Raw genomic sequence first — 121896 nt, forward strand, 5'->3', positions numbered from 1 at the left:
CTCAGAATCTGACTGTATTTGATAAAGCCTTTAAAAATGATAATGAAGGTTAAATGAGGTCTTGAGGGTGGGTCCTTATAAGAAAAGGAAGATTAGGACGTAAACACACATGGAGTGAAGATGCCAAAAGAAGACAGCCATCTACAGGCCAAGGAGAAAGGCCTTAGAAGAAACAAAATCTACCCACACCTTGATCTTGGACTTCCACCCTTTAGCACTGTGTTGTGAGAAAACACATTTCTGCAGTTCAAGCCACCTCGTCTCTGGTTCTTTGTTTCGGCAGCCCTAGCAAACTAGGACAAGTACCTTTCCAAAGTCTCTAAATCCAGCTGCTTCCTACATCAAATCACCCATAGAAGAGTATTTAACATGTGTCTCATTACTACGAAAGGAAGAAATGCCATCACCCACAATCTGACTCCTACAGGTTTGTGGATGCTGATCACAAGATTTTCTCACTCAACTTGTAAACACAAGCTCTTCCCCAAGCCAGATCTGAGATGCTTGCTCATTTTTCTACCTTTAAAATGCCTGGCAACTAGAATGACTAAGTGATTAATAACACATGGTGAACTCGAGAAGTAGGATAAAAGAAAAAAAGAAAAAGCCATCTCCCTGTGGACATTGTTGTCCAGACATTTTTCCCAGCTGGGTCTGTAACACTAAAAAGAAGCCCCTGAAGAGAACTTGAAAATGTGAGCTGTGAGAAACAATGAACCTCACTTCCCGGCACTTGTGTCTTTGTCAAGCAACAGGAACCCCAGAATTGCCCTAATGGAAGGGAACAATGACCTATTTATTCTGATATCCTGTCTCCTACTGAGACTTATGCCAGGTTCTTTTGAGGAAGGGCTAAACACCACATAAGTGCCCTATTGTGTACCACTTGGTCTGGTGTGGAGTGGGGGCACGCTGGAGAGTATGGGAAGGGTGGTCTTCTTCCTGAAGCCTGTGGGGTGTGTAAACATATTCAGTCATCCCTCCCCGAGTTTGCATTTTAGGAGCCTCAGTTAGCAGGATTTCTGAACTGTAAAAACCATGCTGTGAATGGTGACAATGCACACACCGCTGCGTGTTTTATTATTTTCAGCCACCTTTGGTTTCTCAGTGCCTTGCTTTCTTTGCTTTCCAAAATCAACCTTACTACCTACCACCTTTTCCAAGCTTTTTATTTTGACCTTGAGTAAACATTATATATTCAATTTTTCACTCTTGCATGTGGAATGCTAATAACTTCAAGTATTCCATATTGATTAGATGCCTTAAAAATTTATGTTCTCTAACTTTACCTGGAGCATCAAGACAATTATTCTATTTATCTCTACTTGATATTTACCTTTTTACACAGCTTTTTAAAAAGAAACAAAAAACTATTTTCACTCTGGAATGCTTTGAAACCCTAAATGCATCTTTGTTTTTCTTATGACTTGCATTATCTTGTTGGAATCAAATATTTACTCAATAAATTTTTATTACATATTTTATATTTATTCATGAGGTCTCCAAAACACTGGCAATTTTAATTTCTTAACTGAGTAGCTGTATATTCTTATAAAAAGTTTAACAGCCTCACAACATGTTCTCACTATATCCAAGTCCCTGATTCCCTCCATTGTTTGTAGCACTAGTGATGAGATGCCCTCAAATTATGTGACTGGAAATATTTTATGTGGTAAGAGCTACAAGAAGATGGATAAAAACTCATGTGAAACATTATTCTAGAGCAATTTTCTCTGAAAGGAGTGCCTTTGTTTAAGTGACAATAGGATTCTTATGGGGAAATTCTCCATTAGAAGCACTAGAAACTGGGGCATATTCAGAGTGCTGTTCAGGGTAGCCTGCAGGAGTGGGTGAAAAACTAGCAGAGGATGAAGGCACAAGAGTCATTCACATTGCATTGGAGCTTTCATTCATTCTGGCCAAGCTCTTACAGTCTGGTTCTATAAGTCATTAAAAAATAAAATAAAAAATAAAAATAAAATTAAAAAAAATAAAATAAAATAAAAATAAAATATATATATATAGTTTTCATTTTATTAGAGCAATTTTATTAAACTCAATGCAGGCACTGCTTCTAAATGTATAAAACACAGAGCAGTCTGCCCATATAACCGGAAGTTTATAATGATGCAAGCAACTTGGGAAATATCCAGAAAAGAAAATTATATCACATGAGATAAAAAGGAAAAGACCAACAAGTGAATCCTATTTGACTGACCCTTTCATGCTACACTCAACAGTTCTCCTCCCAGGATACTTTGCAAAAGTGGTAGAGTAGAGTTTCTATTTAGTGATGTAAGAAAGAAAAATTTTTTCTCTCTACCTTCCTTGATTCAATAACTAGGGACCACAAATCAAACTGATTAAAGACATTAACAAGAGAAAAAAAATAAGTTTTAATTTTATATGTATGCCTTAGATGTCACAAAGAAAAATGTGGCTCCAGGAGGCAGCCAGGTGATGGATGTTGATGAACAATCTTAGGCTAACCAAAGGAAAAGGGGTTTGTGGCTTGGGCCAAGGGAGGCAAGTTTGGGGGAAATGAAGGAAAGAAAGGTAAGACAAATAAGAGTTATCTCGTTTTGCAGATTAGATACTCTCAGGTGATGAGCTGTGCTCCTCCTGCTCTAAAAACATCTCTACAAATGGAAAGTTCCTTTAGAAATGTAAATTTTCTTTATAAAAGAGGACATTAATATTGTATTTTTAGCCAGTTAGAGTGAGGCAAAGAGAGTTTGCTCTACCTGTTGTCTCTCAATTGCCTTCAGAACAAAATACTCTTTTTGCCAAGGTGACGTATTTTGGAGTGGCATATTCTGATACCCTTAAGTGACATATTACCATAAATTAATGAATGTTAAATTCATCGCTTCTCACTCTTCTTGTTTATTGGAGAATAACACACTTCATTTCATCCCAAGAAAACTACTAAATAATTTAAGAAAATAATTTGCTACAAGCCTTTTGTTTAACAACAGGAGTTGAAAAATCTTCTCTGTAGAGAGCCAGATATAAATAAACACAAGGCCAGGGCTAGGGAAAGGCAAGAGAGGCATCTAAGGCACAAAATTTAAGAAAGTTCTCACTCTCAGAGAGCCATGCAGGTGCCCCAAGGAATGAGTGTGTCTACTTAAATTTTGTATGCTAGGCACCTTGCCTGCCCTCATCCTGACCATGACGGAATCTTTTAGGCCTTGCAGGCCAGACGGTTTCTTGTAAAAACCTCACTCTGTCATTGTAGCACCATAACGTTGTGGATAATAATAAATGAATAGGCCTGTCTATGTTTCAATTAAACTTTATTTATAAAAACAGGCAGTGGGCCAGACTTGGCCCAAGGGCTATAGTTGGCCAACTCTAGTTCTATGGGAATATTTTAAATGAACATAAACGTTATTTGATTTGCCTATTACATTTCATCAGTATGCAGAAAATGTTTTATGCCAAGAAATGACATCTATTAAAAAACAAGTTTTAGAACATTCCTTGAACTTACATAATACTGGAAAGAAGGTTCCAAAAGTGGGATTGATTTCTGGATTAAGACATGTATATGTATTGACACCTTTTAGAATTCCTTTACTTTTTTTAGAGGGGGACTTTCAACCTCCCACCTCCTAGTTCACTTGTCAAAATGCTACATTCTTTAAAAGCTAAATTTAAAAACGGCTTCCTCTATGAAACTTTCTCTTTGCCTCATCCCCCCAAGTACAAAATTACTCACACTCTTTCTGTGATGATATAGCCTTTGATTTGGGATTCTGTACTAAAAGTCTTCAGCCTGCCTCGGGTTATAATTAGCTAGCTATACATGTCTCTAATTTTCACTAAACTCTAAAGGGAAGGCCTAGATTAGACTCGCTTATTTTCCTAAATACTAAGGCATATTGTATTCTGGGTGGTCTTTAAATATATATATTGAAACACAGTGAATTGATACTTTTCATTGATTTGTTCTTAGGGTTCTATAAAATGCCACTCTTACACATCACTCTTATGCCATAGCACCCCAGAAAGGAGTGCTCTGAAGCCTTGTGGAAAGCCTGGGAGGCAGTCTCTTGGCTCTAGACCATGATAACAGCCCACACTTTACATTTTAACAACCTGATATGCCACCCACCAATTAATTATTATACTCTCATTTTCTGATGCTATGTAACTGAGGATGAGAATCTTCTAAGAGTCCAAACATGCTGTCCTTTATTAGAAAAAGATTAATTGCAAGTGATTTTTCAAAGTTATTCAACCAAATGCTATAACATTTGGAATTTTCTTCATAATAATCTAGTGGGACAGGGGAATTGAGGGCAGAGATGAAACAAAAATGGTCATGAGTTGATGGTTATTATACTTAATTGATGAATGCAGGGACTTTTGTACATTTCTTTGTAGTTTTGTATATGCTCAACAGTTACCAATAAAAAAATAGCAATTTCGCTTTAAAAAGAAAGCTATTTTAAAGTCTGCTTTTGCCTTTGATAAGTATATTTTCCTTTAGAGGCCATCCACAGGGAAATAGAAAAGAAGGATGAATGGATGAGTAGATAGGCGATAGATAGATAAAGCATTTCTCACTGTACTCATTTTTCAGAATTTCATTTGCTTGACCTGTTTTCTTCTAGACCACCACCCATTGGTCAGTGCTTATATTCACAGCTCTGGTAGTATTTTTTATCACTTGAGCCAAAAGAACAGTAGTATGACAAAATGGTCAGCAGTGGGAGGGAAGGGGAAGACCCCCTCACATTAATACTAGCTAATGATTGAATGCACAATTCAGACAATTTGAAGTGCTATATATTAATACATTTAATCCTTCTTGTATACTAACCAATGAGTTAAAACCTGTTTATTACCCTATTTTAGAAAAGATATTAGTAACTTGATCAAGGACATACAATTTGCAAATGGAGGAGCTTGGATGAGAATGCGTACATCTGGCTCAGAGCTGCTATTTGTAACCATTATGTCATGTAATAGAAATATTTAGAAAAATTTAAAGAACTTACCAAACCAAGCCCAAGTTCCCCATTCTTTAGTGTCTGACTCTATTTCCCAGCTTCTATTCACAATTTCCTCCTTAGAGTGTGGCTTTTCTCCTTCTGCAATGACTCTCATGGATGGCTTTTCTCAAAGGCTTATAGGTTCCTTTCAGCACTAGTCCATTTTTCTGCAGTAACCAAACCTCTAAGATTTTAGTGGCTCACAACAACAAAGGCTTATTCTTTGCTCATGTTATGTTTCAGCTGTGGATTGACTAGAGCTAGGTAGAAGTCTGCTCCACGTGTTCACCCATTCAGAGACACAGAAGGGAAGAGAGGCTCCTATGTGTGCCATGCCTATGTTTAGGGCACAGGAGGAGAACAGAGCTCTGATGGGAATTTGTAGTGCCTCTGAAAGTCTCTGTGTGAGCAAGGGATACATCACATCCTCTCACGTTCCATCAGCCAAAGCACATCATATGACTAAACCCAAAGTCAGTAGAACAAGATGCTTATTTTTTGCCCAGGAAGCACAGCAATATATATGAGAACAAGTAGCAGTGATTATTGTCTTACAAAGAAAAGGGGAGTAAATAATTGTGAAAACTGGTGTAATCTCCCTCCTTTCTTTCAATATTTCTTTCTCACAATAACTGAAATAGCATATCCCTAGAGTCCATCAGTATTTTTAAGTTCAACCCTCCCATCTTAGAGGAAATGGAACTTCTTGTCCAAAAGCATACGTTAGCTCATAAATTGTTACAAGAACACAGAACTCCTAAAATATCATTAATCTTCATCGTTATCCTAAGGATAATAAAGTAAAGTCCATTGGCATCCAGCCCTTTGGTGATCAAGGTAACACTTGGAACAAAGAAAAAAGTATTATTTAGGATTATATATAACATCAAAGAACATAACCCTACTACACCATCTTAAACATAAAAAGGGGTTATTTTTCTCACATAATACAAAACCCCAAAGTAGATTTCCTGGGTTTATACAGTCAAAAACCCAAGTTTCTTCTAATTTTCAACTTCACCTACTTAAACAAGATTTTCCGTTGTACTTTCAGAAAACTTGCTACATATCTGGCTCCATGTTCCATGCAAGAAGGCTTAAAGAACAAGAAGTGAAGACATATTCAATAGTCTACCCTTTTTAAGTATGATAAAATAGCCTACCCAATTCTGCTTACATCTCATTGATCAAAATTAAATCACAGGGTCATTGCTACTTGCAAAATGTCTGAGTTATTATCTTTACTTTTTAACGTTTTTTATTTTGAAATAACTGTAGAGTCATAAGAAGTTACAAAAATCATACCAAGAGTTCCCAGGTAGCTATTATATTCTTCCAATGCTAGTATCAACCATAGATATAGAACATTATCAAAATTCAGAAATTTACACTGACATATTATAATTAACTAGACCAGACTACTGACCTTATTATGATTTCACTGTTTCTTTTTCATAAATGCAGTTTTCACTTTTTATATGTCTGCAACATTTTATCACCTATATAGATTCATACAACTATGGTCACAATCAAGATACAGAGCAGTTCCATAACACAAAGGAACTTTAGGAGCTGGGTTCTTTTTTAACTGCACACATTGAAGCCCTGAACAAAATCAGGGATCCTGCTAGGAATAAAGAAGAAAAATGGATTTTGGGCAGGCAACAAGCAGCACCTGCCACAAAGGGCAGCTATTTTAAGGAGAGTTCTCCATGATCTTGGAGGCATGAATAGATTCCATCCACCCCCATCCTTCCTCCCAACACATACACTCCTTTTGTCCTTTAGAAATCTCTCAAGCAAATGCCATGCAATTTGATTTATCTTATACTGCAGGGCTATAATGACCCCATTGAGATGTGGAATTCATGGTATCAAGATACAGCAAATATATGTCTTAGTTCAATACCACTAAACCTACCCAAGAGACCAATGAAAGAACAAAGGGATTTTGTTGTTATTGTTCTAATGAGAATAATTCTTTGACATAAGACCAAAAGGCAACAAGTACAGAAAAAGGAAAAACCCAGAGGGTCTCAAATTCCATCATACTTGACAGGGCATTGGGAGTAAATGTGACTTCTTAACTAGAAGGCTCACCATTATTTCCAGTTTGAGTCCAAAAATTTTCTGCATGAAATCTAACAATTATCTTAATTATGGAACCTGAGAAACATTCTTCTTGTTGTCTAACATAAAAGTTCTCAAAATGTCAATAAAGAGAAGAAATAAATTTATGGAAACATGTAGAGAACATACATATTGAAGGTGAGAAATATATCTTCCAGAAAGTACAGATCCATATAATAAAAGAGAATGATTTATTGAAGTATTTAGCTTGAGTTTGTGCTGTCAAAACATGGGCACCATGATCTGATGTATTTGATTGCTGACTAATAATGTCAGTTTCATGATATTCTAATGACTTATATAAGATTTATCCTCCATACAACTATTAGTTATTGAAGAGTTCACTGCAGTCACAGCTACGGTGGTCATTGCTGCATGGAAGTCCAACAAACAAACATATAAAGAAGAAATACTCATCCATACAGATAGGAGGGGTGGAGCTTGGGTGGAGAGGATGTGTTGTGGCAGTGGCAGCAGCGGTGGCATTGGCAGGCTGGCGGAAAGCATAGTCACATATTTTTAAAAGTCAGGGGAGCACTCCCAGCACCAGACCGGACCCCACAGCTTACGGTCCCAGTGCTGGGGAAAATAGAGCCTCATTGCTTCTGACTGTGCAAACCAGTGGGGCTTGGGGCGGAGGAAGAAACTGTCGGTCTCTCAGCAGACTTCACTTGTTTAAAGAACCTCATGGACCTAGAATATCCACAGACCCACTCACTCTGTGAACAGCAGCCAGGGAAACAGCTAGAGAGGTGCCAGACCCATACAGAAGTGGGAGAAGTACCTAGAAAAGGGGCGAGTGCTGAGCAAGCGATTCTGTTCCCTCTCAGATCCCTCCCCCACATAAAGCACCACAACATGGTGAAATCGGTCATCCTCTAGGAATACCTAAGGCTCCACCCCTTACAACATAACAGGTGCAACAGCTCTACCCAAGACACAGAGGAAAACAAACAGGAGCCTGTCAAGATGAGGAGACAGAGAAATATGGCCCAAAAGGGGGAACGGATCAAGGTTCCAATGGGAGAACTAAGCAACAAGGAGATAGCCAACCTTACAGACAAGGAGATAGTCAACCTAACAGATGTAGACAAAACACTGGTGATAAAGATGCTCACAGGCTTGACAGATATGCTTAAGTATGGCAAATGTATAGGAAAGAAGTGAAGGCTATGCTAAATGAAATGAAGAAAAATCCACACAAAACCAATGGTGAAGAGAAGGAAACCGGAGTTCAAATCAATGATTTGGAACATAAGGAAGAAAAGAACAGTCAACCAGTACAGAATGAGGAAACAAGAATTGAAAAAAAAAAAAAAAAGGCAAGGAGAGGCTTAGGAACCTCTGGGACAACCTTAAAAGTGCCAACATCCAAACCATAGGGGAGCCAGAAGTAGAAGAGGAAGAGCAAGAAATTGAAAACTTATGTGAAAAAATAATGAAGAAAAACTCCCCAAATTTGGCGAAGGAAATAGACATACAAGTCCAGGAAGCACAGAGAGTCCCAAAGAAGCTAGACCCAAAAAGGACCACACCAAGACACATCATAATTAAAATGCCAAAGCTGGAAGATAAAGAGAGAATCTTAAATGCAGCAAGAGAAAAGCAGTGAGTTATCTACAAAGGGGTGCCTATAGTACTATCAGATGATTTCTCAAAAGAAACTTTGCAGGCAAGAAGGGACTGGCAAGAGATATTCAAGGTGATGAAAAGCAAGGACTTACAACCAAGATTACTCTAACCAGCAAAACTATCATTTAGAATGGAAGGGCACAAAAAGTGCTTCCCAGACAAGGAAAAGCTAAAGGAGTTCATCATCATCAAGCCATTATTATATAAAATGTCAAAAGACTTACTTAAGAAAAAAAGATCAAAATTATGAACACTAAAATGACAAAAAACTCATAACTATCAACAACTGAATCTACGAAATAAAAACAAAATCCAACTAAGCAAACCAGAACAGGAACAGAATCATAGGTAAGGCGATCATTTGGAGGATTATTAACTGGAAGGGTAAGGGGGAGAAATGGGGAAATGGTGCAGGAATTAAGAAGTATAATTGGTTGGTACAAAATAGACAGGGGGAAGCTAAGAATAACATAGGAAACAGTGAAGCCAAATAACTTATAGGCCGGACCCATGAACATGAACTAAGGGGGGTGGGATTGCTGAGGGGAGAAGCGGGGTACTTGGCAGAGGGGAGCAATGGGGAAAAAATTGGGACTACTGTAACAACATACTCAATAAAATATTCTTTAAAAAATGGATGATATAAAACACCAGAATAAAAAGTTTGAAACTAAGAGCCAATCTATTCAATACTGGTTTCAAATCTTAATGGTCAAACTATAAGATATTCAGCCCAAGCAAGCAGGGGTGATACCACTGTTATGTACCAGCTCCCTGAAGACTGAGTGGTATGGACATCATTCCATTCTTTCTTGAGCTCCACTTGGCTCCAGTCGTAGAACCTGCATTCAATAGCTAAGGATGAGGCATTTTTATGTCCTCATTTTCCTCCATGTTAGAGGTTAGCTTCTGAACCAAAAAAAAAATATTAAAGACCCAATAAAGCCATAGAGCAAACAGGGGTTTCTCGGGTTTCAGGCACCAAACAAGTAACGTATATAAGTGAAGCAGATCAGTGTCTGACAATAAGGGGTAGTAAGGACCGTGCCTAAGAGAAGAATAAATTCTCTACCCAAACATATGCAAATACACAATAAAAATAAAACAAAGAAAACAGGAACAAACACAATGGCATCCTCAGAGGATGGTGTGAAGGACAAATATGAGACCAGTTGTGATCTCTTAAGACTCCCCACTTTTCCCTCATTGCCTAGCTGAAACCCAATATTTTTGCCTTTCTCATGGTTTCACTCATTTATAGGCATTTATGGAATGGGGTCAACCTTTACATTTCATCAGTCTCTAACATAAGTGGTTCACTTTTCAGATGATCAACAAAGCCTGAAAATCGGCACTTCAATTAGTCTTGCAGTCTGGTTACTGAGCTATGATCTCTGGAAACATCAAATAGCATCACACAGGTAACAAATATCTAATCGCAGGGCCTGACTCCTCTTATTGCCCAATTTACAGAAGAGAAAGTAGAGATAGCCAAATCTTAAAATCAAGAAATTCTGTCCATGTTTTATAATATAAAATAGGATTTATTGATACTAAGGAAATATTCAATGATTATTAGCTCCATGGTTTCTGTGGTCAAAACGTCCCCCAAATATAAATTTTTCCTGGAAGTGTTTAAACTATGTTTTATTGAACAACACTTGTGAGAATGGAGAGCTATGTTCACTGTAATGGTGGAATGGCACATGTCTCAGGTTGGACCACAAGGGTGTGTACTTGCTGTGCCAGATTAAAGATGGCAGTAAGTTTTGTACTCTCTTCCCATTGGGTTGTGATATGTAATTCCTTTCCCTTGAGTCTATATGGATAACTGTATTTGCTCGAATAATCAAATTCAGTGGCAGTTATATTCTGGAACTTCTAGGGCTAAGTCTTAAGATGCCTTGCGTCTTTCACCTGCATCTGTTGGAAAACCTGTCTGGGAAACTTGAGCCACCACATGAGGACTCTGATTACAAAAGCTGTCAGGTTGGATAGGTGCAGGCACTCTGCACAACAGTCCCACACACTTCTAGTCATTCCTCCCAAGGTGCCAAACATGTGGATAAAGCTATCTCTCTTGGGCCCTCCAGATCGGTCCAGCCCTTCACCAGCTGAGTACCACTGAGTGACCCCAATGACTCAAGCAGCAGAAAAGTTGCCTGTGGGAACCCTACCAAACTTCTGACTTATATAATTGTGAAGTATACTACATGCTTGCTGTTTAAAGTGACCAACTTCGGGACTAATCTTTTATGAGGAATAATCAGAACTCTGGAAGATATGTACCATCATTCAGACGACTAAAATATATTTCTTATATATTTGTCTTCATCCGTGGTTTCTGGTTTAGTGCTCCCCCAACCCTTGAAACTTCCCAATGAGAAAATCTTTTGCTGTAATATTTGATCTCTTGTCTTCAGTTCCAGAAAGCCTTCAAAGCCATAAAGGTGAAATGGGTACTTTGTGATATATAACAAGCTCCATTTCCACCAAAACTGGGTTTGTGTTAATGAGTTGACATTTGGAAAGCATCTAAGAATGGGTGCTGGTTGCCAGGGAAACCAACCATAAATGGAGGGTTGGAACATTCAGTCTCACCCCCTAATTTCTGGGAAGGGGACAGAGGACTGAAGGTTAAGTCACTTACCAATGGCCAGCGATTTAATCAGCCATGCCTATGCACTGAAGCCTCCACAAAACCCACAAGGACGGGGCCCAGAGAGTTTCCAGGTTGGTAAACATTTGGAGGTTCCAGGAGACTGAAGTAGAGAAGCTCTGAGTTCCTTCCCATAGTTTGCCCTCTGCATCTCTTCTTTTTGGCTGTTCCTCAGTTCTTTTCTTTTATAAGAAACTAGTGGTCTATTAACTAAAATGTTTCTCTGAGTTCTGTGAGCTGCTTTTGCAAAATAGGAAGGGGTCATGGGAACCGCTGATCAGTTAGTTGGTCAGAAGCACAGGTGAGAACCTGGACTTGCAGTTGGCATCTGACGTGGAGGGCAGTCTTAGCCCTTAGCCTGTGGGATTTAATGCCGTTTTGGAGTAGTGTCAAAAGTGAGTTGAATTGCAGGACACCCAGCTGGTGTTCAAAAACTGCTTGATGTGAGAGCCCCCACCCCCACCCTTATCCCCATCCACATTGCAATTGGGTGTAGAACACTTTACATGTTTTAATTCAAAACCTTACCTAGGATAATAGAAAACATTTACATAGTATTTACTATGTGCCTGAAACTGTAACACATGCACCTCTCACAAAATACTATGAACTAAGTATTATATTTATCATGCCTATGAGGAAACTGAGACATAAAAGGATTATGTATATTGTCATGTTCATTCAACTAATAGGCAGTGAGGTTGGGATTTGAAGCCAGGCATCCTGGCTTCAGAATCTGTGCTTTTAACACACTAATCATACTCTTTAAGAAATTAGATGCCATGCAGTCAAACTAAGTAAGGGTTACCCTCATATCCTTCATAAATCCCTTGTAAGTGGTCTACTTAATTTTCGGCTGTGTTGAGGAGCTCCAGGAAGGTCCAGGAAGGACTGTACACTCTTGACTTATAAGGATCCTCAGGAAAAAAATCATCCTTCCTGATATTAGGATCAGGAATAGTTACAGTTGTTCTGAACAATGGGTTGGCTTTGAATAACTACTACTTTGTTTAATGACAACTAGACAGATGGCCGTGGTTCAGAGCATATCAGGTTATGCATTTTTTCTACCTTCCTCTCTCCAGGCTCTGTTTATGTCCTATCCCTTACTCCCTTTGAGAGGCTGTCCAAATGCTTTTTACTTAATGTGTCTGTGATGTGTGAACACTTGTAAGTTTTTCTAAACACATTTTAGAGTGAGAGAAGATAGTTATCAATCAACTAAGATGATAATTAAGAAGTATTTTTGTGCAAGTTACAGAATTTAACTTTAAGTAATTTGGTCTTGAGTCTGAAGTGTGTGCGCATGTGTACACATGGGCATACGTGAATAGTATACTAAGGGTTATCCTGTTAGAAATTCTAGAATATTACATTAAAGAAAGCTCTTGGGAAGATATATCACTCAGAGACGAGGGCCCAGAAAAGAAGAGAGAGGCTTGTTCTTGCAACATCAATTAGAATGCTCTCAGGTAAAAGACACAAAAATACTATACTAGAAGAGGACCTATAATTCAAGGCCATGCATTTTTACTCAACCAGAAGTCTGGAGGGTGCTGCTCCCAGGCTTAGGTCATCAGCTCTTCCATGACAGCATAGACTGGTGTCTGACATCCTTCTGGATTCTGCGTTGGGGTGATAGGGGGCTATGGTCACTTCCTACATCACTTTCCTCATGTGATTGCTTCCCCAGGCAAGAAAGCTCTTTTCAGATACACTTCTGCTTTCATCATGGAGGAAGATTCTTTTGAGAAGGACTCCATAAGACTGCCTCTTATAGCTCCTTGTTCAAAACTACGTGACAACCCATTCTTGGAGGCAAGGGAAGCTGGGGAAAGCAACCTGGACTTTTTCATCCTTTATAGCAGAAAGCAGAAAAGCAAAATTGGGGCTGGGAATGGTTGTTATGGGGCCAAATATTGCTGCCTGCCACAATAATTAATTTATCAACACTGGATATATAAAATATTTAATAGTGGGGATGGCCTAAGCAATGACCAATCAGAACAGAAGATGGCCTTGAACAGCTGGTTAGAATCTAGTCAGAGGTTCCACTTATATATTAGTTATAATTAAATATGAGTTTCCCAAACCATTAGCAAAACTCTCACAGGAATGGTTATGTTTATTTAACATTATATTTCTTCCCAGAAGGAGATAGAAGAGTTTCTGTTGAACAGAATTGAGGAGAGAGGTATGCTGGTTGCCAGCAGTCCATGGGGATACTTCCTAGGTAATCTCGTCAGGTGGAAAGCCAGAGAGGTCAAGGCCACAGGTCGTAGAATGACCGTCTGACCTGGACAGAGCAGCTCTGAGTTTATCCCCATTCTGCACTGGCTTTGAAAAGCATTTAACTGCTAGCAAAACGTCTGATAAACACAGGTAATCTGTTGCAGTTGTAATGTAGAGCTTCCTAAATATGATCCGCACCAGAATCCCCTAGGCATGCTTGTGTAAAACTCAGTTCCCTAGATCCTATTCCAGACCTAGAAATTTGATATTCTGATATTTTAAGCAAGATGTAAAGTTGGAAGCCTACCAAGATTTCCTATAACCAATACTGTCCTTAAAAGATACCTATTTCAATATCAGAGATGTGAGCAAAAGTTAAGTGACAAGGATGATTATTTTTAATGCTGGTATTTTTTTTTCCCCTCTTTTCTCAATTCTTGTGTTTGACACTCAGCCTTGAAATTCTCATACAGATTCTGAAATTACATTCCTGGTTTCTGTTGGCTTGTGTCTATGTATGCAAAGTGAAAAGTGAAATGTTCATTGAAAAGTGTGATGCATAAATCACTTATGGGTCCTGCCAGGAATGCTCCATTCCTTTCATCAATAAGGCAATATTTTAGAATAATTGTTTTAAATAACTGAAGCATGCCCCCCTCCCCCGCCCCTCACCCCCAGGAGTTAAATAAAAATAGGCAAGCGCAGACAAATACAAGAAGTACTACTTTTTGAGTGGTTGAAATTCAGGTACTCTTTATTAGACCACAGCAGTATGAGACAGATTAAATTTCAAGCATGGAGACTTTCAATATTGTTCCTGTGATTGCTAAGTATCCACAGGCATTCCTTTGCATTAATAATGATCCTCTTAGTTAATGCAATTGGTCCTAAAAATTAAGCAGAAAGGTTCTAAGAAAATTACAGTTCTGTATTGTTTATCACAACACTAGATGGTAAACTGTACATTAATTAAATGCTCCTGCTTCAATTGCTATGTGGTATTGATTTTCAATTCAGAGTTAAAGCTTGGGCACTCACACTAAAAAGCTTATTTATAAGATTATTTTTAATCCTCTTCTGAAAAGGTTTAATTTATAACTGAGTATGCTCTCTCCTCTAATTGTTCACAGCAAACAATGCAAATGAAAATGTCCTTTATGGCATGGAAAATTGAGGATGAGAGAATTCTCATGCACTGACTTTCGATGTATTTTTATGATTTCTCCAGAAATAGTATTATATTTGAATAAGTACCCTCTCCTATTACAATGGAAACATGCAACAAAAGAATGAGAGCATAGGTTTCTGCCCCAGAGGCAAGCCCACTAGGACCCAATGGGATAATAAAGAGCAATAGTTTTGATTGATGACTAAAATGAATAATAATTTTGTTCAGACTTTATTTCCCCTGCCTTTGCCCTCTCCTGGTCCCCTGCTTCTCTTTCTGTCCTTAATTTCAATAACTTCTCATCTCTTATTAGTCCTTAAAAGTACTTTGTAGTTTCTTTAGAAAAATACAGAGGCAGGTTTAAATTGCAGTTTAAAAAAAAAGTGTCCCTAATAATTTCTTGCTCAAACAAATTAAGCTTATACTGTTACTGAGTGCACACACACACACACAAATATATAAAAAGCAAATAAAAAAGATAGGTCTTACTTGATTTACCCTTTCAAAAAGGGCATGACATTGCCTTTCATCATAGAAATGAAGATGCATATTAGCACAAAAAGCTTCTACGCCTTCATTTTTTTCTGGCTTGTTTGGGAGTTTCCTTTTTTTTTTTTTCATTTGCATTTCTACTTGTATTTATATCTTAACAGAAAAAGTCAACCCAATTCCAAATGGACCTCAAAGCTGTTAGGTAGAGTGGTGACCACTGATCAAAGGTAATCCCCTTTTTTCGCAGGCCGGTGGCTGAAATCTAGAAGGATTAAACAGATTTGGACAAAACCAACAATGCAGTCATTGATTTATGAAACTGTAAGCTCGGCATCAGACCAGAAACAATTTTTTTGATGTCCTACCCAGGAAAGACAGCCAAGCTTCTTCTTTTCCAGCAAGGTAGACTCACGAAGGAAACCCAAGGAACAGAAAGCTCACAGAGTGTGCAGACCAGATGAACACTGGCCGACAGTTTGTGTTGTTTGGCTCATATAGGTTTTAAATATTTTCTCATTCGCTACCAATATTTAAAAACATGAGAGTTAACATAGAAAAGCAAGATAACTGATCTTTCTGGAAAAATGAAAACGTGGCAACACTGAGTCTGCATGTGGCGGTGATTGGCAAGAATGAAGCAGATGCTACCCACTTTGGACAGAATGTGGGTCCTCGGCCTTCACAGCACCCTCTCCTCCCTCCTGCCACGCCCTGTCTTCTCCACTTAGCCGTTGGCTGCCTGGCCTCTGCTGCCCTCTGAGTGTGTCCCCTGAGGTTGGCCAACAGCTGCACGTTTCTAGATGAAGAGAGGCCTGTCTTACAACGTCCTCACCATACTACAATATTCCCTCCCTTATCACAGGTATTACATTCCAGACCCCCCACCCCGCAAAGTAGGAACCTTACATTTATTCTACACTCTGAAACCTACGTAACTTTAACAACATACGCATACAGTACCGCAAAATCCCGCGATATAGCGAAAATTCCGCGATCAATAATTAAATATAATATTTTTAAAAACCCCGCGGTACAGTGAGGCCATGATAAGTGAACCACGATGTAGAGAGGGACTGCCGTACATCTAGAAACCATCTGTCACTGTGCGAAGTTATTACATCATGACTGTGTTCCGCTTCACCTTTTGCACCCATCCCTCTACCCCCCACCACTCTGGCAACCATCAGTGTGTTTGTTCTCTTTGTTTGTTTTGATTTTGCGAATTCCACTATGTTGGACACCTGAAACAAATATAATATTGTATGGCAACTGTATTTTAGTAGAAAATAAAAATAAAGTAAAACATCTAGTTCCCTCGGTGCAAATGGGAATGGACCTCTGCTCTTTCCCCACTACCTGCAGTCACTGAATAAAACCTGTTTTCACAACCTTAACTGACATTTTAAAAAAAAAAAAAAGCAATTGAAGACTTTGACAAAAGTTGCAAGTCAACAGCTGAAGTCAGCTTGTCCCTAGGCGAGGTAAAGAGGAGCAGAACGCAGGGAGTCAAGACCCCCTGTGCCAAGGTGATGCGGTGTCACTCCAGACACAAGCGAATGAGACTCTCAGAGGGCAGCTGTGCGCGATGGATTCCTGACCTAGATATACTGTGTTTCCTCCCAATGAACTTGTCCCCTACCAGTGATTAGATTAGAGACTTACTGGTACTGTTACTAACAACATTATTAACCTTACTAAATGGGCCAGGCCCAATTCCTGGGTCTGATTAGATGTGATTTAGCTCCACTATCTAACAAGGATCTCCCAAGGACAGCAGCATACTAAGGTGGGCTGGGAGGGGCTGGCCCTGCTTCCTTGACCCTAGACATAGTGCTGTGGTCAATGCTAAAACAATAATAACACTGACTAAAAGTCAGCTTGCTGTTTATTAATACCATGCACTGGCAAAACTGAATAAGGACAATGATACAGAGATAGTCCTCTCTAAAAAAATATTGTTGTTTAAGTTCTAAGCAGTTACTGTAATTATAATGGATTTTTTTAATACCTATGTAACTAGAAAATTAGTAAATTGTATTATTTCACATGAAACTCAGAGAATCCTCAGTTAAGATAGTCTCACCCGAAACACCTGACCCCAGCTATTCGTATTCACTTTAAGAGTAAGTTTGTAGCAGTTTGAAATCCTCTGAGCTATCTTCAGTTCTTGTGTCTAACCCTTGCTGTTACTACACATTCCAGTTTCAACATTAGCTCAGAAGTAAACAATGATGGAAGAGTGATTACAAAGACAAGAAACAGAACTGGAGCAACGAATTCTGTCATTGTACGGTGTTTTTAATTTGTGTTTACAATTCTTCAACTGCAGAGACATTTAGTTAAAGCCCCTGGAATCAATCACACTACCTTTTGGTTTGTTTATTTTTAAATTTATTTTTCAATAACCACTGACATACAATATTTTGTTAGTTTCAGGTGTGCAACATAATGATTAGACATTTATATACCGTACAAAGTTATCATAAATCTATCTTAAACAAATATATGAGTAATTGCATTTTGCAGGGGTGGGGATTTTTGCAAAATGGAATTTTTATAATCACTGCCAATTTATACTTACGTTTAAATTTTTCATAACTATTTCCACGTATGTTGTTACATGTGAAAGAAACATTTTGAAATTAAAAGTAATAAAGCATGTTCTTTGATCAATTATGGGTGAAACAGACTGAACAATCCAGCTATACCTCTTTTTTCAGGAATTCTGAAGAAGATTAATTTTGATGAAGTCCTCAACAAATTAGAAGAAATGAAGCCTTGCAAACAATCATGTTGTTTTTTATTACTATCAGCGAATGGTATACACTTTCCCTTTGTTCAAAATGCATGTTAATTAATTACAATGTATTAATCTATTACTCCTGCCCTGGCTGGTTTGGCTCAGTGGATTGAGCGTCGGCCTGCGAGCTAAGTGTCGCTGGTTTGATCTTCCAGTCAGGGCACATCAGAGAAGGAAAACTCTGACTCCAAAAAACCTCCGCTGCCTTGCGGCATACCTCTTCAGGGGAAAGGCTAAGGGAGTAAACCCCGACAGAAAATCCGGAGCCAGAGTCCCTAAGGCGGTTTGACGTTGTAGTCAACACCGGCAACTCCTGCGGCGCACCTGAAGCCAAGCTGTATTGACTCCGTCTTTCCCTTGGACCCTTCAGCTGCGAAGAGAGGGGGGGTCTGCTGCATGGGCAACAGCAGACCCTCCATATCACCCTGCCCAGGCTCTGTAGCTTCAGCTTCACTGGAGAGGACACTCCAGCGTCATCACAAGATGTCGATTCAACACGGGAGGAGACAGATACCGTGTCACTCCCGAGTCGGACTGCACAGCCATTCTCGGCAGTGCAGATAGACTCTTAAGAAGCTACACCATCGTCTCTCGAGACGGACGGCTGCCGACGAATCTATTACTCTGTTTCTTTTCTGACCATTATTATTACGAATGTTCTACTTCAGAATTATTACAAAAATTAATTTTATCTAATACAGAAGGGTCATGTTAAAATGGGATGAACTCTCAATGACAATTATGATAGATATTTCATATTGTAAAGTACTATGTTCCACCTTTACCCCAAATGAGATTCCCATAGTTTATCAGATGTAAGTAGCAGATTTTCACCTGATCTGCATTTGGACTGAATTTAGTGCTAGGTTGTTACCTACAATAGAATTTTCTGCACTGTGAAATTTTCCCAGAGGTCCCACTCCTGGAGAGTTTGAGAGCAATTCACTCTTCAGTTGATTCCATAGCATTTTACCCACAAATAAGTAAGTCATGAATAAATGTTTACATGACTGTTTTCCCCTAGTAGACATGAGCTCTTTTATCATAAGGAATGTGCATTAATTATACTATTTCTATCACTTTTCAGGTACCTAATAAATGGATGAATGAATGAATGGATGGAGAGATTGTGCTTTCATCAGAGAACAACCCTTTGTAAATACATCAGATTTACATTCCTACTAAATTAAACAGATACCTTTGAAAAGAATGATTTCTTTTTTAAAGAATATACCCCCCACATCTCACTGGCAGTGCCCTCAAGGGTCCTACGGATCTGTCTCTTGCTTCAATAGTGTTAGAACAGAACATACCCAGGGATGTCTCTTCATCCCAGCCTCTGACAAACCTCTAAACTCTTTTCCAGTCACTACATTCAGAACTATTTCAACCATCCTCAGCCTTTCAGACCAGCCAACACCCTTTTTTGCTTAACTCCTTATTGCCAAGCAACCATGAACTACCAAATTGATCAGAATTATTCCACTGAGGTGAAGGCCATCATCAACCACCTGCATCTGCAGGCCTCCTTCACCTACCTTTCTCTGGGCTCCTAGATCCACCATGAGGACGTTGCTCTGAGGGGTGTGGGGACTTCTGCCATGAGTTGGCCAAGGGGAAGCATGAGGGTGCCAACCATCTCTTGAAGATACAAAACCAGTGAGTTGGTGGCTCTGCCCTCTTCCAGGATGTGCAGAAGCTGTCCCAAGACAAGTTGGGTAAAACTCAGGATGCCATGGAAGTAGCCATGGCCTTGGAGAAGAACCCGAACCAGGCCCTTTTGGATCTGCAGGCCCTGGGTTCTACGCACACAGGTGCCCATCTAAATGACTTCCCGGAGAACCACTTCCTGGATGAGGAGGTGAAACTCATCAAGAAGATGGATCAGGTGACTAACTTCCACAGCCTGGCCAGCCTCATGCTGAGGTGGGAGAGTATCTCTTTGAAAAGCTCACTGTCCAGCACTACTAGGAGCCTTTGGAGCCCACAGGCCTTGCAGGGGTCCCTCTGCATTCTCCTGATGTCTGGCTTCTGCCTGAGCTTCTCCCTGCAACCATTAGGCAGCCTTTTGACTACCCAGGAGCCTTCTACCATGCCATGGACCAAATGGAACCAATAAAGTTTTTTGCAGCAAAAAAAAAAACAAAAAAAACCCAAAACAAAAAATAAAATTACATCTCATTTCTGTTAAGTATCAGAGGACCTGAACAAATTCTTTGGAAATCTTTAAAATAGTCAATAGTCAATCAATGATACCATGGCAGCCTAGCACAGTGCAGTTTCAAAAACTTCAGCTTCATTGCTGACTACTTCATATTTTTCCTAAACTCTTTAATATAATTACTTATTTATGTGGTTATTTAGTATTTTTTTCAACTGTACTCACTTTTTTTAAATCTTAAATACATACGTTAACCCTATTGTAAAAAATGATATCCACATCCCTGGCTGGGTGGCTCAATTGGTTGGAGTATCATTCTGTACACTCAAAGGTCAGGGGTTTGATTCCTGGTCAGGGCACATATCTAGGTTACAAATTTGATCCCTGGTTGAGGTGTGTTTGGAAGGCAACCAATCAATGTTTCTCTCTCACATTGATATTTCTCTTGCTTTCTCTCTCACTCTTTCTCCCTTCCTCTTTCCCTGAAGTCTATAAAACATAACCTTGGGTGAGGATTTAAGTAAATAAATAAATAAATTCCACAAATATTTGAGTTTTATGTGCCTGTTGCCTGGTTTTTCTAATGCACACTAAAATAAACACAAAAACACGAAATACAGTGTGTTCATCCTAGAACTATCTAAGTATGTACCATAGGAATATACCTTGTATATACCATAGGAAGCACTGGCATAGTAAAATGAACATAGGTTTGGGGATAAGATGAATGGGTGTTCAAGCCAAAGCTCTTTCATTTCCAAGGTGACTTAACTTCTTCAAAGTTCATTCTTCATGTAAATATTGAGATAAGAAAACTGACCATGGGGAATTGTGAAAATCACCTAAATGGAAGCCTCCCATAGATAATTCAGGGGCTCCACCATAGCTGCTAAAACGGTATTGATCTTTTACTTTTCAAACTGTATTTCTTCTTTCTTCACTTTTCACTCTTTCTAAAAATCTCTTGACCACCCTTATTCTAAAATATAACCTTCCAGAACCAAAATGGCCCAATTTTACGTAAAAACAAACACATCAGCCATAACAATTGCATTGAATAAAATAAATATGAACAATATAAAAATAAATATGGACAACTCTTAGGGAGCAAGAGTGCAGATTGAGGATTCTTCTACAGGCGTTGTTTTTATTGGTTTTCTGCCATCTCAGAAACACCACATGGGTCTCTGGGCCTTGGTCTCTTTATTATCTAATAAATTGAGGGAGTACATTTTTTTTTCCACCTAAAACATCAGTTGATTAAATGTTTACTTTATAATATAACATCCTTTTGCTTTCTTGCCATCTCTCTCTCTCTCTCCCTCCCTGTTTTTTTTTTTTTTTTAATTCTTATTACCAAAGTATATGTAGAGCAAAGTTCACTGTGAAAGTGAAAAAATCTTCTACTGAGGTTTCAAGAAAGGATTTTTCAAGTTCAAACAAGTTTAACGTGAGGTCTCTTAACCTTCTCCTATTGAACCAACCACACCAGCCCTTATCAGCGTTCTAATCTCTTCACCCTCTTTAACCCAGGTGGCACTAACTTGCTTTTATTTATTCTTATCTTGTTGGGGGACTTGCGCTCTCAGAGAGAAAGGGAGATCAAAACCAGAGCAAAAATCAATAGCTGGAATCTAAACAGTGATTGGGAATTTTAGTTTACTTATTTTTTTTTTTTTCAGAGAGAGAAAAGTGCTTAGGGTTTTGATTGTATGGCACAGGCCTCCAAAGCATTTAATTAAGATGTCTGAGGCAGATAATAACAAATGTGAGGAATCCAGCTCCTTGAATGATCATCCTGCAGAGGACCTGAAAACAAATAATCTGGAAGCAAGAATGCAGGTTTCCCCTTCCTCCCCTTCACCCTGTGGACTCAGCAGGCTGGCCACATGCGTGCCCTCCTCAGAGGTCAGTCTGATTGTGGTCAGGAGAACAAAGACTCTGCCTTAAGGCAGACCTGAGTTCAAAGCCAGATCTACCCTTTTCCGTGGTAGGACTCAAAGTTACTTAAGTTCACTCACTGACTTGCTTTTCATTGAGATTATGTGGGGTTTTGTGGAAACCAAATTGAGAAACTGCCCTGACGATTTATTACTGCATAACATGCCATGCCACAATTTAGTGGTATATCAGTAACTGTTATTTTGCTCATGAATTTTTTAGGTTAGGAATTGGGACAAGGTATACAATCAATATGGCTTGTCTGTGCTACACTGTCTAGAACGTTAGCTGAGAAGACTCAGTGGCTGGGGTTCACTTGAATCAACGAGGACTGACATGATTTCCACTTACACATCTGGTCCCTGAGCCTGTTAACTCTCATCCCTGGTGCTCACTGGCATCTCCTTCAAGGTAGTCTCAGGGCCTCTCCATGTGATTTCCGCTCCAGGTCTCACCACCATGGCAACATTAAGGTGGTCAGATTTCATCCATGGCAGCTCAGAATTCCAAGAGTAAGTGGTACAGAAAGCAAGGTGGAAGCTGGAGGGCCTTTAATGACCTTGCTTTGAGAATCACATAGCGTCATTTTCGCTGTGCTCTGTGGGTGAGCACATGCTTCAGCCCTCTGCAATTCAAGGGGAGTGCACACAGACACTGTACTGAAAACATGCTGTATTTAAAAGCATCAGGCTCAATACCTGGAATATTATTGGAACTCCCGAAATATTACAGATAACAACGCCTCCAAATCAATTTCCTGTTGTAATAGTACTGTGATAAATAAATCATAAAACATGTGAGCATATTCTTCACAAGGCACTTGGATATATATTAATTCATTGTGTCACATTATCCTTATCTAAGCAGGAGAAATATTTTCCTTTATTTTGGAAATAAAGAAAGTGAAATTCAGAGAAGTTAAATCAGTTGCTAAGGATCTCACAGCTAGTAAGTACAAGCTGGGCACAAAACCCAGGGTATCTAATTCATTAAGCAATCTGCTTCACTTTGTAAAGTGAATGGGAATAAAGATGCTCAGCTATAGAAGTATGCAGTTCTGTGTATCAGAGAGTTGTGATCATCCTTGACAATTGCAGCTTATCAACTACAAAATTCACATCTATATTCTATCAGATTTTCATTTTCCTTTTTAATCTACATTTCTTTTACTAACTTGTTAGAAAAATAAAGTGGTAATGCCTCTCCCTTCTACTATGTGACAGTAGAGTCTGAAAATATTCTTGGGCTGTCTCTTGCCTTTTTATATCATAAGACAGAAAAGTCCCTGACAGACCATCTTCCTAGAAGCCATTAAGAGTTATTGACATTTGACAGGAACATGTTTCTCAGGCTGTCTCCCATGGTGACCCGTGTCCCTGGATGCTGGCATCCCATCATTGTCCATTTCTCTTCTCCTTCAGTGGGAAATCAGCACTTCAATTGTGGCTAGTTCAAGTTGACATCTATAATGAAAATCAAAGACTTAGTATAGTAATATAAAGTATCTCAGTACATTGTTCTATAATTATGTGTTTAAATAACAATACATTGGATATACTGGTTTAAATAATATATATTATTAAATTTGATTTTACCTGTTTCTTTTTACATTTTTTAATGTGGCTATTACAGACTTAAAAATACAAATGTGACCAGATCCAAGATGGCAGAAAAGTAAGTGGAAGCTACACTAACCTCCTCCCAGGACTAGTCTGGATTTACAACTTAATTTTGGAGAAATCATCTGAAATAACCAACCAAACACTAGCTGGAGAGAAGTCTTATAACCACGGAGAGACAGAAAAGGCCGCTATATCACAACGCGACCAGTAGGGAGTGCAGAGACGCGGAAGGGCTGGCTGGGCTCACACAGGTGGCAGCTGAAGGGACTGAGAAACAGCTCAGCAGCCGGGGGATCCCCCTGAGAAGGGCAGGGTCTAAACCCCCAGCTGGGCTTCCCAGCCTACAGCAACAGAGTGGAAAGTAAAATAGTATCCAGCTGAGAAAAGCGAAAAGCCACAGGGTTTCTTGCTAGCCGGAGAGAAACAGCTGGAGAAAAAGAGCTCTTAAGCGGATCACATACAAAAATATTTTGGCCCCTACTTACCCTGGGCTCAAACAGAGGGAAGGCAGAGAGGACTAGAGACGCTTGGAGAGTTTGGTGTGGTGGCTTTGAGGGGATAACTGGGGAAGCGGCCGGCCGGGTCCCAGTGCTGACTCTTTCCCAGTACTTCAGGCAAACCATTCCCCTTCAAATGGCATCAGCCTGAGGGGAAGCCTAGGCCCAGACTGGTACACGATCTGACACCACCAGGGGCAGATCCAGGAAGTGCAGATCATTCTCAGAAGCAGCAACAAACAATAAGAGTCACAAAAATGGGGAGACAGAGAAACAACCCCCCATCAAAAGGAAAGGTAGAATCCCCAGAAAGAGTGCTAAATGAATAGAGGGGAGCAAACTATCAAATATGGAATTCAAAACATGGATTATGGAGAAGCTCAATGAGCTCAGCGGAAACTGCAAAGAACTCCATGGAAACTACAAGGAACTCCAGAAAAACTACAAGGAACTTACTGAGAATTACACCAGCATGATAAAGGACACAGAACCTATCAATAAGAGCCAGGAGGAAATGAAGAAAACAATCTCTGAATTGAAAAACACAGTAGAAGAAATTAAAAGCAGGCTGGAAAAGCAGAAGATCAGATCAGCGAGCTGGAGGACAATGTAGACAAAAACTCCCTGAGAGTGCAATAAAATGAAAGAAGACTGAACAAGAATGAAGAAGTTCTAAGACAGATGCAGGACAACATGAAACGTAATAATATCTGTATCATAGGAATTCCAGAAAGAGGAGAAGAAGAGCAAGGGATAGAAAACCTGTTTGAAAAACTAATGACAGAAAACTTCCCTAACACGAGGAGAGAAAGAATCACACAAGTCCAGGAAGCACAGAGGGTCCCAATGAAGATGAACCCCAACAGCCCACTTCAAAACACATAATAATTAAAATGGCAACATCCAAAGACAAAGAGAGAATCCTAAAAACAGCAAGAGAGAAACAACTAATAACATACAAGGGAGCTCCAATAAAGCTATCATCAGATTCCTCAGCAGAAACACTACAAACCAGAAGGGAATGGCAAAAAAATATTCCAAGCAATGAAAAACAAAGGCCTACAACCAAGAATACTCTACCCAGCAAGGCTCTCATTCAAAATGGAAGGTGAAATAAGGAGTTTCCAAGACAAAAGAAGGCTAACAGAATACATCTCCACCAAACCAGCATTGCAAGAGATGCTAAAGGGTCTGCTTTAAGAAGATGAAGAAACAGAGAGAGACAGAGAGGAATACGAGTATGAAGGGGGGAAATGGCAATGAATAAGTACTGAAAGAAAGAAGGAACTTCTACCATTTGCAACAACATGGATGGAACTAGAGAGAATTATGCTTAGTGAAATAAGCCAGGCAACAAAAGAAAATTACCTTATGCTATCACCTATTACAGGAAACTAATGAACACACAAACAAATGAGCAAAATTGAACCAGAGGTATGTAAACAAGGAATAAACTAACAGTAACAAAGGGGGATATGGGAGGGAGAGAAGGGGGTAAGAAGGGGAAGGGTCTAGTCAAAGAACATGTATAAATGACCCACGGACATGGACAACTGGGTGGGGACTGAATGTGGGAGAAGGGGGGGCAGGGTGCAGGGAAGCAAGAGGGAAAAAAGTGGGACAACTATAATAGAAAAACAAACAAAAAAATTTTTAGTGGCGGAAAAATAAAAATATAAAGAATGGAAATGCAAGTTCAGTAAATATTAGAAAGACAAGGATTTTCCTTCACACTGCATATTTTTCTCCCTATCTGATCCCTCCAGAGTTTGGCATTCTAAAGAAGTAAGTAATGACATAAGTTTCTTTGCATAAAACTAATAAGACCACTTGTTAGTAGAGGGTTTTTTTTTTTACTAAGACTTTGACTGGAATGTCATGCCTAAAGGAGACATGCTTGGGCTCTGGTTGTTACCAAAAAGCCCTGAGGAACTGGGATTGACTTTCGAAGGTAATAAAAGCCCACGAGATAAAAGGCCTGGTACCTTGGATGGATGTGCGGTCCATGGCAAGCTTTCCAGGGAAGGAATGAAGGTTGTTTTCCTGAAAGATGGCTAGAAGGGACCTTAAGGCACAATGGAAAACCAGAAGGACTTGGAAAAGACAGGTGTTTACAGGCAAGGCTGAATGCCAGGTATGTGGTTCTGCTTCTGTGCCCTGAAGGGCAGACTGAAGGTCACCCTAAATGTTCCTTGCATAAGTTCCAGCAAAGCAGAACTAAAGATCATAAGAGATCATTTGCTGCTCTTATTGTGTTAATGCAAATGAACAGGATAAATTCAAAGTGGACTTAATGCAGTCCCCTTAATGACAAGGAGGGTAATCTTAGGGAGAAAAATCGTGATTCAAGGAAAATCACAATGCTCAGTGGTGGACTGTAAAGTAGTGCAGCTAACCATCTTTAAGGTTTCTTTTCATTTAAAATTTGTTTTCATTTGAAAGTTAAACCATGTCTGTGGCATTATCAAAGATGTTTAATTTACAGGCAAGAAGAATGTCAAAAGCCTTGCAACTGGATGTCTTTCCGATAAGACAGTCCTACAGATTTAGAGACTTGTATGTGGGTTATGTTACATAAATTAACATGTGTTTTCTGTTTTCAAAGGGCATAAGCCTATGATCTCATTATCTGAGTGATTGTCTAGTGACTGTCTGTACGTATAGGCCTCACTTAATCCTGTCTGCATTGCTGCCTCCTGAGACTCAAAGGTTTGGCTGAACTAAGTGGCTGTGTTGGTGAAGAATGGGGTGGTCTGTGGGCTTCACTTTAAAACTGGTTTTTCTTTTCTGTCCTAATGGCTTGGATACAAATAGCCCCGAAGTGGGGAGAAACCTAAACTATTTCCCTCAGCCCAAACTAAAGATAATGGGCAAAAGGGTTTTGGACAGGTGAGATGTACCTGGAACACCTCCCTCCAAAGAAGCCCTTCTTTTCCCTAATGTGGGATATTGAAAAATTAATACCTACCTTTTTTCATCTAGTGGTTATGGATTGAATTATGTCTTTTAACCCTATTGCCAAATCTGTTGCCCCCAGAATACAATAAGGATGCCAGCCTGTTAAATCAAGCTTGCCATTGTCCGGGGACAGCCAACTGACCTGGAGTCTGCACGATCCTTCCCCATCTGGGAAGGCCACCCTCCCCCTGACACCTCCACTCTTATTAGGGATTTCTGGACCCAAGGGTAGATAGGACAACGACCATGTCCAGTTTGAAGCAGCTAGAGGAGCTCGAGACCTTCGCCCATTGTCCTTTATAAGATTATGAAGGGTCTTAAGTCTAAGAGGTAGGGATTGTTATTTTTTATTGTTAAAATAATTAATTAAAAGAAGAAGAAGAATATATGAAAGGGTGAGGCAGGAGAGCTTATATGTACAACCCATGGGCATGGACTTGGGGGGGGGATTGCTGGGGGAAGGGGGTGCTGGGCAGAAGGGAGCAAAGGGGAAAAAATTGGAACTATTGTAACAATATAATGAATAAAATATACTTTAAAAAAAACACTGCAAAAAAAAAAAGAAAAAGAAAAAAATACAAACGTGGCTTACATCAAATGTCCGTTAGACAGTATTTATCAAAACAGTGTAAGGTATAGGGCTGTGTCATGCTAGTAACATAACTTCTAGTCATGGAGCAACATGCCAACAATTTCTTAAGAGAAACAGCTTGAATTTATAGTTAATATTAGTATGAAGATATGACTAACAAGACAACTAAAAGCTAAACATATTCAGTGAAGTTTGTGTCACAATATGTTTAATCCAGTATTTTACCAAATGTCACTCAACTGTTAGGTGTTGTTTTATTTATTTTTTTCTTCCATAGTAAAACTGACTGAAATAACACTAAGGTGCTATTCAGCAACAAAGGGAAAGGCTTTTGCTGGCAAACTTACAGGAAATGCCTGAAAAACATTGATAGAAACAGGAGAGACAAGCATTAAAGCAAATGACCCACATGGGAAGATGCTATGTACCTAAATAAAAACACATATTTTTACCTGTCTTAGCTTATGCTGTTCACTAAATGCTTTTGTAATGCATGGACACATAAAGGCATACATTTGGGGGAACTATTAAAATTAGATGTATATGAGATGATATCTTCTTTAAAATATTTTAGGGAAGAACTGTGGCTATTTCGACTAGAAAAATATCAAAGTCAACTGGCAGTAATAACATTCTTCCTCTTATACTATTTCTTGGGTGTGATACTGTGCCCAGCGAAAGCACTACTTTTTCCTGCCCCCTTTACAACTATGTGTGTACAAGTGACTACATTATGGACAACTATGTGTGCACATGTGACTACATTATGGACAATCAAGTGAAGTTTTTGAGTGAACTTCTGGGAAGTCTCCTTAAAAGAAAAAACAGAAAGCTAGCATACAACTAGCTTTCAATCTTGTCCTTGCTTTTATTCCTTCATGGACCCAGATATGATGGCTAGAGCCCCAGCAGCCATCTTGTCACTTTGAGGATAGAAGCCACAGGAAGGACATGAAAGCAGTTATGAGCTTATGACACAGGGAAGCTGCCACACTAGCCATGAAAGGTCATTCTCAGGGCTTATTTTGTATGAGAGAAAAATAATAATTTATTTTCACATTTTTTTTATACATAAAAGTATGCAAACAAAAAACTTCGGAGATTCTTGGTTTATGAGAGAGGATAGAGTGCCCAAGATTGATGGTGGTGAATGAATAGCAATACGACAGCAAACCAGATCACAGGAGGATTAGAGAGAGTTTAGGGAGAAGGAGGACCTGCCTTCAGAACCGCACCAACCTCCACTATGGAAATAATCAGACCTGACCACCCGGGGACTCTTTCTTGCTTAAGTTCCTTGGGGTACCTGAGTGCTATCTTGATAAAGTCAAAATAAAACTCCTTCATGACCAGGTATTGGCTACCAACAGGCTCCGAAGCCATGCAATGAGGAGAGGACCACTATGGAGGTATTCTGGCAGTGTCAAGGGCAATGTTTAAACTAGAAAATATCTCTCTTCTCATGCAGACTCTGTAATTGTCCCCAGCATCAGTGTCTATGAGGTATGACTCTCCTGGACAGGTAGCTCTACTGGGCTCCTCTGTATGTTAAGATACTATCTGCTAACTGTCAGTCCCAATGCTGCCTGCCTGTAGCAATTCCCCAGGACACTCTGTTTCTTGAACATGTGAGATACATGGATTTAGGAGATTGACTTAAGCATGTCATTATACCCTAAGCAGATGCTGAAGTGGAAGCCCAATTTGGAGGCATGTAAGCCAGCAAAAAAAAAAAAAAAAAAAAAAAAAAAAGAAACAAAGAAAGAATGAATGAAAGAAAAAGAGATTATAGAAAGACCATCGGAAATAGAAGAAAGAACAGTCAGTGACTGATTTGTGTTCTGGCCCTTATGAGCTGTGCAGCCTCAGGCAAGTCACTAATGTCCTGGAATCTCAATTTCATCATCTGTAAAATGGAGTTAATGCACTCCCTGCTTACATCATGTGACCTTCTGGAGAAACAAATAAGGTCATGTAAGTGGAGACTCTTTTTATGAACTGGAAAATGCTACACCAATATTATTTGTTGGTTTGACTAGAGATTGTACACTTTGCCCAGAAGTGGTCCCCAACATGTTTGGCACCAGGGACCAGTTTCCTCGAAGACAATTTTTCCATGGACTGTGTGGGGAGAGAGGCACTGCGCAGGGATGGTTTCAGTTTGATTCAAGAGGATTACATTCAAGCCCACCTGCTGTGCTGCCCGGTTCCTAACAGGCTCAGAACGGTACCACTCTGTGCCTGGAGCTTGGGGATCCTGATGTACAGAGTCACTATTTTTCTGTAAAAGTTATTTACATAAAAGACCTGAATGGAAAACCAGAACTATAAAAGTTCTATGGTAAAACTATGATTTAGTTTTCTCTACTCAGAGAAATATGTCCTAAGGATCATGGATGTTCCCCATAAAAGAAGCAAATACATTTCACTGGAGCAGATGGCTGAGTGGGAAAAAAGTGGAGCATAATAAAAAGGTGTCTATAAAATTAGTCAAATAAAGCATTGTGTTACAAAAATCACCCAGTGTTTTAATTGTCTTTGAGACATTTGTTTTGTGTGTGGAGGTAAAATGATAACAATAAATTTCAAAGGCAGCCTCTCTGAACTACTTCCTCTGGAATTATAAAGAATCAGTAGCATTCTGCTAGCCTTTAGTTGAAGAATGACTACACAGAGCAGATGGCTTAATGTTATTATGACTTAGGGATAAGCATTTACCATGGCAGTTATAAACAAGAACCCAAGTTCAAGTTCAGGAAGAGGGTAAACCTTTGAAATGCCTGAGGGCACAACTAGCACATACGTTTCCAGTGACTCAGTGGGTTAATAATTAATAACCTCCTGAAACTTGTGCAAATGATTATGCAAGAGCACACATCACTCTGTGATTTCTTCACTTCCGATAACACAAAAGCATCAGTGTTCTGTTACCAAATAGTCTGCAATCTTTCTTAGAAACTAGTCTAAAGTTTCTGTGTTTATCAGTCTGCTGTGAACTGACCGAAGTTATTTTGACAAATACTTGGTTACATTTGGCAGAAGGGAGAAGTTAGAAATAGGTGACACCTCAACGTTTCCCCATATCCTTGCTACCAGGTAACACTGAACAATGAAAGTAAGTCTCGTTGAAATCTGCCACCCATACAAAGTTATTAGCACACCAGCATTGGCCTGCTCTTTAGGAAGATGAAGACTCTGTTCTAGGTCCTTGAACACGCTCTCAAAGTATTTTGCAGGAAATGTTTCCTCCAGAAAAATATGACAATTTCTAGCAGAAGGATTCTGTTAATCTGAGATCAAGGGTCATAATCTTTCAAAAGTGGCTAAACACAGGACACTAGGTTAGATTTAAGGCTTCATTCCTATAAATAATCAACATATCTTGAACACCAATCATTTCACCAATGTAAATTTTATTTCTGACCTTTATAATGTCAATTAACAAATCTTCGGTAATCCAGCTAAGACAAATATGGCAGAAGCTCCCTAAGGTCCCAGTCTTCTGATAAGAGCTTTCTAAATGTACCATTACCCCAGAAAATTTATCTTTGACAAGGGTACAAAATTTTTACCAGAAAACTACAAAATTCATTGACTCTAATTATCATACATTCATATTATATGCTCTAAGATATATATTAACACAGATTTGAAGTATAGATTAAGTATAGCTCTTAAATGGGTTAAATCATCACTTTTCTGTCACTAACTAAATAAACCCACCTAAAGACATATTTTTAATTCAATGAACCTGTACTGTTAAGTGACTTTGTACTTTTGTGACATGAACAATTAAAATACTTTGTTCTAATTGAAGTAATAACTTATGTTTAAGTTTCTAACCTACAAGTCTTGTGATATAATTTGTTTAATAACTACCTATTAATCTGAATGATTTTGGAGCTTGGGGAAAATAATGTCAAAATGAGAGGGAAGTTTTCCAGAATTTCTAAGCAAGCAAGCATTCAGTTAGATAAGAAAAAAAAAGTAAGGCTATTTTGTTGTAATTTTCTTTTTTAAAAACTGAAGAATTGGAGAGGAACATTTTTACCAGCTTGATATTGATTAACATAACTAACCATCAAGGACATATGAGAGGGGATCCAAAAAAAAAACAAACAACAGAATTATCTTCTGGAGGGCAGGCCTCTTGTAGTACAGGCTTCCTCAATTAGGTGAGTGTTCTAGGAGCCCATCTTATCAGTGCACCAGCTGGCATTGTTGTGAGAGGCTGCATTTTTTTGAAGACTTTTTCAATATGTTTGCCCATTTCATGATGGGTGATTTATGAGCACACCTGCCTACACCATGCTGAGTGTTCAGCAGTTTTTGAACAAAAACGGCATGACTGCCCAATCTCGTGCCAAATTACTTTTTTGTTTGTTTGTTTTTTTGTTTCCCTGGATGAAAAAAAGTCCTCAGGAAGTAATGGTTTGCCCATGTGGAAGAGGTGAAACAAAAACAACAGAAGCACTGAAAGGCATCAAAATAGATGAGTTCAAAAACTTACCAGTGGAAAAAAATCTCGATAGATGTATTGTATCAAATAGAGAGTACTTAGAAGGTGACTGAAGTTTAAACATGTAAGGATAAATGCACAATTTTTTTATAAATAAATTTCGGGGTTTTTTGGGAGGTCCTCTCCTCGCAAATGTCCTCTCGGGAAGTGAAATATATCCTCCTTTATTTGTACCATTTTCACATTTAGGAAGCATCTTTCAGCAGTTTAAGAGAAAGTTTATGTTGATATTTCAATTCCATGGCACAAATTTTTAGCTTCTCTTAGTGGTCAGGCATGGAGAGCATCACAGATTCTATTTTCCAAGTTCACAATCAGCAGAGTCTCAGTTCTTGAATATTACATATTATAGAGGTTAGTCATTGAATCACCCTCTCATTCACAGGTATTTATTGAGCAACAAATATGGATCAGGCACAGTAAGATAACAGTGTGAAAAACACAGTCCCTACCTCAAGAATGTCAGATTTCAGTCACAGTGACAGAAATGTGGCCTGCGTAATGGCAGCAGAAGACAAAGTGGCTTAGAGCCTGGGCTCTGTAGACAGTGTTGCTGGATTAGAATCCTGGCTCTGTTGTTACATAACCTCTGTGGGTCAGTATCCCCAGCTATAAAGTAGGTACGATAATATAACCTACCTCACAGGGTTGTTAGGAAGACTAAAGGCATTTATTCACATATAAAAAACTCACAATAATGTGTGACACATGGCAGTAAATGTTCTGGACAACATGTTGGCTACAGTTGTTCAGTGTATGGTGCTTTGGGTGTTGCCTTCTGCAAAAGCATCGCTTTTTTGGCCCAAGTCAGTTCAGACACTAATTCTTATGAAACTGAGTTTTCTATTCATTTTCTTTTCTTGATTTCTCCCTGTTCCCATGATCATGAGTTTGTTTCAGACTTTTTATTTCACACTTGTTTTTCTGATATAGTCATATCCTCAGATGCATCTTTCAGATCTCCAAATCACTAATAGAGAAATCTAATATGAAATCTCTGATCATATCCCTCCCCTGGTAAAATCTCCTTTAATGTCTTTCATTACATTGAATATGAAATACAAACTCTTCTGCCTGGCATGAAAAACGGGGCCTCTCAGAGCTGAAGTTATCTTGGGCTGCTCTTGGGTTCTGAGACTTCTTATTAATTGTATAAAAATAGATTACAGAAAGATCACAAAATGTTGGTATATTTACATGTTTGCAATATATAATTAAACATATAAAATATAATTACACATAAATATGCATTTATCTATGAAAATAAATCCATAAAAATATAATTCAGTGATATGTCAGTTAATTGGGGGAGCCATTCAGTTCTTAATCCATAGTTGATGTAGTTCTGTATTTGGTACACAGATTGATAGCCATGTGGTTACTGGAATATCTTTCTCTTTCCATTTCCTCAGTGGACTACTCTGTACTAGTTAGAAATGATTTTGACTGGAACTAACAATTTATACAATATCAGTTTATTATGCCATGATTCTGTAGTCTAGACTGGGAATGCTAGGCATTTGCCAGATCTGGAAAGTCCAAGATGGCTTCATTAGTCCACATGCCTGGTGCTTTTGCTAAGAGGGCTGGACACCTGGTGGATGGCTGGATATCTGTTTCTCCATGTGGCCTATTGTGTGGCTAGCTTGGGCTTTTGTCACAGCATGATGGTCTCAAGGTGTTCAGACCTCTTACCCAATAACTGGTTTCTAAGACAGGAAGTTTGTCTTTGAGACTAGTCCTAGAATGGGCACTGTGTCATTTCCACTATATTCTATTGGTGAAAGCTCACCCAGATTCCAGGTGGGGAGTGACATGTGAGTATAGGGAAGGAAGGAAAGGACCACAGCCATCTTTGAAGATTAAGTACCATACTCAGATAATGTCCAGATTTTGGCAGTTGTTGGTATTGGGTCAGTGGTTCTACTCTGTGATACTTCTGCTCTCTTCTCATTGTTGAAAGGTGATTGTTTCACCTCTAACAGTTTTTTCTCCCTTCAATTATGTTCAAAGGTAGGAAACAGGAGTGGTGAGGAGCAGGGTGGCTCTCCTTGGGCACTTCTTTGTAACCAGCTAGAAAAACATTTCTTCCCACAAGTCTTCATCAGATTTCTTTTTATATTTCCTTGCCCATAATTGGACCATATATATACCTTTAAACAAGGATAGGACCTTTCCTTAAGATGTAGTTAAATCTATATCCTAAAACAAAATTGAACTCTAACAGCAAAGTGTAAAGGTAGAAGAGACTTTGTGTAAGCAAGCGAGAATGTTGGACATATTCTATAAATGCATATATAACTAAATGTAGAGATGACACCAAAAATTTAAATTAGAATCCTACAGCTCTCCTCATTCCCATTCCCCATGATCATTTTTGTCTGTAAGAACCCTTTGCCTCTAGTGGATGGAGCTACAGTCATGAGGCAAAGAGCATGAATTCAGGGAGGGGTGCAGAACTGGAGCCAAAAATGAAATCTACAATCTCTTCCAATCTATGCTTTTGGCATTCTGAAATATTTGCATCTCCTTACCCACGGCAAGCTCACATGTCTCCTTATCTTTACTGCTGATCCAGTCACTTGCATCATCTTCCTCATGGCTTCACTGACCTTCCTTTGGGATTCAACTCGAAAGGTATTTCTTCCCTTAGGCCTTCTCTTAGGCATTATAGTGACCTATAATGCCTTCTCCTGTGGCACTCTGAGCTTATCACCATTGTGACAATCATATGATCATATTTGTTCATATTATTTGTTAACTTAACAATGTTTCACATTAGATCATAATGACAGCCTAGTGACCTTCAGTTAAGGCTAAGATTACATTTTCAGAGTCCTTATGTCTTCATTGCTTAACACAATATTTGGGTCATGGTAGAGAATGAAATGTTGGCTGAATAAATAAATAGATGAATGGTAGGTTGAAATTAGATCCTGAAGGCAATGGAAAGGCACTGGATCATTTTAAATGTAATTGTTCTTGTATTTTTGGAGGGGAACATTTTGGTAACCATGGAGGATGCAGTAGAATGGGGTAAAACCAGAGAGGCAAGAAGATGAGGAAATTGAAATAATTCCACATGAAATAAGAAATAGGACTGAAACAATTTCAATGGCGGGGATGAGAACAGAATGATTCAAGAGAGATTTAGGAAGTAAATAGGCCCCCAAACCTACTAAGTTCTGGAGGGTAAAACAGAGGCAAACTCTTAGCTGACTTTTGTTGCTGTTTTGGGTTACCCATTGGAGAGAGCGCCTGTACCTAATATAGGAAATGTGCCAAGGGGACATGCAATTTGGAGATCTATTTTAGAGTAATAAATGTGGATGCCAGCAGAACATCTATGAAGAGAGCAGAGTAGGCAGTTGGAATAATTGTAGCTTTGGTGAGAAATTAGAGCTTGATCATTAGATTTGGAAATTTTTCTCTACCAGTGAAGCCAAAGAAATAGATGTGTTCCCCAGCAGGAGTGAGGGGGCCATGCAAAGGACAGAATTGGTAAGCATCTGAATTTGAAAATAAAGCCTGTAAAGATATTGAGAAGAAACAGCTGAATAAGCAGGCAGGAAAAGGGGTGTATTAGTTTCATGGGGCTGCGGTAACAATTCTGGCGCTAGACAGGCCTTAGTTCAAACCTAGGCTCTGTCTTTTTCTAGATACATGACCTTTGCCAAATACTTGAATACTGACTCTCTTTAATCCTCAAATTCTTTACATATGAAGTGAAGCTTAGAATAGAACTGCAAGGACTTGTCCCAAAATGTTAACAGAGATTATCTTTTCGTGATAAAGTTAGGAATTCTTCTTATAGTCTGCCTTTGGCTTGTCTGTAGTTCAGACTTTTTTTTCTACCTAAAAATAATATATGAGTATATATGTTGCGTTTGTGATTTTTTTTAAATTATTTTTTTTCCAAAAGAAGCTAACCATGCTTTCTGTAAACATGAGACATAATTGCAGGTTCGATTACTATCATGAAGAATTGCAAACAAGGGAATGGATTAGGGAAATAGATATTCTTATTTTTCCTTCTATGGAAGACAACAAACATGCGTTGAGTACTGTAAGGTGCAGAGTGGGGTTCAAAGGTGACAAAAGAATAATCTGTGCTTTCAAGGATTTTACAATTGATGGGGCAGAATTCCAAAAAAGAAACATATAACTATAATGCACTTTATGTCAATATAAAGCAGATATTTAAAAAAAAATAGGATAAATAAACTTAATGCCCCTTGGGTTCTCCCTGGGAGAGGAGAGATCGTATGAGGCTGGAGGAATCACAGAATGTTTCCTGGAGGACCTAGCATTGCGGATGACCCCAAAAATGATGAGTGGGTGATCCTCACCCATTCACTGTTGTCTCAGTGCTTGTTTGCTCATTGGTCTGCTTCACGATAGAAGGAAAATTGGGCAACAGTTAAAAGCTGAGAATGCAGAGCGACTGATTTCCACGGAGAGGAACCTCCCTGTCAACTGATTTAGTCACCAGTAAGCTCGACAGCTGCATGCCAACAAGTTCAGAGGAGCAGAAAGTTCTTGCTTTATCACAACTGGGAAAGGCAGGGTTCACATTAACCACATTTTGATTTAGTCCAATTGTTTTATGTATGTGCATTTAGAGTCTGTAAAGCCAGAAAAATGAAGAGATTCAAGCTCTTTAAATGGCTCAAGCTGGGTTTTATCATTGTTCAATTTGGAATGGGCATATACATTACCTTCCTAGGTTTTTAAGTCCTGAGTCGAGTCGAGCTTCCATTTTTTGTTTCCACCTGCCAATGGCCCAGTTTGTGCGTATGCATATTAACTGCCTATGTGAAAACAGAGACAATTCTATTCAGTCGAGTACACAACTATTCATGAAGCGGTGTCTTGATTAAGGGCATCAAAGTTCTCTTTCAATGAAAGTTCCAAAAGGGAGGTGATTTTGACAAATTTTTAAAATTGTCAAGTCCCAATCTGTGTGAGTTTACGTCTATGATTTCATCGTGATAGCTGCTAAAACACAAGTTTGCTCTTGGCAATGCTGAATCCAGACTCTCAGTTTCACAGGAGATTGAGGATTAAGTCAGTAATGTTAAAGCCAAACAAAATTAAAATCAACATTAGAGATCTATAATGACAAAGACCACCAGTTAAATATTCCACCATGGAATGAAATATCTCGAATCTGACCTCTAACAATGTAAACATCTGTTTTTGCAAAAAATATCGAAAAGAAAATCTTTAGAATCAGTTGGACATTTAGTTGTCTCAGTGTGTTTTGGAGAGAAAGAAAACATATGCATGCTGTCTGGAGGAACTTGGGCAAATTTAAGGGGGAAAAAAAGGAAACTTACATACTTCTCTATTTTTAAGAAAAGGAAATAATAGCGACATCACCCTCAGCTGAAATATAGCTTGTTTATCTCAATTTATTAGGTTATATAATGCCTTCTTCAGAGTTATGAAATTATTAGGAGGATTACGTACAATTTCCTTCTGAATCTTTATTACCTCATTTGCTCCTTCATCCAGCAAAAATTTATTAAACACCTATTATGTGCTAGGTACTGGGGATACAATAATGAGCAGAGGAAAAGTGATCCTTGTCCTCAGAGAATTGAGACTTATGTGAGGGAGAGGAATAGGAGCTTAAGAAAGATAAAATTATAGCTGTAGTAAGTGCTAACAAAGAGGCACATGGTACCAAGAGAACCTATCATAAAAGATCTATTCAGGGAGGTCAGGGAAAGCTTGCTCATCAAGAAAGTCCCAATTCACCCAAAGAAGATTAGGAGTTGACTGGGCGAAGAAGAAAGAAAAGTCAGGGGAAGGGAAGCGCATCCTGTGAAGGGCTCTGTGTAGGAAGAATAGAGGGGCATTTTCTAAACATTTAGAGAAGGTTCTCCGCAGGAGAGGAAGGGAAGTCTGAAGGAAAGTTACAAGAGAGAAGGGGACCTGAAGGCCAGCTAAAAGGCTTTGAGAAACTGAGTAAAGGGGCTCAGAATGGCCCTGACTGAGGGTAAGTGGCTGGGGGACTTCTGCTCAGGACAAGGCAATGGCATAGGCACAGTGGCTGCAGAGGAGGAAATGGGGAGAGGCAGATTTTGAGTCCAACTTTTTTCCATCTTAAAGTGGCTCCAGCTTTCCCAATGCTATCAGTGCACAAGAAGACGCCCTGCTCTGCCTGCTTCCTAAACCTAAGAGCTAGGAAGTGGTATTTTTCTAAAAGACACATTCAGAGACAGCTTCGGTGCTGGTTGGAACCACAGTGACAAGACTTAAGGTGCCAGGATCAAGCAGATGAACTCACAGGTTGACAGGGATGATTTCAGGATTTGGGTTTATGGGAGGGCTATTTGCTTTTATGCATGTTCAGTAAGCCTGGCCACCTTGACTCTTTGCAAACAATCTTTGTTTCAGTTAAAGGAGTTAGTTGTTCAACCTACTGGAAGATCTCCTGACCAGAGGGCTATATGGAATTGAATTCTCAACTAAACTAAGAGCTGTTAGTAGGGTGAGCATATGAGTATAACTCCAAGATATGGAAAAGAGAATGTGTTTTGGTTGGAAAATGATTAACTTCAAAACAGATGTACACCAGAATTGTTTGGGGCAAACCTAGTCCCTCCAGCAAGAAGGGGAAGTTAAAGGTTTATACTGCCGGGCTCTCACAATTTCACCTTTCGCACAGGAGAGGCTAAATATTCTCTCTTCACTGGCACTATCCCTGGCTGGTTTGGCTCAGTGGATTGAGGGTCGGCCTGTGAGCTAAGTGTCGCTGGTTCGATCTTCCAGTCAGGGCACATCAGAGAAGGAAAACTCTGACTCCAAAAAACCTCCGCTGCCTTGCGGCATACCCCTTCAGGGGAAAGGCTAAGGGAGTAAACCCCGACAGAAAATCCGGAGCCGGAGTCCCTAAGGCGGTTTGACGTTGTAGTCAACACCGGCAACTCCTGCGGCGCACCTGAAGCCAAGCTGTATTGACTACGTCTTTCCCTTGGACCCTTCAGCTGCGAAGAGAGGGGGGGTCTGCTGCATGGGCAACAGCAGACCCTCCATATCACCCAGCCCAGGCTCTGTAGCTTCAGCTTCACTGGAGAGGACACTCCAGCGTCATCGCAAGATGTCGATTCAACACGGGAGGAGACAGATACCGTGTCACTCCCGAGTCGGACTGCACAGCCATTCTCAGCGGTGCAGATAGACTCTTAAGAAGCTACACCATCGTCTCTCGAGACGGACGGCTGCCGACGACTGGCACTATGGGAATGCAAACCCTGGCAGTCAGCTGACTTCCAGGACATTTTTATTTTTACATTTTCTGCCATACATGATACACTCTGAAGAGAATGTTGTCACTTTGTCACTTTGTGATGGCTGATCATTTAGCATTCCTCACTGAATCGCCCCCAGCAAGAAGCATTTCAAAATGGGAACCACCACACAGGAGCTCCTCAGAAATGCCCCACCCTAGATGTGCTGAATCAGAATCAGCATTTTATGAAGAATCTCAGGTGATCAGTATGTACATTACTTGAGAAAAAGGTTCTAGACTTCCACCTACACTGATAAAAATATTTTACAGTGTATGCATACATAACCGAAGCAAAAATTTTAATGAGACAATACTTACTCTATTTTAATAGGGAAAAAAAAAAGTGCTCACAATTCATTGGATTTCAGCATCTGCTCTTGGGTTGTGACCTGTAGTTTGAAAACACAACTCTAAAGCACCTAGAACCATCCGAAGAAGGTTGGAGGAAGGGAGAAGGTGCTTTGAACAGTATATACACTTTCTATGCTCTGTTACTTGGTGAAACGTGTGCACTTAGTCACCCCGGAGTAAATATACTTGGAGCCAGCACTTCTGAGGGCGGTGAGGGGCAGCTGAAAGTTTGCTAAAGCCCTAGGAGGGGTTGGTCTAGGGCACATGATTGACAGCTACGAGAGAGAGCGAGGGCTGCAAGTGAAGCGAGGGAGAAGGCTCTTGGGCGGTGAGAGGTCCTGCCCAGCTGTTGGCGAGGAGTTTCCTGTTTCTCCCCGCAGCGCAGGGTGAAGAAGTTGAGTGAGTCACTCGCGCGCCCGGACCTACTACACCCCCGCGCGCGCGCACCCGCTCGGGACAGGAGCCGGCCTCCTGCGCAGCTCCCCTCGGCCGCCGGGGGCCTCCCCGCGCCTCGCTGGTCTCCAGGCCCCCTCCTCGCTGCCGAGCCAGCGCCACATCTGGCCCGCACATCTGCCCCGCCGGCCGGGCGCGGGGTCCCGAGAGGACAAGCGCGGAGGCGCAGCCAGGGGTCCGGGAAGGCGCCGGCTGCTGGGCTGCTGCGCTCGGGGCTCGGTCTATGACGATCGGCGGGGTCTGCCATGGGTCGGGGGCTGCTCAGGGGCCTGTGGCCTCTGCACATCATCCTGTGGACTCGCATCGCCAGCACGATCCCACCGCACGTTCAGAAGGCGGGTGAGTGACCCCCCAGCCCGGCTTGGCGGGGCTCCTGGAGTCTCCAGGACTCCCCGCCTCTTCGCTGCGCTTGACAGGCGGTCCCGGGAACGCCGCTCTCGGCGGAAACCGGAACGTTTCCCTTCGGGCATCACGCAGCTTGACTCCGTTAGCCATAGGGATGTGTGAGTTTTACTCTCAAAAGGGGAGGAAAGTTGAAGTGGCAGTGGGCACGGGGCGCGTTTGGCCCCCTTTGTGCGGGCAGGAAAGGCGGTGTGTATTGGCTGCGTTCGAGGCGCGCCCCAACCCCCGGAAAGGGAAGTTTGAGAAGTTGGTTATCTGGAGGAGGTAGGGGAACAGCGGCCTGGAGCGGCGGCCGCCAAGGCCGCCGAAGCAGCTGGCACACCTGGAGCCACCGCGGTCCGTGGCGATGCTTAGTGCCCACCCAGGGCTTGCTGAACCACCACCATAAATGGCCAGTTACTCCATCCTTGACTCCGGGAAAGGGCCACACACTCCCCCAGGCCGGCTTCTTGGCCTGAGTTACTGGATAGTTAAACTTGGAAGAAGAGAGGCGATTTGCAAATGAAAGTTAGCTGACTCCACCAAAGGCTTGGCCTGGATGCATTAGGGAGTGGGGATTGTCAGGTGGAGGTGGAGAATTATTTACTGAAGGCCTGCTTGCTGGGTGCTGGGTGCTGCAGATGTTGCCTGGAGCAAGATATCCCTATCTTCCTGGAGTTGATGGTTCTCTGCAGTTATCTTGGTGGAAACAGAAAGGTTAAAATTGTAATTCTACTGCCCAAATGAGCTCTATCTCCAGAGGTTTCCCTGGGGGAAGGGCGGAGGGGGTGAATGAATGAATTAAGTACTTAACCATGTGTTATTGGTAAGTACCAACCCCCTGAGACCTTAACATTTAGACTTCTTGCAGCTATGATCCCTACAACTGAGTATTTGCAGCTGTGGTCTAGGTTACTGAGTATTTGGACCTTTCAGGGCCTCAGTTTTCCTCATCTGTAAAATGCCATGGTTAGATTTGGATTATTTTCCATTCCCTCATCTTTTACATCGTATGTCCCTCTTCACCCGCTTTGGTGACTCAGAGATGCCCTGTGTGGATCTGGGATGAAATGTAGAGGATTTGACAGTCCGTCCGCACTATCACTCTGAGGCACAGGTTTGCTTTTCCAAGCGCCTCAGGCAGAGCTACCTGCAGGTTTGTCTAGGAGAAATATGCACCGCGTTCTAAATGGTACATTCCAGAGCGTTTGAAGTGGATTGAGAAGTTCATATTGCAGATCACATGGGGATGGGTGTTGTTGATGGAATGAGGAAGAAGCATGATTGTAAACAAATATTCTTAACATAAATTTGAGTTCTGTGGTCAAATTAAATCCCAGTGTTTCATTTTTTTGATGTTGTCCTACATTGCAGTACCAGAATGTTCAAAATGTTCAACTGTCTCTGATTATACCCCAGACTCTTAAAAACTGAGTTGTATTTAGCTAATAAATATTTTAAATGCACCCTTAATTTTCTGTGTATGTGAAAAATCATTAAAATTTTTGTTTCAGATTACGAAAGAAGGAAATTTGTGGGCTCTGATTTTGTTAGGTTTTGTTTACAAGGATAAGATTTATGATTACAAATTCCAGACTGAATAGTTCATGAGTCAGTTTCATTTAATCTATATATATCCTTTTAAACAATTAAAACCCAAGTGGCTTTTTTTGGGGGGGGGTGGACTTTTTAACAGTTTCACAAAACTCACAGATTTCAGGTCTTTATGGAGTTAAAGTTTCAGAATGGTTGAATTTAAGGAATTATTTTGAAATTAAATTTTTGAAGATAGTTGAAGGTTGAAAGTAGCTATATGGAAGACAAGAAACCTAAATCCATGATTTCGTTTTCATTTTCCATGTAAGCAAATGGTTTTAGGATTTTTCTAACATAATTGGTAAACTGTCAAAACATTTTTCAAAATATCTTAATTCATGATAAGATATGAGTAAATAAGATTATTTACAGCCTCCTATTAAGTCATCAAAAAATAAAATAAAATCCATATCTGTTTAGTGGATTGACAGGAGGGCAAAAGATTTTGAAATATTGATGAAGTTAACTAAGAAATATCCTTAACTTTAAAATTTTTTGGTTTTGAATTAGTAGATTCATTTTTCCTAAATGTACAGAAGAAATTACTCTTTTGGGGAAATACTGTACATGTCTGAAAACTGTGACTTTTATTTTTCAAATACCTAACAAGAGATGCTTGTTGCTGACTATATATTGGCAAACATGCAATATAGGTAAACTTCTTTCCTAAGATAATTTTATGATGTGCTTATTTTGTCAGAGCCAGAAATCAGTAGGCCTAGATATGACCTTTGGTCTATTTGCTTTTGTTCCCAGAAAGCACATTTTTCACCTCTAGGCCACTTCCTTTAATAATATCTTATTTTAAAACCAGTTATAAGTTATACAAAACACTCATAATTTTTTGAGATAGCACCCCATGGTGATGAGTCCTCATTATTGTCTGTCTAGTCCACAAAACCGCTGTGTGTGTTTCATTTCAGTTTCTCAATCCTCAGTTATCAAACCAACTTTTAAAGAGTTTATTTATTAACTCTTATTTTTCCAATGAAAAATGACTCTTCCTGGGTGCCATTGTAAAAAGTGGCCATTACTCATTTTTCCTTCTCAACAGTATTTATAGTGCCTCCTGTTCCAGGCAGGAGGCTCAGACCTGGAGACACCATCCCGAATGAATAAGACAGTCATGGTCTTTGCCCCCATTGAGTTTATCACACAGGAGCATGTTAAAGGCAAGGAGAACATTCACATTCTAACTCTGTGCACTTGGGAGCATTACTGACTGAGCACTGGTCGTTTATTTTCTAGACCCTTTTGTCCAAAGTCCACTTTGTTGTTGAATGCTCTAGGGAGAGCATGCATGTTGAATGTTTTCTTCTCAGTCTCTGAGTATTTTTTTCATTGATCTCTTCTTTTCTATAACTGCCTTGTTTCAGGCCCACAACTGGGCCACTTCAGCACTCCATTCTATATCCAGCATGAGTGACCCACCTGTGCTCCTCCAGTCTTTCTTTCAATGATAGGCTTGGAGATAGAAAAGTGTAGGGTACAAGCTTTGGAATCAGGCCAACCTGGGTTCCAAACCCCCCTCCCATTCACTGGCTGTGTAGCCTGTTGCAATGATGTGACTTCTCTAACTAACCTTCAGTGCCCTCATTTGGAAAATAGGGTTAATGGTGTTCTGGTGAAGATTCAATGAATTCCTCTAAAGTGCTTCACATAGTGCCTGCAACACAGTAAATGCTCAGGAAACATCAGCTTCTCTTATTCTTTTTCTTAACGCCTGAATCTGGCCTACATGGTCCTCAGTGACCTGGTTCCTACCTGATTCTGCAGTACCACATCCTGGCAAGACTCACACTTTGCCAGCCCAGTCTTATCACCGTGTGTAGACATGCAGTGAGCAGTGGAGGGGGGCACTTGTACCTTTGCTCAAGGTGCTGACTGGAACACCTGCTCCTTGAATGGTTTTCACTTGTCTTTTAAGACTTAACTCAAGTGTGATCTGTTTTCAAAGAAACCTGCTTCGAAGGCCTCAGGTTGAGCTCATGTCCTCTCCTGAGGATAAGTATCTCTTTTAGCTCCTAGCAATCGTTAACAATAGTAAGCCAAAATTTTATCTTAGCATGACTTCCTTGCCCTTTAGGCCTTTTTAATTCTCCCAAAGGCAAGGGCTATATCTTACTCATTTCTCTGTCTCCAGGTCTCCTGCAGTACCTGGCACATCATTTAATATCCAGGAAATGCTGACCTCAGCCTCTCCTTCATCCCCCTGGATGAAGGGCAGCCGATGAGAGTGTTTTAAGAAGCAGGCATCACTCTTTATTGGGAATTTGGTCTACAGGGTAAAATCTTACTTTTAGTGAGAAAAATTTTAGCTCTCACCTAAATAGGCATTTTAGCTGTTTTTGTAGTATGTAATTGGTTCTTTTCTTCTGATGAGGTATGGAAAAGGAGTGCTGAAATCTTAATTTAGTTTTTAAGTTTCTTTTTTCATCAGGATTTTCTGTTTGGGTTTATAAGCAGTAATGCAGAGTTGGTCTAAGGGTGGTGTGGTCCTGAAGCAGGCGCTGTCTGCTTTAGAGCAGTGTGGATATTATTTAGGTCTGATGCAAACCACCAAAGTAGTTTAAAATAGGGTGCTGGGGAAACTTTCTGGCTACAGCTTTGCATTATTAGTCAATTTCCACATCAAAGCATAGCTATATCACCTTGTTAGCTTCAGCCTTCCAGGGGTTAATCGAGCAGATTTAACTCATGATTTTCAGTAAAAATGACTTAGCGGATATTTATTAGCAGCCAGAATGATCACCACTCATTTTGGTTTCCCTCTTTCACTTGTAACATTGTGCTTCCCAGGTACCTGTTGCTTGTGACTGAGGCACGATAATTATGACTGTCTTTACTTGGCATGTCAGAAGGGTTCGTAATGCTGAGCAGGCAGATGGCTCATCTCAGGGAGAAGTGGGGAGAAGGGAGAACTAACATTTGAGAATCTGCTCTGAGCCAGCTGCTGACATTCCTTACCTAATTTAATCTTCAGAGGAAACCTGGAAGATATGTTTTATTATATTATTTTATATATTAGGAAGATAGAGTCTGCTTAAGGTCACTTGAAGTTTGCTTATGTGTGTGTGTGTGTGTGTGTGCGTGTGTGTGTGTGTTTTCTAAGCTTGTCCTGCTTATATTGTGCAGGCTCTTTCTTCATGGTGAATCTGTGTGTGTGTGTGTGTGTGTGTGTGTATTGGGATGGAAGTTAGGGAGGGGGTAAAGGGACATTATATTTGCTAAAGGGGAAACTTACTATCTAATGTCATCAGTTCAGTGCTCCTGATTTCATGATATGCTTTGCTCATGTGATCTGGCTCCTTCCTGATTATCTGTGTCCCACAGAAAATCAAGATAGGGTAGCATCTCTTTGCACAAGGGAAGTCGGCTGTTCCTAGTGTGATAACGGTATCCTGGTGGTGGGACCCACGGCCGGTGACCCATGGTTTGGCTGTTTACGACAGTCAGACATGCACCATTTTCAAAGATGTATAATTGAATCCCAGAATCCAAGCACAGAGGATCCATCTCTATGTACAGGCCTCAAACAATTGCTGGTGAGGGCAGAAAGAGCAGAATTTATCCCACATAAAAAAAGGGGGGATGATTTGACTTCGAGGTCCAACTAATTTGAAAACGTGTAGGTGGTTAAGATTTTTCTCTTCCCGAAACGATCTGGCCTTTTACTTGCCATGATCAGCATTTTCGGTGTTGGCACTCCATGTGGAGCAACTGCCTCCCTGGGTGTGGTCAACTTAGGATCTCTAGCTTAGGCTCTTAAGGGTTTCCTAGCATCTGTGTTTTGTTTACAGGGTTGAAACTATAGGACATTAGAGTGGAGTTAGCTGCAGGATAAGTGCCTGTGACTGGTGAGCCTGTATTTTTTGGAAAGGCTGTCTGCATTCAGTACATGTGGTTCTTCTTCTTATTTCTTTTTCTGATGAGCTATACCCCCTGCCCCCATTTTTTTCAGCTCATCAGCAATATAAGGGCAAAGGACCGCTTGCTTGGGCCTTAGCAGGTACTACTTTTATTCTTCTCTGGTCAAGCCCCTGTCCTTGGGGTGAGCAGATTCCATTTCAGACCTCTGAGCACAAACTCTGTACCCTTTTTAGATCATGTTTCAGGTGCTTGGGAACCCAAAATTCACATGGACTGTTGGTTCCGTCTTCCGGAGGACCTTTGTAGCCACTGATCTGTGTGCCAGAGCGGTGGTTCAGGGACAGCTGTGTACATGTGGGGTGTGTTAAAACTTGGGTGTCCCTGCACATCTCACAAGGTCCCTCTTTATGTGGGAGGGAACAGGCAGGGGAAAGAGGCAAGCTGATTGTTGGTCAGGCCTGGGACAGTGTTTTCCCCAAACACCCAGTGGGTATTCCAGAGACGGTTTTTAAGTAGCTCAAGAATTTTAAAGTTGTACCTGGTCTTCCAGGATATTATGAAGGTAGATTTGTCAGTCAAGGTAGAAGGATAAAACCTATTTTATGGGCTAGTTTGTTTGCTTTTGTTTGTTGTTGTTGTTTTAGCTTTTACTATTTTGGCCTCTGGTATGTGGGCCTCTGTTTGTCCTCTTGCCCCAGGCCTTCCAATATCAGTGGTATATCTGCAGCAACAACATTGGGGACAAACTTAGTTTCTCTTGATTTTATTCTGTTTACCCTGGAGTAGAGAGATTGCTCATTAATGAAAAAGCTAAGAGCTTGTTTGTAATCATACTGTTGTAGTTCCTTTGGGAAATTCGGTTTTTCATAGTTTGTGTTTTCCTCAAGGAAACTTCAGCTCTATTTACTTGAGGCGTTCCCTTTGCTATTTCACTCATACATTTAGAAAAAAAAGTCTTCCCAGTGCCTTGGTTGCATTTCCTTTGTGTATTGAGAACGCTAGAGCAAGGTGAAGGTTATCTGGATGTTTTCTCCTACTATTGTAAATATTAGACTAGTCCATGGCCTTCTCAACCCTCTTTAAAGGAAATAAGAATTTTCAAACAATGTGAAGTGAAAAGCCCTTCTGATATTAAAATAGGTATAGGGTTGTCAAAACCATGCATTTTAGAGAACTAAGGGTTTGGCAGAACAAACATGAATGTCTTTCTTCAAAGAAAACTATGGGGGCAGGTGCATATTTTGAGCATACGCCACAGTGGCTCTTTATCTATTTAAGTTGTAAGTCATTATAGAGGGTTCATTGACTTTGGAGGAAACTCACTCTGCCGCTTTGTGGATGACTACTGGTCATTAAAACTCTGCAAAGCTTTTCCATATAGAGAAATGGAATTGGCCTCATGCTCCCGGTGAGAGGTGTCCTATCTTGAGGAAGCTTGTCTCAGGAGCCTTCATGGACAGGTTTCCCAATAATGTACGTAGCTAATCCTCACTGATATCTTGCTATTGCCTGGATCACGCTGAGCACTTCCTCTGTATTATTTAACCTTCACAACAGCTCTATGAAATAAATTTTATAATGCTCATTATAAGTCCTCTAGAAGGTCCCCCGATTAGCAAATGATGATGATGGCTTTGTAAGCAAGATACTCTGGTTTGGGGATCTAGACCCTAATTGTCATGCTAAACTGAGACTTGGCCACCTCAGTTGACTTAAGCCACTTCTCTATTGCAACATGGGTTTAGGGAGACTCTAGGGATAAAGAGAAATAATGATAATATCCAATATTTTCCTAATGCTTTAGCATTTCCACATATTGGTCCATTTAATTTCTTTAGCTAAATAAAATAATGTTTGATTCATACTCAAAGTAGTCAAACATCATGCCTGTTTCGTGATCTCAATGGGAAAATGAAATATAGACTTCAGGTGATACTGAATTATGGAATTGTAATGCCACCAAGGAGTTTAGGTATTCTGAGCAAAATAGACACTTTATTTGGAAGGATCGGGGAGTTCAAAGATGCATAAATATGTGGGGGGGGATGTATACGGTATGCAAAAGTGAATTTGCCGTGAAGTATGCTTCTCCCTGGTACAGGCCCATCTTCTGGGTCTGGGTGGACCCTGCCAATGTAGTTAATGAATGCCATCAAGTTAAAGACTATTTAAGGAATCTTACAGTGCCCTGAATATTACAGTTCATATATAGAAGAAACTTGATAGAGGCTATCCCAAATTGAGAAGCAATCTAAACCTTATATGAACTTACTTACAATGAGTTGTGAAGCTGAAAGAAACTTTTCCAAGTTACTTAACGATAAATTACAAATTCTAATCAACAGCTCTAGAGGAAAGATTGGATTATTTTTCAATTCTCTCTGTAGATAGTATTGCAAAATATCCCTGGAAGTGGTGATCAAAGAGTATACAAACAAACAAACAAACAAACAAAAATGTAGCAAAAATATTTCAAAGATTTGGCAGTTAATTAACACAGATGTTTGTTTTTCTTTTAAATTCTATATTTGTGTTTACAGCTTTTTTTCCCCTAAATTTTGTAAGATTCCATCCTAAATTCTCATTTTCATACCTAAAATTCTATTCTCAATTTTTGTGTTCTTTTTCTAAAAGAGTACCCCTGAAATTTAAAAGCTTCAGCTTCTGTAAGACCTCCTCTATGCCTAATGGTAGGACTTGCTTATTGACTTAGAAAATAAATAACAAATGCTTCCCCCTCCTCTCCTAGTGGTACCAACAGAGAATTAAGTCTGCACTGTTACATCACCAAACTAAAAAACTCCTTTTCTCCCCAGATGTAGTTAAACCCCTTCATCATGTTCCTAGTTTAGAGGCCCCACGCCAAGTTGAAAAGAAGTTGCAAATATGTAATTATCACAAAACCTTGATCTTCAATGAAAGGTAACCCAGATCTAACTCTTAGTTTGAGATTAAGACTCTCCCTAGGAGACAGCTGTCAGAGACTAAATCATGTTATGCTGGCAATCGAGGAGTCTGGTGGTCTGGTTCATCCCTATGGCCCCACTGGGTCTCATTTTCTTTTCTGTACATTGATAAGAATTGGACTAAATGAGATTCTCAGGCTTTTTTTCCTGTTGAAATGTTTCTCGTGTAGGTTAGTTAGTAGAGGAAACCATTGAAGTCGACTTAGAAATCATAATCCTTAACTACTCAAAACAGATGTCAAACGTCGTCGTAGGTCAGAACTGACAAATACCACCAACATTCACATGGAGTTTCTTAGAGATGACCACCGTTAAAGAAAGAAAAAGAAAAAGAAACCATAGTTGTTTTGAAAATTTCCTAGTACAGGTGCCTGAGCCTACTTCCTTGACTAAATAGCATGTTTACATTAGCTAGCACTCACTCCTTGCTGAAGAGAAGGCTTACTTCGTTTTGCTGGTAATCCCATTTCTCTTTGGTTAATTATGGTGTTTTCATTCTCTCCTTCCTCTGAGTTGGTTAACGTGTCTATGAAGATTTTTCTTCAGGTAGAGAATTATGAAATGCTTTGCTATGAATAGGAAAAGGAAGCCCGAAAGGAGTTTTTTGTTGTTGTTGTTTTTTAATGTTTTGTTTTTGTTTTTTGGAGGGGGTGGAGGAAAGGAAACTTGTCTGAATATAATTAGTTGTCTGTTGCCTTTCAAAGATTTCACCACTTTTCTTAAAATAGTCTCAGAAAAGACAGAATTGGCTACAGATTGGCAGTTTTCAGACTGCTTTTTTAGGCAGGAGGGTAGCTGTGAGTGCCATAATTGCATTTCTGTATAAAATGTTGTGTGCTTTACGTAATGAGTGTTCTGCAGACACTAAGCACAGAGGAGAAATCTTCTAACTGCTGCTTTGAATGACTATCTTGTTGCTACATACCCCATTTATGTTTTATTCTCTAAAAATCATAGCATTGGGCAAAAAAGTAATAATATTTTTCCTTAAATATGTGAAAAGGGGAAAAAAAACAAAATTAACATTTTGTATTTACCATTCTGGATTCCCTTAAGTTACAGTGTTATTAAAAGTTTCTAACAAACTAACCTCCCAACACTCTTATTTTTATCTTATAATTTATTAAATTTATTATAAATCATCATATAAATTTATTGCCTCCCTCATTCCCTATTTATTTATTGTAGTGAGCAAATAGGCTTGTTGCTATCTCCTGGTTTCCATCACCTCAGGATTGCTCTTTTTCTCTCTTCAGGGCCTCATTCCTGTTTTAACATTACCTTTCATGAGTTATACTATGCATTGAGGCCCAGATCTTGAGGTCAACCATCCTGACCCCCCAAATGTGCTTTTATATCATCCTCTGATAACAGCAACTGAAGACGTTCTAATACCTTGCTACTGAAAAGGGACCAGCAGCAGCAGCAGCATCACGGAGAGTTTATTGAACATGTGGAACTTTGGGTCCCTCTCCAGACCTACTGTATGGGACTCTGCGCTTTCACAAGATCCCTAGGTGACTCGTGTAGGCATTGAAGTTGCATGTAGGCATTGAAATTTGAGAAGCACTGCTCTAATAGCATGAAAGCATTTTCCACGGAGGAGTCAAATGATCTGCACTGATTTCTGTAGAGCAGATCTGGCTTGTTTCTGTCACTGAGCAAGAGAAGGATTCAAGGAGACTACTGGTTTTATGAAGGCATTTGACTCCTCCTGAGCGCCAAGGCCCGTTTAACTGGTTGGAACTAATGCACTAAAGCCTGCAGAACAGAGAATGCGTTGACAGCAAGTCAGTGAATGAGTTCGTTTTAACCAGTCTGTTTCCCCAAAGCATCATCGTGTCTCTTCCCTTCACTGGGTGTCACTTGGCCACCAACTGTGGGTCCTAGGGAGCCATTTCTCCACTGAACTCAGCATTCATCACGTTTACTCGTTAGGCATTTAATCACAGTCGGCCTTGACAATTGTAGGCCTTACTTAAGAGTGATTATACCTTAGCATTTCTTAAACTATGTAGCACTCTGCTGTGTACAAAGTATGTACCCAATAAATTAATGAATTAATGTCAGGTTTTCCAGGAAGTAGTTCTACTTTACAATATTAAATTTTTTCTTCTTCTTTTGTGTTAAGAAACTTATTTGTTGCTCAGAGAGGACTCGCTACATCTTTCCTGAATCTCTCAGTGTTTATTTTAGACTGTCCGGAGAGCGCTACTATTGGCTGTTCCATGGGTTGGCGTCTGTATTTTACCCACCATAAGGCAATTTTTGCTCCTTCATTTCTTTTATCTTCAAGTATTATGTCTCCCTGTCGGTCACAACAACCAGTTCTCACAACTACTTTCTGATTTTTCCAAATAATTTTCCTTTTGACCAATTATTTTTTCTTTTGACATCTTAACTATACTTAGAGGAAAAAAAAAAAAAGAACAGTAAGAAAACCTTTCTACTGTAACCTGTATCTCATGGTGTTTCCTGTTGCATCAAATCTCAACTTATTTATCAGAATAATTTAAAAATCTTAATACCTAGAATCTCTTAATCAGACATTTATTTACAAGAGGAAACGAGTTACATGAAGTGCATGACCGTTCGGTTTCGTTTTTGCTCTGTCGTACCACAAAGCAAGCCTGAACTCTTCTTTTTTGTCATCTGTAAGAATCTCCTCATTGGTTTCTGCCCATGGACAACCCTTGTTCCCTGTGTCTTTAATACACATACATTGTCATCGGGTAGGTCTCCCCCCACCCCCACACACATCATTTTGAATAGGTGGCCCCTGCTAGGAAACCTTTTGTGGGTTCTCTCAGTGGATCCTCTCCAAGGATCCAGGTGATTACATGGCCTTGACTTCCTCTTTGAGGTCAGAGGTTACATCAATGACCCTGGTTCCTAAGACACACAGATGGAGCACAGGACTGTTTGGTGACCACATGCATGGATGAGACCAACCCACTTTCCCGTCTCCTGTTCCACCCTTGCGCATGCCTCGGGCCCTAGTTCCACTGCAACCAGGCTTTCTCACACATCCTTTTCATTTCAGATTTTCTAACTTGTGACTGTTCTGCTCTCCCCAATTTCCCCATTCTCTACCAGTACCCTACAACACACCCACCTTCTGAAAGTACGCTACTTCTTCTATTGCATTTTCTGTTATTATTGCAACCAGAATTCCCTTTTTCCTCTTCACAGTCCCTCTAATAGTCATCGATCTGCCTGTGGCTGTATGTGTGTGTTTAACTCTCTTATTAGAACAAAAATTCTTTGAAGGAAAACCTTCTGATTCTTCTCAAGAACCCAGCACATGTTTTCACTAAAAGATTGTTACTGTTTGTAATTCATAACTTTTAAAGGCCAGGGAAAACCTGCTTATAAATCCAAGATGGAGTGACAGAACACACCCACCCATACAGACAGACACACACACATTTTTTTCCCTAGACTGCCTGCCTTTTTATCACCAACTGTGTCATCAATAACTATGTTATTTATAGCCATCTATAGTACCGTTGGGGAGAACATGGGCTTGTGGGAAATTTCAGATGATCTGATGTGTGTAAGTTGCTCTTTACAGTGGAGGCTTCCTCTGCCTTCAGTCTTTAGTTTCTATGAATTTGGGGGAGCTGCAGTCTGTGGGTGGTGAGGGTTGTTATTTTTCCAACCATCACAGGCTGCCTTTGATTTATTATCTTCTTGTGTGTGAATCTTTTTGAGAGGCCCCAACATGTGATGACTGGGGAGGCCAGAAAAAGTCATAAAGTAAACCGTACAATCTGAGTCAGGACAACGTTTGCCTGCCTTTCCTTTTTATGAATTATAGGTTATCTCCTGTCACTGGGGTGGTTGCAGAAGGGGCAGCTGAATGAAAGGGTCTTGCGTGGTGTGTGGAGAGTGTCTGAAGACACCAACACCCTTCTACCTGCCTGAGGACAAACACCGCATATTGCAAAGATGACTCCTGGTTGTACATTTGGGAAAGCCCTGTTAAATGCACATGCTAAGGAGACTTAAGTATGAAGGCTTTCTTCGATGGGCGCTTCATAGGAATGGGTCATGAAGGTCCAAGGAAAGGCTTGAAGGTCTTCAGCTTCCTCCTCCACCGTTGTCTCTATCAGCTGGATAAACAGGAGTCTAGAATCCAGCCTGCACAGCCTCCAGACCAACCTCCAAGCAGCCTTCCTCCCAGCTAGATCATTACCCATGGATCCCTTCCTCTACGGGAATTCTGGAAATACTGCTGACTTTATAACTCTACTTAAACATGGGCTAGCAATGCCCTACCAGCTCTATTTAGGGGAGAAAGGCGATGAAATAAGAATTTTATGTCTTCATATTCTGGGGCACTTATTGGAAATGGGTGAGAAAGAGTACTTTTAATTTGTTGTACCACTGGTCAGCTTTCAAACTTCTGAAAAACAAGTATCCTCCAAGATTTTGATGATGATGATGTTGGTGAGGATGTTTGTTGCAATTATATAATCACTTATATTTATTCAGCACTATGCCAAGCATTTTGTCACACTTAGAGTGTTTTCCTGTTACCAGTATATTAATGAGATGCTTCTGTTGTTTTCAGAGCCCAGAAGGGAATCTAGTTTCTTAACAGTTCAGTGTTTAGTTCTCGAATAACTGCTGGGGATCCAGTTACTCCTAAGCCTGTTGGCTTTGCTACTCTTCAAGGTTTAACTTCCTTTCTTTCTCTATACAAGCCGCTGACTAAATGTTAGACATCTCTGTCACTCGTGCCCTGTTGGTCAAAACAGTTTTGTTCTTCTCTATAATCTTTTTTTCCTAGCATTCATTTCTAAATGATGGGAAAGAAAGCCTCAAACAATACTTGGCCTCTGATACAATGTACTATTTTGATTATGATCAGTACTTTAATAAAGTTGATGTTCAAGAGATTCTTCTGAGAGCCATTGACTATATTGGGAAAGCCTGATGGATTTGGCATCACTTCTCTTAAATCACCTTCCCAGTATAACAACATAAGGTGATCGTGGAGGCAGACCTGGCTCCTGTTCTCTAAATTGAAGCACCTTGAATTTATCAGAAAAAGAGGGGACCAGAGCGGGGAGCCAAGGACTGTGCTGGCTGACAGCAGCCACTTGTGTGCCCTGTGTCAGCAATGCCCAGGGCTCAGGAGGTAGAAGGACTGGGCTTCAGTGAACATTTCTGCCCGCAGCTCTCTCAGGTGCATATCTCTTGGGAACATATAAAATCTCTTCTGTTGTTAAAATAGCTGTCAAATAAATAGTAAAAACACACAAACGTTGTAAAAATAGTCATTTGCCTACTTGTCTAGGTGGATGAAAACTAGTGCCAGGAAAACAGAAAAGAGAAATTATTTGAATAACTTGACTAGCATTGAGGAACCCAGGGAAAGAGCGCCAGTGGGCTGAAAGTCTACTCCGGCACCGCTGACCGCGCCTGGTGTTAAGAATTTTTTAACAACCCCTTTTATGTTGATAGAATGCTTTATTATCCATAAATCAGTTTCCCTTGCGTGCCATATTTAATTTTGGCAACAGTCCTCTGAGATGGGTGTAATTGTCCTGCTTTATAGATAATACAGCAATGGGGACCCCGGAAGATGATAACCATCTGAGGCATTTTTGAAGGATCACAAATCTGTCTTTTCATCATTTTACCATTTTTAGTCATTGCGTTCCTCTCGCTGCTTCATTTCTGAGTAAACCTAAGCTAAACACTATGGTACTGTCATGTTTTTGTATGTTTGTAGCTGAATTGTAGAAGGGTTTGGAAGGGCTGACATCAAGAAACCTTGTTCCTTGCCTCGAAAATTAGAAGCCACATTTATGACTGGAGAATTTCCTCTTTCAAGATGCACTTTTTTGAGGGTTTTGTCCACCAGTCTTACTGGAGTTCAAGCCAAATAATGAGACATTTTCCCCTCTTTTTCTTGTGGGACAATTTCTCTTTTAAGCACCATATGGTTTGTCTTCTTGAGGGTTAAGTCACCATGGTCAGTAAATAAATGTTGCCATTTATAAAAGACTGTGGTAGTTGCTACAGTCCTGTAGTTTCCTTCCCCAGAGCTCCAGGTGCTTAAAATAATCTGTGATATGGGCATCTATACCTAGGAAAGGCACTTCTTCGCCATATTGGCACAGAGGTCAAGTGTTGCCTTGGGCTTCCTTTCACAAAACTTCTTGAAGATGAACACCTGAATAAAGATATAGAGAAGAACTCAATTGTTTTGACTGGCTTAACATGAATAACGTGGACATTAAATATTTAGTCAAGTTGCTTTTAGAGAAAAGAAGTTATACCTTGCAAACTGATAAAGCCTACTTCTTGACTATGACATTTTCAAAAGATATGATAAAGAATGATCTTGATGAGCAGAAATTGTATTCAGTTTGTCAGCATACAAAGCTAATTTGTGTTCTTGCTTTCCTGCAGCTTGCTCTACAGGAAAGTTACTTCCCCCACGACATAAAAAGAGAAGTTGAGTCATGATGTTGTTTTACTTAATTTTGGTTAAGGAAGCACATCAAATGTGCTCCCACACTAGAATATGGACTTATTTCTCTTTTTTCCATCAGTATTCATCAGGATAACTTTTTCAATGACCTTGGAAGTGCCAATCATTCTGATTCTTCTTTCTCAGTGAAAATTTCCTAGAAAAGATGAGCTTCATTAAATAATGACTGAGTTCATGAATTTATAATTGGAGGGATTTTCTTAAAACTATAATAGGTTTTAATGTTACCTTCTTATGCACTTACAAAAAAACGATTCCATAGTAAATCTTCTGAAATAATATCTTTTCTATATAATCCTTTAAAAATTGTAATTTTTACATATTGAGTCTTGTTAAGGCAAATGTTATTGTACCAAGAAAAATACCCAAATTTCATGCATTTCAAGAACAGTTCCTCAGAATCCGGAATATAGTTGGTGCTCATTATATATTTGTTTAGTGGAATAAAAGGGAAAAATATCACAGAGATTAGGAAGACAAATTAAATTTTAGCAATATATTGACTTAGAAGTTAGTTTGTGTGTATATCTTTTTAGTTTTGAGAGTTTTTGAAAGGATAAGTTTATCCACAACTGTTAACTCTGATCTAAAGAACTGTTTATTTACCTTTTTAACTTTTTTTGCTAGATTATGTAAAGGGAAATAGATATACTTTCTCACGTTGGTCTGCTGGAATTTATTATTCATTTTGCCTCTTGGGGTCAAAACGCTTTAAAATTCAGCTTTCTCGGGAAGCCTGCTCCTCAGAGCTTTCAAAAAGATCTTCCCTTAAGCTTATTTCTTCCTGGTTATTGGGAAAGGATTTTTATCCTTTGAAAAGATAGGTATGTGTAAAATCCATACTTAAAAATTAATCTAAAGATGATCTTCCAGGAAGGATTTGTACAATAGCAACCAAGTGCCCTGGGGCCAATTCTGTTTATGATTCCTGCCTCATCCTAAAACATTATTAAGAGTTTGAGTCACATAAGAAAGTTATTTGGGTTGGGCTTGACTCTACCTGTACACATGTATAATAAAATTCTGTGATAATGCTGTTTGTGATTTTCCTTAGCAGCTGGGCAAACCAAGACACACTGCTCATGGGCCTGGTCACCTCTATATGAACTCTCATGGCTCATATCTCTAACGCCTAAATTTGTTCCTGTTGAGTTCTTCACTTCATATAAAAGAAACCCTTTACTGAGCTTTTTTTTTTATTTTGAAAAATAAAAAAAAAGGTATAACTTCTTTTCTCTAGCTGCACATTAGAATCACCTAGAGAGCTTGTAAAACCATTCTACTACCTGAGCCAAACCCCTAGAAGTTCTGATTTATTTCCTGGGCCTTGACATCAATACAGGTTTTAAAAGATTCCCATATAATTCTGATGTGGAACCCAGATTGAAAAAAACTGATGTAGCCTATTCCATATAGTTTATAAATGGGGAATTTGACCAGAGAGGTCAAGGTACTCACTTGACATCCCCCAGCAAAGTAGTACTATTTAGTGGGATCATAATCTCTCATCTTCTCTGACTGTTTTACTAAGTCCAGAATAACAAATATGAGGCACGTTTTGGAATAGAACTATGGGAGAATGAAAAAACCCCTTTACTTCTAGAAACTAACTTGCAGAGGGGGGTAAATAGAAGCCCATCTAAAAGGCTACGTCACAATGAAAGGGATTGAAAATCAAGGCCAAAATAGGCAGAGACCTGTGGGGTGGGTTGCCTGTAAGTGGGAAGGATGACCTGGGTCTGGAAGGTTGGCTACCACTCAATGGCACTATTGTGTACTTGTTAGTGTCAGAATTATAAGCTGGGCAGCTGCCTGCTGGCATTACGTCCTCTGACCACACAGAGGCAGTTCTCCAGCTCTCCCAAACCATATCCAACATGGATAGTTAGCACACTAACAGCCTTGGGCATCTTCTTGTGGGTAGTGTCAGGCTCCAGGTGTCTTTGGAGAAGCCATTCTCCAAGTCCCTTCTTGTAGTCACACTAAAGCTCTTAGTTGCTAGTAGAGGCACTGAACTCTTCCTGGGGCCTGGGTGGGAGGGCCCCTTTGGTGATCATTCCTTGGTGGTGCACTGGTAGATCTTGCAGGGAGGTAGAAATGCTGGAGGTGGGAAAGGCAGTGAGCTCACCGAAGGGTTTTTGATGGGTATTCAGCAGAAGGTGATCAGATTATGGCGGCCTTACATGCCAGCCCATGTAGTTTGGGCTTAAGTTTCCGAGTCCCTGACAAATTGTAAATTGAAAAAGGACAGTTAAACCATTGCAAGGCCAGGAGTTTGTGATGATGTGAATGTAGCACATCCTTTTCTTCTTTTCCCATAATGCCTTGTAGTTAGCAAAAGGCAGGGGAGCCTGTCACAACTTCCCTGTGCACTAAGTGAGCACATTGAGGCTGGATTCCATCACAAGCACTTCATAATTTTTTAAAAACAATCATACCTAGCCCTGGTCAGGTACCTCATTAGGTTAGAGTGTCATCTCAATAGGCCAAGGTTGTGGATTTGATCCCTCGTCAGAGCACATAAAAGAATCAACCAATGAGTGCATGATGCGTCTCTCTCTCTCTCTCTCTCTCTCTCTCTCTCCCTTCTTCTCTCTCTAAAATCAATTTAAAAAACCTATTACAACAATAAAAAGGGGCAAGGGTAGATTGAAAAAAAAATCAGTCCTTCATTTGCACCTGGAAAAACATATGGAGAGGCATTTAGAAGTCCCAGAACTTCCCTTAAGTGCTGTCTAGACTTCACTTCATGCAAAGTAGCCTGATGAATCCTCTGAAATAAAACGTGAAGAAAAAAAGGAGGACACATATTCATTAACTTCAGTTGAGGAGAACGTCTGTAGAACACTCCTCTTATATCTAAAGGCATTTTAATGGGCTTGAGACTGGGAGGTTGGGTTAATTAGAAAACATATATAAACCACTGCAAGGAATTCATCAGCGTGGAGAAGGTTGCCAATAGCTCAGAAACTTGGTATTTAGGGCCCTTTTTATTTCATAATATCCGTGACAATATTGGGGCAAATTATATAACCATTTTAGAGATCAGCACTCTTTTTAAAAAATATTTTTTTAATTTACTTTTAGAGAGAGGGGTAGGGAGGGCAAAAGAGAGGGAAACCTTAATGTGTGGTTGACTCTTGCTGGGGACGTGGCCCAGAACCCAGTCGTGTGTCCTGACTGGGAATTGAACCAGCAAACTTTTGATTCGCAAGCCGGCACTCAAGATTAGCACTCTTGAGTAGAACTTTCTGCGGTGGTGACAATATCTTGTATCTGCGCTGTCCGGTGTGGTAATCATTAGCCACCTCTGCTTTGCAATGTGGCAGGTGCAGTAAGGAATTTAATTTTAACTATTATTTTATTTCAATTAACTTTAATGTCAATAGCCACATGTGTCTATTGACCACCATCATGGACAGAACAGTTATAGAGTATCCTTAAAATTCCCATTTTCCTCAAATCCTCTCCTGATGCCTATTCAGGTAATTTCTTAGCATGTATAATCATAGCAGGACAGATAAAATGATTTGTACTTTTCCATTTCTGTACTTCGGAATTATATAGGCCACATCTATTCTGGGGACATAATATTTTAATGTTCATGGAAATACTCTTTAGTAATACAGTCTAATCGTAATGCTTTGCTGTCAGAGGATCCAGCCAGGTCTCTTATCACCTGTGTTTTTAGTTTTAATCTTTAAAAAGCTGTAAAAATAGTGTTGTGCTGCCGGAGAAAAATAAGCTTGAGGTCTCTACACACACGGAGCACTAGGGATTATAAACTATTCAAACCCCCAGACATACTGAGGAAAGAGAAGTTTAAGAGGCAGGTGCAGGTCTCCAAGGAGAAAAGTTGCCCTGGAGGCTTCTAATTAGGGTCAGCTTCCATCACAGGAGTCCAGGGGAGTGGTTCCCCTGAGGCCACTGGGATTTTCCCTTGTGAATAAATTCTTCCCCCTTTGGTCACCCTCTCTGCTATGTTCTAGAAACTCACCCTTATTTGGCATGCTGTGACTTACACCCTCCAAAAAAAAAAAAAAAAAATAGGCGAGTATTTTTTCTAAAATGTTAATTTCCTTACTGAAGGCTTATGTGGGCTTTGACTGGAAACTTAATCTGTGTGCTTCGGGTCTGCGTTCTGTTTCAGTCATTGAAATGGGGCTTAATAGGAATTACTTAATACCTCAGAGTCAGACTAGCCTTGCTTTTTTTCACACAGTCTTTTATCTTAGGCAGAGGGATTTGCATTTTGAGAGGCTATGCCAGCTGCCTTGAGCCCTCACAGGTTTCAGCTTGTTGCAAACCTAGTTTGGTCCATTTTTCTTGCTTCTGGAAACTTCAGCTGCCTGGGGCTTATAGGTTTACCGTGGAATCTAGCCCTTGTCCTTCAATTGTCTTCTGCCTCTACCTCAGCAGGAGTAGGACAGACAGCCAATCATTTCATACAAAACACATTCTTTAAGACATTGGCATTGAGTAAAGTTCCAGTGGATGGAACTTTAAATACAAAAGGCATCCAAGCGAATAGGCAAGTCCCTCACCAGTGGGACTTCTTTTCTAGCTCTGCCCTGTGTCTGCTTCCTGTCCTGTAGCCTCTGACTTCAGGTCTCCCTGGGACTGAGGGGCCCAGGTCTTTCTGGATTTCCTTCTATCTGTGTTGTCCAGTAGAACTTTGTGTGGTGATCAAAATGCTCTATGTCTCTCTATCCTGGTCATATGTGGCTACTAAAAATTTGATAATGGCTAGGGTGAACTGAAAATGAATATGTAGTTTTATTTAACTAAAGTTAAATTTTAAAGCCTTTGGCTACTCTATTACACAGTACAGCTCTGGATTGTCCCATTGACTTAATGACAGTGTGTCTTGAGAGAAATATTTTTGCTTGGCTACTCCATGGTCCTGCACCTTTATGACCCAGCTGTTCTGAGGACAAAAACTCTCTGACTTCTTTATACTGTTAAGTTTGACCAATGAACCTTGAAATTTTTTTCACTATCTCTGTGCACCCTTCATGGCTGTGGTCAATATTTTTTCCCTATTGTCCTATTCCTTCAGTGAGCCTAGCATTATTCCTTATCCAGCAACTGCAAATAAATAGTTTTTTTAACCAATGAGAAGAATTTATCGGAAGAGTAGAACAGAATATGAAACTTGGCTTTAGAGGGCCTGGGGAAGTGGAAAGCTGGGAACAAGTGTTTATTCGTACCAACTCCCGTGTTCTAGGCAACGCACAAGATGCTGGAGTACAGCAGTGAACTAATCAAACCCATGTGCACAAGTTAGCAAACAGGATTCTGCTCCTCCGTCAGGGCTGATGAGTGCAGGGTAGGAGGCAGAGCATGATGGTGAGTGTCTGTAGTTTCAGAAGGGGCTGTCACATCCCTATCTGAAGAAGGCAGATATCTCAGATAAGAATATCTAGTTGGAAGGAACAGTAAGTTCAACTGCCCTAAAACCAGAGTGTGCGGGCCATCTTTTTCCCTTATCTCCACTCTCCCAGGGTCTCTCGTCTTTGCTTTTCTCCTTTTATATTAGACTCCATAAGAGATGGAGCCAATCGCAATCCACGGGGGTTGGTAAAGAGATTATACTAAGATGGATAATGTAGTGAAAATGTACATTCTCAGTCACCTCTGTGGCCATGCAGCATTTTACACACCTTGGCTCTCACATTGTAGGTTTAACAGATAGTATTGCGTGGGAGTACACAGCATTTTGATCCACTCATGTACTGATGGGCACTTGGGCTGCTTCCAAATCTTGGCTATCATAAATAGCACTGCCATGAACATAGGGGTGCGTATATTCTTTTGAATTAGTATTTCAGGTCACTCCGATAACTTCAATAAAAAAAAAATTGCATGGGGGCAATTTGAAGGTACAAACGTTAGCTACACACCAGAGCTTGCATAAAATGTCTTCTTAAGAACTAGAAAGTATTACAATTTGACTTCCTAGTCAAAGGTAATTCAAAACATTTCAAAGTTCAAGTTACCTGTTCCATCCTATCCCTATGTAGAAATGTTATTTCAGTATGCAAATGTGGCCATTCCTCATAGACGCAGAGAACCCACCGTATTCCAATACTATGGAATAGTGAGAACAATGTATTTCTAGGACTTGGAGTGTGTTTCTCATTTTTCATATTAAAATGACTACTGGAATCTACCTTAACTCTACTACAGCCTGTTGACAAATAATGTCATCATGCAAATGTTAAACTCGCTTCTCCCCTCCTTGAATGGCATTGTCAGGGCTTGGAGAGAAGTTGGATTTTCACTCATTGGAGGCTCACTTCATACAGATGGCAGCTACATCCCTTGTGAGAGTGTTTTAGGCTTTTGACTGCAAGTAACTTTCAGGTCATGCCAGCACTGAGTAATGCCCAGGAAAGGCGAAGACCAGCCTCGTGTCTTCTTTATCCAATGGCACTGTGAAAAAAAAAATGCAGTTGCCCAGTTGAAGAGCAGATTCTCAGATTGCGTTTCAGATTTCCTGTCCTTTGCTGTCTTTTCTTGAAGCCTTAACAATGCTTCAAACTTGTTTCTTTTTAATGTCACTTCCTCTGCTTGAAAAACATGAAGTGTGTGTGTGTGTGTGTGTGTGTGTGTGTGTGTGTGTGTGTGTGTGTGTGTGTTGGTGGTGGTGAGGGGTTCAGAGTGTTGGGTGTTATCTTAGAAACCAACCCAAGTTCTTTTAGAAGTGGATCACTGTTTTAATCTCTCTGTAGAAGTACACTAGAAGTGGTTTCTACATTTATTTCCTTCAAGTTGACTCTATCTCTTTTCCTTCATTTGCATTTTGGGGAAAATCAGCCTTGAATAGATGACGAAGTAGAAGGAACTTGATTTTGAATTTTGACTTTTAGTTCAACCATCATATTTATTGGACCCTTACGTTGTGGCAGAACCTGGACTGAGGCCAACCTCCTGGAACAAGGCAAATGACTTCCCTGGTCTCAGAAGCTTACACCCTGTGCTGCCTGCCAACCTAGCAAGTTACTTAAACACTTTCCTCGGCTAACCTTCTATAACCATTTGTCAGACATAATCAAGGCTTCGATTAAGCAATGGGATATTTTTACACAACCAAAGTTTTTCTTAGTATTCTTTATCATTCAAGCGATCCCAGAGAATGGATTCAGAGTAAATATAGGCTAGAAACATTAGTAATGTGCTCAGGATTGTTGTGTTAAACCGTGACAGTAAATGTCTCTGCTCTAAATCAGAATTTCCTCCACATTCTCCATAAAATTAGAGGAAATGCCTAAGGGGCTGAATGGAAAGTGACCCTTCCATAAATTTCCTTCCTTTCAACCTCGTGATGCACATGGAGTTTTGTTCTTACAGGACTGACCAGCCGCAGAATTCAGGGTCAAGTTCATGTATATGTGTTAAGGGGGAGACATGCACTTAAACAGCATACTAGGAAGTTCCAAAGATGGGTGCGTTTCTCAATTAGCAGAGAAAACAAACCCAAATGTAAACGCCCTGCTTGACAGTCCTGAAGCCATTTTTCTTCTAAGTTGAAACAGTATCTCATTCTATTTAACCAGGGCTGCCAAAACTAAGCTGGGCCATATTTGAATTATTCACTTTTCTTCACTTTTGGGGGTTGAATTGTGAATATTTTCCAAATGAAAGGGATCCTCAAGGTCATGATTTCCACCCACCTGTCTGACTGGCCAGAGGACAGGCAGAGAGCAGTTGAATTACTGCGCAGGAGCATGATGCCAGCGCACAGTTGGTCCACAGCCTTCTCCACTGCAACCTGCTTCCACCTCCAGCATGGAGAAGGTCCTTGCAGTGGAAGTTGTATAGCAATAGCACATAATGAATTTTACATAAGTATATGGCCTCAAGGAGAAGAGGTGAAGAAATATTGTTCCCCATATATCTGAATGGCACAGAACGCTCTTACTTAACTAGATCCTTACAAATCTAGTCAAACTGTTGCTCGCAGTCCTCTGATTGTCTCATCAGCTGTGAATCAGAGCGTACGAGTTTTACTTGCTCGAGAAAGAAAGGCAAACCTAACTTTATCCCAACACTTGAGAATCCCGTAATCTTAATCATGAATCCCCATTCTGCATGTCAAACACTTAATTGTATCAGCATGTTGCCAAATAGCACACAAAAGTGTCTCCAAGCCAAAGTAGATCAGCTCTTGCCTGTTGAATATTGTTCAGAGTCAGCAGTAAATTTGAAAATTGAACTTGATCCTAAACTGGTTGTAAACAATATTTTAAAACCGGTTTATTTGGTTCTAGAAGGATATTTTAACTACTTCTGGCAACGTTATTGTAAATCAATGATTGATTCCATTATATCTCTTTGAAAGCTTTGCAGCATAGCGATAACAAAAAGTTATACTTCGGTTTGTTTCTTCACTCAAATATCCTGATTTTTAAAAAGTCATCCAACTACTGCATAGTGTGGATAGGTGGGAAAAGACTGACCAAACTCTTAATTCTTTTGTCCTCCTTTGCCTGGACATTTCTTTCCTGGGAGAGATCATTGCACGCAATGTTGCCTTTCTAACCAGAGAGTGCTTGTGTGGCACTTTTAATTGTCTAGACAATCGTCACACACCCTTGACCCTAGTAAGCACCATTTCATAGACCAAGAAATAGAGGTTCCAGGAAGGCAGGTGGCTTGTCTTTGTTCCCACAGTTAATGTTGGCAGAACCTGAATTCACTCTCAAGTCTTTAACCTTAAAACTCTTGGACGTCACCAAGTTGCTCTTATTCGATACGCCTCCTAAAATAAGTGAAGTAATTATGAAGAAATAAAGCTCCTTTCTAAGAAACTTAGTGCTCCCCTTGCTCCTACATACCCCAGCCACCTTCTGTAGGCCATGTTTGGTGTTTTTTTTCTTCTGTGGACTGCACGTCAAGCTCTGCTCTTAAGCTTTTCCTATGGAAACATCCATGTTTTTGTTAGCCTCAGGAAGGACGAGGGGTTGCTGTGACCTGTGGCTTTGTCTTTCAGCTATCTGTCATTGATCTTGGATATGTTATTTCACCTTTCTGACTCTCAATTTCCCCACAAAAATGGTGATGACAAAATTACACAGTTGTTGTGATGAGCAAATTAAATAGTCATCACAACCCTTAGTGCTGGATTAGGCATTTGGCCTGAATTCAATATGGGGTGATAATAGAAATAATAACCATGATTATTATCCCACACAGACCTGATTTTTAAGGTAGAAAGTTTTCCTTTTCCTTGAACCAAAACGTGAGTATCCACATTAAAGAATCAAATACATATTAGAAAATATCCACATTAGAGAGTTAAATCATGAATTTTTACATTTCAGTTAAACCTTTTGTACTGGGAGAGAATATTGAATGGACATGTTAAATAGTCCTTAGTGGGAAAAATTCAGATGGCCATAGGAGCCAGGCAGGGGGGTAGGAGATACACAGGGAATGGCAGGGATCATGAAGATACTTGCATGGCCTTAGGGGCCACCACTCCTCGCCACCAGCTCACTGTTGTCACAGGCCCACTGTTGCCAAATCTCTTTAGTTTCTTAAGTGGAGTTGGAAATCCAGCCGTTCATGGGAACGATCCTAATTTTAAAACTTGGTTCACATTTCAAAAAGAAAAGAGGTTTAGGCCAAACAGAACACGTCCGTGGGCTGTACCTGGCTCTTCACTTCCTCCCCGCCCCCAACAAACTCTGCTTTGGTATCTGCCGGCCTGATCTACTCCTCTGCCCTGGTTATTTGGTTGTCAGAAGCCAAGTGTCTTGGACCTCACCCTTTAGAGCCCCTCCCCCCAGTGCGGTAATATTTCCAGCCCTTTCCCAGAGCTTGAATGTGGCAATCATCTGCTGTGACTGATATTTTCACATATTTAGTGAAATTGGAATTGAAAACCCTTGCAGGCACTGCAGCGTGTTTGGAGCGGGGTGAGGGTGGGGTGGTTAAAACTTCCGCAAAGTTTATAAATCAAAAGCCCCATCTCACAGGACATTGATTCTCAGACCAAATTCCTTGCTTAGTTGAAGTGCATGGCTCATCTCAGATGCTGATTTTTCTCATTCTCGGATAGCTGCTATCTTTAAAAAAGTTCCTGCTTACCAAATTTTGTTACCTATTTTTGCATTTTGCATTAACCTTCAGATGATGAATAGTTTCACTCGTAGGTGAATAACATAATTCTTAAAAAGCACATCTTCGTGTAGATCTTTGTCCTTTTAGGTTCTTTGGATAAAAGTCATTTTTGTGCATGTTTTTTGTTTTTTTTGTTTTTTGTTTTTTGGGTTTTTTTTTTCCCTGCAAGAATGTAAGCATCTTGAGAAAAGGACCACATCTGAGACCGTCCAACCTCTCCTCAGGGATTTAATATGAAGGCACTCACAGAGCAGATAACTAATGTGTATTTGTTTAGGTTGGTTAGTTTTTCTGCTAAGTGACACATTATTTTAGCTGAATTATAATGTTATAAAACTCCATAAGTCATGTGATCATTTTCTTGCCTCTATCACACTGTGCTATTTACCAGTGTTGTTTTGACTGTCACCAAGTGAGTTCATCGCCTCTTATTTTCAATCATCTTGGGGTGATTATCTTTGTTGCTACAGCAGTTCATCAAGTGCTATCAACTGAGGGAGAATTGTTTTCTCCGTTACTATTCCTTTATGCGAAGTACCAACTTGAAAGCACTTCCAAACACAAGAATAAAGATAATTTTATCAACTGGATTCCTCTCATGCCCAGCCCCAGCCCCTGCATGCTGTTGGTTTGGGGCTCATGTCAGGTCCCTCCGGTTAGAATTGGCCAGATAAACACACTGTGAAAATCAGCTTTATCAGTGATAAGTTAAACTTGCCAAGTGTGGCTGGTGGTATTTATTGCAAACTGCTCACTCCTACCCAGCTTTCTGGAGTGCGTTTTATCCACCCAATCCTTGTTAAAGATGAAGGAAGGTGATTGAGAGACCTCAAGTCGTTCAGCCTTTTGAACATGGTGAAGTGCTGGTATTCTGAAATACGGTCTTTGGCAACCCTGTAGATTTTTTCCATCTGCAAGAGTCATTTTAAATGTTTGGGTTTTGTCTCCTAATATGTGACCTGATTCTGGGACATGTTTGAAAAAAAGGGCAAATTCTGCAAGTGTTAGTACTCAGACTGCACTTCATTCCTCGGCGATCCAAGAAACTCCGGGAAAAGCAAGAACCCAGTGTGTGTATTTGGGAGTTATTTGGGGTTCCTGAGGCTGGGGAGTGTTAAATAGGGAAGGATGCAATTGAAGCTCCAGCTCAGTTATTTTATGTTTGTCACTAGAAAAAGCCAATTACTTTCCCATTCAGCTATGGTTTATTTCTTTCTGTATATGGCTTCTTTAAGATGCCCTCATAAATCAAAATTTTAAAATCCTAAAGGCACATTCAAGTTTTTAATTTAAAGTACCCTGTTAGATAATTCCTTTGGTGTGTCCCATAATTCCTTAATTTACTTGTTTGGTAAATACAAATTCATGGTTATGCAGTTTTCTTAAAGCAATCCAGAGTGAGCTATTAAACTCATGAGACAAAAAGGCTACTAAAACCCTAACCCTCAAAGCTAAATCCTCTCAGTAATTTCAGGGAGGAAAATTACTCACAAGCGCACACACACACACCCTCCTCTCCAGTTCATTCATAATTACCTACATAATAGTCCATGTAGACTGGAGTTTTATTAAAAAGTTCTACAACTCTCCAAATGCACTGATTTATTTGCTAGTTCATTTAAGTTTTTAAATGAGGCATTGAATTCATTCAGTTCATTTTAGAATCAAGTATTTTTCTATTATGACATTAGGTGGACAAAGTCTGTGACTTCTCTCTGTGTGTCCTCAACTCTCTTGCCTGTGGTAAATCTAGTTTTGGCCAAGCCAACCCCTATGACCCGTATACACACCTAGAACATCCATGTGCCTCGTTGTCTTCGCATCTGTGAAATGAAACATGCCTGTTTGTTGAACAATTCTGTGTATTCAGGGACTTGACATCTTGATTGTCTGGACCTCCCATTCTACTAACTGTCCTCATCTGAGCTGTGTTCACAACCCAGAGTGCCTTTCTGTCTTTCCTCCCCTCTTAAAACCACTGTCCTTGAAAAACAGACCCCTCCATGAAACTGGGTGTTCCTGTATGGGCTCTCTCACCTTTTCTGACCTCGTGTTTGCAATTAAAGGCACACAGGTTGCATTTGATAATCAAGCCTGAATGTCAGCCGTAGATGGGCAGGGACCAACCTGATGTTTGTTTACAGTCTCTTACTGTGTGGACATCAGAGACACCTGATGAACCCTTAATTGTTGACTGTGTGGTAGGCAATTTCAATGTAGAAAAATGTATATCTTTTCTTACAAGGTTTTTGACTAATAAGAATGATTTTCCTGCCATTTCAAAGAGATTTTAGAGTACTGCTTAGGTCAGTCTTGGAAGGTTTTGAACAAATATTATTATTATGAAAACATTTGCATGAAAAGAAAAATGGATGTCTTTAGGCCACTTATTTCTGTTAACAAAGTGATGGTTTCTCCAGTACTGGCTTTGGTGCCCCAGAGACCACATGGGACTGTCACTTGAAGGAAAACTCCACCTCTCCTGCTCTCAAAATACTTATACTTAGGAAATGAGGGCTCAAATACAGTTTGAAAACTAAAAAGGTGTTGCATTGTATTAGAAGTTCCAATTATGCAATAGGTGTTCAGAGAAGAAAACTATTTCTAAAACATCTTTGACTTAATCACAAGGTGTTTTTTGTTTGTTTATAGTAATCGGCCAAAGTATTCGATTAGCTTGGAGATGTCTTTCTTTCATGAGGAGTCACGAAGGGCCATCTCCAAGGTTGCGTGACTTGCTTTTTTGTTCTGGGTGGGAGGCCATGTGTGACTGGCCAATAGACTTGTCCCACCTGGTCTCAAGGGCCATGCATGGGGTGTGTCTTACTAGATGCTTGCGTCAGTGTCTGACACTGAAATGCCAACTGCATTTCAGAGAAAAGGTCTTTCTATTCTAGGCCTATGTGGTGATCAGAGCCTCTGGGCCTGTGACCATTTAAGAGTCCAGACTTCAGAGAAAAGCAGATGGAAACAACTGTAAGATGAGACAGGCCTTTAAAAAAGGTGAGGCGTAATACAGCAGGTCCTCAAATAATGGTGTCTCATTCAGTCATTTTATTACAAAGTTGATGGGGTGCCATAGGAACTGAACTCTTGTTTATATCAATTAATTTACGGTTAAATGGGTTTCATAATCCATCTTTTCACCTAAAGCCCAAGAACTATCAGAGACTTCAAGTGAGGACATAATGTATCTAATTTTGCTAGATCCAGAAGGAATGGAGAAAGGGAAATAATGGCCAGTCAGCAAATGGGTTGTTCACAGCCTTTCTTACTCAGTGTGAACCAGCAACATGGGCATCCCTGGGGAACAGAGTCCTAGGTCCTACCTGTGCTGGTCAGTGTCATGAGTCCTTGTCATGGGTTGTTTAATCAAACACGAATCTAGGCATTGCTGTGAAGTTACTTTGTAATGTGATTAACAACTACAATAGATGACCTTAAGAAACGTTTACCCTAGATAATGTGAATGGGCCTCATTTAATCAGTTGGAAAGCCTATGAGCAAAAACAGGTTTTTTGAAGAAGAAATTCTGCCTCAAAACTGCAGCATCAACTCCTGCCTGAGTTTCCAGCCCCCCCGACCTGCCCCATAAATTTCAGACTTTCCAGGTCCACAATTTCATGAGCTAATGCACTACCCCCACACTTGTGGCTTAAACATATTCCCAAGAGATTCATGTGCTTATTAGCAAGTGAGAAGCACAGCTCCCAGGCATAGTGAGTTCTGGTCACCAGTTGTCATCAATTATTCTGTGAGATGCTGCACTAGTTGTATCAATTTTAGTGACCGTGCTAGGGAATATATAGCACAAAGAAAGACATCCAGAAGTGTTTGTGAAATAAATGGTTTCTTCAGTGTCCCCAAAATCATGCTACAGAGTGACAGTAGGGAGATGCATGAATTCAAAGATACATGAATGCATTTCTGGCAACATGTTTACGGTTATTTTTAAAATCTTGAGAGTTTAGGTGAATTGTTCAGCTAATAGTAGACACTGTTCCAAAGATATGAACACAGAATTCCTATCCACAATTCTTAATATTTATCTGGAATAAGTCTGAACCTTATTAGGCTGCTCATCTCTGACCTTCAGAGATAACAGGACAGTTTCAGAAATAGACAGAGCTAAGCATTTGCTTAATTCATAGTCTCAAGACCTGGAAACTCTGTCTCTCTGCAATGAGTTTGGGGAAAAGGAGCCCTAAAATGAGGAAGGCAGTATGACTTAGACGGGTGGTCTGGGTATATTACTCACAGGTTTGTTTGGAGAGAAGTGAAGTATGATGGGCCATGTGATGCCATCATATGCTGAAAGCAGCTGCCCGTGTTTACTTCCTTTACTGAATGATTTTCTAGGGGAGAGACATTCTAATTGGAACCTTTTTAAGGGGAACATTATGAATAGCTAATTTGCCTGTTATGGGTAGAAAATTCCCTAAAGATAGTCAGCTGCTCCCAGAGGGTCTACAGACACAAATGTGGTGAATGTGGGGGGATGGAGTTAAGGGGGTAGGTGGAGGTGGGTGAGGGTCTAGGGGGTATAACTGGTAATGGGAAAAATACAATGAAATGAACTATTAAAAATATACTGCCTGAATATGAGAACATCTTAACTAAAGAGACAGGAGAGTAATTTAACAACCTGAATTGAAAGTAATTTTGACGTTGATTAGGGTTTGCTATAGGGTTAGTTAGGTGACTCTTGCTATGTTATTTAGAGTAATAGCTTTGTCCTTGACTATTTATAAATACAGTTGTTCCTTAGTATCCTGGGGTTGGGGGATTGGTTCCGGGACCCCGCATAGGTACCAAAATACATGGCTACTCAAGTTCCTGTAACCTGCACACATCCACCTGTATACTTGAAATTATCTCTAATTACTTACAATATCTAATACAATGTAAATTCTATGTAAATAGTTCTACTTTATTATTTATGGAATAATGACAGAAAAAAAGTTGTATGTATTCAGTAGGGATGCAGTCATGGTAGGCCTAACTACCCATCAGCAACAACATAACTTAAAAAAATTATTTTCCAAGAATTTTCCATCTGTGCTTGGTTGAATCCACAGATACAGAACTGGTGTACGTACAGGGCCAACTCTATGCATTTACTTGATACATTCCTTTGGCCTCGCAAACATGCATTAAACACAAGATGCTGTTTGATAGGTAAGGTCATGGCAGGAACTTCTTTCTCTGTGGGTCAGAATGCACAGAAGCAAATGGGCCTCCAGTGAGTGACCATCATCACCCCCTGTGCCCACTCGCCCCCCCACCCCACTCTCATTAGCAGTGTACTGCTTAGCGTGTTATCAGTGACTCACCCTTGACGACTCTAGGATTCTTCAAACGGAGCTTATGGACCTTCAGGGAATCCACAAAACAAGCCCCTGAAATGATGAGCAAAACTCTATATGTATGTCTCTCTGCCCCCTCACCCCAGAGTAAGTTCATAAAGCTTTTATCAAAATAAGCTGACTCCAACAAAGGTGAAGAGTAGCTTTGCCCTCTACACGTAACTTTCTCAGCAACGCAGTGATTCACAAGGAGAAGACCTGCTTAGAGCAAAGGCTGGGAATTTATTGACTGGCTGGTGCTGTAGGAAGAGGAGCCAGCTGAAGTCAAGTAATACTGAGTGGCTGCCTGGGAGGGAGGTGGAAATTGTAGTGAATTCACCCTGCATAAAGGCTTTCAAATCAAAACAAAGTTGGTCATGATAAAAAGTCTGCTCACCATAGCAGGGGTAGATTTTACGGTAGTAAAGAAAAAAAAATGAGGCCTCCTTGCTGGATACTTACCAGGTGATATGTGATAATTTATACAACTTAACTAGCACATAGTAGGTGCTTAATAGAAGTTCCCAGCGCACACCTGCCTTTGCCCCCATATGCCCGTGCCTCCAAATTTGGAGTAAAGTTGGCTGTTTGCCTCTCTCCCAGAATTCAGTGGAGAGGTCTTCTCTCTTTGGCCTCACCTTGAGGACCCGTGAATTGCACACCTGCACAGCTCCTGATTGCGCAGACTGCAGGCTGAGTGTTCCCCTGAGCTGTGTAGCTGGTGACTTTTCTTATTCTTCTTGCTCTCTTTTCTTTTCTTTTTTTTTTCCTCCTGTGGTGACTTTTTTTTTTTTTTGGTCTCTTTGCTGCTGCTGGTGTTTTTCAGGCATCAAATCCAACCCTCTTATACTTGTCACCACATCTGTGGCAGCCACGGTTGCTTCCAGCACAGTCTCATCTGTTTTTATTTATCAGTCCTGACTCCTGTCACTTTTCTCACACTTCTAGCTTTTGTTAGAAAAGGACTGGCCAGCCCACAAAAGGATGTATTTCTCCCTGAGGTGTAAAGGTGCTAATCTCATGGCTTTGGGTGCGCGTTTTCCACCAGGAAACTTCTGGCTTTATTGAGGGGCTCCCATGTCAGTCACATAAGTTGTATATGTGTTTGTGTGTGTGTGTGTGTCGGGGGTGGAGGTTGTTCTCTGTTTGGTTTTGTGCTGGTCATGTTGCTTTTCAGTTAATTCTAGGTCAGAGGTCTCAGCCTTGATTGCACATTAGAATCAGATGGACAGGTTCAAAAATTCCTGATGCCCAGGCACCTCTCCAGAATGACATCAGGGAATCTGCGATGGGACTGCTTTATTATTTTTTAAAGTTCTCTAGGTGATGGGTTCCAACATGGTCCCAAATTGATAGCCACTAATCTAGGCTAAAATCCTGACATGCTGAGAGTCTGAATTCCAAGTCATGGAGGCTTGACTTCATATTTTAAAACAACAGAGCTCCCTCAGTAGCAAACAGATGTTTGTCTTAAACGTATTCTATTAAAAAAATAAAAATAAAAAGAGATGGCCTACCTCTTCTTTGCTTTGCCCATGCCTTACAGGAAAACCTAAAGGGTTAAATTGGTTGCTTCACAAATGGATCCAAACCTAACCATTGTAGAAAATATATATATACATTGTTGCTTTAGTCCCAAATTTAACACAAGGTTCAGAGAGCACTTAAGCCTGTATTTTTAGCTAAGCATTGAGCTCTAGCGCTGGGAGACATTGCGAATTTCAAAATAGTTTGCTACCTAAAAATATACTTCCTGAAATGAACTTGAGGCCTGGGAAGGATGAATGGGTTTGTTTTTTCTTCTATATTTAATGTTACCACAAGAAAGCAAATCTTGAGTTTATACATGTTTATATTTTTAGAGGCCCAGGAAGCAGGTGCGATGCCTAAGTGATGAAAAAGGTTTAGTGGCAAAGTGTCAATGACAGAAATCTAAAATTCATGAACAGGGAACAACCGTGGCAGGACATTGAAACTGTTTCTCTGGCATACTTACCACAGGGAGGAGATGAGGCTTTCCAAGCACAATTCCTGGGAGAAGCACACCTCCCAACTTCCTAACGTCCAAGGGACTAGTCTAGTGCCACACGTAGGCTAGGCGCTTAATCTTCCTTAGTGTCTTGAAGTTCAGGTTTGTTGACCAAAATGCCTGATAGTCTTGTCTCACTGAACTCTCCAAATGCATGCCTTTAATTGTCTTCATTGCCAATGGAAATGGATCTCTTTGAACAAAATGATGGGGAAGGAGGTGCTATGCTTTGTATTGCCTCTCAGCATGAAATATGTGAATTGCCAAGAACACTCCATCTTCAATATGTGATCCGTGAATGTGAATGAATCGTCGTCGTCGGCAGCCGTCCGTCTCGAGAGACGATGGTGTAGCTTCTTAAGAGTCTCTGCACCGCCGAGAATGGCTGTGCAGTCCGACTCGGGAGTGACACGGTATCTGTCTCCTCCCGTGTTGAATCGACATCTTGCGATGACACTGGAGTGTCCTCTCCAGTGAAGCTGAAGCTACAGAGCCTGGGCTGGGTGATATGGAGGGTCTGCTGTTGCCCATGCAGCAGGCCCCCCCTCTCTTCGCAGCTGAAGGGTCCAAGGGAAAGACGGAGTCGATACAGCTTGGGTTCAGGTGCGCCGCAGGAGTTGCCAGTGTTGACTACAACGTCAAACCGCCTTAGGGACTCCGGCTCCGGATTTTCTGTCGGGGTTTACTCCCTTAGCCTTTCCCCTGAAGAGGTATGCCGCAAGGCAGCGGAGGTTTTTTGGAGTCAGAGTTTTCCTTCTCTGATGTGCCCTGACTGGAAGATCAAACCAGCGACACTTAGCTCGCAGGCCGACGCTCAATCCACTGAGCTAAACCAGCCAGGGCTAATGTGAATGAATATTGTGTTTATAATCACACTCCCCTCTTCACTCCTCCCAATGTGGGGGAAAACGCTCTACATTTTTCCCACTTGGTATAAAGCACCAAAAGCAAACTTCTTATATTCATTTCTTTATGTATTTATCTCTTCACTCATTTATTCAAGGAGTAGGACAGCTTCTTCTATGTGACAGGCCCTCTTCTTGCCACAGTATATAAACATGGCAGATAAAATCTCACAAAGGTTGCAATCTGGTGGCTTGTGCAAAAGATAAAAAAGAGTTTGGTCATAGTTACCCGTGGGCTACTTCAGGGTGAAGCGCTGACATTTAACCAGAGATCAGAAAGGTGGCAAGAAGTCGGACAAAGGGAAATAGCAAGGGAAAGGCCTGAGGATGGAAGGAAATTGGTATCTTCCAGATGTAGCCCATGTATGCTAAAAACTAATGTGTAAGGAATAAGAGTGTTGCTGCCGGTGGTGGTGGTGGTGGTGGTGGTGGTCAGAGACGTAGCAGATGGCAGACCCTTGAGGTGGAACCCAACCTTGACTCGCCCGCTGGACTCTGGTGCCTCAGCGGTGTTTGGGATCATTCCTAAGAGTCACTCAGTCCATGTTGGTTAAGATCAACTGATTCCTCTCAAGGCAACAGAGAGAAGTCAGAACCAGTCCCTTGCAAGAAGGCCCCATAGCTCTTGTGGGTGTAGGTCAGGAACAAGGGGGCCAAGTCCTGCCTCACCTATGGTGTCTCCTCTCAGTTACCAACTCCCTTTTGTACTTCACAGTTCTCCCTCGTGCCCTTTCTGCCCATGTGGGTGGTGACTCTTGTCTGGCTTCCACATCCTCTGTCCTTCTCTCTGTTTTGGGTTATCTTACCCTCATCTGTTTCCTTGACTATCCACCCAGCTAAACTATTATTTCCCTATGGGTACTTTTCATAGTGCTCCCAGCACCCAGAACAATGCAATGGGCCAATGCAGTCTATGTTTCTTGATCAAATGATAAGTTTTGTGTAGTAAGAGTGCCTTATGAAATCAGGGACAAAAGCAAGAAGTTACTCAAACTTCCCCCCACTCTGCAGTGGCTTTTGTTACAGATTGCATAGGTGCAAGGAATTCTCATGCATTTCTTCATATCCATTCTTCTGACATCAGGTTCATTTGAAATTGCCTAACATCATCAGGAATTCATTGGCAGGCTCTCTAGCAGTCAGTCCCTCAATGGATCTTTCTTTTTTTCCTCCACAGTGAATAATGACATGGGGATCAATGGCAACAATGGTGCACTCAAGTTTCCACAATTGTGTAAATTTTGTGATGTGAGACCTTCCACCTGTGACAGTCGCATATCCTGCACGAGCAACTGCAGTATCACATCCATCTGCGAGAAGCCACATGAAGTCTGTGCGGCTGCCTGGTAAGGTCGCTTTTTAAAAAATCTTTCCTTTTCCCGTTTTATAGTGAGCAGTGTATGCTCATGGTACCCAGAGTCCCAGTGTCTTCATGCCCGATGCATAGACAGCATCCTGTTTCCCTTTCTCTTAAACCATCTCTCTTTTAATTGTTAAATGTAGTTTCCAGAGATATTCTATACATTTCCAAACACACACACACACACACACACACACACACACACACATGTATATCTATATGAGACGACCTTTAATATTTGTAATAAACCTGAAGACCCTTCCTTGTATGAAAAAGTGGAATATGACAGTTTGTAGTCATTTAATGACACCCCTGGGTGCCCCATAGTGGGCTTTGTTCTTCTGAGGCAGTCTCAGTCTTGTTTTGTGGAAAGAGAGGAGATGATAGGTGGAGAGCACTTTTAAAAAAAGGGAAAGCTATTCCGGAACCAGAGAACAGCCCATGCCTTCATCAGAGGGCCTGGCCGAGTCCTCACACCACCACTGGGCTACACGCTACATCTTTCTCTTGGGGCAGATTCCCTCCATCCTCTCCCTCTCTCCCTCTCTCACCCCCCACAACCTCACCACACACACACACAGAGTGGGTGCTCATAAACCATATGATTAATTCAGTTATAAATTGGGAGTATGAGAGAGAGAGACCAAAAAAAATAGAGATCATTGAGAGTTCTGGCCTGCGAACCCAGTGTCGCTGGTTCGATTCCCAGTCAGGGCACATGACTAGGTTGCACGTCAGGTCCCCAGTTGGGGGCATGAGTGAGAGGCAACTACACAGTGATGTTTCTCTCCCTCTCTTTCTCCTTTCCCCTCTCTCTAAAAATAAATAAATAAACAAACAAATAAATATTTTTAAAAAATTAGTTCCATTTTATAAAAATGTATGAGTTCATTAATAAAACACAACATTTCTCAGACATATTCTGTTGTTTTGAATTCATCATTTTTTTTTTTTAAGTAACCTAGCAAGCTGCAGATGAGAATGTAAACCCAAATACCATTCCCCCTTTTTGGGGAATGAGTCTTTTGGACTTTCTCCAGACCACATGTAGTTAGCCTTGATGACAGATCTAAAAACCTTGCAAATTTCTGTACATACTGGGGTGTGAACTTGTTTCTCAAGAACTAAAGGAATATGAACAACAAAGACCTGTTGTGCCAGCTTCATTCTTGTCCAGTTCTGAGAAATGCTTTATAAAAAGGAATTTTGACAAAGGTTGTGTTGAGAAGAGAGGGACCAGTGTGCCATCCGAGGAAGGGATGAGGAAATGAAACTTGGTTCCAGGAAAGCGAGGACATGGGTTCTCTTGAGAGATATTGCAGGACATGATATCTCTTGAGATATCTCGAGTGCAAAATATAATAACCATTTTCTTCATTACTCTGAAGGGCAGAAGAAGCATCTGTAAAGTTTACAAGGAGACAGACGTGTGCTCAGTACATGTTTAAACATCTTCATGGTTGTGGTTTCCTAACAGCAGAACAGACTTCCTTCTCTGGAAGAGTCAAATAAAGTTCAGGAGAGGCTGGGTGACTGGCAAGTCTAGTGCAGGGAAGATTGAGACACCCGACGGGATGACCTCAAAGCTTCCTTCTTCACTTCTCTTCTCCGCTGACCATCTGGGCTTAAATATCTGTGGTGTGAACGGATATTTCTGCTAATGAAACAGAGAGGCTCTTTTAGTTAAGATGGTTTTCCTTGACTCACAGGACTAGTCCAAATGATTGACTGTGAATCAGGTTGCCGGCATGGAGGCTTTGCTTGTCTCGGAAAACGTGAACCTGTGAGGGAGAGGAAGTCTCCCTGTCTCTTCCATGTCCTGGCTGCAAAGAGGAAATACAGCAGTCCCTCTCTATATTGCGGTTCGCTTATTGCAGCCTCACTGTATCACGGGATTTTTAAAAATATTATATTTAATTATTTATCACGGATTTTTTGCTATATCGTGGGATTTTGCGGTACTGTATATGTATGTTGTTAAAGTTACGCATGTTTAAGAGTGTAGACTATGATTAAGAGCATAAGTAGTGTTTATAAAAGTGTAGGAAAGGTTAATAAGGGAGTGGGAAAGGTTAATAAGGACTGGGAATGGTTTATAAGTGTGTGGGAAGGGCTTATAAAGCATTAAAATATATATAAATACTAAAATAAATGTAAGGTTCCTACTTCGCAGATTTTCACCTGTCGCGGGGGGTGTCTAGAACACGATACCGTGATAAGTGAGGGGATACTGTACAGTGAATGTTGATGTTTACCATGTTGCTGAAGCCAGATGCTCCTGCGGAGTGGGAATGTGATGAGGAGGAAGTTACTGGCAGGGTTGCCTTGCTGCACCCCCGACCCCCTTCAGCACTGAGGGCCTCACCCCCTCAGCCTCTGGAGCACTGGCAGTTGAGGGGTCAGCCCCAGTCCCTCCCGGGCACCGCGTGCACCAAGCAGAACTATTTTGTTCCAGTTTGGCCTTTCCTCAAGGTTGGCCCCTCTTCTTGGGCAGCTCACATCCTATGAGGGAAGGGTTCAGGGGGCCCCTGCCTGGCCACTTCGCATCAGTTTAGGACAACTCTAATGGACCATCCCAGCTTTACCATTCCTGAGGGATCAGCCAAGTCCTTTATTTGCAACGTGCATTGCAGTTCAAATCCTCTATCGTGCAGTTCTCCTCCCTCAGTCACTTACGGGCGCCTCTCCAAAAGCCTCCCGCACAGAAACCTAGTGGCCTCAATGTCTGTTTTCAGGGAACCCAAGCCAGGAAAGGAGGCTGTTTTAGAAACAGCCACATGTAGAAACTGAAAGCATCTACCCTGGTAGTGCATGCATTCCAAGGTCATTACCAGCTTCACTGTTCCTTTTACACATTCATCAATTCATTCATTCATTTAACTATTGTTAGACTGTGCACCCATTTCATGTAAACTATTCAAGTTCTTTCAAGAATAGAGCTATATTGGAACCAAAATTAATTTTAGGACTGTGGTTATTTTTTCCCAGGGGCTATTGACCAACTTCTCAATTGCTCAGAGCAAACGTGGCAGAACGAAGAAGTCTATTTCTATCATTGTGTTTTCCCCGCCTATGCTCAGCTGTATCTAAAGATGTTTTGCCAAGTGAGCTCTGCTGTCAGGGAGAGCGCTGTTGCAGGACTGAGTGGAGAAAGCAGTTAAGGGCTTTACCCAGACTTGAGTATTGTAGCTCAGTTTCCTCTCTGCAAAGTTAGTTCTGTAGGCAGGGAGGAGGTGGAAAGCAAGAGGCTCTGGAAGAGATGCCCAGTCTTTACAGAGCCGCTGTATGTTCTCACAGTTCCTTCCTTGTTCCATTCCTTGGCCTTTAGAAGCTTCACAGCAAAGGGACACCAGGCTTCTCCTTGGGATCAAAGAGAACCCTACAGTACCTCTACAACTACATGCACATGCATGTGCAACACACACAAACCAACACACACACACACACACACACACACACACACACACACACACACACTGCTATGGGGGCTGGGAGATGCTCTTGCTTCAAGACCACCATTTCTGCTAAGACTTCCTAGGAACTGGGGGGTTAAGGATGGATAGATTTTAAAATATACATCATTTGTTGTGTGATCATGCCAAGTCAAGTTTCACTGAGTTCCCTGCTACCCACCCTGGCCCCTCCTCTAACAGTAGGGACCTGCTTAGCAAGGCCTTGCTTTTCTTAGTAAGTTCGAGAACAATTGATGTGTTTCACAAAGTGGCACGCCTGCTTCTGCTGGAGTCACCTCTGGGCAGTATGGAAGTCACAAAGATACCTTCATTCCTGATTGGGTGTTCCAGTGTCACCCTTATTCCTTCTCTTCTTAGCACCTTGTTGACACACTGACCTTTCGTGTCCTTCAGTTAAGCGCTAAGCAAAGAGATCAGACAACTTCCTCTTTCCCTGTGGGCATGGGCCCATCTCTTTTCCAGGGGAAAGCTGTATTCTAGCTGCTTCTTGCTTCTAGCCTTTCTCCCATTTTTCTTGCTGTGAGCAGTGAGCTTGTGTGTGTTTACGGGTGAAGGGAGTTGATTGGCAAGTGTGCACTAGTGTGTGTTGGCACATGTGCAGTCATATGCGAACACTCAGAATCCTTCATTACACATGCAAAACTGACTGAACCCTTCTGTACTGTAAGACCTGATTTCCCCTCCAGAGTAGAGGCTACCATTCAAGGCAATAGTTATTTTGCATCTGAAAAGGGCAGAGATGGGAGGAAGGGTGTCAGACCAACCTTGGCCTTGGACAGTCATCCAAGATGGCAGGTTTATGAGGGGAGCAGATGGAAGCAGGCAGAGAAGTAATACACTTTCCAAGGATGCCAGAGTTTTATCTTGGCTTCTGCAGTTTTTGTAGTGGCTATTAATCATGTCATTTTTCAGACGTAATGTACACGCAGAGCCAATTGAGCATTTCATAAGGCCCAAGTAAAATGTAAGAGATTCTCTGAGCCCTTAGCTGAGTGACTTTCCAAATACGTGCTATGACGAAATACAAAATGTAGATGTAATTAGTTTATGACAGCCTGAAATAATTCACTGAACTGTAGATGAAGAACACCTTCCAGGTCTTTCCCACGTATTCTAATTTTTTTTCTTTTCTGTTCCTTTGGAATTCTGGAAACTGCTATTCATGATCTAGGAGGTCCCTTCTATTTTCTCAGCACAGCCAGCTGCTGACAGGGGCCCGCCTTTGCACACAGCGCCTAGGGCCCAGAAAATGAGAAAAGAGGAAGCACGACTGCTTTCCCAGGCATGCTCTTGGAGGACAAGTGAGCTAGACGTGCCCCTGGCTCTGCCAGCTGCACTGGGGTGCAGTGTGAGCCTTGCAGCCAGTCCGGACGGAAGGGGGGAAGCATCCCGGGGATCCAGCACGCTTCTGTTTCAGTGCCCTGCCCTTCAAGGATTGAATTAAGACAGTGTGTAAAATTCTCTGACGGGGTAGCCCCTGAGGGAAGCCCTCATGTTCCTATCATAAGGGGGCTTTGATAATAAGCAGAGGAAAAATTGAATCGAGTAGAAAAAGCACAGGAGACTCTAGGACAGCCTGGTAATGTTGGAAAACAGGAACCAACTGCCGTTATTAGAAACAACTTTATGAAGGACATGCATTGCAGATTGCTTTTCTGGCTAGAGATTATACTCATCCGTTCTCTTTTTCTCTACCCCGACCCCCGCTCCACCCATGGACTGCACCCAAGGAGGAAGAACGATGAGAACATAACACTAGAGACGGTTTGCCATGACCCCAGCATCCCCTTCCATGGATTTATTCTCGAAGATACTGCTTCTACAAAGTGTATTATGAAGGAAAAAAAAGTGAACGGCGAGACTTTCTTTATGTGTTCCTGTAGTGCTGAGGAGTGCAATGACTATGTCATCTTTTCTGAAGGTGAGTTTTCTTCTCTGGATGGTCTGGAGCTTGACTTACTCTGTGTCGGTTTCTTGGGCCTCTGGTCTGCGGCCTCAGGGCACATTTCAGCCTCCTGTGGCCGATGCTGGAGAGGGAGCTTATGGAGGAGAGAGGTGCTTGTGGAGTTACAGGGTCGGTTCTGGTCCTTAGTAAATCTGACTCATAGGGCCCCCTAGAACCGTGGTTCTCAAAGTACAGAATCACCTGAGAATTTGTTAGAAATGCAGGTTCTGAGGCCCCACCCCAGACCTACTGAACCAGAAAATCTGGGTGCTGGGCCCAGCAATCTGTGTTTTAACAAACCTTCCAAGTGATTCTAATCCAGCTAAACTTTGAGAACCGTTGGTTCAGATTGGACGAGGCTGTTTGATACAAGCAAGAACTTGCTTTGAATTAACGCACATGGTTTTGTGTACATATTCCTAGGATTTGTCTAAAGGGTAGTTATCATTGGTCCCACTTGAGAGAAGAAATGAAAAATGCAGAGGGAAAATAATGAGCCAAGGTTTACCCATGGCGACAGGGGAGAACTAAATTAGATATTAGCCTTTATCTTTGAAGTTCGGCATTCACTCAGCTTGAGGGAAGGGCACACTCTAGTCCATCATTTTAAAAAAATCAGTAATTTTTAATGACAAGAGCAGTATATGTTCCTTATCAAAAATTCAAACAAGCCAACAATACACAAAAAATTTTAAATGAAAGCACATTAACTTCATCCCTTCACTCCCAACCCAACTGAGAGTCAATATTGAGAGTTTGTGGGATGCACATGCATCTTTGTCATTCATTCATATAATGTCTGCTTCCTTCTTCCCTTTCCTTACTCCCTCCTTCTTCCCTGCCTCCTCCATCCATGCATCTGTCCCTCTGTCCAGTTTTCCATGCATCTCTCCTTCTGTCCATCCATCTATCTATCCCATCCACTCATCCATCTTTCAGGGCAGATTGTTGATGATATTATAAACGTTATTGGGCAACATTTTTTTAGCCAACCACTTTTCCTTCTCTTTCTAAATACGATAATACACTCAGATATAGTGCACACCTCTTAGTTGTCTAGAATTCCATAATATGGATTATCTTCTATGACTGCTTGAACCATTTCCATTGGGTGGATTATTTACGTGGCTCCAGATTTTTACTTAATGCTACATCGAGCATTTGTTTTACAAATAGCTTGCACAGGTGTTCGGTTGATATTCTGCAAGATATACTTCTTTCTAGAAGTGAAGTGTCTGGATCAAAGTTATGAACATTTTAAATATGCTAACCACGACGAAATTGTTCTCCTTCCAAAGAAGATATCTGAGCATATGGATTTCCAACACGAGAGCTTATAAAGCCTTTTAATGTTGCCAGTCTGATAGTGAAAACGATATTCTCTTGGTTTTAGGAATGTGAATTCAGAATGGGAAAAGGTTACTTCAGGCCAAAATAGTTCTGATTCAACAGAAATTCCTCGTGGAACACAGGTGCTGCGCCTGCACACTCCCCGAGCGTGTCTCCGTGATGGGACATGATATACCCCCTGTGCTGTGCCTGGTGTTCACCAGCACTGCAGACTCACCTTCTCTCTGTGTCCTTGACCTACTTCCAGTTCCCCTCTCTTCCAGCTTCCACCTATGCCAACTGCTCAGTACATGGAAGCAGACATGGACATCTTGTCAGTGCAGCACACTTTCCAAAATCACTCCTCTCTCTTATTTTCTCATTCTATGAACACACCATTTTTCTCACTTTCCTTATGTCATTTGAGTTAGGAGGGAAGATGTAACTAGATTAAATCACATTGGAGCATGATAATACTTGATATCCTGGCTTAACACGTCAACTTTCTCCAAGTAGTTCACTTTTTAAAAGGAGGTCCGAGCTAAGCTAAAGGAATTAATCTTTAAGAGTAGAATATCCAGACATGTTCACTATCATCTGCGAAAGTTTTTTGCTCCTTTGCGTTCTGCCTTGCCCACAATGGAAGAGTTTATTTCAGCCCCAAAAGACAAAATTTGATAAATGACCCACAAGTTGGATATATTTATTACCATAAGCTTCTAAGATATTAATGACTTCAGTTTTTAGTGTATTTCAACTCAGGTGATAATCACAAGCCCACATTCATTTATTTTCCCTCTTACTCATTATCAGACAGTTTCTTTCCTTATGACGTGCGATTACTACCCTAAAGGCAATTTTTCATTGTACGCCTCAAGAAATCCTGCACAGCTGATGACTCAGATGTCTGGGTGATTTGGGGGCCTTTTAACATATTCCAGGGTTGTTTGCATTATTCTTCTAAAATAAATGTTCTAGGAGGTATTTGCTTTTTTAAACATCTCTCTTCTCTCCCTGCAATGTGATATCACCGTCCCCCCACAAAACAGCAACATTTTAGGGTCCATTTCTTCTCTTCTCTGTACTGAACCATGAAAAGTCTTGATCTATGCTTCTCTAGTCCAAGTCAAACAAGATGGTGAACACAAAATCTCTGGAGTGCCTCACACTATTTTTTTATTAGTATAGAATTTAACTCTCATGGCCGGATTTCTGATGTGCAAACACAATGGATGATAATTATTTACATCACCTGTGAGGGGGAAAAAAGTCGAGCCGCAGATTTTCTTTTGAAATGTAGATCTATATTCTCAGTGCTGTCGTGGGTTCCTAGTCAGAGAGACCGTTCAGACCTTTCCATAGCATGGCCTCGGTTAATCTCAGAGCCACCCCCTGAAATAGGCACTGCTAGTATCCTCACGCGATGGATGAGAAAACCAAGCTCAGAGAAGTTTAGCACTTTGTCCAGAATCACATTACAAGTGGGTGGCAGAGGTAGGATTTATAATGGGCTGTGTATGAATTAAAAAATCGGTGAGGGTTTCCTTTCCTTCCTTCCTTTCTTCCTTCTTTCCTTCCTCCATTCCTCCCTCCCTGCCCCTCCTTTCTTTTTATTTCCTTCTTTTCCTCACTCTCTCTCCCACTCTGTCTAAACAGATAATATATATACATATTTTTAAAATCACATGCTTTAAAATAGGTACAGTGAAAAGAAAGTCTTCCTTTCGTTCTGTCCCCTAATCTCCTTGGCCATTGTGAACAGTTGATCACCCATTCTTCCAGAGAAACTATTTCTGTAAGGAATTCTGCATGGAAACCCTGCTTGAATTTTTTAAAAATTCAAGCTTCATTGATGTATAATTTACAGAAAATAAAATGTACCCTTTTAAACTGCACAGTTGGCTGAACTGTGACCAGTGTATACAGCTGTGTAACCACTACCACAATCAAGATACAGAACATTTTTGTGACTTCCAATAAGTTCCCTCATGCCCTTTTGCAGTCATATTGGGAGTTTTATTCACATTTTAAAAGTTTGGGTGCTTTTTTCCTTTGTGATTTTCATATTACTTAAGCAACGCCATGGCCTCAGTCCTCTGAAGAATGGATATGTGGAGTGCCCCAGCCTTGGGCCACAGGCCTAGTCTATGAAGAAAAAAAAAGAAGAAGAAAGAAAGAAGAAAAAGCCACTTGGAATCATTTAGCAATGTGGCAGATAGTTTGAGGGGAGGGTGGGCTTCCACGTCAGGTCTGCTCTTCACAACTCTGCTCTAACAGTCACGTCTCCTTGTCCTATCTCTGAAGAAGATCACCTTGTCAGAAGATGGTGTGTAGATTTCCGTGGACATTGGAGTGTACACCCAACTTCACCAAGACCTAAGATTCCAATTGGAAGAGATGGCATTTGTGTAGGTTATTATGAATGGTCTGGTGACAGCTGTGAGTCAGATAAGACCAATCAGCCTCCATGGCTGAGGCAAACATAGGATGTAGGAGGAGAGAAGCCTGAACTAACAGTTGCCTTATTTACTGGTCAATGACATATGCACTCTGCAAAGGCATTACGTGGTTATTGATTTCTTACTGAACCTTTAAGAATCACCCCCAACCATTCAGTTTTATTCATTGCATAAATGGTTTTGAAGCACCATAATGACACCCCATTTGCAGAACACTAGGCGAGGAGATGATGCCTGCTGTTTTAGAGAAGAGAGGAACAGTCTAGTGTCACGGTTCAGAGTGGCAGCCAGAGGTGGGTTTCCTGGATTTATGGCCATTCTACCACTTACTAGCATTGCCGCCTTGGGCCACTTACCTGACATGACCATGTCTCAGTCTCCTCATCTGTTTAATGGAAATGAAAGGTAGAGGAGGGTTGTTGTGATGTGAGGATTGATTAGATTCACACAGACAAGGCGCTGACAATAGTACCTGGTACAGCAGAAGGAGTCACTCACTAGCCCTTCCTTAGCAGTTAGTATTATTTGGACTTATTCTATAAGGTTTGCAACTTCTGCTTATCTTCAGATGGGAAGCCAGCAGGGTTCAGCCCTCAGATATATTCCCACAGGGCAGTTTTGCAGTTGGGTTTGGACCCGTCATGCCAACAGAGCAGTGACCTCCAAGTATCACACCGTGAGAGTTTTGGAGAAGCCTGTTCTCTTTTTATCTGTGCCCTATCCAGGTTCTCTTTTCCTCCGCATGACTTTACAGAGGAAGGGGAGCATGCTGAGCCTAAGATTTCTAATCAAAGCTAGCCACGTTGCTTGACTTACTTGGACAATATGACAAATGAGGCATGTTGTTCCTGTTTTGTCTCACAGCCACAGCTGGAGGCAGCGAAATAAAACAGGAACGACTCACAAGGGTCTTTCAAATCAGTGGTTTGGGTCATCTCAGTTCTGGGGGCTTGCCCCTCTTGTTTTTTCGTGGAAAGCGTGCTTTTTGGACCACGTGGACTTCCCATTAGCCACCTGTGCCACCATTGGCCCACTAGGCTGATAATGGTGCTGTTGTGTGGAGTTGGTGTGGGGATTAAAGGGATGGTGCTGGGAGTACCGGGCCCTACTAGTAGCTGGCACCTAGCAGTACCTCTGATCTTACCCATTGCTCCTCTGGGGAAGGCCACTCTATGCCAAAAGTGCACACCTCTCCTGAATGATGTAAACCACTGCTACTCAGAGTGTCAACAGAGCAGCAGCAGCAGCAGCTGGGAGCTTGTTAGAAGAACAGAACACATGGCATCAGCCCCTGCATTGTAACAGTGTCCTTGGTGACTTGTTTGCACACTGAAGTCTGGAAAGCAAAGGTGTGAACTCCCCCAGCTAAAGATGGAATCGGACGTGGGTCTTGTTGACTTCATGCTGGCAACGTGCTGAGCTAATTGGCTCAAGAAGCATAAATTTGGTATTACATGTGGTCATTTGGAAACCAGCTAGATCTACTTTACTCAGTCCATTCATGTAACAGAACTCCCTAGTGAACCGTTGGCAACAGTGATAGTGAAGTTCATTTTTTTTTTTTTTAAATATACTCCACGAACTTTGTACTAACATGGGTATGGATGTAGAGAGAATTATGCACTTTTCTGTTACATTTCTTTGGTTTCCATGATAATATTTGTGTTAGTTTATCTGTGGGATTACCCCCCAATATTTTCTAAAGCAAGAAGACATTTAGAAATGTTTTCAAGCTGCATTTCAGAACATGTTATTCCAAAGTGGAGCTATAAGAGAGTTATAGAATGGCATTTAATAGAATTATCCTGAACCAGTTTGTTCTTCAACCATCTGCTGGAGTTGGGTACATGGAAAGCGAGATGATTTGTGGGAGATTAAAGAAGGAACACTTCCAGCTCCCAGAGGACTGGATCCCTGGCCACCTTATTTTTCCTCTTGACTTGGAGCTGAACTACTTGTTCTGGAAATTGAGAGGCATCATCCTTTGGATATATACCATGACGTGCAATTGCTGGGTCATATGGTAGTTCAAATTTTAATTTTTTGAGGCCCCTCTATACTGTTTTCCTTTATAGCTTAACCAATTTATAATCCTACCAACAATGCAAACATCCTCTTTTCCCCACATCCTTGCCAATGCTTGGTTTCCCTTGTCTTTTTGGAGACCTAACCTTTTTATGCTAAAATGAAACCCATGAAGTTAGCTCATCCAAATTCTTTCTTTTACTGACCAAGAAATGGTCTGCGGAGAGTGGCATGAATTTCCTTGAGACCTCACAGTCAGTTCTCTACATTTTGTCCATAGGAGAGTTGGGGAATCTTGTCTCTTTTTTATGGAATATCCTCACCCTTTGACATTCAGGTCAGGTGGGGGGGGGGGTGTGCTCTTTATCAGACTTACATCAGTGGAAGTCGACACACTTTACATAAGTATCTGCCTGTTCCATGGGGACACAACTGATCTCTGAACTCGCCATTTAGGCAGTCTTTGGCAAGCTGTATATCCCAGGCTTACACTAGCCACATGTTTGTGAGGAAGGATGTTTATAATGAAGGCCAGCAGGATGCTCACCTTTTGAGATCATGGTCTCCACATTGAGATCATCTGGGTTCAAATCCCAACTAAGCTCTTTATAAGCTGTTTGTCCTTGGAGGAACTAACTCACCTTAGCCTTCCCCTCTGAAAAATGGAAACAGAGAGAGTGCTCATTTTCAGTAGGATTTTTGTGAGGACAAATGAGTTTATTCATGTAGGGAACTTAAAATAGTACCTGGCACAGAGCAAGTATTCACTACATTTTGGCTGTTACTACTGTTCCCCTTAGATTCAAATGTTTTGTGTTTGGATTTAGCCAGGTGAGGGAGGAGCTATATATCAACATCATGTTGTATTCTCTCTTCCTTCCTGAAAATTCCTTCAACTGAGTTATGTTTAAGTGCCGTGCCTCGTAAGCAACATTCCTGTGAATCTGTGTGATGTGTTCACTGTAAAGAATGCTGATGAGGAAGCTCTTTAGTGCCTTGAATTGTTATCTTCCTGAGGAAGCCAGGAGACTTTTCTCTCAACTCTCTGCCCCAGAAAGGTTATTCCTGCAGGAGGACCTATTGGCTTCTGAACTTAAGGATACTTTGAAGTATATGGAGCAGGGGCCAGCGAATTCCTTTGATAAAGGACCAGTTAATAAACATTTTTGGCTTTGCTGGCCATATAGTCTCTGTCACGGCTACTCAGCTCTGCCATTGAAGCAGCCAGAGACAATATGTAAACAATTGGAGGACGGCTGTATTCCAATAAATCTTCTTTTATAAAACCAGGCTTCAAGCCAGCCCCTGAGGCAGATGGTCCTGTAGTCATGCAGTTTTCTTAATTTTTAAAAATTTCTCTCTTCGATACTACCAGGAAAGCTTAGTATCCAAACTAAGTCATGCTTCTAGCAAGTCTGTGGGCACACATTTTGTATACAGTAATCTCCCCTGCTTGCCTGATTTCCTGCATTTATCTTCCCCATGTGTTGATTCCAGCTCCTTCTATCTTCCTTTACTACTATGTCTCCTATAGGTTGCATATGAATTTTCTTTTTTACAGGATGGAACTATCAGTAAATGCATCAATTATATCTGTTTAACTTAGAAACCAGGACTCAAGAAACCATTCTGACTCAAAAGTTTAACCGATGTGGTTCAACAGAGAAGCAGACCATCAGAATAGGCTGTCATGTGTGGGCGTTCATTGCTGACCTTCCAGCCGTCCAAAGGCTTTCACGGGTAGCCTGCTCTCTAAACGGAGAAGTTGAGGGAAGGGATACGAGGCCTTCTAGTAGCCACAGAGTTTCATTCCTTCCTCTCCTATTGTTGTAGAATTTCTTTTAAAATGAAAACAGCCTCTTTGGTTTGCAAGCCTAACTGGCAGGAAGACAAATGATTTTTTTTTTTTTACAGTATCAGACACGCGGTTTCCTGTCTGTGTTTAACTTGCTCGCAGAACATCTCAGCCAGCTGGTTCCCCCTGGACCTTCTGTGACCTCAATAACATTGCCTCCTGCCATCCAGCAAGCCCACTCTGTGTATTGATCCCATGCCTGGCACGCTTGATTGACTCATACTCGTTTCTGAGTCAGGGGAGACATGGAGATGCTGCCCCCTTTCCCTCAAATCTCATTTTGTGTTTGTTCCATTCCAGGAGCAGGGGGTATCTCCTGGGTCTTGCGTGTAAGAAACAAGAAGCATAAGTGGTGTTTTGGCAGGTCCAGGGGTTCTGGATGTGCTGCCTTTGAGCCGTGCACTTGCTACTCAAAATAGCTATCTCACCAGCTGTGCATTTTTGTTTCGAGAGAAGCAAACCAGATTTACTTCTGGTCTAAATGCGGAAGAGAAAAAAATAAGCATTGAACTAGGGTTGTGAAAAGTTGTTAGCAGAGGATGAAAATTATGGGTTAAAGTCGGTAGTCCCATTCCTGGGAAGAGAAATCAGTTATTTGAAGGGTTGACTCACGCTGAAGGGTCCTTTGGTTGTGAATGAGTTAGGCTAGGTAGCACCCTCTGAATCCTTGATTCAGCCCCGTGTCTGGCCAAGAAAATAATAACAATTGTGCATGCCAGAGGCCATTATGACACAATCAAGTGAAACTTAAGAGAATGTATTTGTAGTGACTTCCGGCAAGTAAGTGGCTTTGTAGATTTTTATTTTCCCAAGCAGCAAAGTAAACAAGATGCTCTGAGGCCAGATGGGGTAGCCGGTTATGATTATTTCTACTTTGGAACCTCATTCTGATATGAATCACAGCAGAGTGGAATCCACTAAGGACATAGTCTGTCTCGAATCCTGTCCACTAGATATGAGTAACCAGTATCCCTGGTTGTGAGTGTCCAGTGTAACGGTTGGACCGATAAGGCTGGCATTGCTGTGAGTCTGTGGTGATATGTCTGCAGTCTCTCGTCTCTCCCACTGCCACCTCCTTGTTTTCTCTAAACAGCACACCGATGAGTGATGGTGAAAACAGTAGAGAGAGAGATGCTTTTTGCTATTTTACAAGTATCACACTGTCCCACCAGTGAAAACATCAGTGAGCTAGCTAACCGCCGTGAAATTGACTTTCATTTCCGCCCATACTGAACCTTCAGAGACTATGTTTACCACCAGTTGGACATCTGGCTGACTTGCTTTTGGAAAATATTTTCTGATCCTCAAATCATTCCTGCATGCTGCTAATTATGTAAAATATCAATTTTACTGGTGATAATTATGCTTTAAAACGATCTAATACTAATTTTTAAAGAAATAATTAATACTTGCTTTTCTACTTTAAAAAATATATGTACCTTATGTTACCTCATTAGGGTATAGCTAGTTCCAATGTCACAAACAACTGAGCCTACATTTGGTCATTAAAATTCTTTCCATTGCTTCCATTGTCCAGGTCCCATGCTATTTAAAATTTCTCCTGTCAGGTTGGGAGTAGTCATTCCCAACATTGGCCGTACATTGGAAACATCTTATCTGCTTTAAAAACTACTCATTAATTAGCCTTAGCCTTGCAGTTTTGGACTTACTTGGTCTGGGGCCTTGTATCAGGATTGAAAAAAAGAAACATAAAAACTCCTCAAGATATTTTAATATGCAGCCAGTGTTGGGAGACACTGAACTCAAGACAGTTTGTGCTGCCAAATCTTTTTCTATTTTTCACCATGTTCCCCATATAACCTAGAAAAGGATGGTAGCAATTAGAGAATGGCAGCCACCACAGGAAGTGTCAATAGCTGAAACTTTATTAGAGGAAGAGAAAACAAGCAAACAAAATACCTCTGCCACCTCACCCCTGAGGAACAATAAGATTCTTTACTGGAGGCTATGACTGTGCTTATCACAATATACAACACTTACTTCAGGACGAGATCAAAAGCCTTTCTGAAGATAGGTATCTGAGGTTCTAGAATTGATGAAATGATACACTAAGGGTGGGCACATTTTAAATCTGGAAGCATGACTAGAAGGTTGGATGGCAAGGTTGGGTTGCTACTGCCTTGACCAAGATGAGGCAGGGAGGGGAGCAGTGTGCACAGTTGCCGGAGGGGAGACTCTCCGGTGGAAGGGAATCGTGGCAAGCTGAGTTTCTTGTGGCAAGCCAGGAGAGAAGTAAGGGTGTGTTCCCATGCCCTGGCATGTATTGATAGTCTGAGGAATCAATGGGCTGTTCTAAAGCGGTTTAGTCTCCCTATTGGAGAAGATAATGAGATTATTTAAGAACACTGTCTCTGCTTTCTTGTTTCCTGAGAACATGAAGGACCCCTAAACAGACTAAGAGATATAATCCTGAAAGAGAACTGAAAGAGTCAGGGCAGGTAAGAGATACTGACAAAACCTAACTTTGATGGTCAGCAGACCATAACATGGAAGAGAAAATGAAAAAAAAAAAAAAGATCCAGCTCCAAAGAACATATGCCAGCCTGAGGAATGCCTAACACAGCAGAGACATGACCAGGGTTTTAATTGCCCAGAATGACCAGTAATATGGAACCACAGATATATGTAAAGTGAGGCGTACAGGTTCAAATAATCAGTTGCAAAGAGGCAGCTCACCAGAAAGCTGGGTGGGCATTGGTTCATGATAAAGACCCAGGGGCTTACAGGTAAGTTAAGGTCATTGTGAAATCAGAGTGATCTGGCCAAGAGAATCAAGATAAAACAAGAGAACAAACAAACAAACCAGCAGTCATCTTAAACTGCACTCACAGGAAGGGGCAATGAGAGTCTCACTGGGATCTTCATTGGGTCCAGCAACAACACACATCATGCAGGGTCTTGAGTAGCAAGAATGATTTCAGAGAACAGATCACTTCATACTTAGAAAAGGACCTGGCCTTTATTAGGCACCTGCTGTATGCTGGGCAGACAGATTTTAGGGTCTGACAGTTATATCAGACTCCAGAGTCTGATCCACACATCTTTAGACGAGCAATTGAAGGAAACAGGGATGATTTAGAGAAAGGGGTTAAATTAAATGCCCAACAGGAGTTTAAGAGCTCTCATCCCATAGAAGAAGGAATCATTTTATTGTCTCTTGCTTTAGAGTAACATGAAAGCCCTTAAGTGGACCTACAGGAAGGCCGCATATGACTTCATATAAAGAATAAACTTAAAACATCCCAATGTTTAGAGTTAGTTTATCCTAATAGATCTGCAGCTAGATCCATTGAGATTGGATATTGGGATGATTCATAGAGGAGTGGGGTCCCTCTGTTGAAATATTTCAGCCAGAGATTTTATCTCTATCTCTCAGGAATATTCCAGAAGAGGTTGTCATACCAGATTAGACTTCATGTAAGGCGCTTTTGTTGGGGAGAGAGGTAGTAAGGAAATAATGTAAGGGAGACTGTGGGTTGGGCAACAAGAGTTGGGGAATAGCTTAGTTTCAAAATATGTATAATTAGCATAAAACAACCACATGGACTGGAGGAAAGGCATCTTCCATCATTTGGGGGGAAGAAAAATATTCTCAAAGTCTGTCCAGAATGACAAACAGTCCTGTCAATATGCTGGAAGTTAAATAAAATCCTGCATGCCCAGTGAGCTAACTGTCCGGTTGTTTAATTTAAATGGTTTTTTAAGTTGTTTGCCTGAATTTAATTGTTTGCTTTTTATTGAGATGATGGATGAGGAATCATATCTCATTCTACACTCCTCCCGAGGTTCATTTGACTAGAAAATTCTTGTGGGTTTTTCTCATTGGCTAGCACTGAAAGCAATTGTATGAAGGCTTGGCAAACTAGTCCACTATGGATGTCCTTTGTAAGAGGGAAACATCGCTGTGGCAGAGTACCAAGGGACTTGCTCTGTGTTTGCTAAAGCTGCGTTTCTCAAACTTCTGTGTAATTGAATCACCTAGAGAACTTGGTAAAATGCAGATTCTGGTTTGGCAATTTAGGACAGAGTTGAGATTCTGCATTTCTGAGAGATCAATACCATTTGTTCACTTTCATAATATTCTTTATTATAACTGGGTCCAACTTTACTAGTCATGTGGTTCAACAGAGTTATGTCTCTGGGAAGACGAGAGCATTCAAACCGAAAAGCATGTGGGCCCTTTAGTATAGCCAGACTGAATACTTCCCGTAGCCTTCTGCCTTAATTTTGGTGTTTCACTTAAGACTCTTCAGCGTATGCATTCTTAAACTTATTTTTGATAAGGTTCTATTGCTTCAATTTTTCAAGAAAGAATTCTGGGGTTCAGATAGTCATGGGGAAATTGTTCTCTATAAAGAGCATTTAGTATATGACATGTTATAAGAACAGGCAAAGCAAACTAGTCAGGTTACACACTCATGAAATCTCAATACTTCTTTACCAGATCCAAAGTTTATTTTGCTCTTTGGAAATCTGTGAAATATGTTATTAATTAAAACCACTTTATCAGGGTCTATCATAAAATAATACAGATATATTTATGGGATGCTTTCTATCTTAAAGGTCTAATGCTTAAGAGTTTAACAAACATTGTCTCTTGTAAGACAGCCCAGTGGGTTGGGTTTTGGGTTGTCTTCATTATGCAGATGAAGCTGAGATCCCAAATCACATAGTCAGGAAACAGCAAATACAGGTCTAAAACCAGAGTCCCAAGTTCTTAAAAACCAAGTTGCATTGCCTCTAAATATACAGAACAGTATCAAAATTTTTAAACCTCAGGATCTACTTTGATTATTCTTGGAGCTTTCTATTGCCTGTTGAAATATTACTAGTTTAAGTCTAGAGATATTTTTTCCTCCCCTTCAAATTGTCAAAAAGGTAACTTCTCAGTGTGCACTGAGAAAATCATGAAATTAGATCTCAGCTTAGTGTGGTCCCTGGAAGTATTGTGCTTTGGAAGTGGAGTAACATGAAAGATACGAGCACAACACTCAGACTGTAGTCCTGGAACAATTAAGAGAAGCCTCTTCCAAGAGTAACAGGGACTTCAGGATTTTAAATATGGTCGCTGTTGCAGAATATTCTGGTAAATTGTTAAAGGAAAATAAAGTGACCTTAAATATCAGACAGCCAACTAGCATGGCAAAGAAAGTTGATTCCAGAATATATAGAAGACTAAGATTAAAAAAATCCTTAAATACACTGTTCTAACAGAATGTACTTTGTGTTAGTCTGTTTGGAAATAATCGTGTTTTGGTTTTGGTTTGGTTTTGACTGAAAGTAAGAGTAGTTTGAATATTGTGAATCTCTTATTTTTCCTGAAACCTAGATCATTCCATAATTATAAATGGTTTTGTCAGGGAAAAAAAAAAAAGCTGCATGTTCATGCATCTGTTTGTATAGTAGACAAGCTAGCACAGTGAGCCGGGTGTAAAGGACCAGGCTAGATGAGGCTGTAGATTTATAAAAGTTCTTTATCCGGTAAGATCAACGCTTGTCTAAGTTTCCACATTTATTAACAAAATGCTGTTCATGGGTTTTCTTATCTTTGAATCTTTGCTGGGCTTGTAACTCTATGTCCCCTCTGTGCTTTTGTTCCTTTATCAGTCTCACAGAGCTCTGTCCTTTAAATAGTCATTTACCTTACCAACTTGAGGTGTTACTAATTCTTCCTCTTATGTCTTTGTTTTCTGTTTCACCGATTGCAACTATCGTTACTGTCTCTTCCTTTCTGTTTTCTTTGGCTCCATAATCTTGTCCTTTTTCTGAATTTTCATGTTGACCCTTGTGTTCGTTTACTGCCCTGATAACTACCATAGCATCCCTCATCAGTGAAACTCAACCTTTCTAAATGCACAATTAACTACCCTGCAAGGCCCCTTGTTCTGACCTCAGCTCACTTTGTGTCTCTTCTCCCTGTTTCCATTTCTATGAAATGGGAATGATAATACATATCTAGCAGTGCAGCTACAAGGATTCAAAATAAGCAGTGTAAAATAGTGTGTGACAATTAGTAGGTGCTCAGTAAATGACTGCTGTACTTTTTAATGTTATAATTAACATAATGGCTTGAGACAGGAAATACTCCCTTCCCCCCATCATATCTCTCTTCAACACAGTTTCCTTCTTTGGACCTCTGCCAGTTGCATGTATATCCTGTTGCTTTAGATGAACATGTGGCTTGTGAAAATCTTTGTGGTTAGAGGGTCACTGCCAACTTCACAAGAATCTCTGTAGTTGTCATGTGATGTTCATTTGTTTACCTACGGGGTATGCAGAAAACAATCATCTTTATCCTTTTCTATTGCTCAGATAAAGCAGTATCTGGGTAAACTTTTGTTCCAAACGCCTTCTTTGAGTGGAGAACCCCATCTCTCTAATTTATATGTTGATTTAGTTTTCATCAACACATACAATCAATCATGTAGGCCTCTTTTACTATGTTGGTCTTAATTGCGTGTCTTCTTTACTATGTGTTTTTTTTAAATAGTGAATTACAGAGATTCAGTTTTGAGTTCCTTGTTGGATTTGAGCATAACAAAGGACTTGAAAGAGGCTGGAAGCAACCTCTTTCATTGTCCTGTGTGTGTGTGTGTGTGTGTGTGTGTGTGTGTATGTGCTATTCAGCAACTTGTTTACTTTTAAATCACTCCAGAGGAATGTATACCATGGAATTCCCTCTTGAGGCTTTCTGCCAGTTTGTATTTTTTATGGCATACTAACATTTATATGACATTTGTCTTTTTAAAATATTTATCAATCAAGACTGACATTTGCAGATAGCTCCTTATTTGCAACTAAGTCCAGCCTCTCTGTATGGCACACATTTTGTTGGACATTTACAGAATTATTAAAGGGACCTCTGGGTTTATTGCTATGGACACAGCTTGTTGGCACAGAATGAAGGAGCCGCTCAGACCTGGGGGAACGGGCTCCCCTGCTTTCCCATGTGTGAATCATCGTAAATCTCAATTCCCCCTTTTTTCCTTTCTCTTCTCTTTCCTTTTTTCGTCTTTCTTTAAAATGAGATGATGTGAATTGCTCAGTACCTAGCTCAATAAAGCGCATTATTATAGTTATCTTTATTATTAAGAGTTCAGTTAAGGGGGTTCCATCATTTTCCACATGAAGAGGTCCCTGTTCATGTGACTAAAGCTGGGACAGAACCCACAGTTGCCATGAGAAACGAAACACCATGCCAGGAGGCTCCACCCCGGGCACCAGTTTAATCCCTTACTGACTTCCCAAGAAACAGAAGTTATCTCAAACCCTGCTCTAGGAAATCCTGGCAAAGAGATGAGAGCTGAGTGCCTTCATTCTGCCAAGGGCTTTTGGCGTGTGTGTTCCATGGACTTCTTGGAAGTCTGGAGAAACCTGTGGCCTCCTTCTCAAAGTGATGTGTTTTAAATGCTTAAAATACAAAACACAGGATTTCAAAGGAAATCAATGACATTGAATTGCAGTTATCAAATATTTTAAAAATAGATTTATACTCTAGGAATATCTGCTTCTGTGATGATGCTTTAACTAATAAGATCTACCATCAGACTTAAAAAATTTGAAATATCTATGTGATAAGTATAAATTATATGCCAAGACATCTGCAATAAATGTAATATGGCATGAAAATCTGAAGTTTCTATCAATGACAAAGTCTTAGGTATGGCTAATACTAGGATGTGTTATATTTTAGTTAAAGGTTGGAAAAAATTAAAAGATGCAAATTTTGCTCATTTAAATTCACAGAGGCACTGAATTCTACCCATGGAGCCTAGGCTAAGAGCTTCTGCTATTAGAGTATAGAGACTCACTTTTTTACAACCTTGGAGAACCTCCCCATATTTGATATGCCCTCCAGAACTACATCTAACTCAATGTTATAGAACAAGGGAGTGTAAAGTGAATGTCCAGTCTTGAGCACTAGTTACCTGTGCACCCAGGAAACAACTCATGGAAGGTTCAAATAGTTCAAAGACTATATCCTGATTCCCCCGCCTGCATTCTATCTAGGTCCTGGGATAGGCTCTGAAAAAGAATGAGAAAACTTTCAGGGTTCTTCCTCATGTAAGACTTTTTCTTCCCATGCAGGGAAAAGATGTATATTTGCAGGGACACCACTCAACTGTGATTTTTAGTCAAGAACAAGGGAAATAGTCTGCGTACCCAGAATATGCTCCTTAAGACACATTATCCAAGAATTGCCGATATCACTTAATGGATGGCTATAAATTTGTTTAGCCCAGTGCAGAAAACCGCTTCATTAAATTGAGAGGAATTGTTTCTCACCAAGATGAAGTCTGAGCATTATGGCATAGGGTTAGGAGTGGGGGGGGGGGGGTGTCTTACCAATCCACAGAGCTCTTTTCAAATGTCAGCTTTGCCAGTGCCTAAGTTAATGACCTTGGGAAGTTATTTAAACCATCTAACCCTTTCAGATTCCCCATCTGTAAAATGGGCTTTATAATAATAGCAGTGTTGATCTCATAGGGTTTTTCTGATTAAATATAAATATTATACAAAACTCTTAGGACACAGCCAGGTTCATACTAAGAATTCAGTTTAAGAGTTTCTGTGTAATTGGGGGCTGGTGAAAAGAAATGTTTCCTGCTGGTCTCTGAGTAAAGGCGAGGCTAGCTTGTACCTACACCCACAGCTGTCAGTTTTTCTAGTAGCAGCAGATGGGTTAATTCTGCAGCAGAGTGTGGGTGGCTCCTGTTTAGATAAAGCCACATCCCAAAGCTTCCTTTCAGCCCTTTTGCTATTGTGAGGGTTTTTTACCACCTCTTTGAAGTTTCAAAATTGACAAATGTTATTCAATAATTCCCTCCCCACAAGATATTTACATGTAGATTTTCAAAAAGAAAACACAGGAAATTCAGGGAAAGTAAAACTTTGGTTTCTGACATTGAAGGTGGGGGTGTTTCTAGAAATGTCTTCAATCACTGACCACATACATTTCAGGGATTTCTGTGTTTGTGTTTTTTTCTTAGCCTGAAAAAGACTATTTGGCCAAGATTTATAAAATTCAATTAGAAGTGATAGATGAACATTTCATGTTGATGTTTTGCACTCTTTAATGAGTTGGAGACACTACTAAGTCATTATGCAATTAATATTTAAAATTTTCTAATTGTGTTGATTTCTCATATGTGAAAGAGAATGTTCACAGTGGATCAAAATAAAGTCCCTTCAAATTCTGCCAGTATATTGCAGGTTGTTCAAGTAATACCTATAGAAGAGTGGTCAGCAAACTTGTTTTGTAAAGAAGCAGGTAGTCAATAATTTAGGCTCTTTGAGCCAGATATGATCTCCGTTGCATGAACTTCTTATTTTCTTCTTTTTAAAAATTTATTGAGGTAACATTGGTTCATAACATTGTATAAACTTCAGGTGTACAATATTTAATTTGATATCTGTATATCATACTGAGTGCTCACCGCCAAAATCTAGGTTCCAACAGTCACCATGCATTTGACCCGCATTACCCACTTGGCCCTCCCCATTGCCCTCCCCACTGGTAACTACTATTCTGTTGTCTGTATCCCCCTGGCTGGTTTGGCTCAGTGGATTGAGCGTCGGCCTGCGAGCTAAGTGTCGCTGGTTCAATCTTCCAGTCTGGGTACATCAGAGAAGGAAAACTCTGACTCCAAAAAACCTCCGCTGCCTTGCGGCATACCTCTTCAGGGGAAAGGCTAAGGGAGTAAACCCCGACAGAAAATCCGGAGCCGGAGTCCCTAAGGCGGTTTGACGTTGTAGTCAACACCGGCAACTCCTGCGGCGCACCTGAAGCCAAGCTGTATTGACTCCGTCTTTCCCTTGGACCCTTCAGCTGCGAAGAGAGGGGGGGTCTACTGCATGGGCAACAGCAGACCCTCCATATTACCCTGCCCAGGCTCTGTAGCTTCAGCGTCATCGCAAGATGTTGATTCAACATGGGAGGAGACAGATACCGTGTCACTCCCGAGTCGGACTGCACAACCATTCTCGGCGGTGCAGATAGACTCTTAAGAAGCTACACCATCGTCTCTCGAGACGGACGGCTGCCGACGACGATCTATGAGTTTACTTTTTGTTTGTTACTTTTTCGTTTTATATTCTACATATGAGTGAAATCATAAGGTTTTTGTCCTTTTTACATTGGGCTTATTTCACTTAGCATAGTACCCTCAGAATCCTTCTTCTTTGTCACAAATGGCAATAATTCATCTGTTGGGGTCTGAGTAGTATTCCATTCTATGTATGTACACATTTTTTTTTAAATCATCCATTAATGAACACTTAGGTTGTTTCCATGTCCTGGCTGTTGTCAATAATGATGCAGTGAACACGCGGGTACATATATCTTTTTGATTTAGCGTTTTCATACCTCCAGATAAACACCCAGAAGAGAAATTGCTGGGTCATATGGTAGCTGTATTCGTACCAATTTACATTCCCACCAACAGTGCATAAGGGCTCCCTTTTCCCTATATTAACTCTAGCACTTGTTATTTCTTTTTTTTTATGATAATAGCCATTCTGACAGATATGAGGTGATATCTCATTGTGGTTTTGATTTGCATTTCCATATCAGTGAATTTTTTTTTAAATGACCCTTTAAAGATGGGGAGAAAATTATTTGTTCACGGGGCTGTACAAACACAGCCATGGGTTCTTGGACTGTAGTTTGCCAATTCCTGTCATAGAACATAAAAAATATGAGTGATTTTGTCCCCCATAAGTAATCATTCAGTCAGTTTCTACAACAAACATTTGCTGAGTAACATAAAGTGTCCCATTCAGAGGCTGGATCTGGATATATTATGATGATCAAAACAGACCTGGCTTCACCCGAATAGAGCACACTTTCTTATGGGAGAGTCAAGTGATCAGCAAATCAAACCAAGTTATGATGACAAGATGTCTCTGTAGTTACAAACAAGGGGCTTACTTAAAACAAAGACATTCAGTGGATACTTCATATAATAGAGGCAGGGAATGTTGTTTCCAGCTGTTGCACCTGGGTATTATTTTATCTGTCCCCTTAATTTTGCTCTCCAGTCTCATACTTTGCCAGACACTGGGGAAAGTCCATGTGTCCCCACAATTCCAGTACTTTTTGGTATTGCTTTGTCCCACTGCCACGTCCAACCCAGTCCCACCTGCCTTTTGTCCCATTTAAGCCTCCCACTATGAGTAAGAATTCAGGTTTTTAAAAGTCAAATTGTATCCCTTTTCCTATTTGTTGTAATGTGTTAGCATACTTTTCCTTGAAATACTGATTTCTTTTTCTTGGTTGCCGAAAATATGATGTTTTGGGGTTACTTTTCCAGTTTTCAGTGGCATCAGATAGACATAAGACCTAAGGTTTTCATCAGGAATATAGTTAGTGGAAGTTGGTGTTTCCACTTAGAATTTACCATAAGAATGGATCATGAATCCTATTAAACTTAAAAACTCCAAATTGACATGGTACTACCTTCATTTCTCATTGTGGTTTATTAAGTGATGGTATCACATGCAGTTAGGTAATGGGTTCCCTTCAGGAGATTATGGTTATCTCCATTCCACCTGGACTGTATTCTCATCACCCCACATAACCCCCCACACCTCAACCCCCACCCAGACGCCACCAAACACCATTAGTAGGGGAAAACTGCCAGTTGAATAATTACAGATTCTTTCTCCCATGTGATGCCTGGTTCCATACTACCTACTCATAATCTTCTCTTCTGTTCCCTGGTGCAGAGCAGTCAGTTTAGGAGGATTGCTCTTCCTCAGAGAGAGCTGATGCCTGGATATTGATCAGAACAGTACCAGGTGGAGCTTAGAAAAGAGCAAAGACTATGGGAGAACTATGGCAAGCTCTTTGTTTTTACCAAAGAGCTGTCATTGTTTCTATATTCTCAAAGCCTCTTGCAATGCCTTCATTATAGCTAACACTCAGTCGAAGCTTTTTCCATTTATTCAACACTTATTGATGACCTGATGTGTGCTGGGTGTTGTTTTTGGTCATGAAGGGGAAAGACGCTGTCCCTTCCCACATGGAGTTAGTCTGCCAGGAGTGGGGAAAGGAGGAGAAAGACAGGTAGATATCAAACCACTAAGTAGAGTCATAGTTATTTAATTTAAATTGTGCTAAATTGTTACATAGGAAAAATGTAGGGTGCTCTGGGATTATCTAAAATAAAATATTTTCCAAGTTTATCTAGATTTCTTTTAGGCCATGGCATTTGAGGGAAAAGTAGGAGACATTGAATGAATGGCCAGAGGCAGAGAAGACTAGACAGGTTCACACTAGCATTTATCCTGGAATAAAAATTCACAATGTATTATTTATAAAAACTATACTGATGTTGAAACATCTCGACACCTGAAGTGTACACCCACTTTCTCACCCCAACTCCTCTCTCTTGGTTTGTTTCCACATCAGAACATTCCACCAACAATTCTGACTTGATGTCAGTCGTATTCCAAGTGACAGGCATCAGCCTCCTTCCACCACTGGGCATCGCTATAGCCGTCATTGTTACCTTTTATTGCTACCGTGTTCACCGAAAGCAGAAGCCGATCCCGTCCTGGGAGACCAACAAGCAGCGGAAGCTCATGGACCTCAGCGAGCACCTTGCCATCATTCTGGAAGACGACCGCTCCGACATCAGCTCCACATGTGCCAACAACATCAACCACAACACGGAGCTGCTGCCCATTGAGCTGGACATCCTGGTGGGGAAAGGTCGCTTTGCTGAGGTCTACAAGGCCAAGCTGAAGCAGAACACTTCCGAGCAGTTCGAGACCGTAGCGGTCAAGATCTTCCCTTATGAGGAGTATGCCTCTTGGAAGATGGAGAAGGACATTTTCTCAGATATCAACCTGAAGCATGAGAACATCCTCCAGTTCCTGACAGCTGAGGAGCGGAAGACGGAGTTGGGGAAGCAGTACTGGCTGATCACGGCTTTCCATGCCAAGGGCAACCTGCAGGAGTACCTCACGAGACACGTCATCAGCTGGCAGGACCTGTGCAAGCTGGGCAGCTCCCTCGCCAGGGGCATAGCTCACCTGCACAGTGACCACACCTTGTGCGGGAGGCCCAAAATGCCCATCGTGCACAGGGACCTCAAGAGCTCCAATATTCTCGTGAAGAATGACCTGACCTGCTGCCTGTGTGACTTCGGGCTTTCCCTGCGTCTAGACCCTACTCTGTCTGTGGACGACTTGGCCAACAGCGGACAGGTAAGTTAAACCTAGATCACCCTTCCCAACTTTTGATCCCAAAATAGCCCTAAACATTTGATGCTTGTCTATATCCCGCTCTCTCTTGACAGGGTGCCTTTGCTAATGAACAGCATTTCTTCTCCTGTTTCTTTAAATCCTCCCCAATTCTGGACAGACATTTTTCTCCTTGAGCTGATCCTCATTTCTCTTCTATTTGAAACTTCTTTTTCTGTGCTTCATACCCTGTTAGATCTTTGTCTGTTGTTTTTTTTTTCCCCCTCTCTGACAGCTATACTCAGCCCTTTCTACTCTGTACTATTAGTAGTTCTAGTGTTCTGTTTTATTTTATTTTACGTTGTTCTAGAAGGCGATCTCCTTGAAGTCCAAATCCAATCTATTTAGTTACATCTAGCACCATGCCTTGAATGGTGAACATGACCAAATGAGTACTTGTGTGAGGGATGGACTGACTGAATGAGCAACTCTACTTTGGAAGCATCCCACAGAGTCAAACAGACACGTGTTTAGCTAAGGAGCTATTGAAAAGTGATTAGAAATGACTAAGACATCCTTTACGAATGACGGGGCCCCATGTTTTTACATACTGGAAGCTTAACTGTGGATTAGAGCGGAGTCTCCCAAGCACCAGTGTTCTCTCTCCCCAGGTGGAGGAAGGTGCTGCTGAAGCCTTTAGTTGCTGCCCAGTCACCCTCTGGGTCCAGGGCTGCACAGGCAGGCCTGAGGTAAACATGTTGAAACACGAACAGATTCATGTGCCAGGAGAATGACTCATGCAATGACCTATGAAAAAGAAAAATTTCTTCTGACGCATGCCAAAAACAAACCTTCTTTGGGATAATACCATCAGCTCACTTGACCTTAGATACTTGGGAATGTAGAACTTTATTGTCATTTAGTGAAGCTCTATGTGCTGCATAAACATGTAAGTGATGTTTTTCCCGAGAAATTTTTTTTTCCTTTTTTCCTTTGTGTCTCAATGTTTTCATATTATCGGTCATTGTCCAAATAAAAACTACATAAAGATCCAGAGTTGGTCTTTTACTGTGGAAATATTTTCATATGATTTAATTTAGGAAAAATTTTGTGAAATGACACTGCATTCTCGGCACACTAGAATGTGCTGCGGGGTAAACAGAAGAGATTAAGACAGGCCTTAAGTGACCAAAACTAATGGCGATTATAATTATTTCCACCATAAATCTTGGAATTTTGGGAATGAAAAAAATATTTGATTTGCAAAAGCAAAAATAAACATCTAAGGTATCAGAGATGTTGTCCCGCAGGGTATCTGCAAGGATGTTATTGTGTAATACAGTGACATATATCATGGATCTAGACAAGGCAGCTCTGGGGCTTGGCATTTCCTTATTTTGGCATGCTTTGTAGATATTCTTTAAAGAGTGTTCAGGAAGAGGACACCTATTTTTAAAAATAATTACATAAGCTCTGCCTTTCTGTGCAGGTCTCATTATTTTAAAAAGCCTTGTGCTTTTTAAAGATGATCTACCATGTATGGGACAAACCTCAGCTATATTTTGAAAATAAAAATGCAGTTGGTATTAAATAATGGGCCTCAATGTCTGTTTTTGCTTTAGGTGGGAACTGCAAGATACATGGCCCCAGAAGTCCTAGAGTCCAGGATGAACTTGGAGAATGTCGAGTCCTTCAAGCAGACGGATGTCTACTCCATGGCCCTGGTGCTCTGGGAAATGACGTCTCGCTGCAATGCAGTGGGAGGTATGTTACAGACCCCCATCCTGGAGCCGTGGTGGATGTGCCTTCAAAATGATGTAATATAATTTGCTTCAAATGTGATTCTAGGGTTACCAAAGAGTTAGCCCCACAATGAGAGCCGGTTGAGATCTGGTAGTATATAGCCATTGCTGTATAATTTGGAATTAAGCTAAAAAGCCTAAAGCCTCAGTCTTTAAGCTGAAAGCTGTGTTTGAAGCATAAAGTTTTTTATCTCCTTTCTTAAAGCATAGTTATTTCTTTCTCTTGACATATCTCTCCACAGATATTTAAATATCTGGCAAGTGATAAACACTAGTAATATAAGAATTAATTTACTAATCAAATGGATAACATTCAAAAAAGTATCTGAATTTGTTTTTTGGGGGGGGTTGGTATTTTAAGGTTTTTCAGAATTATAAGGTCTGGGAGTTGGGTTTGACTAAAAAGTGACTTTTATGGACGTGACTTTCTTTTGTTGGGCAAAACAAGCAGAGTGTTTTGATGTATTTGTTTAGGTTTTGAAAAAGCTAGCAAAGGGAGGTTATTGAGGAATACAGCATTTTTCAGGGGTGCAAGAGGTTGTCATTGTTTTACAGAGAATTGTCCCCTTATTTTTCTGGACATGAGAATAGCTGAGGCCCACATTACTCTATACTTTCCTGAGTCTCTTCTCAGTAGTTTCCATCAGGGTCTGAGGTCCCATTTTAGAAATTTATGCATCTCAACATGGTCCTGGCTGACTACTAAGTCAAGCCAAGCTAACTCCAATGTTATTTTTAACTCTTTGTTTTGTAATAATTTTAGACTTACAAAATAGTTGCAGGAATAGCAACAACAGGAAGTTAACATTGGTACAATACTCTTAATTGAGCTATAAGAACTTATTCAAATTTCCAAGTCCTCAGTAACGTCTTTTTTTGGAACAATTTAATCCAAGATCCCCCATTGCATTTAACATTCATGCCTCCTTAGTCTCCTTAAATTTGTGGCAAGTCTCAGTCTGTCTTTGTCTTTCATGATCTTGGAACTTATGAAGAATTTAGACCAGTTATTTTATAGATGGTCTCTTTCTTCTGGTTTCTCTGATGTTCTTCTTATGATTAGATTGAGATTGTATATTTGGGGCAAGAATACCACAGAAATGACATTGTGCCCTTCTCAATGCCTCATATGGTAGCCTTTTCAACTTGGTCACTTGGTGAAGGTGGTGTCTACCAGGTTTCTCCCCTGTCAAGTAATTTTTTTCCATTTGTAAATAATACATATCTTGTGGGAAGGTACTTTGACCTATTTCTAAAGAAACTAAGCACATGCATAGTTAGGATTCTAGACCTATTTCTTGTCATAATTTTACCTGATAATTTTAGGATCCACAAATAGCTCTTGCCTGCAACAATTATCACTCCAATCTTTTTCTAACAGTGATTCTCTATTCTTCCTATTCTTCCTACATTATTATAGGTATTCTGTTGTAAGGAATATCTATACTTCTTTTCACCACCCCCTGGGACTTATGGAGTTGTGGATATTTATTTTAGTCTATGGGTATCCAATATTTTCATTATTTATTTTGTTGCTTCAACTGCCACAGCTTTGGTCACTGGACCAATCTACCCAACATTTTGCCCAAGTTGGGCTTGGTTGACACACTGGCGTGCTCTGATACTTTGTCCTGTTTAGAAGATGCTTAGCCAGTTTTCCAGGATGGGTCCAGGTCACCCCCTCCCCCTGAGCACCTTGGTGCACCATCACCTGTTTCCATGGGGATGACATGACACTTCCCACCAGGTTGACACTGTCATTTTCTGGTTTCCTGCCTGAGATTTCTTCCCCCACAGCACTTTCAGAAGTAACTTGGTTTTTCCTTGCACAGTGAATTTGTTTGGCCAAGTTTCAGCTGCTGAGTATAAATTTCTGTTTGAAAGCTTTGACAGTTCCAAAATGAATCCTTAGACCCGTATGAAATGTGGAAGAGATGATGCTGTTGTCACTGTCAGAATAAATTTACCTAAATTTCAGCATCTTTCCTATCCTTTCAACCCCATTATTCTATAAACATGAGCTGGAGATGGTGTCTCTCTGTCTTTCGCTCTGTCAGGGCAGCCAGCTTATTAGGGCTGAGTGTGAGCTCCCTGCCTTCAATGTTATCAACGACGAAGCCCTTTCCTGTTTATATTTGCTGAGTGTGGAAAAACTCGGGCTAATGGGGAAAAATGGAGTTCACCAACTTTTATGAGCTCTAAAAACAGATACAGTGTAAACAAGTTTTCCCAAGGAAGGAACAGGATCTCATTTGTTCAGCTAGTCCCAGAAAGCCTTTAAGGTAAGGACAGACAGATGGCCTTTTGGGGCACCAGAAAGAGGCCATCCTAGTTCTCATTTTGTTTGATCTTCAGTCCACAGTCCTGTTTCTTCCATCTCTGCTCAGGCTGGAAAAAACCAATGTTATTTATCTATCGTCATTTTGGTCCAACAGAAAGCCATTCACTTGATTAAATGTGTGAACTCACGTATTAAGCCCTTTTTTAAAAATCATATATTAAATCCTTTTTTCCTTTAATCTTTTAAGAGAATTTTTTGGTATGCCTTAAAAACCTTGAAGACAGATGTTTTTAGCCTCATCTTAATTTCAGACTTTCCTTTTACATTTCAAGAAACTCTTAGAAGGTATGTAAAGCCTGAAGATAAATATGTTCCCTCCTGGTTCTTGTAGAAACACACATGCAAAGACAGGTCTTGCTCTCAAGAAGCATGTAATTTACTGCTGAGTCAGACTTTTATTTTTTTCTCCTTTACTTCTTAAAAATTTACACATGCAGACACAGTTATTACTTTACAAAGAAAATTGATAATAATCCCCTCCAGTTGTTGTAGGGCTTTAATTTATAAGGTCTGAGAGAGATGGCAGGATGTAAGTGGGCCTTCCTTAAGCATACACTTCTATTCTGTGATTTGAAATACAACATATGCAATTACTATTTTTTTATACCTGGTCTCATTTCAAGAAAGGAAATGTGGAATGTGTTTATCTTAGTGTGAGGAATTATAGGTCAGTATTTTATATCACAACATAGGGCAACTAATATTCCATTTAGTTTATTCTGAGCGCAATGAAGTGGGATCCTAAGCAGCGGGGGATAATCTTGCAAGGAGAATGTGAACTCCCAGTTTTCCTGCCTCTGAACGAGTCTCTTCTTTCTTAGGGCTGAGCCCAAAGTCTTCACGTGGCTGCTGAGCCAGCCCTTGCTTGCCATTCATTCTAGGCTCCTCTCCACCCAGCAATTTTTTTCCTGCAGTCATCTTTATGGCGGTCTTTTAGGTCTCCCCTCCAGCCCTTGTCTCATGTTGTTTACTGAGACTAGAGCCCTGAAATCGACTTGTAAACAGGCAAGAGCATTTTCCAGTGGTTAGTGCTGCATGAAGGTAAGGCAGGGGGGTACAGGGGACTGAATGCTAAAAGGGGTGTGGCAGCGGGGTCAGGCAATGGGGGACAGGTCAGCTCTGGAAGCAAAGATGCCTCAGGAGTGCTATTTGAGTTGCTCCTTTTCCAGCCAGCCTCTCCTCTGTGCAGAGCAGCTCAGGTAGAACACTACACTAGGGAATCCTCACTCTTATCAGGTGAGAAGATGCAAACGGGTGATCGCAGCACCACTCTGAAGCCAATTTGTATGACTTCATTACCACAAATGTCCACCTAGGAGCTCCAGAGGTAGGTTGTCATCACTGGAAGAGAGTGGACGAAAGGGAAAGGCTTTCCGGTAGAGGTAGGTTCGTATAATAAAACACAAAGGAGTACTAGCTACCATGACATGAGCACTTGCTTCATGGATCAGCTCATTTAATCTGGGAAGGAGTCTTTGAAGCCTATACTATTATTAGCCCCATTATACAGATGAGAAAACTGAGGCTTCAGGTGGTGTGGAAAATTGTGGAGCCAGGAATCAAAGCCCTGTTTTTTAACTCTAGCTCCCAGACCCTAGTCCATGCTGGCCTGACACATAGAGTACATGTTGAATAAGTGGCAGGTACAATTGCCATTATTTTTATTGTGGATGGGGTAGTCAGGACTATTTTGTGCATCCTGGCCTTGACACAAAACCTTTCTGAAAACACCTGGTAAGACAGTCACACACATGGAGGACACTCAGTGATGGCCACACTTCAGAAAAATTCCAATGATTGACTTTCTTGTCTCCTCTAGGTGAATCTCTGTTAATAGAATACCAAGACTACTAAATATTGTAGCGTGCTGCAGGCTCAGTGTCTTAAAGTCTGAGATAGCTTTCTGATTCTTAAATTTCTTTGGAGATATATTCATTCGTTCATTCATTCATTCATCCACTCAAATCCTATTGAGTATCTATTATGTGGCAGGCATTATTCAAAATACTAAGGATACAGCAGTGAATAAAACCAACCTCTGTCCTCAAGAGACAAGAGAGTCTAATGAAGAGCTAATATTCTAGAAAGACAAGGGAGGAACAAGTAGGTATAGAATATACCATCAGGGGTGGGTATAACGACTTTAGAAAGAAAAATAAAGAGTTAGGGAACAGATACTGACAAAGGGGGCTATTTCAGCTACTTTGATCATCTGAAAGAATACGAGAGAAAAACCAGGAACACGGGGTTTTGTTGCTGTTTGAAAAGGACACAAGATAGAAAGGGGTGGATGGTGTGTTACTGTTTGATAAAAAGGAAAAGTGTTAAAATGTCCTGTTCAGCAATGACAAATCCAGAGACCGGTTCTCTTTTACAAAGAAATCTCTGTCCATGGCTTTCAGATTGTCCGTGTTTGTGAGATGTGTGGGAGGCAGGTGAAGGTAGGGTGCCTCTCAGGGCCCCTGCCGGCTGGCGAGCATGGCAGGTCCGATATTGATGGCCTCCCCAGCCAAAATTGGCCCACGAGCCGACAAGTCCCCACACCTCTCGCCATTTAGGCTTTTGAATAGAAGCTTACACACAGCGGCAGGCTGAGCGAGTATTTAACAAAGAGGAAAAGCACAACCTGGAGGATGGCTCCTGAGCATTTTGCCAGCTCCCTGCAGTCTTGAGAGGCAGAAAAAAAAAAGTACAAATGCATCAAAAAGAAAGAAAAGGAAAAAAAAAAAAAAGAGGGTGGGAGAGAAAGTCTGAGGCCTTAAAAGGACTAGGATGCACGCACTTCATTTTCCTGGATTTCAGGGGAGTCTAATTTGGAAGGCAGATATAAAAACTTGGGGGCCCCACTTCGGGGAAAACTGTCAACAACTTCAGTGCGCTGTTAAGTTGGAACTGCCATCAAAGCAACAGCTGGGACCCAGATGCTGACTTTCAGAGAAATATCTTTGCTATCCCAGAGACTTGCCCTCTGAGTGCTGTGGAACTGGGAAGACGGATGTAAGCGCGGTTTCCCTTAAGAGCCTTCTGAGAGAAATTAAAGGAAGCTGCGAGGGCCTGGGAGTTGGGGCTGGGGAAGCTTCTGTCGGTGACAAGGCTGTGCAGAAAGGCAGGGGAAGGGAAAGAAGTTGGAAAGAAGAACAAGTTATTGGCAAGCAGTGAAAGAAAGAAGTTTCTTAGGAAAGACGTCGTTGGAGGCTCTCTGGGAGCTCCTGGGGTGGTGAGCCTCATACACCTGGCGTGGGAAACAGCCTGTGGGTGAGATGGGAACTTGGACTTGGTTTGAGTAAGTAATTCTACTGTATGAGCATCTGCTTTTGGGGTGGTTGTCCCAGACCCTGGAACAAGAATTGGAGTGTATGCAGCTCTTTTGGGACTATTTCTCAGGAAATGCCAATAAGGCAACTGGGAAGTGAGTCATAAAAGGGAAGGAAGCCAATAAGGGGTGTGTTGTCAAGCAGGTCTCCACGGTGGACAGCTGGAGCTTAACTGGGCTGGGGACCCTGGGTGCAGCGCCGAACACGCACCTCAGCATCACACCACCCAACTCAGAAGGAAGCTGGGTTTTTATCTTTGGTTAAGGGCTGCTCCTGGGGCAGGGAGGGTGGGCTCTAGCTTGCCCAGCGTGAATGAAAAGGATACATGCAGAGGTTTGCGTGGTCAGCGACCCTATAGCGGTATACTGTCACCCTCCCTTATCCGCACGCAATTGCACTCTCTGCAGGTTCAGTTACACACGGTCCTTTAAAAGCATCACATGGAAAATTCCAGAAAGAATTCATAAGTTTTAAATTGCACGGTGTTCTGAATAGCATGATGGAACCTTACGTTGTTTTCCTTGGGGTGAATTGTCCCCTTGTCTAGTGTAGCCACACTGCTTAAGTCCCTTTGTAGCCTTCTCAGCTATCGCATCGGCTGTCTTCATATCTCAGTGCTTGTGTCCAAGTTTACCTTTTCTTGGTTAATAACAGCTGCAAAGCACAAGAATAGTGATACTGGCAATTTGGATATGCCAACGAGAAGCTGTAAGGTGTTTTCTTTAAGTGAAATGGTAAAAGTTCTCGACTTAATAAAAATGAATTTTACACACACACACACACACACACACACACACGTGCACACGTGCTCACAGGGCGGGTGGCACTGTCCACGGTTTCAGATATCCACTGAGATTTTGGAACATCTCTCCCATGAATAGGGGGACCGCCATACTGAGTAATGATGGAGCACTTTAAGGACACTGTGATCTCTCTTCTGCTGTGGATTTTGTGGATATGAAAACTGAGGCACAAAGTATTGACATCTCTTTTCCATACCCTCTCATCTTGTTCGTGATGGGGCCACAGCAAACACAACTGATAACCCCCCTACTTGTGATGCATATTGTTAGTACTATTTTTAATGTGCTAAATTCAGTTTTCTTCTCTAAGTTCTTTACTTTTTTTTTTTAAGAGGCATTTCCAAATTTTTTAAAGGGTGGTTCTCATTATAGGTTAGCCAGGTCTAGCATTCTCTGAACTAATCCCACTCAACCCTTAACTTTTTTCCTCTGAAGTTCATCCCAGAAGGGAGGCCTGAGCTTAGGCATTATTTGAGCAAACGCACAAAGAACTCTAGAAAATACTGCTTTATCTCTGTTGCCAATCATATCCTGATCTGGTGCCTATGGTATAAAATGCAACAGTGCCCTTTTTCCCCACCTCCACCACCCCCCGTTCACCGACTTCCCTAACCCCAAAATGGTTTACTGTTAGTAAATAAGAGCAGTAAGGAGAAGGGTACCCTTTGTCATCAGCGGCTTTTTGCACAGCTTCTTTAGAAATTGCAAACCATAATGCCCAGCAGGTCCCAGAAGGTTCCCCTTCTCAGGGTCATATGGTGGGGAGGGCCTAACCAAGGCAGTGAGGGACACATTTGTCACATTTGTGACGGGCATATTCCCAGCTATGCTTTTCCTGGTTGGGGGAGAAAGGACTCACTGAAATACTTGGTAGACAGGGGAAAGCCTGAGAGCTTCCTAAAAAGGCAAAGCCATTTCATCAGAATAACAGTAACACAGTCGGCAGTTCTGAGTACTCTTCCCGGAATCCAGTGCAGTGCACTCTCTGGCCTCGGTTTTCTCAACTGTTAAATGAGGTGTTGGATCACATCTCTGAAGACAGTTCTTCGCTCTTCTCTGTCTGACTCATTTGAAACCCATAAAATACCTTTAATCACTTGAAATCATTTCCTTTGTCAAGATGCAACTCCTATTCCTTGCAAAACATTTAGAGCAGTCCTGTGGAAGTGTGAAATGTAGAAGGTGCTGGTCCTCAAACTGGTTGTTTCAGATTTTTGAGATGATAAGGACAGAAACTGAGAGTAGGTGTTTAGTAACATTAATAGCAATTTGATGTTGCCATGACACCCAAGTGGGATTCATTCTTCCTGTAATTCATGTCTACCGTGTTTCACCAAAGCCTCTGTCCTCAGTGAACAGGAGGCAAAACACCCGCATCTTTTTTTTTTCATTAAAAAATAAATAAATAGATTAGGAAGTGCCAATCTATAAACAATAAGGAAAAAATTTAAGTCACTTTTAATCCCACCATTCATCCTAAACCACTTTTGTGACCCTAGGGGATGAGAAGTTGAGGGAGATTTGCTTTTGTCTATACCTATGTATTTAGTGATTTTGTAGTTTTAATGACATGCGTTTCCTAAAATAAATATACTTTAAGAAGCAACATGAAAAATAGCTATGAAAGATATGTAATCTGGCCCCAGTAATTTTGCTGAAGTAGATTAACATCTCAGCCTCTGGATGACGAGCTGAGGGGGAAAAGTTGGTCTTGAAAACCAACTTTTTGCCAGTTGCCTGTTCTGCTCGATTCTCTGGGACAGTCTGGGCTTCAGCAGATGAGGTTCTGTCCCAGGAAGGGCCATTGGGCCCACTTGGCTGGCAGAGGCTCCCTGTCCTCCCACCACCTCTACAAGGGTTCAGGCTTCTACCCAGCTGTCTGTGGCCACCCCCTCCCACTACATCACTGTAAATGTCCGTGGTATTCTGAGGGACTCTTGAGAAGAACCGAGGAGCAGTCAGGAAATGGCCTCTAGTATAATGTCTGTTAATGGTCATCCCCCACATTCTAATGGAGCCCCCAAAACAGCATTGCCTTCTTAGCCACAGAAGGAGAAAAAGGAAAGGCAGGGCCAAAGATGCTTTGCATGACCCCCACAATTGAAAATTAAGCTGGTGACTGAGAGGCAAATGGACACACACAAACATCAGGTCATCTTTATACACACGATAGGGCATGCTAAGAAAATTGGCGGAGTAGGATGTTCCAAGTGAGGGAGGAAAGTGAAGAAAGAGGAACTGCAAAAATTCATAATAAGAGAAAAAGCAAGCTTAATGTTTGAGAAAATATATATTATATAAAAAAGAAATTTTCTCAGAGTCGAAGAAATGTCAGCTTAAAACACACATGTGCTTTAAATCCTCTTCCTCATTCATAACTCGAAAGACTACTTCAGTATTAAATGGTTGAAGTTTGCCAGTTTGGGTCAAACGACGATCGCCCCAGACTTGTCTATTTTAAACTTAGAAGTAGGCAGGAGATTCAGCGATTCATACTCTCCCAGTGTGGCTCAGAGAGTCAGCCCCTTTGGCAGCCCCTTTCAGGCTCCCCTTGCCCTTCCTTCCCTAGGCAATTTCCCACAGTCAAAGATGGAGCAGACCTCATACCCCTTGGGAATGCTAGGGAATCTCACAGCTTGCCAAGGTTTAAGGAAAAGTAGGAAGAAACGCAGTTAAAATTCTCTTTGCTCTGGGAAAGGAGTACTGCCTTTATCTCCTTTTCCACAGAAGCCTTCATTACTTTTTCTTAAGCAGAAAACACTTCCCTACCTGCTGCCCAGTGCCATCTTCTCTCTTCCCTATGGACCCCATAGAACTTCCCATCGAAGTAACTGCTGTGGTTTTTGTGACTTTGAAGACTATGACTTCAAGTGAAATAAATTTTCCCTGGGTTATAATCTCAATGATGGAGACTTTTTCTTTGTTCTCAAGGACTCTCAGCCATGACATCAAAACCTGGGATTGATTTTGATCCCAGCATTTTCTTCCCTGATTGCGGTCACCGCCACCCTCTTTCTGAGCATTGTGCTGTGGGAATTGTTGATGGGTTAGTATTTTCATTTTCTCCAGAGAAGAGGCCATATCAAGGCTTCCTTAGGGTGGCTGTGCAACTGTTCAGATGGTGAGAGACTGACCTTGGGAGAAAGAAGAAAGTACTTCCTAGATAGCTGTCTTAGGCTAGCTTTACCAGAGGTAGAGCCTAACACAAAACTATTTATGTAATTACCTGGTGAGAATAAGGTCTCATGAAAGTAGGTGAGGGAAGCAGGAAGGGAAGGAGCTCACAAACCTGTCATTTCGAGAGAGGTCCAGCCTCAGCCTGATCTTGTGGGGAGCTCTGGGCATGAATTGCCTGGGTTATCTCCCTCAGAGGCAAGAGGGTTAGACTCGTAAAACTCCCACCTTAATTTGTCATTTGATATAGGCTTCCCCTGGGGGTGAGGCTGTTATGTTCTTGAAATGTCCAAAGTAGGCAGCTCCCATTAGCCAAGGGAAATCCTCCAGAGAAGGGTAAAGATGTGAGCCCTTAGGACTCAATGCCTGCAGCAGGCAGCTGGAGTCTGGCGCTCTCAGCTTGGTAGAGGGGTCTGGGCAGGGGACCAACCACACCAACCACAGCAGCTAAACCAGTTGGAAACGGAGAATCAGTGGACTGATACATTATCTAAGGAGCAAGTTAGATGATATACAGATCCTATCGTAGTATAGTATAGTATAGTATAGTATAGTATAGTGTAGTAAACCTACCTCAAGGCATGGCACTAAGAGGGCATCATGTTATTTGAATAGATTGGATTACAAGGTAACTCTGGAGGGTACATGGGCATCATTCAATGCAGCTCCTTCATCTTGTACAAGAGGAGAGTTAGGTCAGAATAAACCCTTATTGGAAACCAATTCTGATTTTCAGTCCTTTGCTTTTGCTTGAATTCAAACTAACTCATATTTATCGAAAGCGTACTATGTACAAGGCACAATTTTAGGCACTGGGTGGGCAGTTGCAAGACACAAAACAGCTTCAGCCTTGGGACCTCTACAGTTTGGTAGAAGGAAAGAGAATGGAAGAAAGAAATAAGAATAGCATGCAAATCAAAATTCAGATCTCCCCCCAAAGCAGTATGGGTTACGTGCTGTGCTCATCTCGATGTCATGAGAGGCCTTCATTCCAAATTTCTCTGTTTTTCAAACTATGTAAACAGAAAACATCCTGCTCTACTTGGGTGAGGCTGAAAAAGATAAGTATGCAAGTAGGTTCTGGGAAAGGGGGGAAAACCCAAATAAACAAACAAGAACAAGCCATCCCTTTTCAGAATGTCATTTTGCCTGGAAAGCTTCTTCAGTTCTTAGCCTGGGAGGGCAAATGAGTGAGTTTTACTCATTAAATGGGATTATTTTAAAGCTATAGGTCAAAGGTCTTATTTCCTTGAGAGAAAAATGTTGAATCCAGCCCACTCTCCCCTATTAGCTCAAACATATTTTAATACTGGAATGTTTCCTTTTAAATTGTCCTGGGCCTCCCTGACATGTCTGTTAGTCCACCCACTTGAATTAGTCTGCTCTGTTCATATTCAACCAAAAGGCCTGCATTGCTACTTTGGACAAAATCTATTATTCATTCATTCACCCATTCTTTCATTCATTCAGTCAGTCACCAAACATTTACTGAGAGCCTATTATTGTATAGGAGGCTCTCTAACAGGTGCTGAGAATACAAAAGTGAACAAGGAACTCTGAATCTGCCCTCAAATGTTCACAGTCTAGTTGGGTGAGACAAATAAGCAGGCGATCATATTAAAATATAACACATGCTACACTAGAGCTCTGCCCAGGACATCTGACCAGAAATGACATGGGGGATATTCAAGGAGGTTTCTATAAAGAAATTGAACTTAGTTGAAACCTGAAGCCTTAGTGAAGCATTACATCATCTTCTATTATTTTCTTTATAGCATGTCTCATTGAAGGAACATTACTTTTTAAAATTTTGTTTGTTAATGTTATTAAAGTCTCTGCACTGTTATCTTACAGCATTTTGTAAACTTTTTTTCCCCATCATTGCTATTCTAAGGAGCCTTTGTAGACATTTTTTTCTTAATTATTAATTCCTATGGATGTATACCTAATATAAATTCATCATTTTAACCATTTTTAAGCGTACAATTCACTAGCATTAAGTACATTCACAATGTGGTGCAACCACGACCATCGTTCATTTCCAGAATGTTTTTACCTTCTCCAGCTGAAGCTGTGTGACCCACTAGACACACTGGATCTCTTCAACCTGGCAACCACTCTTCTATGTTCTGTCTCTGTGAATGAGTCTATTCTACGTACCTCATATAAGTGGAGTCACACAATATTTTTCTTTTTCTGACTGGCTAATTTCACTTAGCATAACTTGTTCAAGGTTCATCCATGTTGTAGCAAGTGTCAGAATTTCATCCCTTTCTAGGCCAAATATTGCCATGAACTCTATCTACCACCATGTATGAAATCTATTTATGTGCTATGGACCCTTGTAGGGCTACAAAGCACTCTGATAGGTAAGACTGTTTCCACCTTCCATGTTTTGCTCCATTGGGGCAACATTATCCCATTGAGAATGCCTGTATTAAAATGTAAGCCTGGTGACCTTGCTGGTTTTGCTGTCCACTCTGTCCCCAGCTGTTAGCTCAACACCTGGCACATTACAAACACTCAATGATCATTCGTGGAATACTTCTCAAGCTCCCTCCACAACCACTCCTTCCTTCTTGTTTTAATCCATGATGCGCTCAGAGCAGTCATGGATATACTTGGACACTCAGTGCCTTCCAGCCAGACCTCCCAATATGCTCATGTGTGTTGGCTGCACACACCCTCCTCAATGGCCTTGTGTTTGTCTGCTTTCTTAACAGAGGTGAAAGATTATGAGCCTCCATTTGGTTCCAAGGTGCGGGAGCATCCTTGTGTCGAAAGCATGAAGGATAATGTTTTGAGAGATCGGGGACGACCAGAAATTCCCAGTTCCTGGCTCAACCACCAGGTAAGGCATGACTGTTAGGGGGGGGGGGGGCATCTGAGATAACCTCTTAGGCAGGAGAGGATTCTGGGCTATTGGGCTTCAGTCTGAGCGCAAGTTCCATTGTGTTCTGTGATCCGATTAGGTTTTGTTTATAAGACAAATTTCAATAAAGTTGGGCTGACCCTGTTTTGTTAATTTCCAACTGGCAGGTAGATGCTACATTCAAAGAGAGCTCACAAATAATTGTTTACAGGGCACTTGTCACATTGTGCAAGCCCGCTTGGTTCCAGTTAAAATATTTTGTTTGCATCCTCTGCCACTTACTCCCAGACCTTTTCATAGGGAGTTTATGTTTTGTTCCCTTCTGGGTTCCAAATGTTTTCTTCTGGAAATTTTCAGCTGTAGAAGGAAATACTTAGCAGAGAGAAATGAGCAGAGTGTATCAGCCAGATGCACTGAGAGGTGACTGTCGTGTGCTCAGGGCCGTGGGTGGGCGTGTTGTGCAGGCTGGGCGCACAGAGCTGAGAAAAAGGGCCCCAGTTTCCCAGTCTGGAATGAGAGGGAGCAAAGAAGAGCAAAATGCGAATAAACAACAGAGACTCTGTCTGTTGGGAACATCCTAATGGCTCCTTTTTTTTTTTTTTTTTCTTTTCAAAAAATGGTGGGTAAACCCATCCATAGCTGGGCTGTAGTTCCTGACATACAAGGAGACCTATCCAAATTCTCTGAGGGCATTAGGATGAGGGCAGTAGTCAGAGAAAAAGAACAAAGTGATAGGTCAAGAGAACAAGGGGACCGTGACACACCCTGGAAAGAGCCGTGAATGAAGCACGAGAGGGACCAGTGACCCACTGTGTCAATGACAGAACCGTCCTTTCTGCCACGGAAAACCTTCTGTTGTCTCCATTGGGCGAATTCCATTACACAGTGGAGGCTGGGGCTAAGTCATAGGTTTTCCTGAAAGCGAGGCAAATCCAGATAAGGAACAGAAACAAGGAATCAGGCATGACCGGGAAGACAGATAGAGCAGGCAGCCTGGCCTGTGCCGGTCCTGGCCTGGAGCCATTTCCAAGGACAAAACCTCATAAAGTCGGGGAGCACGTGACTCTGGCTATGGTAGCCCAGGGTTTCCCCGGGCTTTCTGGCAAGGTCTCTTTGACCCTGACAACCAAGAGTGTTTTGCATTAACTGTGAAATCAGTAGGCACTAGAGTTGTTTCTTTCAAACTCAGTTGCCTCCTAAGCTGTACAGGTCTTATAATGAAGCCATTATTCATGATGATAAAATTCTGGAAAGAATTTGCATAATACATTTTTTCTCTTAATGAGATTTGTTGCCCTATTGATTTCAAGTTAATGCTTAATATTTAATTTAATTTACTGCCTGTAATTACAGTGTCAGAATAAAATAAATGTTACTTGTGTACCAACAATAACACTCCACTCTTAACAGGGCCATCAATCAATACCGTCAATTAGGTGAATTACACAATTAATTCAACATCATGCATGTGATCACTCACAGGGCAGGAAGGGAGGGAGAGAGGCTCCTATGTGTGTTAGGAAAGTTATAAGTACGGGGAGAGCGCTGGTTCTCAGGGCAACGTTGGGATTCATCTATTCCACCAGGCCCACCGGTGTGGGAGGTCACCATAGATGACAACAGGGAGCCTCAGCTTGTCAGGAAGGCTATCTATTTAACTCCTGCCTGCTCTACTTTTCCAAAGGACTTAGGATGATAGCAAAAGTATTTGCAATGCAAAATAAACCTTCAGGCCCTCAAAGGAGACCCATGCCCCAGTACTGGGCAGGATCTCCTGGCTGGGCCTTGTGAACGGGGCCATTATGGGGTTCGGTTGAACCCGCTGAAAAGGCCTGGAGTCAAGCAGGTCTGATGTACAAAGGCAACTGTGTCACAAGGTCCAGACTGATGTTGGAGAGGAGCGGGGCAGAGCAGAGAGCATTTGCTACCAAAACCTTTGGACATCACAAAATAAAAACCAGACTCATGCCTGGACTTTCTTCTGACTGGGGTATTTGGTCCCGTTAAAATATGTGTATGTGGTTCCAACTATAAGACATTGTGGGAAAGGCAAAACCACAGAGACTGTACAAAGATCAGCGGTTGCCAGGGACTTGGGGGAAGGGGTGACCAGGTGGAGCACATGGGATTTGTAGGGCAGTGCACTCACCCTTGGGATACTGTAGTGGTGGATACATGTCATACGTCGTACATTTGTCAAACCTGTAGCATCTACTGTCATGTAAACTGTGGACTCTGGTTGATATGTACCCCAGAGATGCAAGATGTTGATGTGAGGGGGATTGGGTGGTGGCAGGGGGCGTGGAAATGCTCTGTTCTTCCCTCTCAGTTTTGCTGTGACCCTAAAAATGCCCTAAGCAATAAATGCTAAAACTGGTCTAACAGGTGGAAAGGTACAAAAGGGACTTTTCAGGTCCTGGAGATGCTGCTGTATCCCAGAGGCCTACTGGCAGGTCCTTGTGCTGTCTCTCCATTTCACGACTTACTGTGATCAAAAAGTACCAGAGTGAATTGGTAGGGCAGATTTCCAGGGCCGTGCAGAGCCACCTGCGCAGCCTCCTCTGCCCACACGCCACTGGCTGGTTTCATGGCGTGAGCACTCCATCAGTGTGTGTTCAGTGCACCGGGCCCACGCTGCAGGACCAAGGTCAGCAGACCACCTTGCCCTCCGCGGAGCCCACCAACTCACGTTGCCTGTGGACCTCTCTTCCTCTGCAGGGCATCCAGATGGTGTGTGAGACTCTGACTGAGTGCTGGGACCACGACCCAGAAGCCCGTCTCACGGCCCAGTGTGTGGCGGAGCGCTTCGGTGAGCTGGAGCACCTGGACAGTCTCTCGGGGAGGAGCTGCTCCGAGGAGAAGATTCCCGAAGATTGCTCCCTGGGCACGACCAAATAGCTCTTCCAGGGCAGGCTGGGCCAAGTCCAGAGAGGCCGCCCCTGTCGCCAAAGAACAGAGGCAGCAGGAAGCTGCCCCTAAACCAACGGATGCTTCCTGGAATACCAGCGTTCACTCCCCTCCCTGTGGGCTGTGAGACTGAGCAGAAACAACGGTGGCAGGGAGTGGGTGACATGAAGCATTCTGTGCCTTTGACGTTGTCATAGGATAAGCTGTGTTAGCAGTTCCTCAGGAAATGAGATTGATCTTTACAATAGCTAATAACATTTGCACTTTATTAATGCCTGTATATAAATATGGAATAGCTATGTTTTATATATATATCTATATATGTCTATATCTATATATATAGCCATACTCTGGAAAGAGACAAAGAAAAAGATCAAATATTCCCAGGAAATTGGTTTGATTGGAGAGCTCCAGAGCTGAGCGCAGAAGAAGGGATCCATGACAATGTTAGCGCTTGACAATCACACATGGGATGGTGGTTCTCTGCCTACATGAGGACGCACTTTGCATTAGGAGAGGCTCCGGGCCTCAGTCTGCTATGGCCACTTTGCACTTGCTTTTGCAATGTAATTCCATGCATGGGGGTCCTCATCTGGCCATGGAGCTATTTATAGTCACATTGTTTGGGGACCAGATTCTGGTGTTTCTTGTGTGCTGTTGTTTCTTTGGGACTGTTCATTTGAGCTTCAAGCCCCACATTGGCTTGTGAACCACCTTCCTCAGCTAGCTCAGAAACTTTGCCCCATCTCTAATAGTTTCAACGTTTTGAGCCCCATCTTTTCCTTCATAGGCTGCAGAAAAATTAGGACAAATTTTCTTATCCATCAAATTGCCACGCCTTCTACTAATAAGATATATATATATATATATATTTCCTCCTTACACTTACGTAACTCTTGTTTACTCCAAGGCCTTCTCCCTTTTCTAAAAAGGATCAAATCTATCCAGGGTTACTTGTGTTTAGTTTTTCAGCATGCTTGGTTTGAGTTTCTAGCTTTCTCAGCAAAACCAACACGTTCCATCTTCCGGGCTCCTGAACGCTCAGGTCTGTTTTGGCCTAGAGGAAAGGCTTTGAGCTGTATGATGCTGCCACAGTCAGGAGTGTTCTGTCAGGCACTCTGAGTGTGTATTTGCTTGGCCAGCACTGCATTTAACAAATGTGAGCCACTTTTTAAACATATGGAGATCCCCTCCCCCCACCCCTCTCTCTCTCACACGTGCACGTGCGCACGCGCGCGCACACACACACACACACACACAAATCTGGATCCTTATGTGAGAACAGAGAGCAGATGGTTTCCAGTTCTCTCTAACCCACATCATTCGTAAAATGAAGGTGTGGACGCACTTACAAAGCTGCTTCACTTGTTACCGTAAACATTTCTGTTTTCTGCCCACCCTGACCCCATTCTGGGAATTAAACCTTCCCCTAACCAATGTCCCTTGTAAGAAATGTACATTCAACGGGTCATTCTGTGGCTGTATAATACAACGTCGATCCCTTTCCCCTCCCCAGTCTGGTGTTAAGATTTGAAATTGGCCTTTTGTTTGGTTTGTTTTGTTTAACTAAAGGGGACTTCCTCTAAGAGGTCCTGGTTAACCCAGGTCTCTTTTATCTATATATTAAGAATTTCCCCTCTGTATTAGGAAAGGGATCTTGTTCCTCCAAGAAGCATGCTTCACGATTACCGGTCTCTCCATAGTTCCAGCCTCCCTAGCCCTTGCAGAATTTCCTAGTGAGGATCTGAGTGTGGAACACAGTTCTATTTACAGTTGGCAAATCTGCGTCCACATGGACAAGAACAAAGAATGAGCTTTAATACTCCATAGGAAACTTGTTCACCCACAAACAAGTGTTAATGCTGCAAATAATCTCTTTTTTTAAATACATTTTTGAAGCTACTCATTTTCAGCCAAAGAAGAATAGTAGAGAAGGACTAGCAGAGGGCAAATCAGCTCTGTTTGGCTCTTGGAAGATCTCATCTCATTGGCGTTTGGCCGGACATGCTGAAGTTTGGGATTAGGTGGACTTTCTAGGCACCCTGCCCTGTGGGGGTGGGCTGAGAGGGTTAAGGACAGGTTGGCGGCAACACCATGAAGTGCCCAGAAATTCTGTGCACTTTTAAGGCCATTGACACCATCCCAACAGCTGTTGCTCATTGACCTCTAGTGGTGACTTTCTAGAATGCTGGTCCATTAATGATTTCAGAGGAGCTTTGTCACTTCTGGGTGACAGTCAGCATAAACTGGAATGTAGTATCAGATGATACTGTGGCTTTTTCTGTTTTCTTATTCAAGAAAAAGACCAAGGAATAACCTGTAGTTCCTTAAAAACTGACTTTTTTTTACTACTATACATAAAGGGAAAGTTTTATTCTTTTATGGAACACTTCAGCCATACTCATGTATTAAACTAGGAATGTGAATGCTATATACTCTTTTTATATCAAATGTCTCAAGCACTTATTTTCATACTGTGCATCATTTGTCTTTTATATAAATAAAATGTTTATTAGATCGAATAAAGCAAAAATACTCAGGTCAGCTTCTTGCCTCCTGTTCCTATTCATAAAAGCGAAGCCCCTTTGCCCCACTTGGTTATTTGGCAATTTATGTAGAAAAATATCATGAGACAAATATGCTTCAATTTTTCCATTCTCATTGTCTTCCACTGACAGTCTCAGGTTCATTTTTTTTTTAAGCATTCATAGAAGTTCAATAATGAGATATAACAGACGCTAGGGATGGTGGGCCCCTTATCCCAGGGCCCTGGCAGGGTCCCTCTGTATC

The 121896-nt window shown here is 41.2% G+C and overlaps 1 protein-coding gene across 1 annotated transcript; it reads left to right on the forward strand.

Moving 5' to 3' along the window:
• Positions 1-40453: 40453 nt before the first annotated feature.
• TGFBR2 (transforming growth factor beta receptor 2) lies at positions 40454-119966 on the forward strand. Its single transcript, XM_090284420.1, has 7 exons — positions 40454-40849; positions 75416-75584; positions 80802-80992; positions 101118-101917; positions 103516-103657; positions 116051-116178; positions 118918-119966. Exons 1-7 carry the CDS (start codon positions 40756-40758, stop codon positions 119095-119097), a joined length of 1704 nt encoding a protein of 567 aa, XP_090140546.1. The 5' UTR covers positions 40454-40755; the 3' UTR covers positions 119098-119966.
• Positions 119967-121896: the final 1930 nt, after the last annotated feature.

Source organism: Furipterus horrens, unplaced genomic scaffold (assembly GCF_987537825.1).
Source record: "Furipterus horrens unplaced genomic scaffold, mFurHor1.1.pri manual_scaffold_7, whole genome shotgun sequence".
NCBI classification, from domain to species: Eukaryota; Metazoa; Chordata; class Mammalia; order Chiroptera; family Furipteridae; genus Furipterus; species Furipterus horrens.

Bases quoted from the DNA above. Each gene is read 5' to 3' on its own strand.
- TGFBR2 (XM_090284420.1), top strand. From the start codon at position 40,756: ATGGGTCGGGGGCTGCTCAGGGGCCTGTGGCCTCTGCACATCATCCTG. The intron at 40,850-75,415 runs GTGAGTGACCCC...TTTCCTCCACAG, and splicing joins ACCGCACGTTCAGAAGGCGG to TGAATAATGACATGGGGATC. The intron at 80,993-101,117 runs GTGAGTTTTCTT...TTTCCACATCAG, and splicing joins CTATGTCATCTTTTCTGAAG to AACATTCCACCAACAATTCT.